Source organism: Gouania willdenowi, chromosome 10 (genome assembly GCF_900634775.1).
Source record: "Gouania willdenowi chromosome 10, fGouWil2.1, whole genome shotgun sequence".
NCBI lineage: Eukaryota > Metazoa > Chordata > Actinopteri > Blenniiformes > Gobiesocidae > Gouania > Gouania willdenowi.
The window spans coordinates 18098319-18217040 of NC_041053.1; the positions used below are offsets into that span (position 1 = coordinate 18098319).

The 118722-nt window shown below is 38.7% G+C and overlaps 5 protein-coding genes across 7 annotated transcripts; 2 read left to right on the top strand and 3 right to left on the bottom strand.

The window, feature by feature from the left end:
- Window positions 1-1638: 1638 nt before the first annotated feature.
- Window positions 1639-7524, bottom strand: LOC114471104 (H-2 class II histocompatibility antigen gamma chain-like). 2 transcript variants are annotated; one of them, XM_028459689.1, is made up of 7 exons: window positions 7347-7524; window positions 5798-5967; window positions 4714-4793; window positions 4576-4614; window positions 4414-4497; window positions 4272-4326; window positions 1639-2331 (listed from the first exon to the last, which is right to left on the bottom strand). In XM_028459689.1, the coding sequence occupies exons 1-7, from the start codon at window positions 7418-7420 to the stop codon at window positions 2072-2074; spliced, it is 762 nt and encodes a 253-aa protein (XP_028315490.1). In that variant the 5' UTR covers window positions 7421-7524; the 3' UTR covers window positions 1639-2071. The 2 variants fall into 2 exon arrangements, with proteins under 2 accessions (XP_028315490.1, XP_028315489.1); XM_028459688.1 differs by having other exon boundaries at window positions 4414-4500; window positions 7347-7523.
- Window positions 7525-8883: 1359 nt separating this feature from the next.
- Window positions 8884-72437, bottom strand: ndst1b (N-deacetylase/N-sulfotransferase (heparan glucosaminyl) 1b). The gene is made up of 15 exons (XM_028459367.1): window positions 72253-72437; window positions 27888-28900; window positions 25777-26259; window positions 24966-25053; window positions 22009-22163; window positions 20640-20825; window positions 17510-17638; window positions 16287-16469; window positions 15978-16074; window positions 14803-14926; window positions 13445-13619; window positions 13200-13370; window positions 11230-11339; window positions 10663-10765; window positions 8884-10565 (listed from the first exon to the last, which is right to left on the bottom strand). Exons 2-15 carry the CDS (start codon window positions 28431-28433, stop codon window positions 10446-10448), a joined length of 2670 nt encoding a protein of 889 aa, XP_028315168.1. The 5' UTR covers window positions 28434-28900; window positions 72253-72437; the 3' UTR covers window positions 8884-10445.
- A 5131-nt stretch (window positions 72438-77568) lies between these two features.
- On the top strand, window positions 77569-90592 carry rbm22 (RNA binding motif protein 22). The gene is made up of 11 exons (XM_028459406.1): window positions 77569-77709; window positions 80462-80515; window positions 80613-80642; window positions 80741-80873; window positions 82260-82360; window positions 82471-82643; window positions 83207-83407; window positions 84949-85113; window positions 89552-89640; window positions 89999-90127; window positions 90295-90592. Exons 1-11 carry the CDS (start codon window positions 77656-77658, stop codon window positions 90438-90440), a joined length of 1275 nt encoding a protein of 424 aa, XP_028315207.1. The 5' UTR covers window positions 77569-77655; the 3' UTR covers window positions 90441-90592.
- LOC114470959 (myozenin-2) lies at window positions 89833-96518 on the bottom strand. Of its 2 annotated transcripts, none has more exons than XM_028459407.1 (6): window positions 96391-96518; window positions 95715-95818; window positions 93953-94113; window positions 92679-92832; window positions 92021-92195; window positions 89833-90866 (listed from the first exon to the last, which is right to left on the bottom strand). In XM_028459407.1, the coding sequence occupies exons 2-6, from the start codon at window positions 95806-95808 to the stop codon at window positions 90683-90685; spliced, it is 768 nt and encodes a 255-aa protein (XP_028315208.1). In that variant the 5' UTR covers window positions 95809-95818; window positions 96391-96518; the 3' UTR covers window positions 89833-90682. The 2 variants fall into 2 exon arrangements, with proteins under 2 accessions (XP_028315208.1, XP_028315209.1); XM_028459408.1 differs by having other exon boundaries at window positions 90683-90866; window positions 92751-92832.
- Window positions 96519-99618: 3100 nt separating this feature from the next.
- On the top strand, window positions 99619-113983 carry LOC114471554 (soluble guanylate cyclase 88E-like). The gene is made up of 19 exons (XM_028460400.1): window positions 99619-99774; window positions 99882-100089; window positions 100227-100367; window positions 101573-101712; window positions 102765-102899; window positions 104252-104375; window positions 104467-104586; window positions 104691-104775; window positions 105741-105827; window positions 107994-108111; window positions 108619-108748; window positions 108933-109079; window positions 110725-110871; window positions 110962-111118; window positions 111198-111307; window positions 112171-112260; window positions 112885-113043; window positions 113127-113264; window positions 113335-113983. Exons 2-19 carry the CDS (start codon window positions 99970-99972, stop codon window positions 113485-113487), a joined length of 2301 nt encoding a protein of 766 aa, XP_028316201.1. The 5' UTR covers window positions 99619-99774; window positions 99882-99969; the 3' UTR covers window positions 113488-113983.
- The last annotated feature ends 4739 nt before the right edge of the window (window positions 113984-118722 follow it).

Genomic DNA, 118722 nt, shown 5'->3' on the forward strand with positions numbered 1-118722 from the left:
ACGTGACTAAACCTTACCCTAAACCTAACTCTAACCCTAAAAATTGTTGCGATATTGGGTTATAACCTAACCTTAACCCTAACCCTAATCCTAATCCTAATCCTATCCCTAATCCTAACCCTATAACGCTAAGCTACGTACTTGTACTCCGGTAACCATTCCAATAGCAACGGGGGTTGTCGGTACGCCAACCGTACAAATAGAGACTTTCAAAATAAATAAATACTCAATGTCTCTTATGTTGGACTTGTCTTTTATTTTGAAAGAAACTTTTCTTTTGACAGTCAGGCATGCTGTGCAATGCATGTTGCACAGGAAAATAAATACATTTATGTTTTAAAAAATATTATATATACTGTATGTGTGTTTTTAAAAGCTATTTTTGAAAATCTAAATTTGGTTGGTTGAATTCTACAGAAACAAGTGGGTCGCGATTTAATGACCGTGGCAAAATGTGGGTCCCAGGGTGAGACCAGTTGAGAACCCCTGGTCTGAAGCAGTGTTCATTCTGTTGACTAAAGAATTTCATCATAGTTTTTGTCGACTACATTTATTAAGTGACAATAACTAGACTATGACTTATTTGAAAATAAAAAAATACATGTTGACAAAAACTAGATCCAATACATTTATATTTTCGTCGACTAATAAAAACAAAACAATAATTTTGTCATGTGGGACGAAGCCCAATCAGATCATGTGGTCTTATGCATTGATCACATCAAATCTGTTTGTGTGTATTTACAAACATGAATACCGTTGAATATGCGGCTGATAAATGGTAATTGAATCTTTTAAAAAATGCATTAACTTTAATGCTTTAAATTTTAGTTGATTATATCTGATATATATTAAATTACAAAAAAGGGCAATAAGAGAAATTAATAAAGTGGGATACTGTGAGCATACTAATGAACTTTTTATAAAAAATCAAATATATTAAAATCTATGGATAAAGTTAGATTAAAAACACAAGAGATCTTCCTATAGGTATTCAAGCATTCTTCAAATTAAGAAACAGTCGTTATAATCTTAGAGGTTTTCATCAATTTGGAAAAAAAAAAGCAAGAACTAATATTAGACAACAAAGTGTATCTGTTATTGGAATAAACATCTGGAACAATCTTCATGATCAAGTTGGAAATTATGAATGTATCAAATTGAATTGAAAATTGTTGTGTTTAAATAGTTTAAATTGTTTTAATTTGGGCTCATATAAGCAAGTAGCTTCAGCCCAATCCCTTTTTGGTTGAGATGTATTAGGTGAATGTGGTATTTGTCAATGTACTGTGCAACCAAATAAAATGTATTCATTCATTCACATACAGTATACCTCTATATCATATTTTGTGGACTAAAATATTAATGTAATTTAACTGACTAAAACTGAAATAGTACTGATGGCTAAATTTTGAATAAAAATAAGTAGCATTTTAGTCAAAAAACTGACTAAATCAAAGTAATACTCAGTGCCTTTGAAGTAGCTTTTTGGTTTGTGGGAAAGCAAATAATTAAAATCCAACCAACCTTGTTTCCTTTCCGTTACCTCCGTCAGGATCATTCTTACAGCTGCTGATGAAAAGGGATTGAAACTCATGTCTGGCTGACAGGTGAGCATTAAAAAAGAGATTAAATCTATTATATTTCCACACAGGTTCACATTTATTGTTGCAATTTGGGAAACTTGATTTACAGTAAGACACAGGATGAAAATCATGCACGATTACATACAGATAAGTATTATCATTTGGTAGGAAAAAAGGACACCTGAGCGTTAGTTAAATAACACAAAGGTTTACTCTAAAATTTCAATGTAGTCAAAGGATGATTCTCATGTGCAGACAGAAAACTCGGTTATAAAAATGTACGTCAAGACAAAAATTAAAATAAGCTAAGTTTATTCTTCATACGTATTTTTTAATGTTGCTGCTATCATCACTACTCAACTTACAACATATTTGCACTCCTAAATTACAATGTATGGAAATTCTAACAGATTTGACTGTAATTTTATAGAATCAAACACTATTCTTTCAAATGTGAGATTAAAAACATGTAAACCCCCTACGATCTAGTTAATCATCAACTCGCCGTAATCTTCATCCATAACATGATTTTTATGTGTTGCCCTAGTTACACGCCAACATTCAGGATCCCCATGCTTCAGAGTGTCCTTGATTCTCTTGCCGGACACCACATCCACACACCAGCAGTATCCGGTGGAGCCGTAGCACTGCTTTTGCATGTACTCTCCCCAAGAACGACACTGTGGCTTGTATGGACCGACTGCAGTTTGGGCCTCAATCTGGCATTTGGTCTTTGTCACAGATACTAACCAATCACAAGAAAGAAGCAGAAGAAAAAAAGCACAGCCTGTAAATCCTATTACGACCAATTTACAAGAATGAATAAAAATGATAATGAAAGGCAAGGTTGGATTTTCACATTAGGAAAATACATGTTTTTGAGGTAATATTTCCTTGTTAGCAGGATTATGTCAAAAGAACTTTGACCAAAGATAGACCTCACGCCATGGAAGATTCCATTACATTTTGAAGGGGATTTGGATTAATATACTGATTCTGGATCAGTCTCACAAATGGAAAAATCTCTATCTCACATCATTCATATCTCGGTTCATAATTGACTGATCCTTATTAAATTTGACTCAGTTATGTCGTGTTGGTTCCTCAGTTACCCCAAAGAGTTTCATCCGCATCCAATTCAGATTGCGTATGTCTTTGTGATTTTTCAAAACCTAGATCTACTGTATGGCTATTGATAGGGTTGGGGTCAATTATCATTATAATTGTAATTGCGTAATTGATAATTAATTACAATTATGGCGTAATTATAATTTAAAAAAATATGTTGCTGCCGTAATCGTAAGTAAATTGTATTTGAGTTTAGATAATTGACTTTGTAATTGTAATTGCCATAAAAATGTCTATAAAGATTGTCAATTATAATTTAACGCAAAACAGTGGAACCATGTTACAGTTCTATGTACAGTTCTACACACTGTCTGTCGTTAACAATTATTAAATTATGTTTCATATCAAGCTTTCCCACATTTTACCATTTAAAACAAATTTAAATCAATGGGTATAGTGACACAAAGGCTCAGACGCCCACACCAAAAATAATAAAACCTATATTTTCATTGATTAGGAAGTCTAATAAGGAAACCAATAGATAGGAAAAAAATTAGATGATATGTATTTGTTTTCAGTGTATTTTACAGCTGATTTAGGACCAGTTATAATAAGGAATGCTAACAGAAAGCTAACACAAGAGGAAGGTTAACTTTTATTAGGTTATTTACTTCATGCTCAGTAATTGTGATTAATTATAATTGAACTTTAGTAATAGAGAACGTAATTAATTTGTAATCGACTTTCTGAGGATAAAAAATAATTGTAATTTAATTGTAATTGGAAAAATGCTGGTCACTGTAATCATAATTTAATCGTAATTGAACATGGGTAATTGAAGACATAATTGTAACTGAAAAATGTAATTGACCCCAACCCTGGTTATTAATGGGGATATACATTTCTTCCAAGCCTTTAAAGTGTAAATAATCATGGTAGAATGATCAGGATCACTGATCCACATAACCAATATCTGGCAAAGAGGATATTTGACGCTTGGTGGAAGTTTACGCTCTCTGAGTGGTCTTGTTAGGACTTAATTTGACGTTTGAAAGGTGTGACGCTAGCCTGGCGAAGCCACACCCACTTCCTTACTTTTTGTAGGAAAGTGGGTATGGTAATACTGCCGTTTCTGCTCACTTCCTCGATCCAGAGTAGATCGAGCCAATCAGAGCTGTATCAAAACAAACATGGCGGCCAACACGGAGAACACCTTCGCAGTTGCTCTCTGCTCTGTTTTAAAAGATTTAGATATATCGTTGAAACCGCAACAAGAAGAGGCTTTAAAACTGTAAGTCTGTACTGTACACGCCATTTTCCTCTGCCAGCTCCATTTAGGGAAAAAGATCTACGCTTGTTGTAATATAGTCGTCAGGTGCGCTCATCGTTTCATTGGTTACTCTGCTCGTGTTTGTCCCGCCCCCCAGAACTCAAAGGCCTTGTGTGCACTTCCAGACTATCGCCTGTGTTAAGCATTGCGTAATACAAGGAGATTAGGATGGATTCCAGGCTAGTGAGACGCACCCTGCAATGATTTATTATTTACTATTCAAGCATTAATCAGGGCCAACACTTTAGGTAAATATCAGAATGTGATGGACAAAAAGTCGAACTAACCCATTTGCTGGGCCTTCTGGAAGATCAGCCAGTTCTGCATCCATGTCTCAAAGCTCTGCAGAGTACGGTACGACAGAAATTATAATTTGGTTAACTTAATTTGGCTTCATTGTTCTACATGTTGGTGTGCAGCATGTGTCACCTTCCACATGCTCTCGTTCATCTGCTGATTCAGGCTCAGTAGGTTGCCGGAGAAGGTCTCATTGAACTGTGGCAACTCCAAGTCCTGCTAAAACCATGAGAAAGCTAATTGACAACATTATGTCATATCACAACATAAACACTGGAGGGGAAAGTGGCTTACCTGCAACAGCTCCATCAGCACTTTCTCAACATCTGTGTCCTACAGATTGCAATGGGAATGATCAAAGGTGTCAAACAACATGAACGTATTTAAAGGTTTCAGGTATATTTGAGTCTCTGCAATGGTGTGGAAGCTTACATTTAGCTGGGACTTGGATGTAGCATCTTCGTGTTGGTTCAAACTGTTTTCTACGATCCACAGGCTGAGCCGGGTGTCAGCTAAAATCATTATACAAAGCTGATTATCACTGAAATTAGTGATTATGAAATTACAAATCCCAAAAAGCTTTCAAAAGCTAAAAAAAGCACTGAAAAGGTTTTTCTTTCATATGTCTGAATCTAGAACTATCGCTAAATAAATAGGGATGGGAATTGGTAAGAATTTAGCAATTCCGATTCCATTATCGATACTGCTTATCGATTCGATTCCTTCCCGATTCTTTTATCGATTCTCATTGGGTGAGGGAATTAAATAATACAAATGGATTTGTTTGCTTTAATTCTTTATTACATTATCTTTATCTCTTTAATGTCCAGCAGGGAAATCAGCTCTCTTTTAATCCACCAGGTATAGATTGTTTTCACTAAATAATAATATATGCAATATATGACACTTTGGCTACAAGTATTTGAGAAAATATACAGTGTTCCATTTGAAGGTGAACAACTTGGTCCAAACGAATAATTCTTCTGTAAAAAAGAACATATTAACCAAAAGTAGGATACAAGATCATTCTGGACTTAGGGTGTCTCCAGCTGTGGAGAACACCCTTTCAGATGGTGTAGAATAGAATAGAATAAAATAGAATCAACTTTATTGGCCATGTAATGTATGTTATACACACGAGGAATTTGACTTGGTGAACTGTGCTCTCTCTAATAATGTAAACATTAAATAATAACAATTAACTAGAAAAAAAAAAATAAAGATTCTTGGACACAGAGATATTTCTCAGCTAAAGCTGACACCATTGGCAATGTGTCCCTCTTAGGTTTGGAAGGAAGTTTTATGTATAGTTGGACTTCTTGATCCACTCTTTGGACTATGTATTTAAAATTAAATAAACACAGAAACATGACAATGTTGACTATACACTCCATTTTTTCTCTGCTTAGCTTTTATTTGTGCTTTTTAAATTATTATTTTTCTCCTTTTTCTTCACTGGCCTTATTATTTACATTTTCATAGAGGACACAACACTGCTCTGTTTGTTTCTTTTTACCTTGGGATAACTGGTTGAGCCGTCCGTTTATTTCCTCCTTGCTCTCCTGAAGTCTCTCAATACGTTCCATCTGCTTAAATATCATGTAGATGGAGAAGATCTGACTGCACACCATCAGACACAACAAGGATGCCAGTCCTGCGATCATCAATGTACAGCCAGTGGAGCATCTATAACAAAGTGAATCACAACTGCAGAAGTGACTAATCCTTCACAATAAAGAACACTTTTGTTCGATTTAGCAGTATGCAACACTTTCAGCACGTTAGTGAAAAAAAATAGAAATATATATACAGTACATTTAAAAAATATATTTATTTAATAAATAAGATTAAGACTACCTTTGACCAACTTCCAATATCTAAATTAAGAGTAAAATTCTTTAATATACCCAGTTCCAGATTGGTTAAAAAACTCCTACTATAGACAACTACAATAGTACGGTATATACTTTGGTATCATATTAAAAGAAAAACATTTAGGCTTAATGGTAAATATCTTACTAATCTTAGGTAAATGCTTTATTCATAAAGCCAAATTTCTCAAGACACCACCCATCTTTATCTGCTTTCTTAAATGAATTTCAACTTTACATTAAATCCCTAAAATTGATGGAATCCAAACTTGCCAAAGACCCATATTCTTTATTCATAAAAGATGTAAATAATGAAACTAAACAGCTATTAAATTAATTGGGTTTTTTTTGTTTGTTTTTTACATGTATTTTTCTTAGCGTTATTGAGATGTGTTTAATTTTCATTTTACATGTCTGTATTTTTGAAGGAGTCTGTCTGTTCATGCTAAACATTACAATATGTAATATTTTCCAAACTGGTTTGTTTATTTGGTTTGCAATAAAGAAAAAGAAAAGAACTCATGTTTAGTGACATATTCGCACATTGCATTGTGGGGTATGGAGAAGTGTTACTTTTTACTTCATTTATTACCGTCATTTCTTTTCTTTTTTTTTTCGCCCGAAAATGAAGACAATGATTCACTTGACATCATCTTTGTTCCGGTTTTTCCCTGGATTCCCCGTAATATCGGAATTAATTCAAATCTATTTCATGTATCCGTCTCCGTGACTCCAAATACCAAAATGCAATGCGCGAAAATTTCAACAAATTTTACGGTGAAAATGAAAACAAACTTTCAAGCGGCAATTTCAACCATTTTCCCTTGTTTGTGTAGATGATGTTCGATTTGTTGATCTATGAGGCATACACTATGATTTTATCTACTAAAAAATATCGGGGACGAGTAGATTTATATTTAACACTTTTACCTGCCGTAAGAGCCAATAGAAAGCGAGTATTAGTTGCTAGGCAGATCTGCTGCTGGCGCTACAAGGAAGTATTGCTGAGTTGTGGCGTCGTTAATAAACGACAAAAGTCAAATCCAAAAAATATAACAAAAATAAAGCGTCGTATCGAAGCATATACGATTAAAAGGCCCATAATATTTTTACTAAGTCACGCCAAGATTGACAATAAAAAAGTTGAAGATTTCCGCAGCATTTAAATCAGCGGAGGAGGTAATCCATTCTCACCCTTTCTGAGCAGCAGAGATGTGTTGACTCTCTCTATCTTTGACCAGAGGATTCTTTTCTGAAGGGTCAGCCATTGTGTGTTTGTCCAAGTTACAATTCAGTACAACAAAGTAGCGACAATCCAACCCTAGAGGTGAATATTACGTAGTGACGTATGAGGAAGAAACCTCTTTTAATTTACTGTCTCCTCTGTCAAAACGTTGTGTGCTCTGATAGGTCAGATCTCACACAGCAGTAGCCAATAATAGTTCTCTCACCACAGATTCTTGTTCATTTATATTGGAGAGCATAATAACCATGATGTAATAACTCGGTCACATATAGCTCACTTTCCTCACATTTAGCTAATTTTTCTTTCATTTGAGAGAGAAATTTATGTAAAACAGCATGTTTTTTTTTATTTTTAAAATCTGTACAAAAAATAAATAAAATCTAAATCTAAATGTTGAATGTAAATCTAAATGATAAATCAGTCACCAAGTGTAAAGCTAAACCCTTAGAAATTATGCAAAATGGGCAGGTCAGCGCCCCACCATTTAGCTTTTAGCATATTTTATATCATTGTTAAAAATGTGTACATATGAACATTAAATCTAAATATTAAAGGCAGTGGCTATCTGTACGGTTGCCGTATCAATATACCAACATTCTATCCGTACGCAGCGCCCCTTTTTGGCCAGTTTAGGTGATGTGATACGTAGGTCAGTCATTGGCCAGTTTAGGTCCCGTGACTATGACTAAACTTAACCCTAAAAAATGTTGCAATATTGGGTTATAACCTAACCCTAAGACGCTACGTACGTGTACTTCGGTAACCGTACCAATAGCACCGGGGCTTGTCCTTACGGCAACCGTACAAATAGACACTTTCAATATTAAATGTAGCTAAGTGAGCAGGTCAGTGCCTATCAATTTGAAGGCCCCGCCCTTTAGCTTTACACTTGGGGATTGATATAACATTTAGATTTAGATTTATTTTTCATGTTTACACATCTTTAACAATGATATTATAGAACATGCTGTTTAACATGAATGTCTCAAATGAAAGAAAAATGAGCTAAATGTTCAAAATGTGTTAGCTATGAAACAGTGACCAAGTTTTAACATTCGGCACCTCCATATAAGCATACACATACATGGCAATGACATGACAAAAAACAACATTAGATGATTGTTAACAGCTTTTAAACATACTTTAAACCTTCGTTCATTTAGGTGTGACTGTAAAAGTTTAGGTATGTATAATTTTTTTTTTTTTTGTCATTCTATTTTTTTTAATGTAAAAATGTAGATGTTTCTAAAGCAATGTTGTATCCAGTTGCATTGTTTTGTACTTACAATTATCATAACTTTGTGATTTGGCACCAGCAAAGTTGTTTCTCATTTCCAACCTTATTTCTATATAAACAATAAAGGCCTTTTTTTGCTTATTCTAAAAGAAACTAGAAGAATCCTGCCTGATTTGTTTGCCTTGAGCAACACCTTAAATAAAATGTAATTCTGTGTAGGCGTAACAAACAAGAAAAACATATCAAACTACTGAAAAATACAGTGGTGTTTTATTTGCAAATTAAAAAGCACCGACAATATTAGTTACACTGTAAAAATTATCGACAACAATTACAAATCTTTATCATACAGTCCAGGAGATTAGTACCATCGCTTCTGTTATGTGTTATCACTTAATACTTTATATGGAGAGACTCAGTACAGCTGTACAATAGTTGGCAGTGAGAGGACATCAGCGACACCTCTGCATAATGACAGGACCAAACTCCCCTCAGCACAGCACTGACGTTTCACACCATGAGAATGGACTGATGGAGAGTGTAAACCCAAACACATTCAATAATTTAGGTGTACTGAGAGCTTTGCTTTATGTACATTAAAGTCAGAAAATAACAGACCGACATGTGCATCCTTATTACATCAGAACATTGTACAAAACTATTGCAGTAAGAGCAGCTTCTTGTTATCTAAGCTTGACATCTAGTTGCAGTGGTAACAGTGTGACCGACAACCAAACGTCTGTACGGTCTCACCATGCAGGCTTCCTGTGGGCCGACTGGTGAACACACACACACACACACACACACGCGCGCACACACGCGCGCACACACGCACGCAGACACACACACGTAGAGATTGCTTCCTCCTGCAAATGAAATGAAACAAAATATACAGCTTTTTAAAAACCCAATGTTAAAAAAAGACCCTTGAGTGCACAGTCTGATTCTGTACACCGTCTGAACCTATGGGAGCAGAGTCTTCATTAAAATACAGTAGCTAGCCAGAGATCTCCTCGTGTTGGTAGTGTGCTTTCCTGTTGAGCTGCAGGTTCACAAACAGAGTTCTCTTGAGTGCCTAAAACATTGTGCTTTCCTCGTGTTTTGAGCTCCGTCGACGCTGATGCTCGTCAAAGTGCAGGACAACTCATTAACAGTATGAACGACCTGCACTGGACTTCCAGCCGAAGATGTTTTTGGTACATTCTCTCATAATAATGCATCGCCATCTGCACGACAGAACGTTTAAAAAGATAAAACCTCAACAACACAAACAAACCCTTGAATGTCTGTGAGGTAAAAACTAAATGCAAATTCTGTTCTGGCACTTGTATAATGTGATTACTATTTTCTATCAAGGCCTATTAAGTAAGGCTACGACATGCAGCCTGAGTCAAGACTCCTGAAGTCCCAAAACTCTTTAAAAACACTTGGATCCAAGGCTTGGAGTCAACATCCTCCATCATTTAGTGTTTCCTGTTTGGAGAGTGCTGCAAACACCAAAATCCATTGAAGATGATAGTGTTTACTTCCCCATCACCTCAAGGATGTCCAACCTTCATCGTTTCTTTCATTCTACAGAAGATGATGATTTTTTTTTAAAAAAAGCTTGATTTAGAGGAACAGGCAGGATAGTCTGCTTAGTCCCACTGTTCCTGCTTTCTCCACTGCGGCTCCATTCAAGGTATTGGTGTCAGTTGAGTATACCAACCCCAAACATAATGCAGTCACAACTACTTGGATTTTCCCAACAGTTGAAGCTCAGAGCAGTGGTTCAGTGTGTGGAGCTGAGGGCTTCAACCTGGTGCTACTGCTACCTGGTGTGGACCAGCTCTTCTCGTAGCCAGCTGGGCAGCGGCTGACCCATCCTGTAGAGCAGCTTGGAGAGCTCGATGTTGTGATCCCTGTAGTATTCCCTGAGGAAGCCCTCCGACTATAAGGGGCACAGAACAAAAACAAAAGTACATGTGAAACTATTGTGTGGCTCAAAGAGGGAATTTATGGAATACGATTTGGAGAAATGAGCGTACCTCAGGGTCCATGTCCGGGTACCTCCGGCCTTTGCTCTTTCCCAAACACTTTGTCTTCCCTCCTTCCAGCAGCTGACACCAGAAACCTTTTTTTGGGTCAAACCTGCACATACAAAACACAAAACTATTAGCAAAAGTTCATTTGAAAAACTGTGACCATTTACTCCAAAAACCAGTCATTTTACTCATTGTAAGCCTGGGCAAGAAATGCTGCTTGGATGAAAACTTTATCCACGTAGGACACTGTTACACTGTTTAAAAACATGTTTCAGGCACTTAACGCGTTTCCATTATTTACCCATAAATAACAGCTACAGCAGGTAATAAAACTAGCTTTCAAAGAGTTATCAACATAAAAACAGAAGAAAAATGTCAGTTATGTGTAACAGCTAGTTTTAGGAAGTGTACATGGTGGAAAATTGTAAAGAAGCCGATGACTTATTGCCAAAATGGACAGAAATCTCCATAATAACTTATATTAAAACAGCAAATGATGAGTGATTTATAGAACATAACAAAACACAGAGCTGTTAATCAGAGCATAAACTGTAACGAGGGAATACTTACGCTAAAATCTTGTGGTAATTGATGATGTTGGTGAGACCAAGAAATTTCTGAATTTTATCCATGATCGCGGAAGGCTCGGTTTTTAACATCTGTCCATCCAGAACTAACAGCTGTGAGGACAGAAACAAATCAGAGCAGGAACAGTTGGTATGAGTTAAGTTATGATGCTTAATTATGTGGACGTGTTGGCTTTTTTAAAACATTTAAACATAACTTCATATTTGTGCCATGAAATGACACAAATATGAAGTTGAATTGATTTGAAAGAGTGAGAGAAAGGTAGAGAGAGAGAGAGAGATATGTAACATGAGCTGATGAAACACATTAATAATATTAATATATGTGTGTGTGTGTGTGTGTGTGTTAGGGTGGTTCACAATATAATGGTATAAAAACAAATGTTTTCCAAAGTTTACCAGATCGCATTTTGCTACGTTCCTATTGGTATTTTGAACATCTGTAACAAAAATGGGGCCAATATAACGTCCGAAAAGAGTGGCACACTTGTTCACACTTTTTTATTGCTCAACCAAAGAATGTGTAATTTTCACAGATATCAGAATCTTTAATGATATAAAGGTAAGTTGGTCATTAATAGTTTCTCCCTGTATTTATACTAAAGGAGCAAGAACATTAGAACAGTTCCAAGACTATTCAGGGTTCCAACAGCTTCAGTCAAATTAAATTCAAGACTTTTTATTGCCATTTAAAATGTTATTTTAGACCAACTTCACAGTAAACACAATTGTGGAAAAAAACGGCACATCAATTACATAGGGGTAGGGTAAAACATTTTCCAGTGACTACTGCAGATGTGTAACTGGCAGCCCCCAAAGTAAATACACAAAAATACACAAAATGACAGTAAAATACAAAAAAAAAACCCAGACTAAAATAATTAAAATTACTCCAAAAACATACAAGATGACTACACAAATAGCCAGAAATCTAAAAAAACAACAAAAAATAAAATGAATTGAGAAAAGTCCTCGTTGAACAGGCCATTTTTGTTAAATTTACATTTCCCCATGTTGTTGAAAGTTGCTTCTGCACTGAGTCACGCTGCAGCATGCTGTTTTTTCATTGCGTTTGATTTTACCTTTATATTTCATATAAGGAAATCCATAAACCTTGCAAGTTTGGTATGATTTTTTTCAGGAGAACCTCCCAAATATGACTGTGAAGTATTTTATTAGACACTACACTACACTCTAATCTCACTCACTACACACTAACTAAACAGTCAAATCACAGTAATAATCACTATTATCTCAAATCTCTCAACTCACCCTCTCTTTCTCCGTCTCTATTTACCTGTCGCTTGAAAACAAAATTCCCGCTATATGTGGACATTATGATTGGACAATGACCTTCTTCTTCTCAACCAATAGGAAACAGCTATAATGAGAGGTTTCAGTGTGGTTCTTTCTTGCTGCACAACACTTTCGCTTTTGTTTACGACTCGCTCTGCAGCGGTCTTCCTGCACGGACAGCTCAAGAAAATGTCAAAAAAAACACACGCACATATTCCCTCATAACTCCACTTCAATTTGGCCTATCAACATTATTTAAAAACTGGTTTGTAGTTTGACATCCGCACTTTCGACACCGGTTGAAAAGGAGATCCAAGGATGCTGCACTTTTCCGCTATTGGCTCTTTAATACGATCATGTGATCAGGATGTGCCGGGCGTCCGTCGGCCCCAGAGGGTTAAGGTCTTACTTATAGATTCATGAAGTTAAAGCTTTTCAAGACTTTTTAAGAATATGCGGAAACCCTGCTAGTCTTGGAAATACAAAAAACGTCAACATTGTGAAAAGAGTGAGCCACCCCTAATTGTGCAGAGATCGACTGTTTTTGGTACAGATGCCAACAATGTCAATGTGAACAAGGCAAAACATTTTGGTGAAAATGCATTTTGTGAACCACCCTAGTGTGTGTGTGCGCCTGCGTGTGTGTGTGTGTTATACCTGGCTGGAGTGGTAGAAATTGAGCCAGCGCTCCAGGTGAACAGCGTACCAGCCAGGCATCAGGCAGCGATTCTGCAGAACCCTCAGTCTGACTGGAGCATCGTGTCCTGCCGTGATGACGTTGTGAAACGAGTATTTCAATGCAACAGGGTCGTCGTGGGCTCTTTGGTGCTGTGGGCAGACAGAAGGGCTGAGACAGAGCGAGGCAGTCGTGACATGTGTGTTAAGAGTCCAGCAGAACAGACCTGGTACCAGGAGTAAGCTCTGTCGGCTGGGTTGATGAGGATAGTGATGATCTTGGCCTTAGGCAGCAGCGCTGCAGCCCTCTGAGCAGCCACCTCAGAGTCAAAGTAGTTGGCACTCTTCTCAAAGTAGTAATCTGAGCTGGTGTTGGAGGGCAGAGGGAAGTACTCCATGTACCTAACGCACAAAATCACAGTGTTACCACAAGCAGTCACAGCCGATCTGCTGCCATTTGGTGTGTGCTGATAAGAGTGGTTTGTCTGTTTAATGCGTGGGCGATCGGCCGTACACAACAGCCTGGCAGTGGCACCCCACATACTAAACACATCCAACTCAATATTTGTGCAGATCATGCAGATATTCTCCAGCTTTCCTGCTGGGTGGATGTTTTGTGGGTTGTGATTCGCTATGAGTTTACTTAAAACAAATCTTTAAGAAACTCTCCATGTTTTATTGTGACTCTGAAACAACACTAAAGAAGATGAATCAATCAATTTGAATGGTGTACATTTGTTTACTTGGAACCTATAAACACATAAGCAATGCACCCGCTTATAAGGGAGCATTTTGAGGTCAGTTTGCTCCACCACTGATCCAATGCTTGGTCTATGATATTCATATTTCTAATTTAAACCCCTTTAGACATGACATAAAAGTCGTGTTTAAATTAAGTTGTTTAAATTATTATTCTTAAAAAAATAAAGATAAAACACACAGTCCTAAACAACTGTATTTCTATATTTTCACTTTGTGAAATACAAATCTAGTTTAACTAAAATGCAGTAATATCTTGATATCAAAATTGGGTCACAATCCCAAAAAAGGTTGAGAACCACTGCACTAAACACTGTTTCTTTCCACTTATTTACAAAATGAGATTCTTTAAAATGTGTGTTATCACTCAATTATTGCATCATTATGTTCTATAGTTGTTTTTAAATCGTTTTTTAAGCAAAATGCTGTTGTCGGACATAAAGGGGGACTTAGCCAAAAGAGGTTTGAGAATCATTGCTGTAGAGGACAGTTCATCAGTGTAGTATTAACAGTCCTGCTGCGTTTGTCTGTTTCTGCTCAAACTCTGTTGTTCTCAACCATTGGGCTGCAGCCCAGAATAGGACCAATGAGCAGATGTTACATCGCATTCAGAGGTCTCTTTTCCTACAATGCAATAATGAACATTATTAGCGGTTTGTTTCGCTGTGTTCTTATTCATGCTCGATGCTCAGATGTGATATCCCGATAATTGTGGCCACTCCTCTTAATGAACTGACCTGTTACTATAAGCATTCTAATGTTGGAGGCTCTCCTAGACTCAACATAAACTGTACAGGGGACTTTGCAAAGTGTTATGTTTTCCTACCAGTCGATGCCTCTGTGATAATTGTGTCCATTGAAGAACTGGATCTCTTCAAAAGTCTCCTTGCTGGGGTAGTTACTGGTCAGGTCAGGGTGCATGCCCAGAAACAGGTAAAGAGCTGTTGTTCCTGAGACGGAAGGAAGGAAAGAGACACGAGTTGACTTTGGACACAGCCTGAAAGGATCAGGAAGAAGAGACGCCTGTAGCTTTAAGGAAAGTAGTGATGTGAAAAATTAAAGCAACATTTTCACAGTGTGACTAAACACGTGTGCCATATTACAAAGATAAGAGTTAACGGGTAGATTCCATATATTTAGGCTCAGAGGTGAAAGTAACTAATTTCAAGTACTCACTTTACTGTACTTGAGCTGCTTTTATGGGAACTTATACATTTTTTTAGTATATTCATGAATCAGTAATTGTACTTCAGTAAGTTTTAAAAGAAGTAAAGTAATTCTTTACGATTTCTACACCCAATCGTTGCCAAGTAAATGGTCACATTTTGTAAGTGTTTTTTTTTTTTTAGATTTCGGTTTTATTGTCTAGGTCAGCGGTTTATGGACGCACATTGAACATAATCCATATGTTCTTAGTCGCGCCATTTCTGATCAAAGCCCATTTCTACACATTTCTTTAATATGTTTTTACCCACATGGCACTGTTTTAGAGTTCATGAATTTAGCTATACTTACAGCCTGATCATTCTTTTATTTATTTTTTTTAAATTGAATTCATTGGTTTTATTTTATTAAAAAATAAAACAAAATAAGTATTGTACATTTTGATAAAACCTTTTATTTTACACAGATGCCTTTGTGGAAAATAAATTAAGTTCCAATTGTGCAAGATTTGGTCTCTTCCGTTTTAGGTTTATACATGAGATGTTTACTGTATGCAAGGGAACAGTGGCAAGATTTATTACCATAAATAAACGTGGAGGGTGTAAGAAAGTGTTGAGTACTGTTTAATTGTGCTACTGTTTACTTGTACTTGAGTATTTTAAGTATGACTTACTTGTACTTGAATAAAATTCCAATTAAGTAACAGTACTTCTACTTGAGTGAAATATATCAGTACTCGTTAAACCTCTGTTTAGGTTACATAATCAGTAAATCTCAAACGTCTTCACGGCATTCCCTTCCTCCTCCTGCAGAAGGCGCTAAAGCCCCATGTCTCACCTGTTTTCTGAGGCCCGATGACGAGCAGTTTAGGAAAACGGTCACATGTTTTCTCTTTGGACCAAATATCCTTGTGCCTTTTGTCCTCACATGGATCCTGTAGAAATGTATTAGTAGACGATAAAACGAGTTATTTAGATACTCAAACTAAGCAGGTTTACTCACAGGAATTGATAAAAGAATCATCACATCTTTTACCATCCATTAACAAATGATTTACAGTGTCTAGAGGGCACTAGTATACACACTGTGTGGTCTTTCATAGTTATACAATGATGTATTACTAATGTACAAATGTTGTCTCCTCACCTGCCAGAGTGGGTCCCTCTCAGAGGGGAACAGACTGAAGTACTTCTGTGCCAGTTGAATAGGAGGTAGGGTCTGCATCTTCAGGTTAGTCCACGTCTGGAGGAACGTCACCAGGCTTTTAAAGGTGTACAGGCCCAGGCGGTCGTTCCCGTAGTTTGACAGATGAGTCATAAAAATACTGATCTGCAAACGCCAAGAAAACAGAAAGCAGGGACACATTGAAAACATGATTCACACATTGAAAGGAGAAAATAACGTAAAAAATTAGAAAAATTCAACTCATTCATAAAAATAATATTACAAATGGCTACTGCATTGTTTATTGACGTAACTTTTTCTCAACTTAAATTTACTAATTGGTAACACAATTATAGAAAACTAAAAAATATATCAGTAATAAACACAAAGTACTGTGGAATTGTTATCTCACTAATCAACACATACACAAACAAAAATGGAAGAGGAGCAACATCAAATAATTTAAATAACAAACCAAAATGTATCTAAAATGCATTGGCAAATGTGAAGATTTAATCTGATTGGATGCTGTAAATGCACTCCCCTAAAGTCAGGTTTAAAAAACCCAACAACAAATAAAATAAATAAAAAAAATACCTGTCACCCACTTTTGTGTCCTGAACCAAAGGTTTAAAATCACAAACTTAAACAATTATCCAAACATAAACTGAGCTCAACAGTGTTTAAATGACCTTTTCATCTTAGACTAAAAAATGTATTCATCAACCACTAAAATATGATAATCCTGCACCTAAAGAGGAACATTTTGGGTTTTGCTGAACATCACAGCAAAAATAAAAAATAAACATAAATGCAGTTCTGAACTCTACATTTTTAATCAACATCACTATGCAACAACACGGACTTTAGTTCATGTGTATTTGAGCAGTGTTTCTTTTATTGATTCGGTAATGCAGAACAGTAAAATATTGTATTTTTTTTTTTTTACAAAAAGTGCAGTAGCTGAACTGGAAAATTAAGAGAAAATAACAGAGGTGACCACTCTTTCCATACAATTTTCTATTTGGGCTTTAATGAAAGGCTCTCACTGTTATGTAAAACAGGCTGAAAGCCTAATGCAGGTATCCCTGAATGACTCATTGTCCTGCCTCCTGTTTAAATTTCAATTTGCACCAGCAGATAAATGACTTTCCATGTATTGCACAACAACAAAGCTGCACTCCGTGGTTGTTTAATTGACTCACGGGGTTGAGCAGAACAGTGAGGAAAAGCTCTCCTCCATTGATGAGCTTGTCCAGTTCATTGGGGCTGCCTGGGTAGTCTTTATAGAAGATTGTGTGAGTGAACAGTCCGCACGTCTGCCTGGGTAACACCTGTGACACAAAGCAACAAAGATACACTGTTAACACACCCACACACATACACACCATCACAAGAAAAGCACAAACACTCAATCAACCATCCACTGAGAGCCACCAGGACTCCACGCAGTTACCCCACACATTGTTTGCTTTCAATAACCTCCATATTATGCAGCTCGTCTAGCCAAAGCAAACCTTCTATTCTCTCTGAGTTTATATGGAAATTCATGGAAATGCATCTACAGTTTGGAGTGTCTGGGGGACTGAATATCAATCATCAGTGAGCAGGGAGGCGACTGTCCATTCAGACGGTGCTATCTCAAGGACGAGAACAGAGCTGGCAGACCACACAGCACACTACAAAAGACGTGGACGGAGGCGGCACCGGCTCTTATCACAACTGAAGGTTAACCCGCGAGTGAACTGATAAGTTCTTTATTTCCCCTCCTTTCAGCCTCTTCAATCTATTCAACTTTAATTCGCCCCTCATTTGTATTATTTGGCACCAGCCGGGGAGGTGAGGCTGAAAATAAAAAGGTGCTGTTGACATTTCAGTGATCGGTCTGTGCAGGCGCTGCCAGAGATGTCGGTCTTCGTTATGGCGCAGAGGTGTACGAGGCAGCGCTACTCAGACAGGTGTCTCATGCAAGGCTGCCTCACTTGACTACATTATCATGTCCCACGCCACCGGAGCATGCAGCTAGCCAACAGGGCTAATGAGATGACTGTCTCATCCAGCATTTCTGCTGCTTCAATGATGTGTGACGAATGGAAATAAAGATCTTTAGTGAGACGAGTAAGAACAGAGTCAACCTTCTGCCCAGGAGACATGCACCAACGCAGGAAAGCCCAAAACAGGGAGACAGAGATAAGAAGTCGATGAAGGATGAAATAATTGAATGGTGGAGGGGGATTAAGGGCTAAAAAGACAGATGTTAAAATGCAGACAAAATACCCACAGACTAAAGCAGTGGTTTTCAAAGTTTTTTTGGCCCAAGTACCCCATTTCTCTTATTTCTGAATCCTAGTACCCCCTTTGTCTGACTACACCATTTTGCAGAGAAAACTACTATAGAGCATAACGATGGAATGAATGTGTGATAACACACATTTTAAATAATCTAATTTTGTAAACAAGTGGAATGAAACAGTATTTAGTGCAATGGTTTCCAACCTTTTTTGGATCGTGACCAGGGTTTTAAATTAACTTTTTAGATCATCAGCCAGCGTGACTAGTAGATTCTTGAAGTTACCAGCCAACCAGATTTTCCACCAGCCAAATTTTTTTCCAGCGAAAATAAACTACATTATGAGTGCCACAGAATAAATTTAAGCGTTTATGTTTCTTTGAATAGTTTTTATTTTAGCTGATTGCAGAAATACATTAAAATGGTAAAAATATAAAGATTTATTTAAAAAGCAATGTTCTAACAATGCTTAAAAAGTGCAATATGAAACTTTGGGTGTGTCGGAGAAGTGAACCTTTTATAAAGTATACTGTATATTCCCATAACTTCCGAGAACACTGAAGTTAGAAACAATAGAAGTAATCAGTACTAACTAAGAATTACATGTACTGCAGAGCAGGGGTTCTCAACTGGTCTCGCCTTGGGACCCACATTTTGCCATGGTCATTAAATCGCGCCCTACCTTTTTTTAGAATTCAGTCAACCAAACTAAGTTTTTCAAAAATAGCTGTTGAAAACACACATATGTAATCTTTTTTAAACATAAATCTATATTATTTCCTGTGCAACATGCATTTCACAGCATGCCTGTCAAAAGAAAAGTTTCTTTCAATATAAGACAAGTCCAACTTGAGAGACATGAAGTTTTTATTTATTTTTGACTAGCTGTCCGTGACCCATCCAGTACAGGTCCTCGACCCACTTTGGGTCCCGACCCACCAGTTGAGAATCGCTGCTGTAGAGAACAAATATTTTAGTAACATGCTTGCTCTATAAATATAGACAAATCCTACTCCCCACAAACTGTTTAGTGCAAATACCAGCCACTCGTGACCCGACATCCATTTAGTATTAAAACTCCTCAATTTCTTCTTCTTTTCAGATCCTCTTTCATCTTTGTTTTCCCCTGTGTCAGAAACAGCTTTCCTTTGTTGCAGTTCAGGTTTTTCAACACATGATAAATATCTCCACATGCTTGTTTGTTTGTTTTTTAACAACTAACAAATTAACAAAATTTCAGCTCCTATTGTTTATTTTGCACCGTTCCATTTGACGTCTCCGATACCAAATCATGCAAACGTAAGCACGTAGCCAATTGTTGTATGATGCGTCACAACAGTGTTCATAGGAAATGTAGGATTAATACAATTAGCAGTGTTGCCAGATATACATTACATTTTAAAATCTAAACAGACACAAAACCCTTCAAATTTCTTGGCGGAAAACAGTCCAATCTGACTTGTCGCATCGTTTCTGCAGCCTGCGGATTCAAACACACGCAGTGGTATTTGTGTCGTTCCTCACCAGCCAAAATGGCTAGTAACGCTGCAATGTTACCCACCAAAGTTAATTTAAAGCTCTAATTGTGACCCCATTTTGATATCAAGAATTTCTGGCGACCCCAAAAAAATTTCTTCCCATCCTATAATTAATTTTTGATCATGTTTGAGCCAAGATATATACAAATATATATTTTTTGTTTTTACTGCATTTCAGTTTAACTAGATTTATATTTCACATAGTGAAAGTATATCATTACAGTTGTTTAAGATTGTGTGTTGTTTTAATAATACTAAAAAAAAATTATATTAATTTAATCTAAATTAATCTAAAATCTAAAACTTTTCCGTATGGGGTCCCAACCCGAAGGTTGAAAACACTGAATTAGAGGCTACTGAGTAGATTTATTTCTACAGTTTTTATCATTTCCGACAATTTCACACCTGGGGTGAGACCAAGACTGACGATTGTGCCATTGCGTACCCACATTTGAGAACCACTGGACTAAAGGGAAGAAAAAGATAAATGTATAAGAAGAACCTTACACTAATGCCACTATGGATGAAACCTCGTCGGAAGCGTGCCGGCTTTAGGTGGGGGTATTCCTCCGTGCTGGTCACTTTGATGCCCCACACCTTTTTCCAGGCATCATACAACTGCAGGTGCACGGGGTAGACGCCCGAGTGGTGAGGAGCCACTGCATATCCCATGTTAGTGGGAATCCCATGTTCCTGCAGGAGGAAATACAAGAGTCAGCGTTCAGGGAAGAGAAAAAGCTATCCAATTAAATTCATTCCCACCCGCAAAGATGTTTTACATACTGGGAACTAAATGAAAATTAGTCTTGTCTCTTCAGACAGGGTGGTGTAAACAACATCAAATACAAAAGGCACCCACTGCTTCAAACCATGACATTAAATTGTATTAATGATGAGATTGGGGACTGCAGGGTGCTTTAAAGAATGAACCATTAGTAAGACTTTAATTAATTTATTATGGTACTTTATTCGTTGTTAAACATGTTCAAATGAATACAAGGCAAGGTTTGTGTCTGTGACGCATGTTTTGCTCTGAACCTAATATAGACACCGAAAAAGAAATATAGTCTCCATGTTAAAAGTCCACTTGCAAAAATCTCAAACCAATACCAAAAATAAACTTAAAGATAATTCAAAGTCCTAAAAGGACGACAGATTTACTCGACTAATTGGATAACCAAAGTCCCGGAAATCAATAATATCAACTGAGCATAGAGATGGATCAAAGAGTGTTTGTAATTTTTTGGCTACAGATCAGTGCGATAAGCTCTGATGCAGATTCTGAAGCTACAGACTTAAAACAACCTAATTTCGTTTGCCCTTTATACACTGTACCTCTTAATGGGTGTTAATGTAATATAAGTAAGATTAAATGTGAGCCTTTACAACATCTTTTTTTTGTTATTTTGTGGACTGGGCTACAATTCTTCTCATGCAAAGCTCCGAGTAAAGGGACTCAAGGTTTGTTTGTTACACCAGAGCTTTTGCAAACTCATGCAGGGTTGACTTCTTTAGAAGAAGCTTTTTACAAGCATCCCATACTGTGTTTGCTTCTGCACAGTTTCCACCTGTGTTTATGTGTTTGTGCTCCAAAAAAACACTGATGGAAGCCGCTAATAAAAAACAACGGTGTAAATAGCAAAGTATAAAGCTTTGTGCTTTTGTGTTCAAGCAGAAGACGGTGAAGAGCAACGACCTAACACACCTTCAGGTACCTGGCACGCAACTCATTTCTACTGTGCAAGAAGTGTTGTCGTTAGGTAAACCATGGTAAGTGCTAAATCAATCACTGCATATCTTTTTGTATCAAACATCCTGTAAAAAATAAACAACTTCTGAATGGCCTGAAATGACCTCCTCAGACCCTGTGACTCACCATTGCAAATTTCTTGTTGAGCAACATCTGCTCAGCCAGCACCGACTGGTTATGGAATAAATGGGGCTGCATGTGGCTCCACATGTGAGGGAACCACCAGAAATCCTTGACGAAGGAAAGCAGCAGGTCATCTCCAAGGTCCTCCTCATCAGAACCTGGACATCACAACAAGGATGATGGATCATCGGATGGGAAAGGAGATGAAGACGGAACGAGTGCGGGTGGAGGTCACAAAATTGTGAAGGGAAAGGAATGTGAGGAGATAAATAATGAAGACAGCAATAAAAAGAACAGGAAATGAAAGTCAGCCAGGCGAGAAGAGAAAATGTGCAAAAATACAACCAGGATGAAACTAAAAGAAACATTGAAGTTTAACATTTTTTTGAACATTTACTGTACATTTAGTTTGTTGTACTACTTAGGCTGATTGTGCACTAATGAAGTACACTATTCAGCCACAACATTAGCCCCCATTAAGTTAGATAAAAATAATTTAACTCCTTGGATAAACTTGGCAGTATTTAAATCCTTTGCCCTCTGAGTTCAAAAAGCAGTTTGACAGGGACTTCATTGTAAAGAGCATGTCAAATACTGCTGCTGTAAGTAATCATCATTGACAGTTTAAGGCTGGCAAACACTGTGCGATTTTTGGCCCATTTTGAGCCGACTTTTGACTCGTGCGACTATTTTGTGGGATTGTGCGAGTCTCTGCTAGATTGTGTGTTGTGCATAGTGTGCTATACATGGGGTCACGAGAAGCGATTAACACCTCACGACCAGCTCCCGATCAGCAACCGTAGGTCGTAAGGATTTCAAACATGTTTGAAATCCAGTCGCTCCTCGTTAGGGTATCGCACAGTTGAAGCAATGCCACGGACCGGCTTAACGTAAACGCTCACACTGCGTGTGCGTGAACACCGTAGGGCTGCTGTAAAATTGAGGGACTGTCATGCCCACGTCTGTCCAGCCAGCTCCTGGTCCATCACATCACTGTCTTTTCTTTTTTAGAGCTCTTTTTGCTGAGATTTGCGAGTGTCTCCCCACTTCCGGGTTTTTCTTCTTCGTCTGTTTCAATGGTTACGCTTCAGTGTTCTTCTTCTTCTTCTTCTAATTTGTACATTGCATTTCCAGAATCAAGACCCCGACGTGTCGTGTATGAACGTACAGTGTGAGCAGTCAGATCGTATCAGAGTGTCGGATTGTACAGTGTGAGAACATGCATCGTGAGCTGCGCACATTCGGGCTCTGCACATGAGTCGCACAGTTTGAGCTGGAGCTGAGTGCAACGATTGAAAAAAAGCGCACAGTGTATCCCAGCCTTTAGAGAACCCAAAAGTGCTGAGTCCTCAATCAAGTTTGGACAAGCAAGGGTTAAAGCTTCCAAATACTTCAACAACTTCATTCTGGTTTCCAAGGTGAAATTAACAAGAACATTAACCTTTTGACCCTACATCAAGCAAAAAGACATCATTCTAGCAGAGGAGAAACCTAAAGATGACAGTTGTAGTGGTAACATTCATTTTGAATCACATTTAAAATTAATATATCAAAATCATACAAATTGGTCACAATTACATGATCTCTTGTTGAACCAAAACTAAGGATGCTCGATTATAGAAAAAAATAATAATCACGGATTATTTTAGTCATAATTGAAATCATGATTATTCAAACTTTTGTTTGTCAACCAAAAAGTTATTTAGTTTTTGTACAAGACAATGTAAAATATATTATTTAAACATCAATAAAATCCTTTAAACACTAAAATCAAGTATGTTCACTTTTGCACAAAACAGAACACTTCTTGCATGTGATGTGTCTTTGGGTTTGATGATTAAGACCTAGAGACCAGTCTTACTGGTATACCAAGCGCTTCTTCTGGCATGTTTCAAGACCGCGAGCAACAACTTTCCTCTTGTTGGCCTGAAGGCTAGCTAGCGCTTTAACTTTGAGAGGGGCTAACTACAAAAGTTAGTATTAATAATCAGTGTGTGCTAAGCTTTATTCTTTGTAGATGTCCAAAATCAAGGAAGTTTGTTTTATTTAGCAAATAAAATGTATGGAAAAAAAAAAATAAATAAATAAATAAATAAATACATTAAATTAAAAAAAATAATAATAATCATTATTTTTGTAATCATTGGGTGCAATCAAATTTCGATTAATTGTACAGCACTAACCATAACGTGTTTTATAAACTTTGGTGGTCATTCAGCATACCTGCATGCAGTAGGAATGCAGATCGACCACTGAGCAACTTAATAACAATCCAAAACACACCAATAACAGATTGGTGACTAATTACAGACCATATTCACAGACTCCTGCTGCAGTCTCAATGGGGCTGGGCTGCTTAGGCAGCGAAAGAGCTGGTGGTTATAATGTTATGTAGGCCTGGGCAAAATATTGACGTTTAGTGATATATAGACATATCAGCAAACAATTGCCGATATAAAAAATTGAACTTTTGCCAAAAAATATAAATTTTATATCAAAGCCTCTTTTGCGTTTTGCTTCTTCCGCTATTGTGATTTTGACCCAGTAATGTTTTGTCTTATTGAAATTTATTTTTATTTATATCGTCTATTGGCATTTTTAGGAAAAAAATATTGAGATATGAATTTTGATCCATATCACCCAGCCCTATGTTATGCTTATCAGAATACAAAATTGCAGATAATTAAAGTTTTGTGCAGATTGTGCATTGGTGTATAGGTATGTTTTGGGTCAGGTCCCAATATATTTTGCACTTACAAATAAAGACAACTGAGTAAAGCTGTAATAATTATGTTGTATGGAGGACAAGTGATAACTAAGGGGATTTTACTAGACTGCAAACCGGACTTATTAGAGGCCATCGTGTAGGTGAGATAATCTGATAAGTAAGACAAACACTGTGTCTTTCCCAGTCTTTGATCAATGAGCCATGAGGCTCTAATGAGACTGCTTTTACTTACCAGCATGGAAGAATTTCCCTGAGAATCCCAGATTGAAGGTGAAGTTGGGCACATGGGTGCGCAGTTCCCTCTGCGTATCCAGCAGGGCCTGAGAGAGAGGGAGAAACGGAGAGAATGTCAAACCACTGCACACTCTAAATGTTGCAGCAGCTCATTAATGAGAGAGCGTCAGCATCCAGGCAGTCACGTGCCTACATGCATATTTCATCCTGCAAGTTTCTTTTAGTAAACATCCAACATCCACTCCCTGTCTGATCTCCTTCATTTTGATAGATTTTTTTTTTTGCTCTCCTCTGATTCGGGTGTTTGTTACATTTGATCTCCTCACTAGATGAGGCTGCCAGCACACACACCTCCTCGCTCGCTCAGAATTCTCCATCTTGTCAGGGTGTGATTTGTTCCTAAAAGCTCGCTGTAGCAAAGCCAGTGAGGATGCCTTGATGGCTGCGCCGAAACTTTTTCGTACTTTTCTTAGACCCTGTGCCTCCACATGTGAGCTGATCCTGTTCTGCTCTGAGGGGACGCATGCAAGGAGCTTTTCAACATTCTTTGTACGTCTCTGGGCCCTGAAATATTCATTGCTGTGGAGCTTCTGTGGCGGAGTGAGCAGTGGGGCCTGTCGGCTTTGAGCAGCCTACTGGGACGAATGCATTGAAAAAGAGAAGAGGAGCGAGGAGACTGGCAAGCAACGGCACTGTGCCATGTGTGAGGCGGCTTTTTAGTCAGGCAAAGGCAAACAGTGTGATGAAAAGACGAGGGACTTTAGTTTCTGTTGTGACAATACAATGTGTTTGTGTTGTGAAAGACTCACCTTTACATCAGGCACCTTCATGCGTGTGCCCTCCTTGCCTACAAAGATGTCATCTATATCCACTAGGATGTAGCGCTCCAGGGACAAAGAGAGCCTCTTCCCCGTTAGAAATGCCACAGCGTCCACAAACACCAACTTGTGCAGCCAGAAGACTAAATTATTTCCAAACAAGACCCTCTGGATCCCGTCGTGAAGCCCCAGATCCTGCACCACAGATGGGAGCAGGGCCACATTCTGCCCCATTGGTGCAACGCTATCAGCTGACTGGGTCTTGGCTAGTAGCACAGGTTCGTATGTAGAGTGATTAGATTGGAAAACTGTCCAGTCGTCCCCGGGGAGCGGACCTGGCAGCGGCTGCCCGGAACGAGTGATGAAGAGAAGTGGAGACTTGGGGTTTACTGTGCAGTCCTTCAGGCCCAAGTTAGAGTGAAGAAAGAGAGGGAAGCCTTTGAGCTGTGCACTGAGCAGACTGTTCTCATTCGCCTGAGCAACACAAAGAGAGACAGAGACATGAAAGGAATTACACAGATGCATCATACATCAGTGAGGGTGAGGAGAGAGATCTACTGAATAGAATTCTGCAATTTCTCCACTGACGGGTGAAATAGGGAATGTCAGGACTACTCAAACGTGAAGACATGAGGCAGCCACTACCTGCTATGCCCAATCTGTTATGCTCCAAAATGGCAGACTTCAGACATTATAGGACTAAGGCTTCACTGACAACACCCAAACCCCTCTACAGTCTTTTTTTTTTTTTTTTTTACCATTTTTTTAAATGATATATGTATTACTTTGAGTTTGAGCAGTGTGTGTGTGTCACCATTTGTTCACTAAATGCTGTAATTATGAAATTTTAAATGTTGTTAAATATCTTTGCATGATTTACAATAACTAGCTGTTAATTCAAACAGAGTGGAGTGTGTTAACATGTTACTGTATTTTAAATGTTGTTTTTACATTTATAGGTTTATTCTCTCTTTCATGTGTTGCATGCTGATTACCTAAATTACATCACCTGTTTTTCCCTTTCATTGTTCTGTCCGAGTCTGTGATTGGCTCCCCATCACAAGGTGTGGGAGTGGCCAATACATGCTCCCATTGAGTGAGACTGGTGGGAGGACTGACTCTCTTCTTGCTTGCTTCGTGTGACTACTTTTAATTGGCTGATGTCTATATTTAGGTGTGACAACAACCAGAAATGTTTGATGAGCTACCGTTGCTCTAGCTGCAGAAGAAAGTTCAGGGACATGTAAAAAATTATATATAAAACAAAGGGGTACTAATAGAGTGATGGGTTACTTGTTTGTATAAAATATACTGAAATAAATAGCTTTGCACGTTGAAAGAGTGTTTTTCGAGGGGAAAAAATGCCAACAAAACCAAGTTTAGGAGGCATTAACTGAGAAATTGAGAATATACGTTTTAATGAACTATGGTTAAGTTTGTGTTAAAATGTAAAATTAGTGTTTAATTACTGCATAAACTGAAGTGCAACATCATCTTTAAATTGTCAATTCATAAAACATGGAATATGATGTAGTTAATTATTGTCAATCACCAAACAAATCATCAATATCTAAATGTGGCTAAGCCTGATTTTACAGCAAAGCAGCACTACTGAGCGATGAATTCATTGGGTTGCACAGCGTTATTCTCCAGAATGCTGCCCTTCACCTACATTATCCAACATTCATTTTGTGACACCAACTTCTTTTCCATATTATCTGTATAGTTTAGGTATGGCGATTAAAACTATAAGACCTGAAAACTGGCCTTGAGCAAACTAAAACATCCAGAGATTACAGACATATTAAAAAATGTAAAAGGGTATAAAAGCAAAATGAAGGAAGAAACAAGAAAGGGAGCTGAAAAGCAATGAAAGCCAAAACTAAACAAAGAGCAAGATATCAGATGGAAATAAAGTTGGAAGAGACAGAGAAAATAGTCAAAAAGGGCAAAATATGAGATTGCAGTGGGACTGAGTGATAATAAATCCAGCAGGTTTTTCAAACTTTGTGAATCCCATCTCCTTAGAGACAGTTGAGCCAGATGGACAGGGCAGAAAGTGTGAGTGAGAGGAGGCAAAATAAGTGTGGTGTTGTCCTGACCTTGAAGAAGCCAATGATGCCCACTCCATACTCCACACAGTACTTGTCCAGCAGCTCTCGGTTCCAGGCGTCCAAGTTGACATACTTTAGAATGTTCTCATAAATCACAAGTGTGAAACGCCCTCTCTCTTTGTCCGTCAGTGTAGGCATGTCCCCTTTACCAGGGGAAATCTCAGTCCTGTATCTAAACCGGCCAGACTCCAGGATGGCCACAATCTCCTGCCCCAGTTGAGAATACTGGCTTTCCACAAAGACTAGAACCACAGGATCTGTCCTGGCCCCTCCAGGATCCACGCCAGGGCCCCCCGAGACGCTCCGCAGGGGCAGCAGCCGGGATGGTGTGACCCTTGGGTCATCGGAATCGGCGGATGCTCCCTCGGACCCGGACATGCCGCTTCCAGACGGCTCCAGCTCCCGCTTGACGCCATAGAGGAAGTAGGCCGAGATGAATACGCTGACCGTGCAAAAAAGGAAGAGCAGGAGCAGGGAGGTCTGGAGGGGGAGGAGACGGACCAGCCGACGGAGGCGAGTCACGCATCCCAGCATCGTCTCACGCCACACCTCTCCGCCCCAGCAACTCGCCTTGGGGACAGTCTTTCTCTTGGGCGGGGTTAAAAACTACAGGCAGGTTTTACTCTCAGTGAAGTCAGTCTTGTTTTGAGCGAAATATTGCCATTAAGGTAGCAGCTGCAGCAGCTACTGGAGAAAGAAACGAGACGGTCTCACGATGGCTTTCCCTCATGTTGTAGCACTGCTTATGTCACCATGGCAAAGAAATTAGGAGCTCTCCACCACTGGCACACACTGATGGCTCAGAGGAACAGCTAGCAGGCCGAGTCACTGGTGGAGAAAGATGATGGATAACTCCATCACCTGTCCATCATGTGAACCTGTCAACCATGTCCTGGGAAGACTTTGCTCCACTCTTTTGATTGGACGATAATCTCTTGAGGGAAGTAAGGTTGTACAGGTCATCTCAGCAGCCCCATTCGCTCAGGATCAAATCTTTTTTCCTGGAAAAACAGCAAGAAAGAATAAAAGCAAGTTAAAGTCTGACAGCGTAGCTTGAGCTTGTGCAGAACTGACTGCACATTGCATTCTTTTATACCAATACACGGAAGTATGTATTCATATAGTGGGAGCTTAAGTAGAGTTGTCAATTATGTCCAAATGAGTATGTGTTTGAAGGTTGGATGTACAAAGGGGTGTACATACTCTGTAGTGTTGTAAAGGAGTATATTTGCAGGGGCAAAGTATAATAGTGTGTGTGAATTACCTGGTTTAATTCTATGGGACATGAGTATGATAAATTGATGAATAAAGTTTGCACCAATGTTTGCTGGAATTAAGCAAATGGCTAATAAATGTCATCCTCTGTCCTTAGACCGTCATTTGGCAAGTAAAAACCCAGTGGGGAAACTAATTACACACAAACATGTCATGTACATCCAACATGTGCATTAGATCATAAATATGTGGTGAAAATATCAGAGTTTATAATGGCGTGTTCGCAGAGAAATGTGCATGTTTCGCTGTTGGCTTTGAGCACAGCCGCTGGCATTGCCCGGCAATAACTTCCAGGAACCACTCGTCTATTTCAAACTTTTGTTGTCGTAACTCCCTCTCTAATCCAAGGTGTGCATTAGGTTATAAACACATGATGAAAATATCATCATTTATAATGCTGTGTTCATGGAGAAATGTGCATGTTTACACAGACTTTGCGGGCATGTGTTCACAGAGAGAATATCCGGACCCCCTCCCCCCTCTCATGTCCGGTCTAACCCGCATTCAAAATGAAATTAAAATAAACGTTACGCAACACCAAATAAGTCCAAAATAATGGATGCACAGCACACACGCAGGCTATGTGCAAGCTGTTTAAAAAGTTTCAGCTGGATCGGACACCGCGTCAGGGAGATATGCACCACACACACACGCGCGCACGCGCACACACACTCCTTGTATTTATAGATAATAAGATGTGTGGGTTTGGCGTTGTGTGGGAGATGTCTGAATTTGCCAGAACAAACATTGCAAAAGTCCACTCTAAAGTTGTCTTTGCATTCACCTACACAAAATGAGAGCTGCCACGATCCCCCTACGTGGGCACACACACCCAACCCCTGAGCTTGCAAACTCAACACACGTGCAAAAGAATCACCTGCTCATATGGCCTGCAAACAGTCAATAGGCAAAATGTGAGACAACAAAGCTTCAGGGCAATTCAAATCACGATTCAGGCCAGACAGAGTGTGTGGCTGCATACTGGAGCAGCTATCACCCGCGGGGACACTCGCCTCCTATATCACTCAAATCCTCACAACACTAACACTGAAATTGCAGGCCGGAAAAAAAAAAAAAAACAGAAAAACAAGCTGACGGAGGAGAAACAATCCAAGAATGAAACCTTAGATGGCAGTGACAGACCTGGCAACAATAGGATTCTTTACTGTCAGAGATACTCTTCTCCCACACACTATATATATTCCAACCCTCTGCTATTCCAACATAACACCAGCCTTTTCCCTTCAGTCAATCGCCATCAAGCCATGTGTGAAAAGTACAGGATGCAGCATGAGAATGGTGTGAGCAAGTCACTTACAAAGACATCGTTTCTCCATTTAGTGTCCGGGTGGAAAAATGAAACGCAGCATCATTTTCTTTTCATGGAAACATTGGAAAAGCTCCTGCCGTGCACACACTTAAAACCATAGATACACCATTAGTATCTTATCTTTAAACCAGATACAAAAAAGAAAGACTTCAATGGGTATAAAAAGATGCAGTAAGAACAAAAGTTTCACTAAAAAAGAAAAACATTAAAATCTCTTGAAAGTAATTAAGTGCTAAGCACAATATAAACTGTGGCTAAAGGACAACTTGTGGTTTGAACTACTGAAGACTATAATTACTGAAGACCATAACAAGACAAAAAAAAATATACTTTGTGCAAAATTCTACAAAAGCAAAATTTTAGCTGACTTCAATGTAATCGAGGTCAATTTTGGCTTAACAGGATGCTTTCAATTGAACTGCAGCTGAAAATATTAACATCACTTATTTTCCTCTTAATCCGGTCCAGCTTCACAGAGGCTGGGGACCCTGATGTAAAGAGGGGCTGTGAAGAAACGGCAGAATATATGACAATGTGGCAGACAAAAATCACACACCTATGCTCACTGTTTCCTCCTTTCTTAGAGAGCCGGGTTTCGTGCCACAGCATAAAAAAATGTGATTAGCCACAGTAACCGTTGCCCGCTGGAGAGAGAAAGGCAAAAGGAATAAAAAACTAAGGGCGACACCTAACATGAGAGAGGCTGAGCAGTGATTTATAAAACTTTGATGTGCATGCAGCAAACTATTACACCTGCAATATAGAACTAATGCAAGATAATATATGACAAGTAAATGCCAGGAGGACAAAACAAAGCATATACACAATAGAAATCGGCTACAACAATCAGATGCAATATATGAAAGTGGACAATAAACCAATAATGTTTTTAGTTTAGCGTGAATGATTTTATTCTACAAATATTAAAGATTACCACGAGCACTAAGCAAAACAATAATCTGCATCATATTTGATAGTTTTTAGAGAAGTATTTAAAACGGACAGAAATCCTTGTTCAATACAACAACAAAAAAATCTAATACAAATTATATACATATATTTTAATTTAAATGTAGTTTATTATAGAATCATAAAGTGCTTTGAGTTCTTTGGTTTTCTCAAAATTGTAATCTTTAAAATGCTTTTAGGTGACTTTTCATGGAACAGGAAATTAACATTACTATATGGCCCCTGAACTAACATGAGTTTGACTGTGTGCTCAATTTAAACCGGTGGAACAATTTACCTGGCACTGAATTGTTTGTCCTTATTACAAATGAAGGCCCAAATAATAAACACACAAGATCTTACATTCATAATAGAGAGCAAGTCCCCACCCTCCACCCAGCAATGTGCAAAATACAAAATAAAATGGCAATAGTTTCCTAATCCCATGAAGTTTTATTTTATCCATATGTTAACGGAAACACTAAATAGTGAATGTTATTACATAAACACAATCCTCGATTTCAAGCTGTCAGTAGTGTTACGCAATAATACACAGTATAAAATGATCATCTTAATAATAAAGCCTTTAGGAAAAGATTAGAACGGTGTAATGGCTTTTTCTGTTAATAAGTAACCAGAATGAGGACTTGCTATCTCTGCTCAGTGTTTGCACGGACACAGTGATCTCTGCTGTGCCTCCAATGACACTGTTGACTCGACTGTGACGAAACACAAACAGAGCAGAGGCAAACATGGCCTCACTTCTTGCCCAGATCACAGCAGAGCTGACCGCCTCCCAATGTTGACCTTCAAGGGAGGGAGAACAAGTAGGATGCTGGCCAAAGAGGAGGAGGAGGAGGAGAGGCCTTTAGCAGAGACCCAGTGAGACCAGGTTGGCTAAACAAAGAACAATACTTTAAACTGTGAATAAGGCGGGCGTAAAGTACTGTCACTGAACAAAACAGTGGCTAATGCATCACATGTCGCATAACCATTAATGTATCCTTCCTTCTTGTGTTACCTAAAGAAATTCAAGACGTGGGCTGCAGACGAGTCTGTTCTTTACTGTCTCATATAATAAATGCAAAAATGCAGAGGTGGAAGAAAAGAAAAAAACATGAATTTTTCATGCTTTACAGAGGCTGATGCAAGGTATAGCTAGAAGACATATTGGTACATAAAGGTATAGCCAAAGAGTCTGTATACAGTGGAGATTATCTTTACTCACAGAATCTTATGTACAGAGATTTTTATGCAAAACCCAGGCTATTTAATTACAAACAGCAGGGTATATGCAAGAATCCTGAGGTTAATTCCAATACCATTTTAGATTTTTTAAAAAAGTGTTAAAAAAAACTATTTAAGACCTCGTCGCCAGTTTAAGTTGTTGTTCACAACACATCTTTAACAGTTGCTGTTTGCTATTGAACAGAAATGAGGTCAGCTGAGAAGGAATAAAACTCAAAAGAATAAATTCAACTAAAGGCAGGTTTATTGACATTCCCCTCAGGTCACGACAAGTAACAACAGTTATTCAAGGCCAACTGGTGGAAAACAAGAACTTATTACAACATGATCAAAATTTGGGACATGTGCCTGAGATTGTGTGATTTGCTTTCAATCAGCTTCTCTATGTCCATCAGCTCTTTGAGCTTTTCTTTGTGCCTTCGGCGCAAGGTGTTGGACTTGGTGATAAGTTGGGCCATTAATGACACAGATTTTCCTTCTGCCTGCTCAGCAAGATGGTCTGCATCAATGTGAAGTGTGTTGCACACTTCGAGCAGGATTTTGATCCTTTTCTTCAGCTCTTTAGCTGTAACTGCATTAATGCTATCGATACTATGCTAATCCTTTTCTTACAAAGTGTGCAATAGGATACCCGGTTGTTATTTTTAACTGCTTTATCCAATTTTTGAATTCGGGCATCTTGAGCCAGGAGTCACATAACTTGCATTTTCCCATTTTAGTTTTCTTCTAGCTTGTTTTCATGCCGGAACATTTGCTGACACGTGACCCGAGGCAATCTACTGTAGCTCCGAGTACGTAACCGAGTCAAAGCTTGAATACCAATAAAATGTAATACCTCAAAAAATCACGATAAAACGTTTCTAATACTTTTCAAGGGTCTTAATTTTTCCACATTTGTTTGATCAACTTTTAATACTTTGTATAACCCCACGGACACCCTGAACAGAGGCTCTTTCTAAACGAAACAAGAAAATAAACCAATTAATGATTTTTAAACAACAGTCGTTGGTACAAAACTACGGTAATACCGACCGACTAAAATTGCTCGAAAAAATCTTGAGAAAAATCCACATTTCACCCCAATGGTTGAGCATCAGCTGAAATCCCTGTACACTGAACAAGAGCTGAATGGAATGGTGGCGCAGGCAAAGGCAGGTGACGGCCAGGAGGACAGACTATAGCTCTTTTCCCTCTGAGTGGGTGGTCACTAAAGCTTGCATGGTTGACATCATGAAGAGCAGGCTAGAGCTATACTGTTAGATTAATGAGAGACCATGAGGTGCAGGGGCGTGAAGCCTGGTCCTCAGCTGTAACAACTCTCTGGATAAACAACGCTTGAGCGCACCATATGTATCCTCACGTTTAGTTCCTCCTCTCCTTCCTCTCCCTGCCTGCCACTGCTGTGGCACTTCTTCAAAGTGTGAATAAGACCGAGTGTCCAGAGTCAGTACATTAACACTGTGGACTGCCCGCAGGCAATCCCTTGGACAAATAAACTTTTAAAAAGAGAGCTGGACTCACACAGGCCCTCAGGACCAAGAGCTGCCCCCCTTGAATCCAATCTGTCCACCTTGATGGTGACCGACAGAAATAAACCAGGACCCTCTAAGGTCATTCGCCACAGGCCTTGGCAACCACAAGTTCTCCATGGAAACGCTGGAGATATGCTGTATTTCAGGACAAGAAGACTGTGTTGATGCAAAACAAGCGGGCAGTAATTTATAATACACCCATCACAGCACTACAGCTGGCACTCCTCTCTGTGGATGAGGATGTACTAAAGCCAGAGCCAGAATCCAGAGACCTCTTTGAAGCTTCTCTGCATTTGTGTTTCTTTTTAACCATTCTCCTGGAGCTTTTGCTCAAACATTTAAAACCCTTCCCAACACAAAAACAAGTTTGGTCTGACCACATGAACTGTTTCAGTAAACCAAGGATCAAGGTTAAATGCATTCAAATGATGCCAGTGTAATCCCTAATCTATAATCTCATCAATCACTGCAAAGCAAACAGTAGCAAATGTGCTTATGCCAGCTCTGTTACTGTGCAAGATGCCTTAAAAGGATTAGGGAATGAGACAATTGAGTTATTAAAAACTAACTTTATCGTGTGGGGTTTGGGTCATATTTATTTCAAAGCTGTTTCCTTACTTGAGAGGTTTAAAACTCTGCAAAAACCACAAGCACTTGGAAGTTAAACCAAATACATTTCATGCAATTCTATTCAGCAATCAGCGCTTTCTTACAAGACATTAAACTTCAAAATCACACTCCAAACACAATAATTCCTTATTGAGGAATGGTCAACAATCTAAAATCTGATTGAATGCATTGATTGTTGCTGCTGTGATTCAAGGGTTAGTCTGAGAAACGGTGCAGAATGAAGGCCTGTATTCTCACTCCAGCTTCTGCCTCCCACCCTTCAGACAATCTGAATGTGCAAGCAGGCGGCTTCATTTAGGCTGCACACATTACGCCGACACTTCCCTCTCCCTCCATTTCATCAATTCATTTCATGCCACAATGTGAAGGACGGTAGACTGGGAAGGAAAAATGTCGTTTTCCCTGCGAAGTCTTCAGAAAGTGACTTTCAGACAATTGCCCAAACAAAACCATGTATCTGAATTATCACATCATTTGTCAGCACCTCAATTTTCTGTCTGCAGGAGTGAAGCAATTTCGAACAAGAAAAATGTCTTCCCCTCAGCTTGCCCATACCCCTCCAATTACTAGTACTTCTCAAGGCCCTATTTGTAGACCTCGATCTTATTCGTAATTGAAATGATTGCAAGGTTATTCTTTGACACAGTAATGGGACAAAGAGGGAGAATCATCTTCAAATACCGACAAGGGAGTACAATCATTTCCGCTGGGTAATTATGAACAGTATAAGGAGACGGCAAAAATATATGCAGCAACTCAGGGATCTCTGTGTACCATCACTGTAGACTAAACAAATGCCAGCCTTTACTCTTGTTTGAGAGATCCTGTCAATGCTGATATTCCCCCTATAAAGACAACCTGTGCAGGCACTAGCATTATGCCATCATTCCATAACAATATTATTATGTGCAACAGAGGAATAGGACAAGATTAATAAAATAAGGATGGTAATATATGCATATATACTCGAATAATTTTCATCTTAGCCCGGCTCCATCAAAGATGTCGTCTTTTATAGTTTTTAAGCAGAAGTAAGGGACTGACGTAAGAGCATCAGGAAGTGCAGAATTGATTATTACACTCAAAGAAAAGTGGTGAGAATGCACAGCAGGGACCATGGGAAAACTGCATCTGGGTGGAAACTTAGTGAGGGAAAATCATTAAGGAACAGTCTAATGGGGGTTTGAAGAACCAACACAATAACCTAACCTAAAAACATAAAACAATTTACCATGTGCTACAAACTTGTGTTCAGAGTATTGTCTGTATATTCAAAACCATTTACGAAGGCGGTAAAACCAAATTGGTGCAATAACTTATTAACCTCCACTGACAAGGAAACAAATGCATATAGCTGAGGTAAGGAAATGAGCGAGTACACTTTGGAGACTGTATTTCATCTTGAAACGACACCGCTGACTATTTGCCAGCGCGCACAGGAGTAGTGACTTCACAGTGTGTGTGTGTGTGTGTGTGTGTGTGTGTGTGTGTGTGTGTGTGTGTGTGTGTGTGTGTGTGTCATTGAAATATTTTCCATGGTCTGACAGCATGCATATGGATATCCTGCCATGTTGAAATTACACTGGTGGCATGTTTATGTGTGGAGATTATGGGAAAGATTTGCTATGAATAACCCTTTCATCCCCATTGCAAATACTAAAATACAACACCTACTTTGATGAAGAGGAGAGCTCATTTCTATTGAATTTCTGAGGGAAGAAATAGGTTTGTAGTGCGTCAGACAGCCAACACGAGGCAAAGGGAGGTGGTAGCAGAAGGAGAAAGGCGCTGGTCATTTATCATTTTTGTCAGTTGTGGTAGAAAAAGGAGGTGGAGCAGAGCGGCTTTCATATAAATTGAGTGTAGGTGGAATCAATGTGGCGTTGTTGGTGAAAGCAGGGAGGGGCGAGGGAGCCAGATCAATGCTGGTGGGAGTGACTGTTTGTTCCCGTTGTTTATCTACCATCATCTCGGAGCACTAGTGAAGGACAAGGGAGCATGGCGGTCAGCACAATGTCTCCATTGGGACATGGGATTCATAATGGGTCCCTCCTCATACAGACAAAACACATCACTCAGGGGTGGAAGTCCCATACTCTTAATGGGTGAGACACGTCGGCCTCTGAATGGGGCTGAGAGTGTGGGAGCAGAGGGTTCTGGGTATTAGGTTTAGCACCAATAACAGTATTCATCAGTACGGTTTCCAGCGACACTGCTTGCGTAGCATATCCAAGCAAATTACATTCAATTAAATTATCATTTAATACAGCACATTGGTTCCCAATCTTTTTTTTGTCCTTTGCATTTTTGCCAAAACATGTGTACCCCCTCTTCATATAAGTACCCTCTCAATAATTTTATATGCTTTTTACCTTCATCTATGGAAAAGGCACCCCGAACACATCCTTTTTTCTCAAACATTGGTTCCCTCAGGCTTAATCTGCAAATTCAAAACAATGAGTGGAATTTAAAGTGGAATTTATTTATTTTTTAAATACCATGCAACTTTTATGTGATTACTTTAATAGTAAGTAAATATAGTTGGTTGTCTTTGTAAAATGTAGCTAATCATTTCTAATTTTTATACTTTATTGCATTAATTAACAAACAAAATGTCATTTTCACAGACAACTGTTTTCAAAAGTACACTGCGTGTTTTTTAATAACAACAGAACAAAGAAAACAATGAACAAAAAAGCCAAAAAAAAACATACATCAAAGGAAATTGGGGATAAATAAAAAGTCTAAGTACGTTTTTGTCGCACATCTTTTGATGAAATTATGTAATTGTGTAGTCTACTTAGTCAATTTTATTCATTTTTTGCAAGTTATCTCAAATTTCTAATGTTATTTTTTCATCATCTAAAGTTTGCTCGACCGTTCTCAACCAAAGATTTATTTTGGGTGAGATTTGTTATAGTAATAGATAAATACAGTATTTTGTTGAGCAATATTGTTAGTTTGTGGTGAACTTGTCCAGAAAAAGGCTAAAAAGGAAATCTCTCCGGGTACCTCCTGTACCCCTGTGTGGGAACCACTGATATAGCAGTACCGTACAGCTCCAGAGATCGTCAAAATAAAACAGTTATAATAAACGTAAAAATACCAAACATGTTTTAATACAGCCTGTGGCACACACAAACAATTTGACCCTGTAATCTACTCTCTCAGTGGTTGAGGGGAAACAATGGCCTCGAGGACGCACTCTGCCTGCTTAAAGTGTTCTATACTTGCCCGTGAAACCAGCACGAGCTCGTTTGCTGTGAATTTGAGTCATTGTGATACCCAGGAGAGCCTTAACTCTACTTCCTCCACTTTTACACACCCATCTCTTATCAGGACACGAAAAGAGGGAAGATAGAAAACAGCCCGCACTGATCTGTCTGTGATGCGCGCAGCAGAATTGCGTTCCCTTGGGAATACCACTGGGTAGAAGAAAAGCTGACACAAGTGATGAGATTCTGTTGTACTGCCTATATTTTTGCCTGCGAGATCAAAGAGATCAGATTTTTCCTTCCGCATTAATCCATCCATCTCGCCATCGGCTCTTTCTCCAAGTGCAATCGAGGACAACAGATAAATGGAAGGAGTGAAAATGAGTTTGCAGTGTTTGTTTCACATCAACAGTAGACACGCGCACCCTTCTGTGTTAACTACTGCAGTCACCAAATGCAAATTGCATATCAAAATAAGTGGAAGTGTAGAAAAATAGTCAGCTGAATGATTAGCTTATCGCAAGTATTATTTCCTTGTCCCTGTAACACTTTCATGAATTCTATTAAAAATCCTGTAAACCTCAGCACTATTTTTAACTTTTCTCAGTCACTGTTTTGCCAACGCTGCATCTTTCCCATATACGGAACACTGGTTTTACTTTATATAGCATTAGGATAATGATATCCCACAAGGGATATGACTGATGAAATAAAAACAAAGATAAAATAGCATGTTTGAATGCAAGTTTAAAATTTTATCAGTTGACGTTACCATTCCGTTGCTTCCCAGCAATCACTGCAGTCAGCCACTGCAACCTGCACAATAGACAATGCTAGGTAATTTTAGTTATATCATTAATATTTAAGCGATTTGACGTTTTAGCTAGAGCCTCCTGCAAATTTAATGACTGGGTGATCTACAACTGCAATGCTAACAAGTCCTTTCATGCTAGCATGACTCAAGCAACAATGACAAAAGACTTGTGACCTCTCAGATTAAGGTAGTGGTATGAGGGCAAAATAAACTGTAAGCAATGATGATTCAAAATAAATCTAAATTCTGCTTTTTGTATTTTTAAATACAGCCTTGTTGCATTTTTAATACAGCATCAAACAAATGGGTACCGTTGTGCTGTTTTCTGTTGTATTTTGATGTTCTTTAGCACAGAGAGAAGAAAATAAGAGCACAGTCAGCCGTATGCACTTAAACTTCAGAAAGGAGGAGGCATCAAAGCAATAGGTTAGAAATTATGCTGATCAGCATTTTATTTTGATCAAAATAACATTGCAGTATTAATTAAACTTAAACCCTTTACAGCAGTGGCTCTCAGACTATAGATAAGGTTTGAGCCCCCGGCTGCCCAGGAAGCATATGAATTAATAATACTGGAGTTAGATTTACATTTTCTCTTGATATCTTTTGCTGCATCAAGTACTGGCATTTATCAAAAATAATAACCTACATACATTTCTGTTATTTAGTTTTATAATGTATTGCACTCTTTTCATTATTCTGTTTGTATTGTAAAGTTTCCTTGGGTGGCCTGAAAGGTACCCTTAAATAAAATTAATGATTATTAGGGATGCACCGGCTCGGCCTTCGGTTTAGTGAGTTAAAAGCAAGGCCGAATAATAGCGTGACGCAATTACGCAATCAAACAACGTGCAGTGTTTTTGAATCGAAAGTGTGTGCGCGCGTTGCTGCAGAACCAGAGCAGCAGCAGCTCCTCCTTTCCACACACAAACACAGCCAGACTCTCTCCTTTCCGCTCTCGGTCACCGCGTAAAAGTTGGAAGCCGTCCAATTCCACAACAGAGTCCGTTGTTAGCGCTGTGAGCCACAAATCCGTAAACATCCCCATTGTTTCCTCCTCAGTTCACAAGCGATGTTGGGTTTCGTTGCATAGACTGGTGTAGAATTAGCACGGAGTGCTAACAGCTGATGTGTGTAAACAATGGGTCTGTGGCTCCAAGCAGTGACTCCCAACACTATTGCAGCAGAAAAAGTAGTGCAGTTTGGGCGTCCAGTAGTGAAGTTTGTATTTACATATATCGCAATAAAGTATAAAATATATTCTATATTAAACAGCAGTGTTGTTTTAGCTGTTAGATAGTTGGAGAGGGGAGGAGCTCTAGGAGGCGTGTTAGGTGACATCACCTGCCAATGTGGGCAAAATCCAACTCGCCTGTTTGGAGTTGACTTTTTACAAAATGTGGAATAACAAAGGAGGAACTTTTTTTTTTACTTTGTCCCTCTGAATGAGGCTAAAGGGATGTATATCACTGTATCAAAACCATTAGAAAGTGATTTTTTTTTCATCATATCTCCCCTTTAGTGCACTTTGTTTTTTTTTGTTTTTTTTTTTGGAATACATGTTTTGTTTTTTTGAAGGACTAAGATAAATTAAAAACTTTGTTGTGCTTTTTTTGAAAAGCAAAGGGTTAGGGTTAGGGTTAGGGTTAAAAATGTCAGAATATTCAATAAACATTTACTTTCTTTGAAAATGTGTCTAAAGATATATTCTAGGCTATTTATGCACTATTAAAAAAAAATAGTGGAAAACTTTACAACCGCATTCGATATTCTGTATTTGGCAAAGTGTTTATATTTCAGTCGGCTTTGGCCACAAATTTTTATTTCAGTGCATCCCTAATGATCATTATTATTATTATAAATGTAGTCTTATTGTTACCACTGGCTAAGTTTCTATTGCAGTCACGCTCTACCTGTGCCTTGCCAAACTACTGCTACTACTGCATCTTCTGCTGTCGCTGTGGACCAGAGGGTGAAGCATGTGGGGGGTGTCACACAGTTGACAGGTCTATCTGGGCTCTGTCTACTGTGCTGGCTATTCCCATTTCCCCTCCTCAATGCAGCCCCTACAGCTGCTGTGTATCCAACTGTGACACCATGTGCACATATATCAGTTTACAGAAGAGAGGGGTGGGGGTCTGTGGCTGGAGCCTGTGCATGGGGTCCGGCTTTCAGAGACCTACATGAATATTCTATCTCCTGAAACACAAATCTTTAAAATCAAAACAATATCTCAAGGTTTATTTCACTGTTTTTAGAGGTAAACGGGCCACAGGCGAAGCAAAGTGTGTGTGTGTGCGTGTTTGTCTGCAAATAAAGCGATGCTTTTTGCTGCCTGTGCTAGGAAAACCAATCAGGTTTATTGAAAATAAATGTGAAGTACACCACACAGTAACGCACACCTTATTGCTGTGTGTTTACGTGCCGTGCTTGTTTTGCTTATGTGTAGAGGAATGTGTGCTCCTGGGCGAGTTAATGGTGCTACCTTTATATCTGAAAAGCTGACAGTCACATACTGTTAGCCATGCAAAATCTGAAATGTGTCTCCTGCCACCCGTCCATAACGGACCAGCAGCTGCCAGAGTCAGTGCGGTTCAGGCACTCGGCGTCACCATAAACCCGATGTAACACATTTCTCATTGGATACGCTTCTCAGCCGTTACTTCTCCAGAGCACACAAACAGCCATTTCTACTCATTCACATACCCACAAAAACACATTTGCACAGACACATTGAAATAACATTTGCATGCACGTGCACAGGCACACACACCAGGCTTGGGGTCAATTACATGTTCAATTACGATTACAGTAACCAGCATTTTTCCCAATTACAGTTAAATTAATTAAGTAATTTTTATCCTCAGAAAGTCAATTATAATTACGTTCTAATTACTAAAGTTCAATTACAATTAATCACAATTACTGTGCCTGAAATAAATAAACTAATAAAAGTAAACCTTCCTTTTGTGTTAGCTTTCTGTTAGCATCTCTTATGATAACTGATCCTAAATCAGCTGTAAAATACTTGTAAAACAAATATCTATCATTTAATTTCTTTCCTATCTATTGGTTACAGTAACGCTTCCTAATCAATGAAATCATAGGCTTTAATATTTTTGGTGTGGGCGCCTGAGCCTTTTTTGTGTCAGTATACCTCTGAATTCATTTTATCATTAATTTTTAAATGGTAAAAAAGCTTGATATGAAATTAATAATTATTAACTAAATATGTGTAGAACTGTAAATAGAACTAAAATGGTTCCCCAGTTTTGTTTTAAAATATAATTAATTTTATATAATTTTCACGAGAATTACAATTACAGTCAATAATCTAAACTCAATTACAATTTATTTAACATAACAATAATAGATTTGTTAAATTACAATCATAATTACACCATAATTGTAATTAATTATTAATTACACCACTACAATTATAATTGACGCTAACCCTGGCACACACACGTTTTTTATTTGGGTTTAGCTGTAATCTGTGTTGCGGTAGAAGTGGGGGGTGATTGGTAAACTGATCCGGTCATAAGGACTTGGTCGTTCCTCACTCTGACCATAACAACCCAGGTCCCACAGCTATCCTTCACCTCCTGAAGGGAAGCGTCCAATCAGGCAGGCAGATCAATATGCCTTAGCCGCAGGATATAAGGCTCTAAAGCCAACTAGCACTTAAGGAGAGGGGAAGCTTTATCGATTACAAAAAGGGTTAATGAAACCATGCAGGTGGCTACACCCGACTCCATCAGGTTATTGATACTCACTGATTATCAAGCTCCTGGTGAGGATTTACGACAATTACTGTACTCTGGGATCCATTGTCATGCCTTTTGATGCATAATATATCATCATATCTCAATATTTTTTCCTCAAAGTGGCGATATACAATACTAATCTCAATTATTTAACTCAATAAAGTGACTCCTCAAAAGCAGTGACTCTTAAAACAAGTATTTTAATCCAAAATAAGATATAAAATATACACGACCAGTCAAAAGTTTTAGAATACCACACTTCTTCCAGTACTGAAAATGGTTCAGTTTATTGTGTCATTGCACTCTGAAATGAAAGCATAGAACAAATAAGCAATTTGAGCTGAAAAAATAAATCATGGAATCCATGAACAATACTGTTCACCTGATGCTCATGAGGGTCTGGTACCACAGTGTGTTCCAACACTGCTGTCAGAGGGGGTTGGAAGTAATCAAGAAACGTTGGAACACCTGTAGGAATTAGTAGCACCAGCTTTCAAGGCTGATTCAACCTTCATTGCTGTAGAACAGCTTTAAATTCAGTGATGTTGATAGGTTTTCAATGTAGTGAGTCCCGGGACCCACAGGTGGTGATTTGAGTGGGTCTCTGGGAAATTCAATGGGTCCCCAATAAAAAAAAAAATTTCTTTCTAATTCTTATATTCTTCTATTTCTCTTGTCACCAAAATCTTCTTGTCTGAACATCAACTAAATCACTATGAAACTTATAGCACAAAATTTAACTTAACTAACAGTGCAAAGTCTGTAGGGAAAAATAAAATGATCAGATATGTTTGTGGTGTATTGTCAGCAGCTAGTTAACTGGCTGATTGTTGTTGTAGCGGTTAAACTAGCATGTACTCAAGGCGATCATGTCTGCGCTGATTTAATGCATAAAAGGGTCCGCTGACAGCTAGGTTTCTTTTGCTAGTTACTGTGATTTTAAACATAAGTTGATGTTCACAATGTATCGTACCAAGTAACATCACTGCTTACTACTAAGAAGTTCGTATCTTTGACTTAGGGTAGTATAAAATCCGATTTATTTTTTTACAATTTCCGTTTTATTTTTTCCCAAATTCAATTTTATTAATCCCCAAATTTCGTGTTTTCCAATTTATTTTTTTAAATGACGTTTTTTTTTAAAGAAATATTTATCATTTTCTAAAGAAAACGTTCGTTTTTAACTCTTGTGAGGAAACAAAATAAAATACTAATACATAAAAAACAAAAATGTATGTCAAAAATAAAGTAAGATACAATTAAAAGGTAGATATAAATTGTAGTGACATAAATTATTAAGACTGCTCCTTTTCAATTATCTATATGTCATATAAAGATGTATGAGAACAGCATTAATGGTTTACTGAATCTGATCAGGTTTAATGATTAGATTTTGATCAACTTAGTTTAAATTAATCTCATTTAAATAATCCAATTTTCTGTAGCTCTGATGAGATGTTGTTCGAATGTAACATTCTAATAACGTTGCTCCAACGGACTTTTATTTTGTAAACCGGAAGTTCCCACTGAAACGTTTGTACTTGAGGTAGCTTGCCGACTGTGAAAGGTCTACCTATAGACACGGACAAAATGCTGGAATAAAAAGAACTAACCACACGGCTGAGTTATTCTTAGTTAACCAGACACAACAGTTCTAACACTCAGCAGGTGAAGATGATTAAAGCTGATCACGTTTTCATGGAGCACTGCTGCACTACACAAAGCACGGACGAAGCTTTCATTTTGAAATGAAATCCACGTTAACTGGCTAGTTGGCTAAACTAGCATGTACTCAATGGGATCATGTCTGCGCAAAGTTAATGCGTAAAAGGGTCCGCTGACGGCTAGGTTTCTTTTGCTAGTATGTGTCGTTTTTCATGGGCAAAATGAGATGAGTCCGGGGGGATGCACGGATAGTGGATTTACTGCGTCCTTTTAGATTTTTATGCGAGCAACATCACTGAAATTGTTAACCCACTTCATGTTCCCTGAAAAAGGCCTACTTGTATAATTCTGAAATGTACATTATTTTTCAGTTTTAGGTAACCAAACCTTTTTTTTAACCTCTGGCTGTTCAGTACTTACCTTTGTACCATTTCAAGCTATTCATTGGACTTGCACAACTTTAATTGCAATAAACCCCGGGAAAAATTAGAGTGTTCTAAAACTTTTGATCGGTAATGTATATCTCAGAAATATTAAAACATTGTGAAGGACACTGTTTGACTGTACTCTATGATTAATATTAAATACTTGTATGATGTGATTTGTACTGTGCGATTGTATAAATCAAAACAAGTAAAGAAAAAAAAAAAGATATATCTCGATATAGACGAAAAAAGAAAATTCGCTATATCTTGAATCCCAATGTATTGCCCAGCCCTAGCTGGAATGACAATGAAAGTTTGAGTATCGCACAGAGCGGAAGTGAATCAACAGACAGAACAAGAAGATAATGGGAAAGACAACAGATCAATCTTTTATCCATGCGGCAAATAAAAGTTTACAATAAGGTCATGGGATGCCATGACATCTTTGCTGCTCGATCAATTATTCAACATTGCCTTTTCTAACCCGTTAATAATATATCAATGTTTGAATAACAAAAGCAAAGCATGCTTGCGTTGTTCCTGCCTACAAAGGGCATGACAATGAAACCGGACGAATTTTCGCCTTTAGGTAAAGGCTGAGGAGAGAGGGAAGCATGAGAGCCTGCAGGCTGCTTTCCCCTGCTGTCAGCCTGTCATTTATGATGTGTCCGCCTCACACTCTGTGTGATCAGAGATCAAAGGGTTAACCGAATCTCTGGCCTATAGCCCTGTGCTTACATTATTCAGCAGCTTGTTACAACAGCCTGTTCCCTGATCTCACACGCAGGGAGATGGAGCTAGAAAGACTTGGAGAGGGGAAGACGGATTAAGAAGAAGGATGACAGCAGGACCAGGAGGCAGAAAAACATAGGATGGGATAAAGGCCCGGCCTGAGGGGGGGAAAAAGGTTAGATGGGCAAAAAAAGGGACTTAGTAGCATGAATAGAGGTATTGAGTATAGAAAATGGATGAGTAGGTGCTGAAGGATAATAAAAGAGCACAGGTGGATGAAATCATGGCTTGCCAGCAAAATCTGCCTGATGCCAGAAACCTCTCAATACAGATGAATGTTGAATCTATCTGCCAGAAACTCTTTGCTTCTTCAGCTTCGCATACTATCAGTTGTAACACAACTCACAATATGTGCCACAAAATTGCCACAGCCTCATTTTGTGCACAAATGGTAATCTAAGAATTCCAATATGTGGTACGTCCTCCAGAAGTATATGTTCACATTCAAGTCTCAATGTTGTTTTTTTTTAACTCCTAATTCCTTATGAAAGACTAGCTAAATATTTTCTGTCAGTGCATTGAGACAGATAACACTATCCATCGCCTTTAGACTCCACTGGGGCTCCCGGGCACACGCACACAGCAAAGCAAAACAACATCCATCACACGAGCATAGAACTGACAGGGACCATATTCAGGGAGCGTCCTGTTTATAGTCCCACACTTGTGCCGCAGCTCTGCGAGTGGGTTCCTTTGTTCATTAATTGATTGGCCTCCCCTGCTGAGCCTCAGTAACTAGGTTACACAGATCCATGACACGAGGAGGATAGGGCCCCCCGGTGAAAGGCACAGGATGGAAGGACCTGAGTGTTAATACAAGTAATGGAGTAGAAACAGCAGTATATTTATTAAAATTACCCTAATCTAATTAGAGCAAGCAGCTGATGAAAGCGTGGGATGATGTCACCGTCATATCCGTTGAAGGGTTGTGGAAAGGTAGAGTGATGATGGCAGACAGACACAGCCTCAAGTTCACTGGCAGCTCTTTCACTCACTGTCACACTGACAGGAACTTCCAACATCACTTGTCTCCACCCAGACTGACACACATATACCGGTATATACACGAGATAAACTCTCCTAAAACAGAGACAACCTTTTAAAAGGAACAATGGTGAGGTGGTGTAAAATTCACTCCCAGGATACTGACATTTGCTCAAGCTGTAGCTCTGGGCTTTAAAGAAGGAGTCATTCGAGGAAAACAGAAGCTTCAAACATTGTATTCATGATAAACCATATGTTTTATAACAAAAACAAAAAAGCGGTTGCTCATTCTCCAAATCGAAGGCTTTTATTTGTACATTTAGTCATCTTAAAGCTATTTACGGTCAGTCAATGTATGCTCTCTTATTGGCTTACAACATTTAAAGGTATTGTAGACGATGTTTAGCTTCCGGGTGGATCATCAAGACTATTGGTCCTCCTAATTGTCAATCATGTTTACGAAAGGCTGTCGTACGTGCTCGTGCGCGGTGCGCACCGGGTCCATTGAAAATGGATTTTCACTTACCGGTGGCGAGTCTGATCGTGGGAAAAGTGCGAATCTTCTTTTGTAAGATAAGCTTGTATGACCGATGTCCACACCAACTTGTAAACAGAGCTGTGCACAAGGAAAACGGGGCTCGTGCACGCTCTCCCGCACACGTAGGCGTGTTGTGCATGCACTTTTTTTTCAAAATGTGGAGAGGGCGTTTCTTTTTTAAACATCGTCCACAATACCTTTAATAGAATTTCAAGAATATAAAAAAAGAAAGAAATTTGAAAATATTTTTCATTAATTTTGTATTTATTTATTATTCTTTAGCACTGCTGAAGATTATGTAGAAAAAATATGATTATGAAAAAAAAAAAATGATTATGTAGAAAAAATATTAGCAGATATTGACAATGCAATTGAAATCTAGTTTTTAAGTATGTATGGTAGAGATGCAACAACGATTAAATATATCTTACTTAACATAAAATATCTTTAATTTGTCAAAATGTCTTGAATCCTTACTATTTATTTCAGAAAGTACTGAACTTATTGATTTACTGCATACTGTTTGAGTCATATGTTTATGAATTTTGATGAACAAAAAACATTTCACTAATGAAAAGCATTGAAGCCAAGTTACAGGTGATTAATTCATATTTAACTTCCAATTGGCAAATGTTTCATATTTTTTCTGCTAATTTTAAGAGAAAATATCTGAATTACAGCCATATGAAAATAATGTAGTTCACATAGGTACAACTCCACGGTTTACTTTCATGAAGTATTTATGATTATACGATAATAGTATATACTGCTTAGTCCTGTGTGTTTTCTCTAAGTTAGCACGCACACACACACACAAACACAATGATGTAAGGACATGGCACTTACTTTAGTAGTTATAAAATTTGTCAGTCAAGCAAGTCATCAATTATTTATTAGCAGTCTTTTTTATACATTAGTTATGTAATAATTTAACCCAGATTTAAGCTTAAATGCATCCAAGACTAGAGTTTGAGGGCGATAAATGGGACTCCTCCATCACCAGTGTAAGCAGAATGACCTCAGACAAACCACCACAGTCATCAAACCCACAACCACGAACCAGTGCCTCAAAAACACTTGCCAACAGCTGAGGATGATGCTGTTTTTAAGGAGTATTTGCTTTTCCTTGTGCTATGGAATAAAAGCTACAACAAGTCAAATGTGGATCTGGGGCACCTAATTATTTCAGGGCAATTTACATGAATCTCTATGCGCAGTAAAAAGAAAACCTGCCACAGCACAGAAACCACTGTGGTCCAAATTTAGATTCAAAGAGGCTCAAAACCTCCTTGCAAACAAACACTAAATGCCTCGCCCAGCCTCATAACTCCTCTGGTAACAAAGCAGGATACACACTGTGTCCTCCCTGTCTGCATCAACCACAACAGCTGAACCAGCAGAGTGTCAACATGTCCCCTTGGATACGTATAGGAAAACAAGATTCCACCATACTGTGTATCCCTCAGGTGACAGTGCAGAGCATTCCCCACTAAAGGAGATAAACTAAGGCTGATCAGATTACAGGGAATGGTTTCAAATGGTGTAGCTATTAGCCTGGTGTGTGCGTGCATGAGCGCGCGTAGAAAATGTTCGCTCGATACAAGGGATGAGTGTGTGTAATGTCGTTGCCAATGGCTCGTGTGTCCAAGATAAAATCAGATGAGGTCTAATGTAATTTCTATAGAAAAAAAGCTCCTAAAGAGTATGACCTCTGAAGATTTTGCAAGCTTAGTACTTCTCAAGTGAGTTGTGACACAAGAAAACAAAATAGTAGGGTGTTATTTGATCTCTGGGCCTCGAGTAATGCAGTAAAAATGCATTACCAACACCAGCGAGGACCAAGAAGCCTCTGAGCGTCACAAGAGTTGACCACTTTTCTCAAGAGATGAATTCTGGGTCACATGAGGACAGCGAGCAGAGAGGAGGTTAATGGTGCTGTTACTGGAAGCCTGAGGACAAAGAAACAAGCAGAGGAGAGACTAAAGCAAGTTCACAGAGAAGGAGGGAGAAATGCAAAGCATTTGACTTGTATTTCCCTCTCACATTACCCTCTCTGCCAAAATACCACCGAAGAACAATCCACTGCCTTTCAATTGTGTTATACACCTTTATCATTAATTTATTCATTCTGATTTCACAGCCAAAACTGCAGCCCATATGTATGCCAGTGGCTTCAGGCCCTATCATTTAAACGCACTACTAAGTTTCTCTTTGGTAAAAGATAAAGACAAAAACAATGCACTGGTTATAGTTTCTACCTATAGATAACTTTTAAGATCATAGGGGTCTATTCTCCCGTCTGGACATAAGCGTTTTTTTGCGCGCCTGCAGTTACGCGCTTCTCTCCTAAGCGTATTCTCTGGTCCAGCCAGCTGACACGCCCACCTAGTGTAAGGTTGACCAAAAGCGCATATGTGTGAATGAAGGCGGGTTGAAGGAAAGGAGGCGTTTTCCCAACACTTGTAAATGTCATTGAAATGCGTGAAAATGATAAAGTTCACTTTTAATTTGAAACACCTTCATTGATAAACAATGCAACTGGTTGATTTGATCAGATTATTGATCAGATTATTGCAGTGTGACTGAGTTACAGTTAAAATCTCTTTCCTTGATCATCATCACCTTCATCATCATCATCACTGTAAAGCCTGATTGAGTTAGATGCGCTGGAGAAATGAGGAAATAACCCGGCCGCAGAGCGTCCTGCTTTAATACAGAGGGATGTCTGCAGTGAAACAGAACTATTGGCTTCCATAATACACAATTTTAAAAGTTCATTGTTTAAAGCGACCTGAACTGAGCCTTATTAAAATATGCGTGGGAACAGTTTCTGGTCCATCCTCATCCGCAAATGACAGCTTGCTTCACTGTGTAGTGGATCAAACTGTGACTTTACGTTGGACATAGTATGAAAATAGCTGAATCACTGTGACCAACGTGAACAGAAGTCTGCGTCTGTCAGAGTTTGAATTAATTGCGCAGCAGCAGCTGAGTGATCACAGCTGTGCAATCCACAAGTCCGTGTGGCTTCAAATGTAACCAAGTCCATATTTCTAGTGCAATATATTGTTTCACCTTATCGGGGCGCTACACTTATTCCAGGGTTAGAAGCGCCTAAGAGGAAAAGGACTTACGCACAACAGAGAATGTGCGTAAAGTCAGATTATAACCCATAATTCAGGGCTGCTCCACCCACAGTGCGTAACTGGGGTGCAGAGACTGACTTAAGTACAGGGGGAGAATAGCACAAAGCCAAAAACAGCACCGCTGCGTGGCTTTTTGGACTTACGCACATGGGAGAATAGAGCCCATTGTAAATTATATTGTTTTATGGCAAACAGAACAGCAAATATAGCCCAAGAGATGAATCTATGTTTTACCAAAAGTAAAATTAGAAGTTAAACAAAGATGTCGGTCTGTTCTAAGGGTTAATTTTGGGAATAGTGTTGATAAAGAAATAAATCAAGGTAACTTGAATGTTGATTAATCGAGTTATGTTGGGCATATAAGCATTTTTGAATGAAACAAACAAATAAACTAAAACTGAAACTTTCAGGCCCCGCAGACATTGTTTGGTAGGTTTATGAAAACAAGATGTAAAGGAAAGGATAGCAATGTTGGTTCAATTCTAGCCTGAGTGTGGACTGGTTTTCTCCCACAGTCCACAAACATGCAGTCTGGAGGAATAATTGGCTATGTGATGTCACTTAGAGTGATGAGCTGTTCACTGTCGTGTGACATGAGTTAGCAACCCATACCAGTTCAGAATACATAACGTACTGTATAAATTATAAATCCATGTCGTAGTTACGAAAGTTCTTCCATTCTCATTTCAATCAACAAGGGAATAGGCCTTTCAGAGGAACCTAAATAACTAGTGGCCTTGTTAAATTAAATTGTTCAGAAACTTGTTCTTAATTGAAACATTGCGAACATTTTTAATCAAAATATCGGTTTGGGTAGAAACTAACAACTTCGCAAATGCTGACCTGGAACCTGTGGGTGCAGGAAGGTGCTTTATTTACAGAGCAACTACTGGTTAGCAGTAAAAATAGTAGAATTTAAAAAGAAAAAGAAAAGGTGAGAACTGTAACAAAGGACTGGAATAATTTCACTCTGTAAGGCTGCACAATTTTAGCCCAAAACAAAATCGTGATTTCTAGGCCGGGCTACCGGACTCAAAACACCACTCACTTTGTTGTTGTTCTTCTTCCTCTTGTTGTTGTGTACACTAGATAAAAATCGCGACTTCTCTGTTATTCATGAATGGATCGGGCTGAAATTTGGTAGGTACAATCTATGGATGTTCACGCATCGATGCTCAGAGCCCGATTTTCAATTTGGGGCCCAAAAGAACTAAAAACAAAAGTTGATTTGTCATTTATTTGCGAGTAAAATATTACAACGTTGGAGGTACTGAATCATTGGCATATACCAATATATAAATGGGTCCATTATCCCATACATGTCACAGGAGACCATTTTTCAAATGACTCCTCTGTTAATGCTCGTTTAATCAGGCTTTAATTTGACATGGATATTCTATGAGCAGATGTCAAGAGCCTCTCTGAGACCTTTTTCACTTGGTGGAACCGAGTTATTTGACTGAATTCTCGAGAACATGGTACGTGCTATTCGGCGCTGAGACGTTCCGCGGGCTCGGCCGTAGTTTATCCAAACTTGTTTACTTTGAAAACTTGATTATCAATTCAGATTTTGAAAAGACACTGTACTTAATTATTTCAATTACTTTCTTTTCATTGGAAAAGTGAAAACAAATTCCCGCCTTGGAAATAAAGTGCAACTGCAAAGCTTTAACAAAGAATGTTAAATCCCCTGTGTGATTGATAAAATAACAACCTGCCAAACCAAAAATGAATCCCTCAGCATTTTTAAAAAGAGAGCCTTGGATTAGAAATGAAAAAACCTCACAAAATTCACATTTTAAAAGAAGTTGTTGTAGCGGGGGTCTATCACGTTAAACATATGTTTGAAACTTGTTTTGCAACAGTTTGTAAAAGGACAGACACTCTAGCTGTGATTATGCATGATTAAATGGTAAAATCATTTTCTGATTTTGAGTTTTTAAAAATACCCTTCAATAAATAATCAACTTTTGACTTTATATTGATTCATTGAGCAGCCTTGTTACTCAGTATGAAAAAGATGTTAATGTTTCAAAAGTCTCGCAGAGATCCATTATCTGGTGTTATACAAAGTGGCTCCCCATCCAAACAACATCCATCCTTCTTCCTCTCTGTCTTTCATTTGAACGTTATGTTTATCCTGTGCGGTAACACAGTAATAAATAATAGATTTAATACAAAAGCTATATTCCACATGGCATCATGAAAAAAACCATTTCACAGTACAGAAAAATGATCTTGTGATGCAGCTTTCCACTACATCTCACTCTCTAACACCACCAACCTCTCAAGTTTGAGCTTGGCAGCTTACACACGTCCTAATTAGCAGTGTCGCATCCTTCGATGACTCCTCCATTTCCTCTCGCTATGAAGATAATCCACCGAAGCACCAATGGCAGCCTCTGCATCAACACAATTAGGTGAAGAGTGAAATGTGAGGCGTGTTGCTACATCTCCCCGGTTTCATTAGGGCGACTTGATGACAGACGGTCTGCTACGTCTGCAGGTATACTTAGCAACCCCATCTCCACGGGATGAGGGAGGTTCAAACTTGTTCCAGATTATACTCAATGTCCAGGTTTATTGTTGTAGGTAAGGGTTATAAAAGGAGCTCAAAGTCAATCTACTGAAGCCTGGTTCATTACTATAATTGTTGTTTTTTTGTACGGTTTTTAAATGTCTGTCTTGAAAAACAAATCCTCATGTTGCAAAGCCAGATTTATTATACTAGTAATAAATCGGTTGTATTATGTTATTAGAGCTTGATTGAGCACATCAAGGGTAAAGCTACAGATTGTATAATATTAATGGCAGAAGTAGCAGCTTTACAGTTAATAAAAAAACAGTGCCTCCACATTTTCTGTCAGTTTCTTTCAACATGATTGTGAATCTGAAGATCTCGAAGATGCACCAGAATCTAAAAGTTGCATGGTAAATGTTAGGAATTAGGAATCGCAGCATAATTTGAATGACAAGTATTCAGGCAGGCTTTGCATATGTTAACATGGCACCCATTAAGAAAATGTGTTGTTTTTTTGGTTGTTGTTTTATTTAGACAACAGTAAAACCTAGCAACCATGACTGGAAAGAATTAAGAAGATATGCAATAACTTGATTAAACATAAAGGTGAGTATATACTGTAATTTACTTCTACAGAAATATCTCTCTGATAATCCAAAGCCAAAGTACACTCAAAGTGAGGAGTTAATATCAAAGTAACAGTAAAGAATGCAAACGGTCATCCTTAGTCTGTCCAAGCTGCATATTGAGACCAGACGTCAAAATACAAGCTTCCGTAAATCCAGACATGAGGGCTGCTGAAGTTAATTTACTGCTTCAAATTACTTCCAGACGCTTTGTTGCATTTTCTTTGCCATAATGTGTCATTCTTCCAGTCAGTCGTGAGGTTTCTTATTAGTTCACGTCAGCCAAGAATTTTCTAGTCATCCAGTGAAATGCTGTGAAATTTCAGTGCATTTTTATTTCTGCTCCAAAAAGTGTATTTGAGACCTCTGGAAAAGACTTTAAGAGGAGCCACCCATGCGTTGGGAAATATTTTACATTTAGTAATCGGAAAGGACAATTTGTACCAACAAAAGTACTTTGAAAATACAGAATTGCTGCACCAGATTTAGCAACAGGCAAAGAAAAATAGGAGCAACTGCTGCTTTATAGCAAATTTGTATTGTACTAATTTACTGATTTTGTAATTAATGTCCTTAAACACCTCAATTGTTATTCAATGTTGGGGGGAAAAAAAAGCTTTTTACCTGAAATAGTTTACAGGAACATAATACAATCATGAAGTGACTAAAAACCGCATTGGATAAAAGTCCTGTCGAGTTAGATTAGCATGTGCTACACAGGTAATAGTTTTAGCTGTTTTAATGCACATTTCATCTTTTTACCATCTTGAACAGTAGCAGGTTTAATGAAGTAAATTCAAGATCTGACAGGTTAACTGCGTTGCTGTGTAGCTGAAAGGTTTAAACCTGTTGAATCTTTCTTTGTGGAGTTTGTATATTTTCTCCAGTATCCTCACAATCCAAAAGCATGCACATTAATTATTGTTTCTAAATGGCCTCTAGGCTGTAACAAGTAAGTGATAGTTATAGCCTCTCTCCCCCAATATTTTAGCCCGTCATTCAAGAGTGCGCTGCGCTGGGTTGTGGCTTTGCATTCTGAGTAGGCAGTGATAGGCTCCAGCACGTAATAAAGCAAGTATTAGACACTGATGAATGGATGGTTGGTGTTGCAGGTCAAAACTGAAGAGCTCTTTGTATGCATTTGCCTCATGTCTGCTGACCGACACATCGGAGCATTTCAAACATCTGCCACCTAGTGGGTTTGACACCATTTCCAACTACAAAGCTGGTATGGATGCACATTCCTCTGTAGACACGCTACGATGTACATGTGACACGAATCAAGGACAGACAAAAATGTACATTATTGCCGTCTCTCCTTAAATGGACATACTGGCCTAGAAGGGAAATGGTATTCAGTTGTAATAAGCTCAAAATTTCTTAAGACTCTCATGAACTTTTCAAATTGTTTTATCAGCTTATCCTTAATCTTAAAATGTGTTACATTTAGTAACATCATCTATCCGATTTTTATGTTTTTTAAAGACTGGTGGCGGTAGCTTTTTGTCAAACACACACTTTCCTGCATTAATAAATCCAAATTAAAAGGTAGTTTTTCCAAACTTGTTCTGTGTAATCTTCTGGGTATTCTGTGATTTACTGTTTAGTAAAGCAACAACAAATAGTCCTGCCATGTTTGGTTAAACACAAGTATCTAGATCAGCCTCCTGGAAAGCTGTGGCTGGATCTTTCAATGGTGCTACATAAAAAGCTACAGACCTGATAAAGGAGACCCAGATAACTCTTCCATGGCCCAACAAACAGCACAGCAAGAAAGAGATCCTTATGATCAGTTATGCTGTCAGCTGGCGGTAAGAGCACACTGAAGATATTTACAGCTTTTTGGAAACATCTGCAGGCTCACAGAGGACTGTCTGGCAGGCAGGGTAAACATGCTTACTAGCATCTCACACCCTCATGGTTTCCGGGTCTGCCAATCACATGAATCAAGCTGCCGGCTGTGAATCAAATTGACACGTGGAAAAAAAGATAGGCTAAAAAAGATATCAGTGCAGCAGCAAATGGCTACACTGTCTGAGCAAATAAATGTGTCAATTTCTCCAAAGAAAGAAAAAAAACGAGAGTTTAGTTTACATCTCAAGACAATAACAGACAAATGTGCAACTAATTGAGATGTTTTGCTCAAAGAAACCCTTTACTCATAACTTGAGTAGCGGCTTCAAAAAAATGAAAGAAGAGAAAGGAGATGAGAACAGGAAGCACATAGAGCGGAGAGGAAAACAATCAAAAGGGGGGAAACACGGGAGCTAGAACAGAGAAAAATTAACAAAAGACAACGGAACATCGTCAGAACAGAGCAGAGCTGAGCACAACACACCAGAACAGGCTGTAATTGTGTTATGCAGGACTGACCCCAGCGTATCCCAGCAGGCATTGCATGATGAATGGGGTTGGCGATGACTACCCGCCCCCCCCCACCACCAAACATCTCCTCACACGCTCTTTTCTTTCCCTCTCCTCTCCACTGCCACTATTAGCCCTCCTACTGTCCCTCCCTGCTCACCCCCTCCTCTTTCCCCCAAAACCACACTCTATTCAGCTGCTGCCATCCCACAAGATTAATTTGCATTCAGTGCACTTAGTCCTCGTATTGTGCTCTGACACAATGACATATTACAGTGCACAGCACACCTATTAAACATACAGTCTTGCTTCGGGGCAATGCTTTTTTAGCAAGATGGTTATGATAGGGAACAAATGTGCAGAGCACAAAGCGTGAGGGTATAGTTCGGCTTGCTACAAACACAGACATGCACTGACACACAAGTCACCACAGAATCATTAGAGTAACAGTTAGATAGCCTCAATTAATGATTCACTAGACCTAAACTAATAAACTGGGTCAGATTGTGTTAGCAATGGTAACAGGAGCGAGGACAGCTTCAGGTTAGGCTGTGGCGATGAGAGCGAGGTTGGAGAACGAGATGAGAGCGAGGTTGGGGAAAGAGAACGTAAAATTAAAGAGAGGAAAGTGGCAATAGAGGTGTAGCTGTTACTTAAATGTAAACCCTGAGGTAAGAGATGATGATGATGATGAAAAACAGCCTTTTCCTTTTAGCTTCTTTTGCACCTTATCTCCTCCTCTGCCGCATCCATGTCCACAGAGAGGGGAGAAAGAAAGCAAACGCAAATTTAATTTGCTACACTGTCTCTCGCCATCACCCATAGCGCCTGGGGTAAGGGGGAGAAGAAATGGATTTGAGAATTCGAAAAGATGAGTGAAATAAAGAAATGGAACAGGACACTCTGTGGAAGGTGTCAAACAAAAGCACAGAGGGTGGCTGGGAGAAATGAGAGTACAGTTTGAGGAGAGTGGGGGGGGCAGGCTAGACGCAGGGAGACTGTTATGTAGGACACATATTAACTGAATGGTTATCATAAAGCAGCACTGAGGCCCGACCATCTGTGGAGGCCACAGGGTTACTCAAACAATTCGATCACAGTGGCGATAGGAGCCACTGCTGACGAGACAATGTCCAAACATAGCGGCGGCTAAAGGATTAACGAACTATTACTTCAGCCTGTTGCACTACAACGTCAGCGGAAGTACGACATTGTAGCAGTAGTGGGTGCTTTTTCCTCAAAGCACCTTTAAGCTGTTATTCAGAGATGACTTCAGTGGAGTGACGCCAGCGTAGAGGTGAACCCTAGAGCAAGGAGCAAAGCGAGACCACAGTGTGGAAGATTAAGGCTGCCGAGGTGGTGGACTAATCAAGTCTCCTATTACTTCTCTCCAGCTCTTCTCTACCTGTCCAGTTAGCCCTTTGATAACTTAAGAGTAAAAGCCACTTTAACCACTTGCATTATGACAGTAGATGTTGGGCGTACAATTTTCCACAATCGCGGAAAGCCTCACCTGCATGTTTTGAGACAATATAACGCATTTAAAAGATTATATTTTTCACCGAAAAACAGGTAGCCTAATGTCTAGTAAGTGTAGCAAAAATAGACTGGCATGATTTTAGAGCTTTTGGTGAACTTCTATAACACAGAAATATAAAAAATAGTAGGGATGTCCCAATCTGATATTGATATATCAGCGATCGATCCGATATCAGCTAGAAAACAAATATCGGATTTTATCGGACTGCATCTAAAATCTCCAACATAAGCGCTCCGATAAGTTTGTTATTTTTGTACCCACCCTATACTGACAGTAAAAAATAACTGAAGTTAACTTGAATTGTTGACTATTGTTCTTTGTTTGAGTAACATTGCTTGATCAAGCCTTTTCTAACATTCCACACTACAAAATAAGTAATAAAAGTACGTATGATTCATGCGGATATTGTATACTCAAAGCTACAATACCGGTATCGTATCGGAAGTGAAAAAGTTGTATTGGGACGTCCCTAAAAAATAGTAACTCAGTTGACTGAGATGACCATGGTTGGCATGGCTTTGGGAAGTTTAAGAGCCAGTAATGATGTCAAATCAGGGAAAGTAGATGAAAACTGAAACAAAAAAAATGGGTATACTTGAAATGAACAATCAGAGTGACAGTTGGTGGTACCAAATCATTGACACATACCAATATATTCAGAGGCCGTATAGATGAAAAACAAAGGAGGGGTTAAAGAAGACAAAAGTAAAAAAGTAAACTGTACCGCACTTTCTGCACAGCCCAAACACTGAGTTGTGGTGGGATGTCATAAATTCCATTATCAGATTCTTGACTCAAGTTCATCCCTTGCTCAGTCCCACAGCTGAAGAGGAAAAGAGGGGGGGGGGCTCCACCACAGCCAATGAGCTTTGGAGAAGCTGAAGCAGAGAGTTGGGGGCCATACAAGAGAAAACACAGATCTCTGGCCAGGCAGGCACACACAACCCAGCCCTAACACCTGTGTCCCATTCACCAAACATATCCGGCCACTTAACACTTCACAGAGGGGTAGGGCGGTGTTTGTGTTTGCAGGGTCACGTGGCCCACTAAAGTTCTTTTAGGCTTTTGACCTTAACAGGCTCTCAGCCTCTCTGTGAGAACAAAATATCAATGCTGTAGCAGACTTAACTGAGAGCAGTTGAGCATTGCACCACCAGACAGGCACAATGGACTCGAGGAGGCTCTTTCTGAGTAAAACTGGTGAAAACCTGGCAAGACAAATGTCATTCATCCTGCTGTCATTTGCCATCTCCAGCTGTCCCACTGCCCCAGCAGTGTCTGGGCCGACTACCAGGTTTCAACACCTGTACTGAACAGACACAGACAGGTGGCACACACTAAGACCTCACCACCACCCACAATTGATGAGAGACAGCCGGCTGGGCAAGCACGCACCGCCTCGGATCAGTGGAGAGGCACCCCTTAAGCTGCCAGGAGTTAAACCTCAGGCCAGCACCTTACAATTCCTTCCATCTCACCAATTTCGGAAATAAAGACAAGCTGCAAACCATCAGCTATGTTCCCTTTGGGCGACCGTAGCTCAGGTGACAGAGGGGTCGTCTTCTGATCGAGAGGTTGCGGGTTCGATCACAGTGCTTTATCTGTCTATTTGACGAAGTGTCCTTGGGCAAGACACTGAACTCCAAGTTGCTCCCATTGGTTTGTGAATGGGTGAATGAGCTGATATTTTGAAGCTACTTTTGTTACAGTAGATTTTTAAATGGTTGGATATAGTTTACTACATTGAAATGGAAATGACCCATAATAACTCTTGCAATGATCTCGTAGTTGTAACTCAAAGATTAGTACAAATCTCATGCTGGGCACTTTAGATATTAATGGTATTTTGCTGCATGCCACTGTTCTTTGTTTACAGTGGAGTTAAACATGCTAACAGATGGAAAGTGACTGGACACCAGATGACTTGCTGTGTTGTGGTTACAAAGTCTGCTTTGGGGCTAAGAGACCAGGAAAAGAGTGTGAGGAACAGAACTCTCCGCAGCAGATGCACCACTTCAGTTTACTTCATTCCACAGTCCTGGTGGAACGTCACAATGATCAGGTCAGATCTGCTCTTCAGTCTGAGGACAGTGATGTGTGCCTGGTTTATGTTGTACTTTTATACTTGCCCTAGCGTTGTGCAGGTTTTTACCAACATAGGAAAACTGAAACTTTCTCTTTCACCTTGCGTGGGTGTTTGCATTACACTCTATACAATATTATCAACCTTCAGTTGGTACATACGGGATAAAGGCTGTTCGAGCTGTGATCTAGTTTACACTAGGGATGTAACGATTAATCGTAAGGCAGTTAAAAATCGATTCATAGATATCACGGTTGATATCGATGTTCTGAAAATTGAATCGCAGTACTTTTTTTAACTAGCAGAGGGCGCTATCCACAAGTGTAGGCGGCGGGCGGAGTCTGCTAATACTTTCTTTCTCGCCGCCATCTACTCTTAAATATGTTAATAAATGATTCATTACTCCTTTAGCACCGAAAGAATATTTGTAATATTACTTGAATATCTGTAAAAGTCACGTTTTTCTATTAGCTCTGTCTGCTAGCATAGCTTCTCTTCTTCACTGCAAGATATCTGCATGCCAACCGACCACTGGGTTACCAGCGCCCTCTGCTGGTCCAAACAAATATGACGTAAATCAGGGCAATCACGGTTTTTTTTTTTTTTTTTTTAAAGTCCAATTGTTAAGGCACAAAATACATTTTCAGCTGCACTTTTAAAAGAAAAAGAACTATTATGCAGTTTTGCATTGTTTATTATAGAACCAGAATTTAAATTAATAGGCTTCATTTTCATTTGTATTATTCCTTTATTTATTTCATTCAAGATTTATTTTTACTTAAATTGCATTGTTTTGAATAGTTTATCAAGGAATTCTTTTGACAATGAAAAATAAAAGGAAAATAGTATTGTATTTTCTAGTTTTTTTTCCCCAAAAAAAAATTTGTCTACAGTCCCATTTTGTAAAATAAATCGTGAGAGAATCGTATCGTGAACCCAGTATCGCGAATCGAATCGTATCGGGAGTTGAGTGAATCGTTACATCACTAGTTTACACTTTAGGAGGCACTTTTTTTTTTAAATCAATAGTTAAGATTATGAGATGTGATCCAGAATAGGGATGCACTGAAAAGAAAATGATTGGCCGAAACCGAAAAACTGAAAGAAATCAACACCTACCTGTACAATTGCATTTGTGTCTATGAACGTGTACTAAACTCACTAAAATCAAGGCACTGGAATTGTATAAGTTCGTATTAATGTTTCAAAGAATAAATCCATTTAAAAATCTAAAAATATTTATTTAGTAACAACATTCTAACAATGCACAATATATAAATTAAAAAAAAAAACTATAACAAAATAAAATGTTCCAACTTGAACATGTATACATTAAACAATAATGCACAGGCAAATAACTGACAGAGCTGCTGGAAAATAGTCAAATTAAATGTTTGTCTCTCTCACTGTCAGCTTCTCCTGCATGCTATTCCATCTCCAAACTGGTTCTCCACATCCAGTGCAGCTAGGGATGTTACTAACTTACCTTTTTCCTTGCCGACTACGCTGAAAAAATGTACAAGGTCAAAACATTTCTATAAAAAAAAAAAATCAGGGGCATTTAATATTCATTTGAAAACAGCATAACTAGTTATTCGTTTCAATGCTAGAGAGATGTGCACATTGTGAGAAACTGCTGAACATCAGGGTATCTCCTTAGTGAAAGCAAATCCCACTGAAAACAAACCAATGACCACTGAGATAAATTTGTGACATTCCAAGCAGTCCAAAGTTGGCACTTTAGTTTACAGCTTACAAATATTTTGACAATAAACAGTCCAGCAGGCAGAAGAAATATTACTGATCAATAACCAATGTGATCAACAATCACATTTAATGATGGCAACTATACAAGAAGCAACAAAATAAACAAATAATAAATCAGTTATTTTTTATTTATGTGAGAAACACAGAACTTTTCTAGTAGCACCTCTATCATTCCACTCGACAGCATGTCACTCTAACTGCACACTTTATCACTGATGAATGGAAGCTAGAGTCGCCAGTGCTTTAAACAAGAGCAATGAATGAAAGCCACACAGGTGCAAATGTCGCTAAACTGTTGTACATTGTGGCAAATAAGTAAGGATCTTTTTTAATGACAAATAATGCCTCCAACATGGGTTATTGCTGCTCAGCTTGGTCACTTTCTCCATAATGAATGCTATGTTCACACTTTAAACCTTGGATCCTAGCATGCCCTTAAGTTACCAGCTCTTGCAAGGCTACTAGGATAAGTGAGATGCAATACTGCATTTTTCCACCAATGTACAATTGCCAAGCACCAGCTTGAAGAGAACCAAAAGCTTTTTGGTCATCCGAGTCACAAACTGAAAACTGACTACAGCACCAGGTGGAATGATGCATATGAGATGGTTGGAAGGTAGGGCTGGGACGGTTCTCTTTTGTCCCGATTCGATTTTAATTGTTTTTTTTGCGATTCTACAGTGACGATTATCACAATTATTTTCCTTATTCAAACACATACAATAAGTTGAATCCTAAACTTCTAGAAATATGTCACAGTTCTAAAAAACAATGCACATCACATTCAGTCATTCACTGATTTATCATTATTTATTCAGTGATTAATTATGATTTATACTGAAATAAATAAAATAAAACCTCCATTAGAAAAGAGGTAAACAAAAAAACTAATTTGTAAATGTTCATCAAGTGCTTTGAAGTGCCAATTTTTTGTGTAAAAACAAGAGCTGGTCAACATGCTGGTAGTTAGGCTGCTCCAAAAGAGAAGTCAATGTATTGCAGTGTGAAGATCGGCATAATTTTTCTGTACGAGCCACAGTTAAAATATCTCTTTTTCCCCTCATACTAATGACAGAATAATGTTTGTTTGTTTGTGTTGCTGTAAAGTCTTAATTTGCCAATCTGATCAATGACATTATTGTTATGATGAAACTTTCTGTAGATGCTCCCATTGCATTGTTTTATCGTTTCATTTACAACGAAGAGTTGTTTGCTTTACGTGACATGGCTTTATTTCACTCACATTTGTGCACAAAGGTGAGAACCTGTGAGCGAACAGCAAACATCGTTTGGAGCGAAATGGCTGAGCACCAGACTTCTTCCCCAGTCTACTGGCTCTGAAAACAGGGACAGCACCTGCTGTTAGTGTCTGTGTTTGTATACGTGTACGTTTGTTTTGTTTATTCAGCCCGAGCATGTTAAAAGTGAGAGTCCTATAGCAGAGCGATGCCTCCCTTTTACTTTCGCTTTCATAGCGGACACTGCTGTCCATTTCAGGGCGGTGGTGGACGCAGAAGCGCCCCACCTCCGCCGTGCACCTATGAATATGGACTATAAGGAACAGGTTTTGCGATGCCACAGTCAAATATGTATTTGCTCCTAATGCTAACTGAAGCTTCACGTAGTTCCAGTGTGGTCTGCCTCCGAAGGTTCATCTCCAACTCTCTTGTCGTTGCTTCACAGCAGTCATTGAGTATGACATGGGACGCCGGTTTAATTCAACAGCTGCAACATTTACTTTGGCAATCACTAAAAACGGCAAACAGCTTATAATCGATCTGATTCGGTCTCACAGGCTCCCTCGCTCCGCACATGGTCAAGCGACTAGGGCATTCATTCAGAATCAGAAAGTATTTTATTCGTTAGCTACAGTTTAAAAAAAGTACAAGCAACTTAACATGGTAATTGGAGTGGAAAGAACACATCAACACACCGAGGCGGCCATTTGCGCAGTTAAAGGGCCATGCAGCCACACACACATACTCTGACAACAAACCTTATGTTCATGTCATGCATGGAATATTCTTCAACTCTTCTACTTCCTCACAGTCACAACGCTGCATTTAGGTCCCAAAAAATGGCACCATTTGATTTTCGTAAATATTTATCAGGTAGTACCGAATGAATTTGGTCGGTACCTGAAAAAAACAACCTGAATTTATATGATCAGATCGGTGATCGTTTTATTACACTCACTGATCGGTGATCGGCCAACAAATCTTGAGCGTGTAAAGCCTACCAGACAGATGCACTCTCAGTGAGGCAGACATCTCCAACACAGAATAGGTCATCACAGCACTCAGGCCCATGGAGGACGCCACCACTGCAATGTCAGAGGAGAGCCAACCCACGATCTCTTTGATTGCTCCTATACATGCCAAACTCCTTGATGTGACAAAGAGATGCATTACAGTGTCACTGTTTGTCAAAGAGATAAAGCAGGTCATCCATGGAGACCTCAGCAATAGATACACAGAGTGCTTCTCTAGACCAACGGATGCCTTGAAAGAGGAACTGCTGACGCTGCTTTACTATTACAGATTTCACAGAACGACTTTATGCCTCAAACATTCAGTTTATCTAGTTGTTGAAGATGCAATATTTTACATACTTTAAGACTTTCATGTTTATTTGATGAAAAGACTAACATAAATTAATCCCTAACATTTTGTTACAAATGTCATTTGGATTAAAGTAATGACATTGTGATATTTGATAAAGAGGGGTATAATTTCTTGTCAATTTGTTTACAGCAAATAGAGAGTGAAAAGGGAAGACAGCCCTGTGCATGCAGTGAGGAAAAAAACAGACCTAATCACCACTGAGAATGAGGAACACCAAAGTCTAACTCCCAAACGAATGGCCCCTGTCATAATACCTTCTGGAGAATCTGCTGGTGCAAAGCTCCGCTGTCTGTCTATGCCAGAGTACAAAAAGAAGTAAGTAAGGACTTTCTGAGGATCCTCTTAGCTGGTGGAGAAATAATGCTATTGAGTTTCCTCCTTTTTCCAAGCTGGCCAAGAAATATCTGTACATTCCAAGAACCAACATTACTGCAGAGCAAGTCTTTTGGAGATAATGTCACTTGTATCTGTGCGTGTAGATCTGGGCCAGGTGCGTCCAAATGTGACCCTGGAGGGGCAGTAATCCATCAGGTTTTCAATGTCTCTCTACCAACACTCGTAAATCCCTGAAGCATCTTTGCAGAAAGTCTGCCAACAAGCCTCTCAGCTGTGTTTGAGCAGAGACACATTAAAAAAAAAACTGGTGGACTAGCCCTCCAGGACTGGGTTTGGACACCCCTGATGTGGATCAACTCCTTTTCCTACAGAAGAACTGGAACATTTGTAGTGACTTGACTACACTTGCTTCCTCAGCAGCCTATTTGCTTTGCAGTTGCTTAAATTCAATTAGCAGTAGCCCACTCAAGGCTGTTATCAAAGGGGAATTATTTTTGACCAACTCATGTTCTACTCGGGAATTTATTTGGAGGCAGAACTCTAATTTGTGAGCAAGGACAATCTTTTGTTAAAGTAAATGTCAATTATTTTAAAAGCCCTATGGTATATTATATTTAATCATCCGTATATAATATATAATTTAGAACAGCTCATATTTTAGCGTTTGTTTATTGTATTGTGTATGTTACAAGAAAGGATACAGCTACTTTGGCACTTTACCATGCAGTTCTAATTTAACAGTTTACAGTTGGGCTGAGCAATATATCCAGATTTATTATATTATTTATTATTTAATTTTGGCGATATAGAAAATTACAATATTGGATATATATATATATATATATATATATATATATATTATAGCTTATTTAGTTTTAAAACACTTGTTTTAGGAGTCGCTGCATTTACTACTTCTCTGAACAGCATTAAAAGCACAGTTAGAAGATCACTGAGAGCATCCTAACCCAGACCTTCCCCTAAACAAGCCACACTACAGAACTTTCTCAGTGCTGTCCCATACAGCAGAAAAAAAACAAAAGTGGCTGAATTGTCTTTCTGGTCAGACTTCATTTGAATTAAAAACATTGAGATTTATATCATATATTGTGATTTTGAGAAAAAAACATTGAGATATGAGCTTTGGGTCATATCGCCCAACCCTAGATATCCTCTGCTAGTTTGATGATGAAACGGGAACAAATCAGAAATGTTTAAAGTGACGCGGATGTGATGTGAAATGGGAAATGGCTAATACAATGGAATTTGGGAAATTTTGAAACTGAAAATCAGAGGCCCTAGTTTTGTTAAAGAAACTTAATATTTTGTGATCATGCATTACTTTGCAGTTTTACAATCTTGAAAGTCCAAGTGGATGACACTCATGCAATGCGATGAGATCCAAAAATCAAAGCAAAAAATATCCATACTACAACAAAATAACAACCTGATGCCATTTACAACAGCTCTGTATACAGGAAAACACATGTATATGGAGGATATAAACACACACTTCCTTCAGAGGGGACTTCCTTCTGCATGTGTGAGGAATCCACAGTGAAGAAAAACAGTCGACACCAGCAGACAACTGAATAAACAGTCCCTTCCACCTGTTATCCCCCCGCACTGAGCTCAGCTGCAAACTCTTAAGTCCAAAGATATAAGTAAAACTCTGTATTGAGAATAAAGTAAGTATTGCGCTAAACACAATCCACACACATCAACCTCTTGAGAACTTGACATAAAGAACATGCTCAAAACTTTTGTTTTTCTATAAATCAATGTGGCAACACACTGACCCATCCCCTGCTTTTAGTTGGAAGAACTAAATGGACAAAGAGAGAAAAAAAATCCAATCATATCAGATGACTGATAGCACTTATGATGAGGACGAGGTTAGAATATCCTGCAGTGAAGTGATGCGATCACATTACCGCATCTCTCCATCTCAGAAAATGGCTTCATTAACAAGCCAGTGCCGAGGGCTGCCTTTGCTGAGTGTATAAGCGTGCAGTACCCAGAGGGTCCACTGAAATGGCTGAGGTGAAGTCCATTAACACCCGACAGCTTGTTTTCCTTTTTTTTTTTGACCACTAAATAAAACTGAGTACTTTCCGTGTCTCCAGTATGAATAGCCTTTAACTTGGTTGGAGGGGGGGGGGGGGGGGGGGGGGGGGGGGGGGCTGAGTGCTGTAAAACTAAGGTCAACAATTTCAGAGAAAAAGAGTAAATTCATAAAATGGCAGGTGTTGATCTTGAGCCAGGTGAAGTGGCAAAAAGCATGACCAAGCAGAAATACAACTTTAACAAAAAGCCTCATTCTTGTCTCAACTTGTCTAGAGGGCAGCCAAGCAGACTCTAATGATATTGTTATTCATCAACCGCTGTTGCACTGCCAATTTTAGTCGAGTAAATCTGCCACTGTGGGCCTATCACTGTGGAGTATAATGTGCAACAGAAGGTTTTCCACCACATCATTCATTTCATCTTGTTCTGGATCTATATGTCTCATGGAACGACTGAAATGATGTCAATGTATTTATCTCAACAGCAGCGGAGGGTGAGTGTGATAAGGAGAGCTATTAAAACCTGGCTGTCTTCAGCTTGGGTTAAATCCATATCTCACATAGCCTGTCCTGCTCCCTTTGCATACTTCCTGATCCCTCAGGCAACCAGAGCTGGCTACTTCTAAGCCTATGACATAGCTGCAACTTTCCCAGCATTTTACTTTCCAATCGTGTGTCATCTGATGAAACGCTACACCCAAGTCCCCATTATTTGTCTGGATACAGGAACCTCTGGAATGTATCGGATTCCTGCCTCAGGGGGTATGCACCTTGGAAACATGGGCCTACCTCCACCAGTGAGCCTCTCCCAATCTGTTCATCTCTTTCCATTCAGCAAAATTCCTACAGAGGTCTCCTAGATTTATGCAAGCTCTATGCATATCTCACATGTGTTCACTCAAATCTCTCACAGTTTAAGTGCAGCTTGAAATCCTTGGAACGTTTTTTTCTCTGCCACTGCACTTTGAAGGAACTTTACTACTTACTTAACCGCAGTTGATGCAGGGAACATTACCTTCTATTCTTGAGTGTGCGATCGACTGCATGACCAAATTTTCTAATTAGAAAGCAATTTTGTGTCCTAGTACAACAATAGGATAACATATCTCCTCTCTCCAGAGAGCAACAGTTGTACCAAGCATGTACTCAGGCCTGTAGTATTGAGTATCTCTGAGTCATTGGCTTGTGTAATTCAGTCTGGGGAATTATAACAGTGGAAAATCATTTCCCTGGGCCGGGGATAGGAGGCCATGGCTAATCGTTCAGTAATCTGATCTGCCTGCATGCTGTAGCATTCAGCCGTGCTGCTAGCCTAGCCAGCAGGTCACACATGCGGACACCCCAAGTGCCTGCCAACTGTCTGATGGGGGCTAGCACCGTTTTGAACAACTCTCCAGGTTTTCCCATGGATAACAGATGCTATCGGATCATTTGCTAATACCCGGATGTGCTGTGCTGTTAAAAATGTATTTACTCCTCCCTGCACTTTAATTCTTTACAATCCCTGACAAATAAATCTCTAGTTTAAACGTTACAATCAGCCTCTTCCATTCTGGAATATAATCTAAGGCTCTTGTTTTGATAGGGAATGCTCCCAACAGGAAGCTATTTTGAATATGTTTTCATCTATTAGGGATGTCCTGTTACAACCCTTTCACTTCCAATAAGATACCAATATTGCAGCCTTGCATATCGGCCGATACCGATATTGATCCGATACGATACAATATCAGCACGAATCATACATACTTTTAATACTCATTTTGTAGTGTGGAATGTTAGAAAAGGCTTGATCAAGTGATGTTACTCAAACAGAGAACAATAGTCAGCAACAGTAGGTTATTTTGTTGGAGTGTGAACCACAGTCACCTATGGATAGAAGTGCTGGAGCGGAACATTTTATCAGAGCGCTTATATAGGTGATTGTAGATGCAGTCCGATGAAATCTGATATTCGTTTTTTGGTTGATATCAGACCGATATCCGATATCAATATCGGATCGGGACACCTCTACCTTCTATAGAATAAAGCATTCAGTGAATCCTGTAATACTTCAGCGTGGTTGGAATAAAACCTACAGGGACCAACAATGTGGCTTCAACGGGTACTAACATGGAAATATACTATTGAAGTCACTGGATCTTCCCCACAATTACCACCATCATGTATACTGGTCTGTTTAGTGAATGCCATAATGTTTGTAACCTCTGTAATTACCATTAAACACCAAACAACATCTTTCCCTACACATACTATACATGTAGAATTTTTCAGAAACCACAATGACAAAACTGTTTAAGATCCCATCCAGCAGTTGGTTTTTTTTACATTCAAAAGCCACACAGTGACCCAATCTGTCAAAAACTATCGTGCATTTACAATCTTAGTGTGTGTGCATTATCACATCACAGAGTTGCACTGGTTTACAGCTAGATGGGAGTGAAAGATGCTAAAACAAGATCAAAAGGCTGCAGCATTCATCAACTCAACGTGCCAGATCACAGCACGTTTGGCAGTCAGTGAGAGCAGTCAGATGGAGGGTTGGTACACATTTGGCATCCATAGTGTAAAATTGAAGTTTCAGCGCTCCACAAAATTGACAAATAACAGCAATGGCCTCCCTTTTTTTATTTGATCTGCAAATACAATAAACTCTGGATTATCTTCTCTGCAGGGGTTGTTTAATACCATGTGGCTGAAGATAAGCAAAAATGTTAAGTATTGGTCGAACAAATCCCATGATACTAAAACCTGAGTTATCACCATGATAGGTTACTAGAACATCTTTTGCAGATGCAGCAAAATGCTGGGAAATGTCTTACAAGTGAGTGAGTCAGTCATCTTCAGTAAGTGTTTACTCACACACTGTAGGTAGGTGCATGCTTTCACAATTACACACCCCAAGGCAATAGATTTCAGGCAGGTCTGGACTGCCCTTCTTAAGTGTTAATAAGAAGCAGCTCTTGGTAGAGAGAGACATTTACTTTGCTTTTACAGCACATAAACTGACAGGGCTGCCATAGCAGATCTCTGTAGATGGTGCAACCAGGCTAGGCTACACATCCGCAACACGTAAAGAAGATGTAAATACATTTAAATAGTGAAGTTTAACATCCATAAATGTAAATTTTTAAGTTGTTGATAATTATTTTAAGTTAATTAGAAGTAAGAAATGTATCAAATTGATCAATACCGATGCAGAGGTATTCAACAAAGAAACTGTCACAAATATTAGTATGAATTCTCATTTTACATGTAATATGACTGTGAAATCTGCCACACAATGTTTTTACTTTATTTGTCACTGATCTTCATGTATTTGTAAACCTTGTTGCAGCCTGTCATTGCCCGATCTGGTTAGATCTCGGAAGCGAAACAGGTCTGGGCCTGGTTAGTAGTTGGATGGGAGACCACTGAGAATTCAAGGTGCCACAGTGGGGGGCCAGTTGCTCCTGTTGTGTCTGTCAATGTGTCCTTAGGCAAGACACTTTATTACCCACATTGCCTATGATGAATGTAGTGCATGTGGATTACTATTAGTGTTATTGTATGTAATTAATTTATTTCCTCACTTGAAATAAAATTATTTTCACAAAAAAAAAGCACATGAATCGCAAAAATAACTCCATTAGTGTTTTTACTGCTGACGAATCTTGTTTCATTTATCTGATAATGAGTTACATAAAGTCATGGTTAATAAATAACTCTCTGATTTCCTATAATTAAACCAGATCAAGCTGATGATTTAATCATTCAGTATATTTAGGTGTAATAATCTTAATAGTTACATTAGTCTAATGGGACCAGTTTTGTCTGGTGAACACGTGAAATATAATAAAAATGTTAATGAATAATGACATTAGTATATTATGCTAACATTTATTTCACACAACGTGTGACATGTTTAGTTTTTACTCCTTCCATAAAAGTAATAAATCTGACCATAAACAAATCAGTGGCTCTCTGTGGCTTTATGACAGTAAGACGTGTTCTTTTTACTTGGTCTATTATTCCTTATTTGGAGTGGTTAGCATTAGCTCTTAGCCCAGTCTGTGTGTCGGTGTGTTAGCGTAGCATAGTTAGCTTTAGTTGAGTTTCCAGTTCATATAGTTGCTGCGGGTTCATCTCTGTCCCCGTGTTTGTGGAACTTGGATTGGTTCCCTTTGTTGAATGGTTGTCTGGTTTTAACCAAGTAGCGGTCCATGATGTACGGCAGCTTCAGGTAGCTGAGACGAGCACCTCACACACACAGACGGCGGTGTGTGAGGGAAGCGGTGGCGGTGCACGGCAGAGCTTCCATAAACAGCGTTCCGCTCCAGAGAATAATAAGTTTTTGACAACAAACGGGCAGTTTTGGCCCGTGGAACATGGTTTTTTGGGCATTCTTGGCTAAATTGAGGGACAAATGGCCCATGGCCCTCACTAATTTCCGACATGGGAATTTATTGTTTATATCATGGGATGACATATTCTTACCGGTGAGAATGTTTTTGACGATAAATCATAAACGATAAAATATTGCACATTCGTAGTGTGTTTTGAGTGTTGGTGGATGGCGGAGGGGCCGATGGCGCACTACGGCAGCCTCGCTTCCATCAGTCTGCCCCAGGGCAGCTGTGGCTACAATAGTAGCTGACCAAGTGTGGAGTGAAAGAATAATCCCTTAATTCTGTAAAGCGACTTTGAGTGTCTATGTTAAAGCACTATGTAAAATACAATGCATTATTATTATTAGATTATGAACTGGAATGACTGATTTCTTTGTTTGTACATTGCCAACTTTAAATAAAATTGGGGGGACAAATGAATAAGATGTGGAGGCATCCCTCAGGTGATTCGTTTTATCCTCATAGGAAGAGTTGATCATTAGGATAAATTGATTAGGACAGAGAGGGTTGTGATACTTTACTTAATTTTGTTTATTTAGAGAGGACAGTGCACATTAATGAATGCCAGTACAATATTTTGCGTAAATGTGCCAGATTTAGTCATGAGCTACTTTCTATCCGTACTAGTCCTCATACATTTAAGAAACAGACAAAAAAAAGATACAGACATGGCCATAGTATACATACGTACATAATATATACATTACTTAAAACCAACCAAAGCAAAAAAACTACATTAGATAATTACATAACTGATTTGCTTTTAACCTTTTTTTTTTTTTTAGCTCTTTTTTCAAAGCTGGAAAGGTAGTCTCGAGCAGTAATTGGAAAATTATTCCAGCTAGTGCATCTGTTTACAGAAATATTGGTTATTTGTTGTTAAGCGTTAACAGTATCTATGACTTGCTTTGCTAAAGCGTAATGGAAGCGTTTAGATAAGATATTCAGGTAAATAACGTGTTTTCTGTACAGCTCTATGATGCAGGTCCAAAGAATTCTAGTATTTGTGCAATTTCATACAAAATGACATGCAGATTTCTTTATTGTTATATAAGATAAATAATTGGATTGTATTCAGTTTTTTGGGGGTGACTTGTGGCAGACCTTTGCTACCCATAGCAGCTGCTTTACAGTTAAGACAAAATAAAATTCAAAAAAAGTAGTTCTGTCGCTGGCACTGGTTTACAGCACACACATCTCCATTCACAACAACAAAAGTATTCCAGTATTTGTGCAATTTCACACGGAATTTCATGCAGATTTCACATTCTTATATAAGATCAATAATGATTGTATTCAGTGTGTTGGAGATGACCTGTGGAAGACCTTTACAAACCATAGCAGCTGCATTTAAGTTTAAAACTAAACCACATACCAAGTAGTTCTCCTATCGCTGGTACCGGGCTACAGCACACACACATCTCCATCCACAACAGCCGCACAAACTTCTGCTCCGACCACCGAGCCGCCTTAACAATAACAACCATTATTACCTCCTCCACCACTGGGGCAAGCCCTCCTTTTCTTTAACCCAGCCATGCGGGCGGGTACGGAGCCCCCGCAGCGCCTCGGCTTTAACCGCCCAGCTCGGACCGAACCAGGCCGGAAAAACTGGCCTCATCTCCGTGTGCAGACACGGAGCCCCGGCCTGGGAGGCTCGAGCAGTGGAGCTGGTCGGCCAAGAACCTACATGGGCGGTTATAAAGCACTTGTGTCGTGTCGGTGTTCTCACCTTGTTTGGGTGGGAGCAGGTTTTGGACGACGCGAAAGCCCAACAGGATGGCTGTGGGGGTCGAAGGACGTCGGTCGCTACCCGTGGTTGCGTTGTGGTTGCCGGCCGTGATATCGAGGAGCCACCGTGGACTCGTCCCGGAGAGAAATGTGAGAGTAGCTCTCTCTCTCTCTCTCTCTCTCTCTCTCTCTCTCTATCTCTCTCTCTCTCTCTCTCTCTCTCTCTCTCTCTCTCTCTCTCTCTCTCTCTCTCTCTCTCTCTCTCTCTCTCTCTCTCTCTCTCTCTCTCTCTCTCTCTCTCTCTCTCTCTCTCTCTGCAGCTTTACGAGCTAGTAGCTGCTCATAGCTGCCGTCAGGGGGCGACAGAGAGGCACATTTTTTTGTGTGATAATGCGCATGCTTTACACACGCACACACACACTCACACTACAGAAGAACTCAAAGAGATCAGTGTGTGATCATCGTATTCCTGCAGGCGCTTATCTGCCTCTGTGCACTTCACATCTGGGATTACAGTGGTCTTCATATGCTGTTTGCCACCACTAGTATGGCAATTTAGTTGTAGAGCGATAAAGAAGCTATCTTGAAAGTTTGAGTAATTCCCATTGCTCCGAATAGAAACCCTGGGGTTAGAAGTGATGAATTTGGTCAGTCACCACATCACGCAGATTACACAACGTGGGCATTGTTTGAAACACTTAGATGTTTTTAGCTGCTCTGTTTATATACTAACTTCTCATTTTCTATTGCTACAAATACTGTTGAAATCTATTAACCCACAAACATTTTAAACGTAGTCATATTTAAATGTTATGCTATTTAAGGGTCCACCAGCAGCCTAGTAAGTAAGTAAGTAAGTAAGTAGTTTATTTATAAAGCGCTTTTTGCAGATAAAATCACAAAGTGCTGTACAGGGTTGGGGTAAGAGTACAAGTGCAACACAATAGAATAATAAAACAAGAGTGCATAAATATCATAAGAACAGCAACATTAAAAGACGAATAAAAATTAAAATCCAGTTAACTAAAAGCTTTACTCTAAAGTGTAGTCTTCAGCAGTTTTTTAAAAGTATCCACACAGTTGTGCTCCCTGAGAGACTGGTGCAGGTTATTCCAGAGTCTGGGAGCTACAGCCTGGAACGCCAGGTCTCCTCTGGTCTTAAATTTAGTTTTTGGGGTCTTTAGGAGACCCTGACCTGAAGACCGAAGGCATCGCCCTGATGAGTAGGGCGTATGACCATGTAATGCTCGGAACGTGAGAACTAATATTTTATATTCTATGCGAAACTTAACTGGAAGCCAGTGCCTAGTGTAATTTCCTGTGGGCCAAGCATAAAGAAAACATAGGTATACCAATAACTAACAATATTTTAATGCCCCATACCCCTTTAGCTTTTGGCTTGAATATAACTAAATAAATAGTGAAGATGTTCTTTAAATAGTATATATTTTATTAACCATACAGATAAAGACTTAAAGTTTCAACACTTGAGCAGAACTCTATATGATACATGTGATTAATACCATGTACAATTTAACAAAAATAAAGTTATATAGAGTCATCTTTTGGACATTGGCTATGCAGGCCAATGTACTCTAAGTTTTCACTGTAAAAATCTCTATACTATTCCTAAAGCTTCAAAATGTTAAATCTTCGATTGAAAGAACTTTAACTAAGTATATTTGAGTCTGAATACTTGACAATCTTCACATCTTTAAAAGAAGAACACATGTGAAACTCTTAACCGAGGAGTATCTGGAATAATAGAAAGACATTAGCCCTGAATGGTGTAACTTGGATGCAGTAGGAGACCTATCCTCTGACCTTGGAACTCATGTCATGGTGTTGGTGATTGAAATTAGAAATCAGTTCAATCCAAGACAAAGCCATCCTTCAAAACCTGCCTGACCATCTCATCCACATCACATGACGGCCCAGACGAGTCATGCGACTCGTTTAGAGAAAAGATGACGGTAAGAAGTTTTACATTCGTGTCCCACAGAACACAGAGCAACAGAGGAACTGGACAACTAAATTGTAATTTAATGACAGTAGCCAATAATAGCAAAATCCAAGGATATATTTTAAAATCCTAAGAGTTGCCGTTAAAATCCAGCAGACTTTCCTCTCTGCCTTACTCAATGGCAGCTGCACAGATTCCAGGCCTGTGTCTAATCCGTGCCCTCTGACTCCTCAGCCTCACCCTGACCTTAACTAAACATGAGGGGCTTAATGCCCATCCGTAATCTTCAACATCCTTGGGCCAGTAATAGGAGTTTCACACAGCAAAGACACCCTGACCTGGATCTGAGCAGGTGGATTGATAAACTGTAAGCAGACCAGACAATTGGCTTAAACAAGCTCTCACACACCGCCCAATCAGTCTCTGTCTCTCACACGTAAACACACAAACACTCCTTTATGTGTGGAGTTTGCATGTTCTCCCTGTACTTTTTTGGGTTATCTCTCCATACTCAGCTCTCTACGTTCCCACCATCAAAAAACATGTCTGTTGGATTAATCGGAGTATCCAGATTGTCATTCTGTTCGTTTAGTCATCCTTGTGCCTAGAAAGGTACCAGCAGACTCCAGTAAACCCTGAACAGGAACAAGCAGATCAGATGATAAATGAATGTTTACTTATACCACATCAAAATAAACAGGGGTAAAGTCTCTCTACAATTATTCCTAAAAACTAAATGAAGCAATTTAAGGTTGATACTTTAAGGCATGTGTGTCAAACTCATGGCCCCGGGGGCCAAATCCGGCCCTTTGGAGCATCCAATTTGTTCCGCAGGAGAAATTAAAAATTACAGGGAAAACATGAATCATTGTGTAAATGAAACTCAACACTCGTGATGTCGGATGAATGCAGTCATTTTTAGTGTTAAACTGTTGAAAAACTCAAAATTCTTACAAAATCTTTCAATTTTATCCAACTATGACATCATATTTCTCTTAATTTAGTAGAAATTGGTCACAAAATCTAGGATATTTAAAGTGAAGACCCTGTTGGGACTCATATCTGGTTGGTTTCTTAAATATTTAGTATTTTAAGTAGACATAGAAGTGCAAGCTCGGGCACAATAATGTTGAAATTTCTTGTTTTCCTGCATAAAATGAGTCATTTTTATGTGGTTTGTTCACTTGAGATCAAACTGCTTCGTATTTCGCCCCCCTAAACTAAATGAGTTTGACACCCCTGCTTTAAAGCCCTCTTAGTTACATTGTTATAATATGGTTTGACCACTGTTTTTACAAAATGGGTTCATTTGATAACTGCTTTCTTCCATTACTCACCCCAAGAATCAATCATCCATCCATCTGTCTATCCAATAATTGTCTATCAATTTCTACTGGTAAGTGTTGCAGGATGCAAGAACATGTTTTATTTTCTTACAGTATATTAATAATTATATTCAAATAGGTATAAGCAGGCTTCACTGCTCTGCAATGCTGTGAAGAAGCATCAGGGTACATTCCTCCCTACATTTTGGATGGAAGTTTTCATGTTCCTTTAGTGTATATACATTTCTTTCTAATTACAGCAGACTCATATAGTTTGTTAGATAATACACTGACACTACTTTTATTGTTGTGTAACTACCAAATACAGGCATGAGTTATTCGAGAAATCTTGTGTTTTTTTTTGACAATACACAAAACTTTAACACTGATTAAAAACGTAAAACCCAATTACTTAACAATCCACTGTTGACTCATATATATGTTTTCCTGTATATTTTCTGAAATTGTGCGGTTTATGCTATATTTTATTTGTTGACAATGATATTGATATCAACCATATCATTAGCTGTAAAAGGAAAACAACAAGTGAAAAAAAAGTAGACTTCTGAATGATGTGCCTTTTTTGCTGGGAGGTTTATTAATGGACACAGTCATTTTAAAGCATAACCAGAGGTTGCATTTGAGCTTATTCCTTACTACCTAATCTATTGTCTCTATTTCTTCTTTCAGGAGCAAATGCACAGAAAATATTGTTGCTCCTTCTCTGGCATGGCTTCCAAAGTAAAGTGCAGTTAAAAAAAGAAGATTTCAGCAATGTGGATATTGTTTAGTTGTATTGTTAAATCCCATGTGATTTCTCATCTCCAGAAGACACTCATCACTGCACTGATTATATTGTGATACATTGCCAAATGCACCGTATATGCAAATCTACCTTTACACACATATGACTTAAGCTAACATATTAATTTCATTCAATAATGTAATGACAACACTGTCCTAATCCATGGGATTAAAATAAACCTTCTCTATACAGCTACATCAGCTTCAATCCTGGGAATGCTTAAGGGTGTATAAAATGTGTGAGTATTGATAGACATGCATGAAAGCTTTAATCACAGTCTAAACTTTCAGAAATCTGAGCCAGTGGATTTATGTTTGGCTGTGCAAAATTTGAAATTGCTCCATATTTCTTGGTATGCATAAATACGTAGTGTAACTTTCACTGGGAATAATCGTTCAAGTGACATCTAACACTGTAGCCATTTAAAGCGTTGTTATTTTCTGAGCACTTTATGACATCGCATAGTATTTAAATACTGAAATAAATGCTTGGAAAACAGGTTTTCAGCCAGAATAAATAAAAGATTCATAAGAAACATTTGATCTCTGTCATCTGGTTGTAATTTATAAAGACCAAATGACATGCTTGTCAAGATGGATTCGTCTGTGTACCAGCAGCAACGAAATAATACTTTAATTAAATACTAAAGTAATAATAATATACTGATAAAAATAATAAAGCATATGCATAATGTTAATACAATTATAATAAAAACCGATTCACTCGTTTATCCAACCAGACACTTAAATCCATATCTATAGGCTAACACAAAAGCTAGAGATTAAAATAGGCGGTGTTGTGAATTGATGTAAATATAGTTTTAAAAAGATAGATTACATTGTTTTTTAAAAAAAAAGGATTAATCGTATCACCAAAATATACACAAGCTGATCAAAACACAATACACAACGTTGACAATCAAAAAACAAACATAAAATAAAATAAAAACAAAATAAATTGGAATTCACTCAAAGCATAAATTTCCTATAATTTGGGAAATATTGGCAGCAGGTTTACAATGAACAAACAAGTTATTTTTTAAATATTATTTAAAGTCGTTCAAAAAAAAAAAAAAAAAAAAAAAAAAAAAAAAATATATATATATATATATATATATATATATATATATATATATATATATATATATATATATATATATATATATGCCATGTTGACAGTCAGCCCGATCCGTAAAATACACAAACTGCCGTAAAAAGAAGAAGAAGAAGAATAGAAGGCCGACCGGAAGTAGACGCTCGGGCACTTGAAATCATAGCTCGAAAGCATCGTTTGGCTCGTCTGCGCTGCAAAATGGCGACTTCCCTGGGATCCAACACTTACAACAGACAGAACTGGGAGGACGCGGTAAGTTCATTAACCTCTGTTACTAACCACAAAACGAGTATGAGTGTATTATAACACACCATAGACACTTTTCGTTGCGTAGCGTATATTATAATATATTATTTAGCCTGGAAAAGCTTTGTTAGCAGGTTAGCTTCCTTTTAGCCAGCAGTTAGCTGCATGGCTGCCGCACTTAGCATCATTTGTGAGCGCACACATCTTAAACGCTACTGTTGGACAACACGAATTATATTAAATAGTCAAGATACTTAAGAAAATATGATTGTATTAAAGAAAAGCATAGTATTCTTCACGAGAACCCACAATTGGTAACACGTAGAGCCAACAGGCTATTTTGTTCAGACTTTAACGTCCACTCGCGTCAAGTCTTAGGTTTAAAGCAAGTTGGCTTGTTCCTTTTGATGATGTCACTGCAATTTGTTGCTGTTAGGGCTGCGTGTCCTTAGTATTATCACCAATGCATTCTAATCGAGATTTTTGCCCCTGGTTTATTCAAAGCAATTCAGTATTCTCGTCCAAGGCATTCGTGTGAGAGTCATAAACTTGTTTGTTATTTGGCGTTTGTAGCTCTCTCTAAGATACATTAATATGTGGGTCTGGTTCGCAGCAAAATATGAGCCGAGATTGTGTATATAAGACCATAGAGCACATTTTGAGCTTTCTTTTGACAGTGTAGTGGCTATTCATACGGAAACGTATGAATACTAGATTTCCAGTCTATTCATACGGAGCGCCCCTCATTGGCCAATTTCGGTGCCGTGGTAGGTGCACCATGTGACTCACACACCGCCCAATCAGTCTCTCACTCTGTCTCTCACGTAAACACACAAATACTCCTTTATGTGTGGAGTTTGCATGTTCTCCCTGTACTTTTTTGGGTTATCTCTCCATACTCAGCTCTCTAAGTTCCCACCATCAAAAAACATGTCTGTTAGAAAAATCACAGCATCCAGATTGTCATTCTGTTCGTTTAGCCATCTTTGTGCCTAGAAAGGTACCAGCAGACTCCAGTAAACCCTGAACAGGAACAAGCAGATCAGATAATAAATTAATGTTTACATATACCACATCAACATAAACAGGGGTAAAGTCACACTACAATTATTCCTAAAAACTAAATTAAGTAATTTATGGTTGATACTTTAAGGCATGTGTGTCAGATGTCATGGCCCCGCGGGCCAAATCCGGCCCTTCGTAGCATCCAATTTGGCCCTCAGGAGAAATTAAAAATTACAGGGAATACATGAATCGTTGTGTAAATGAAACTCAACACTCCTGGTGTCTCATGAATGCAGTCATTTTTAGTGTTAAACTGTTGAAAAACTCAAAAGTCTTACAAAATCCTTTCAATTTTAATCAAACTATGACATCATATTTCCCTTAATTTAGTAGAAATTGGTCACAACATCTAGGATATTTAAAGTGAAGACCCTGTTGGGACTCATATCTGGTCGGTTTCTTTATTATGCGGTTTGAGCACTTGAGATCGCCCCCTGAACTACGGTAAATGAGTTTGACACCCCTACTTTAAAGCCCTCTTAGTTACATTGTTATAATATGGTTTGACCATTGTTTTTACAAAATGGGTTCATTTGATAACTGCTTTCTTCCTTTACTCACCCTAAGAATCAATCATCCATCCATCCATCCATCTATCCAATAATTCTCTTAATTTCTACTGGTAAGTGTTGCAGGATGCAAGGACATGATTTATTTTCTTACAGTATATTAATAATTATATTCAAATAGGTATAAGCAGGCTTCACTGCTCTATAATGCTGTGAAGAAGCATCAGGGTACATTCCTCCCTACATTTTGGATGGAAGTTTTCATGTTCCTTTAGTGTATACAAATTTCTTTCTAAATACAGTAGACTCATATAGTTTGTTAGATAATACACTGACACTACTTTTATTGTTGCATAGCTACCAAATACAGGGATGAGTTATTTGAGAAATCTTGTGTTTTGAACCCACTTTTGCGGAAGGAAGGGTTCTTGAGTCTGGTGCCTTAGACTTATAGACACTTCAAAATTTATATGTAAATAGAGTCAAAGCAGAAGGTTTATGGATGTATTGAAGGATGAAAAAAAAAGATTAGTATCGATACATTTGCAATGTTCTCATATGTTTCATTATCAATACTTTTTTTTTTGAATATCAGTATTTTTGACAACCTTAGCATGAGTACCAACAAGCATTGTCGTGACTGGTTGGTTGACTTCAAATCTCTACCATTAGCTACGTTCATATAATTTATAAGGTCTACTCCATGTATTGTGTACCGTTGTTATTTTGCCTAATAAAAATTTACTGTGTTTAGAAATTTCATGATATGCAACCAAAATGCAGACTATTTTTGCTTTGTTGCTTTCTATTACATAATTCTAAAGATTTCCACTATAGGAATTCTACCTCTCTGTTGGATCCTAGTCATTAGACCCAAGCCTTATTTGCCCAGAATATATTGCTGGCATTGAAACCACAAGTTTTTTTTGGATTTAGGTGGTTGGTCAGTGGAACAGATTTAAACAAGGTCATTTTCAGCAATGAGCATTTGGTCTGATGCAGTAACCTTGAACAGATGGGAAAGTATGAGTGAACATGTCCCACAACTCTCTCAGTATCTGGCAAGATGCCCCCAGCAGAAGGTGAAAAGGGAATCACAGGCTAAGTGACTGTATTAGATAGTTTTAGCTTCAGGGCAGGGTGCTCTGTGTTTAGTAAATTAACACACTTTTCTCTTTTTACAGGATTTTCCAATTTTGTGTCAAACATGTTTAGGAGAAAATCCCTACATTCGTATGGTGAGCAAACATTCCTTTGTCATGAAATCTAAAACATTGTTAGGTTTAGGTGTCTGTATCAGCATTGGAAATCTGTTGCGTATGCTTTGTTTTTCAGACCAAGGAGAAGTATGGGAAGGAGTGCAAGGTGTGTAGTTAAAAATAACTCAAAACACCGTTCAGTAGCAGGAAAAAATAGTTTTTGTTGTTGCACTATTTTGCTAATAATTTATTTTTCACTTTTAGATTTGTGCTCGACCCTTCACGGTGTTCCGATGGTGTCCAGGGACACGGATGCGTTTTAAGAAGACGGAAGTCTGTCAGACCTGCAGTAAAATGAAAAATGTTTGTCAGACATGTCTGCTGGACTTGGAGTATGGTGAGTCACCATCTGTTTTTTTGTTGTTAGAATTATATTTCTATTTATGCCAGAGATGTCCAGAAAAAAAGTAGCAGGCTAAAACTCGTGGTGAGTTGCCGCTGCTGTGCGCTGATGTGCAACTCCTAATAAAATTTTGCAAAAATGATGGTGTTTGGTGCATTATATTGGTGTAATTGTGGCTTTTCTTCTATTTTGTTGTGCTTTTCTTAGTATGATGTATTTTCTCACCTAGTTTTTGTTTGCATGATGTATTTACAAGTTGAAATGTGGTATCCATAATGACGACAAAAAATTGAGCTAATAGATAAACCTGACTTTTACAGATCTTCACGTATTATTACAGATATTCTTTCGGTGCTAAAGAGTAAGGAATCATTTATGAGCATATTTAAAGCTTTAGATCTTTGAGCATATTGTAATCAAAGTGTTCTGCGTGGACAGTGAAGCTAGTCTCCTTCTCCTGGCTCTGTAAACTGACATTTATAATCCAGGAGTGTGGCGCTGGTCTTCAGCCAATCAGAGATCTTTCTACAAACACGTGTGCTCCATGAGCTCTTTTTGGCGTTACTATTGGCTGCTCGACTGAAGTCGAACGGCGTTCAGGTATCCTCGGAAGTAAAAGTGTAATGACGGACGTCCCAGCGAAAGTCTTCATAACCTCGTTAGACACAACAGTTACACAGCAAATCAAGAGGAAAAAGGCAGACCGAGGTAGAGAAGCAACAGTTTAAAGCCACAAACACTGAGGAGGAACAGATCGCTTTGTGTCCTCATGGATCCCCCTTACTGTGCATGGTCCGACACACACACACACACACACACACACACACACACACACACACACACACACACACACACACACACACAGAGGTGTCAGAGAGAGAGTGATAACAGACGCGTGTAAACCAAGGTAGGCTTATTCAAGGTGAATTCATTCGATAGTCAGGAAGCAGAGTGTTGTCAGTCCACTCAGAGCGGCAGTCAGCTGGGTTTACACCTCTGTGAGCTCTCTGGCGGGGACGAGCTGATGACAGCAGGCACGTTGGTTCGGACAGTAACTAGAGTGATACATGCCTTCATGTTTGAGTCTCTAAAACACCAGAATAATCTCCAATAACACAATATGAAGTCCATACATTTGTCATTAGTCTATATTGAGAAAAAAGTTGCTAAGAAGATTCAGAAAATACACTCATAAGGGAGGTTCAGTTTTGGTTTCAAAATGGAGCAGAGAAGAAAGACGATTCTACAAACTGCAGCTTTAAGAGTAGAAGGCAGTCAGAAAGAGAGTAGTAGGTGATTCTGCCCGCTGCCTACGCTTCTGGACATCTTTGATTTATACTTCTATTTATATTTTTTGCTGTTCCATATTGTGTTTGGCAGGTTTGCCTATCCAGGTCCGAGACACTGGACTTAACATTAAAGATGACATTCCCAGATCAGATGTGAATAAGGAATTTTACACACAGAACATGGAAAGAGAGGTAAGACCCTAAGTACTTTACTACAGTGATTCTATTATTGTGGGCCCTTTTCTTAAATAAAATTAAACATATTTAGTTTTTTATGTCTAACGTAACCTGCTTATTTACAGCTAGCAAACTCTGATGGGACACGTCCGGTGGGCCAGGTGGGTAAGGCCCCTAGCTCCAGTGATATGCTGCTCAAGCTAGCCCGGACCACCCCTTATTACAAAAGGAATCGGCCACACATCTGCTCCTTCTGGGTCAAGGGAGAGTGTAGAAGAGGAGAGGAGTGTCCATACAGGTGAGTGCTTCACTCACATGTGTGAATAATTTTTACCTATTATTTACCTAATATTTACATATTTTTCCACTTAAAGAGTAACTAAATCTTCCAACCACTTTTTTCTGTTGATTTGGGTATTAAGCAATGTTTTTCATTGATACTGGTCCAACTCTCAATATTTTAGTCAAAGTATTTTAATTTGGCATATTTAGTTGTAAAATGTCAGAGTGACTGCCCTCTATGGGTTGAAACCCGGCTATTACAATTGATTTTTGCTATTGGCTGAGATCAAGGTTGTGATGTTTTGGGATCATCTTGCGTCACAAACTAGCACCGTTAGCCCCACCCCTTTTTACTAATACTATTGCTTGTGGGCTCTACAATCTGTGGAGAGTAGCTAGATAACATAGATTGGGTGTGTTTTAACTGCTCCAGGAGCCACGCCCATAATCAAGGCCTTTTTTGAATTACTTTCCCAGTGGCAGGACTAGAGAAAGATACTCTTTAAAATAAAGATCCACTTGATATATGCATTAGACCTAAACTGTACTAGAAAATCATTGCTTATCCTCTCCACGCAGACACGAAAAGCCCACAGATCCCGATGATCCTCTGGCTGATCAGAACATTAAGGATCGTTACTATGGTATTAATGACCCAGTCGCTGACAAGCTCTTGAAAAGAGCTTCAACTATGCCTCGACTGGACCCCCCAGAGGACAAGACCATCACCACTCTCTACATAGGGGGGTTAGGAGATACCGTGACCGATGGAGATCTCAAGTAAGGATGTTTTATAACTTTTTTTGTTGGATAACTGCACATTGCTCAAAGATACTCTACACCATTAACTGAGTAATGAAGAGTATCACTACACCAGCGCAGCATGAATGTTGTTTATGTGGTTTTTCATTCTATGCTGATGGAGCCTATACCACAAAACTAGATTTCCTTTCGGGATTTAATCAGTGTGTGCTGTCCTACGAAGCTGGCTCACGTCTTATGGAGCTAAATCACCATGGTAACTTAGGCTGAACGACTAACCTGGTCGGATCTGAGCGAGTACTTAAATCCCACCTCCTGACCAATCAGTTCTCTTAGAAAACGACTTGTCCAATAAAAGGAGGATCATTCTGTGAACACGTCTCTCTGTGGATCTGATGTGACACTAACAGAAGAGAGAATGTGGGGGCATCAATTTCATTTACCGATGACATTCGATAGGAAACCTAGAGTTTGATCTGATAGACTGTTAAAGTCAAATAAGCCAGCTGGTAAAGCCTGCGTGCATTGGGCGCTTTCAGACCTATACATTAATTAATGTAATCTGGGGTAATGCAAAGAGCTTCAGGACTGTAAGATAATATAAAATACAAATATACTCCACCTTATCATTTTGGCTGATCTGCATGAACTTAGCATCAGAGCCTCAGACAAGGTAAAAAAGAAAGTGAAACTGATCAGAGTGTTTGTTTATTCTCCGTTTATAATCTCACTAATTTTGATTGTACTGCAGGGACAGTGCTGTTTTTGGTCTGAATTATGGATTTTAATTTTTCATATTTGTAAATATTACTTCTCAATTGTGACATAAATTGCTCTCCACAGTTTCTCTGTGATTGATCTGACGCTGTAATTTCCTCCTCTGACACAAGGGCGTGCACGTAACCAGGCTGGAATCAACACGCTTAACCTAGCGGGTTGTAATCTAGATTCGTAGGACAGCTTCTATAGTAGGGGTGGGAACCTTTGGGTACCATACGATACAAAGCTCACTATAACTACTATCTCACGATATGATGATACTGTGATTATCGTAGATTAATTTCTGACCAATATATTGATAATCTATGACATAACAAGAAAAAAAAGATTTAATCTCTGAAAGACAATAAATTGAAAAAGTGTACTATGAACAGTGACACTATTTTAGTGCAACATTTTTGTAAATAAGTGTCAACATACCAATGTAAACGAATAAGTATCTCCAATAGTGCTTTCTGTAAACAAAAAATAAGGTTTTTCTTACCAGTGACATCATTATAGTGCAATATTTCAGTAAACAATATAATGGTTCCTTCAACAAACAGAGACAAAATTTATGTGAAGACCTACCTGCACATTTTAGTGAAAAAGTTTTGGGGGGGAAAAAAAAACGTTACTTAGCGATCGTATCGCGATATCGTCACACTCCTATTCTATGAGAGATAATGTTTGGTTAGGTGAAGCCCGCTAACGGCGATAACCCCAGGATATAATCATCTATCTTTGCAGTATAGGCCCCAGATGTAATGCTTTTGTTTTTGTTTGGGCTTTGATTTCAGAAACTTCTTCTACCAGTTTGGAGAAATTCGAACCATTACGGTCGTCCAAAGGCAGCAGTGTGCATTCATCCAGTTTGCTACTCGGCCTGCAGCGGAAATGGCTGCTGAGAAGTCCTTCAACAAACTCATCATTAATGGACGACGGCTCACTGTTAAGTGGGGAAGGTAAGGGGCCGTTGAACGTGGTAATAGATTATACAGCCTGTGCCAGCACTCTACATGAAGGCTATTCTTAAGGCAGGACAGAGCATGCCACTAACTAGTAGAGCTAGTCCCCTTTCACTCACAGAACAGATCCTCAAAAATGTCTGTCTTGTGTGCATAGATTTTTACACGTGTTAACTAACACAGATTGAGATGTGTATAAGCTGGTGTGCAGTAAATTCAATGTATGCATGTGTCGACCAGCCCAGAGAAGTAGTGAGAGCCTCTGCTCTACCGCAGAAGAATGATAATAAAAGATCATATTGCAAAGTGATAAACAAATAGTCCTGTGTCCAATAGTGTCCCACTTTACTAAGACACATTAAAACTGGGTCTGTGATTACGTTGATATTGGAGGCCAGCAGATTAATTGGATCGATTATAGTATATCATAGATTAAATGATTCATTTTTTTTTTTTTTTTGTGCAAAAGTTCGCCTTTTCTTACAGTTCTTATGTTTACATTGTTGCTAATTAAATATCCTTATTTAAATTTAATATTGTTTTGCTTCTTTGTCTTGAATCATGTTCTGGGTATTATAAGAATTTGTCTTTGTATACAGTATATTGCTGTGTATCAATGTTTTCATTGCATTTATCAGCCAATATACAGTGGTGTGAGAACGTGCTTGCCCCCTTCCTGATTTCTGTTTTGCATGTTTTCCACACTTCAAATCCAAAGCTACATGGCCCTATGTGAAAAAGTGTTTGCCCCCTAAACCTAATAATTGGTTGGGCCACCCTTAGCAGCAACTACTGTAATCAAGTGTTTGCGATAACTTGTAATGAGTCTTTTGCAACGCTGTGGAGGAATTTTGGCCCACTCATCTTTGCTGAATTGTTGTAGGTTCAGCCACATTGGAGGGTTTTTTGAGCATGAACTGCCTTTTTAAGGTCATGCCACAGCATCTCAATAGGATTGAGGTCAGGACTTTGACTAGGCCACTCCGGTCTTCATTTTGGTTTTTTTTTTCAGCCATTCAGGTGGTTCCCAACCAGGGGTACTTAAACACATTGCAAGGGGTACTTGGAAACTTTAAATCTATTTCCAACATGCTGAGCCATTAAGCCTATTTCAGACACTGTACATGCTCATCCAACATCTTTTCCACCAGTTGACAATAAACGGCATTAATAGAGAAAACCAGGGGTTCTCAACTGGTCTCACCCTGGGACCTAAGTTTTGCCACAGTCATTAAATCACAACCATTTTTTAGGCTTCAACTAACCAAATTCAGGTTTTCAAAAATAGCTGTTGAAGACACACACATATATACTAAATCTATATATTTTCTTGTGCAACATGCATTTCACAACATGCCTATCAAAAGAAAAGTTTCTTTCAAAATAAAAGACAAGTCCAACATGAGAGACATTGTGTATTTATATATTTATTTTTGACCAGCTGTCCGCAACCCACCCAGTACAGGCCTGTGACCGACTTTTGGGTCGCGTCCCACCAGTTAAGAATCACTGGAATAAACAATATTGTGGCCTTAATATACAGTGCATACAGAAAGTATTCACAGCGCTTCGCTTTTCCCACATTTCATCATGTTACAGCCTTATTCCAAAAGGGATTAAATTAACTTTTTTCCTCAAAATTCTACACATAATACCCCATAATGACAACTTAAAAACGTTTTTGAGATTTTTGGCAAACTTATTAAAAATAAAAAATGAAGAAATCACATGTACATAGGGCTGGGCGATATGGCCTTTTATAAATACCGCGATATTTTTAGGCCATGTCATGATACACGATATATATCTCGATATTTTGCATTACCCTTGAATTAACACTTTGATGCACAAAATCACACCAGTATGATGATTCTATGTCTACATTAAAACATTCTTGATCATACTGCATTAATATATGCCAATTTTAAACTTTCATGCAAAAAAGGGGATATCACAACTAAGTCAAAGTTGACATAACTGTATTTATTAAACAGTGAGTGGCTCAAACATAAAATTGTCAACAGAAAGTGCACGTTCTGTGCAAAATTGTCACAGAGACATTTCAAAACAAGACATTAGTGCAGGATGCAACTCACATGGCATTTCAAAACACAAAATTAAAGTGCACTTTTTGTACATAATGCCACTACAATATTTTAAAACAAATAGTGCCCTTTTGTGCATGTTGTCATTAAGATGACATTTCAAAACAACACTAAATTTAAGTGCACCTTTTGTGCATAATGCCACTAAGATATTTAAAAAAAAAAAAAAAAAAAAGTCAGAGTTTAACGGTATGGTCATTTTCAACACCGCACAGACTACAAGCTGCGATATATCGAGTATATTCGATATATCGCCCAGACCTACATGTACATAAATATTCACAGCCTTTGAGATCAAGCTCAAAATTGAGCTGAGGTGCATTCTGTTTCCACTGATCGTCCTTGAGATGTTTCTACAACCTAATTGGAGTCCACCTGTGGTAAATTCAGTTGATTGGACATTAATTGGAAAGGCACACACCTGTCTATATAAGGTCCCACAGTTAACAGTGTATGTCAGACCACAAAACAAGCATGAAGTTGAAGGAATTGTCTGTAGACCTCAGAGACAGGATTGTCTCAAGGCACAGGTCTGGGGTGCAGAAAAATGTCTGCTGCTTTAAAGGTCCTAATGAGCACAGTGGCCTCCATCATCTGTAAATGGAAGACGTTTGGAACCACCAGGACTCTTCCTAGAGCTGGCCGTCCCTCTAAACTGAGTGAATGAGGTGACTAACACCCCAATGGTCATTCTGACTGAGCTCCAGGGTTCCTCTGTGGAGAGAAGAGAACCTTCCAGCAGGACGACCATCGCTGCAGCACTCCACCAATCAAGCCTGTATGGTAGAGTGGCCAGATGGAAGCCACTCCTTAGTAAAGGGCACATAGCAGCCCGCCCGGAGTTTGCCAAATGGCACCTGAAAGACTCTCAGACCATGAGAAACAAAATTCTCTGGTCTGATGAAACAAAGATTGAACTCTTTGGCATGAATGCCAATCGTTATGTTTGGAGGACACCAGGCACTGCTCATCACCTGGCCAATACATCCCTACAGTGAAGCATGGTGGTGGCAACATCATGCTGTGGAGATGTTTTTCAGCAGCAGGAACCAGTACACTAGTCAAGATTGAGGGAAAAACGAATGCAGTAATGTATAGAAACGTCCTGGAAGAAAACCTGGTCCAGAGCGCTCTTGACCTCAGAATGGGGCGACGGTTTATCTTTCAACAGGACAACGACCCTAAGCACACAGCCAAGATATCGAAGGAGTGACTTCAGAACAACTCTGTGAATGTCCTAGAGTGGCCCAGTCAGAGCCCAGACTTGAATCCCATTGAACATCTCTGGAGTGATCTGAAAATGGCTGTGCACCGACGCTCCCCATCCAACCTGATGGAGCTCGAGAGGTTCTGTAAAGAGGAATCGGCCAAAGTGGCCTCAGATAGATGTGCCAAGCTTGTGGCTTCATATTCCAAAAGACTTGAGGTCGTAATTGCTGCCAAAGGTGCCACAACAAAGTACTGAGCAAAGGCTGTGAATACTTAGGTGCATGTTATATTTTCATTCTTTATTTCAAATAAATTTGCAAACATTTAAAAAAAAATTTTTTTTTTCATGTTGTCATTATAGGGTATTGTGTGTAGAATTTTGAGGAAAAAATTTAATTGAATCCCTTTTGGAATAAGGCTGTAATATGAAATGTGGGAAAAGCGAAGCGCTGTGAATACTTTAATGCACTGTACTACTAAATTGTTACTAACATGTTATGCACATTACAAATTGAGGTAAGCATTCTTTATACAATTGTATATTGTATAATTGTAATGCACAAAATTGATATTTAGTGTGTGGTAAACGTACAGGTTGAGATTGTCAAGCTGTAGGAGATTTCAGAGGCCAGCATGTTAACAACATGTAAATAAAACAAAGGTTACTAAATTGGAGTAACAAAGGGGTTCTCCTAATCTGAAGAGAGGCCTCGGGGGGTACATGAGACAGAAAAGGTTGGGAAACACTGCTCTAAGGGACAGCACATGTGAGTGAGTTCTGTAGTGTGGCTTGTTTAGGGGAAGGTCTGGGTTAGGATTGACTTTTAAATCCTTTATTGTATTATACTGACGCTGCAGCATCTGTAACAGGAAGTGAAGCGAGAGTTTTCCCCCTTCAGTTCAAAGTTTCATTTTTGGCTCCCTCCATCATACTGTGCAGGACTAATTTTGCCACAATTCCATTGAACGTTTTTTTAAACCCACAACTTTATTCTCCTGCCGCGAACACAAAATAAGGATCCAACCTTATATCTCTACAATTGATTGTTACATCCATGCTACGATTCAGTCGTTCACATTCTGCATCGTAAAAACAATTAATTTTGACATTGGCTTTTTAGGTCCCAGGCAGCAAGAGGGAAGGATGGTATCAAAGAAGGAGTCTGTGAGATGGGTGCTAGCCTTGATCCAGTGCCTGGTTTACCTGGAAGTAAGTAAAAGATAAACATTTTTTTAAAAAAATGTGTTTATAAGTGTCTTGTAGGTTTTAGGGACAAAAAGAATTGAGCTTAATGTTTAATATCAACTTATTTTCAAAAAATCAGCTAACAGTTTGAAGAAGAGACATGTTTCATTGTTATTGTAGTTGCACAGAACCACAGATGATGTCCTACCAAACATGGATGGTTGATGCATTTATTAGTGTCACAAAAACAAAACATCTCTCCCAGTCAAGAAGGAAATCAGTGGATTTCTCCATGTTTTTTAGTCTTGCTTCAGTACTGTTACAGGAAATGTTATTAGCTGCTGTCCTTGTATAGTGATAAGCCTCTCCCTCTTTGCTCTAGCTCTACCTCCACCACCAGCACTTGATGAAGAAGCTCCAGCTAACTACTTCAACCTGGACCCCGGCTCCTCTCCTGCTGTTATGAACATTACTTTGCCACCACCCCCGGGCATTAATCCTCCTCCTCCCGGTGAGAATATAACTTCTCATTTCATCTCATAAAGCTGTTCCAAAAACAAATAACAGTAAATTATAATTCCAACAAGTATTTGTTATAGTGATGAATTTGTACCAGGTTTATTTGACCCAGACTGACAAACAATCTCAGTAACTGGCTGATTTGTTTCTCCCGGTCAGGTTTTGGACCTCCAATGTTTCACAACATGGGTCCCATGGTCCCCCCGATGCCCCCTCCAATGGGCATGAGTCAAATCCACTACCCCTCCCAGGATCCTCAGCGAATGGGTGCCCACGCCGCACATGGTGCACGTCAAGGAGATTAGATGGCTTTGAGGTCATAACCATCATCCTGCTTAGCTTTGTTATGCCATTTTCTTTCTTTTCTTATTTCTCCTCAGCATAAGGACTTCGTTTTAGGACTTTTTCAATTTTGAATAAAATGACATGATTTTGTCATGATCGGAGTATAAATTCATTGCTGTACTGAGAATTCTAACAAGAACGGTAGAGCAAGCTGATCAGCCTGTTGCAGTGCTGGCTATAAGTCATTATCCTCTCCATGTTTTCATAGTTCATTAGACTCAGGGTTGTAATCCATCCCCCATCCTTTGGGGGCTCTGTTGAAGTTGGGCCGTCGACACATACGCTCCAAAACAAAACCAGGGAGGTTCTGGGATTCTACGGCTTCAAAATTGATCACAGGGATCACCCTCCTGCTCGCCATGGCTCCTCCAAATGGAGCTGCAGATCTGAGAAGTATATGGATCACAGGTGTTACAAACATGAAGCAAGCAACATTTTAACATGTGAACGTTCTTGTTTAAATACAAAAGCTTCAAAGCCTCGCTGGGCAGGTGAACTGCCTTTCTGTTGCAACGTAAGGCTACTTCTTATCTTTGAACACGTATCTCAGAGCTGATGGTTGACCTTACTGTTGTGCGGCTCTTGACAAAATATTTTTCTCATAAAATTTGTAGAATTTCATTGTTTGACATCAGCATTGGTTATAGAACGATGTTCAAAAACCCAATAAAGATATTAAACTTTGTTGAAAGCCTTCCCACGTATTTTGAAGTATTATTAAATCTTAAGAGCATTCAGTTTATATGCATGGAAAGACATCTGAACTGGACATCAACCATCCCATCCTCAGCTCATGTACGACTTGTTTCAGCACTCAGGAAGCCTTTTAAATGAGAGCTACTGTCTCCAAGCAAGTCTGCTAGCCATTACTATTTCTACCTGATACACTCATGGCAGGACTATTATATCCTATCAGATGTTCCTGGCAGAAACATATCTTAAGTAAGAGCGTGTGGACCATTCAATGAAATCTAATGCGGTAACTGATAGGTGATGCATAATCAGTCACAGTTGCTTTTAACTGCATGTCCAGATAATGGTATCAAACCACCTGGGGATTTTAACCTCTTTACTTGCATAGCTGCTTTGGCCATTAGCTGAGCTCTGATTTGATTAAGGCTTTATGATTCTATAGAAATGTTTAGGGTGAAAATGGATTCATCCTCTGACAGGCAGAGGATGATCAAATTTTTATTTTCTAACCTGTGTTCTCCTTTAGCCATGTGATGTAATCTCGTGCCATGAGGAATGGAATTCTTTATCTCAGACTCAGTCTAGTGAAACCATTCATAGCTCACAGTCTGGATCATCTTTCAAGCACTGGCATTCAAAAAAGCTGTCAAAACTTTACCACTCCAAGGAGGTGTAATCCACACACCGGGTTTATTTTCAATCTGGAAACATTGAGCAGAGCTCAGTGATGGATCGGGTGGTGAGGTCATCTGCAGGGCTATTTGGAAGATTTGTGGACCTTAACGCTAGGGCTTCCACCGCCAAAAGCCTTTAGGCTGTTTATGGAGGAGGCTGGTAATGGAGGTACCTGTTAAAGCAGCGGTAGTCAGTTGGCTGCAGCCTCTGTGGGAGCTGAGGAAGATGGCTCCTCAGGAGCTCTTCATTGTTTCCCAAAGCTTCCATCCATGGAGAAGAGTAGGATTTAGGGATTACTGTTGTGTTAAACTTCTCATGAGGAACATCCTTCAACGGGCCTGAATATCCTGATGAACACAAACGCATGACACTTGAGCATTAAGTAGCACAGCACCTGCGGGGAAAATAAATAGTATTTTCCTAATTTCAAATGCGTTATTGTAAATAATTGCTGTTTATAAATTATAAACAGCCATGCAGTGAATTAGGATGTATGTTGGCTGTTTAATTAAATTCAAAGCACCCTAGATATCCTCACGTACGCATAGACATGACTGTCTTTGATGTCACTCCTGTCACCAATAGGACATATGGTAATTAGATCTCAGTGTGAAATCCTCATAATAAATAGAGCTGAGCTCTCTGTCAGTCACAGTGTAAGCACTGCATTCTGTCAGGACAAACACACACCCGCCCTGCTCAAAGATGCTCACAGATAATTGCTTTTTTTACAAGCTGCCAGATCTCCTGGTGGTGGTGACGACATAAGAAAAACAGGTGTTCAGTAGATTTATGAGGACACTGAAGCACAAATAGCTGGGCTGAAGTACCTGGAGCCAGGACATCTGGACTGCCCATCTTTGCTATAGTCTTCTGAAGGTTCATGACCAGGCTATGCTTACCAGGGACTGGACAAGCCTGGTTCTCCTTTCCTTCCTGCGACTCCAGGGTGATCTGAGAGGGAGGAAAAGCCTCCACTTGAACCTAGAAAAGATACAGACATAGATAGACATTATTTATCAGTGTTGCTAGGAAGTAAACATCAGAGGTGAAAGTAATCGACTACAAGTACTCACGTTACTGTAATTGAGTTGCTTTTTGGTACTTGTACGTTTTGAGTATATTTTATTTGAGTATATTTTACATGTATTTCAATATGTTTTAAAAGGAGTAAATTTCTACACCAAACCGTTACTCAGTAAATTGTTATTTTTTCTTTTAAAATGATTAATGGACATGTGAACCTACAAAAAATGATCTTTCCAGACAACAGTCAGCTGCATCACATCATAGCCGACCAGTAAGATTAAAACTGAGAAAAAAAACCTCCATTCAGTGCTGTTTTGACATGGTGCATTACGTTTAGAGTTCATAAATGTAGCTATAATTAGAGCCTGAGAATTTATTTATTTTGAATTGAATTCATTGCTGTTATTTTATTTAAAAATAATTGTACATATTGACAAACCTTTTATTTTATACAGATGCCTTTTGTGGAAAATAAATTAAGTTTCAATTATGCAAGATTTCATCTCTTCCCTTTTAAGTTTATACATGAGATGTTTACTGTATGCAAGGTAGCTGTGGCAAGATTTATTGCCAAGAATAAATCTGGGGGGTGAAAGTAGCTAGTAACTTTTACTTTGAGTACTATTTAATTGAGATACTTTTTACTTGTACTTGAATACTTAAGTAACAGTACTTCTACTTGAGTAGAATAATTCAGTATTCTACAGCTCTGGTAAACACCACTGCAAAGATTGTTGGTTTAAGTTCCACTGATGCCACCAACTCTATGATTAATCATTGTCCTGCACAAGGTCAACCATATCTTGGACCCACTAGGCCTAAAACCACAACTTTATAACTGGGGATGCTTTTGCAAATAGAAATAGTGATAATGTAAAGCCGACCTCTACAGTGATGACGTTCCACCTTCAAACACAACCTCATTTGGCCATCCATGAAAAAGCTACTTACCCTCCCACTTTTCTATAGCAATACGTACTTCCTACGGGCACTGCACTAGTCCACATAACACATCATTTCCAGGTTGAATTAGGATGGATGGGTTTAAATCCTGCATCATATCTGAGCTTCTTACATTGTTACTGTTGTAAACACCGTTGGTGACGTTCTCCACCGTGAACTTCTCGGCTCTCTTCTGCCTCTCCTGAAACATCCGAGAGCCCCGATTGGAGGGCAGGTTGAGCTCCTCCATCATCACGTCTCTGGGGACGCTCATCTTCTTTCCCAGGTTCAGACCTTGTGCACAGCATGACAAACAGTTGACAGCAAGGCTTTAATGAGTGAATAATTAGGGGGAAAAAACTTCAAAGCATAAGAGAAAAGGATTGGCCTCAGGTTTCTGTGCCGTATGTCTGAGAAGCTAACCCAGGATAAATATGTGATGACATTTAGCTGTCGGTGCAAAAGGAGATGATAGGGACAACTTGCAGACATTTGGAAGGAGAAAAAAGGAAACCCACTAATAAGGACTGTTGGCAAACTTTAACATCGCTACTTGTTTCTGTCAACATGAAGCAGCTGAGGGACACAGATAGGGAAGAGAAGTCGTGAGTGCAGCATCACTAAGTTGGTATCCTCTCAGCTTTAGCTCAAGGTCTTTTCTCATATTCTAACATGGCAGCACGCAGTGTCTGAAATAGCCTGGAGATGATGCCCAGTGTTGTTGTGTCATGTTTGTTGTGGTTCTGAGTTGCATGGGTAACTAGGCATATAAATAGTATCTTTGGATGAAATGCTGCAGCAGAAGCGGGTGGTCCACATGCTCTCACATGATAAGCATTTGGAAAGGTCTGTGGCAGATGTCATCCTCAGCGACTCGCCTTTGATCAGCTTGTGTAAAAAAAAAATTATACTGGTGGGAGTCATATTTTGTTCCGTTTACAGGAGGCGGTTTTAAAGAATAGCAGTAGAAGACAAACAGCATGTGTGGCGGGAAAGGTCTCAGGTGGAATGTTTGGAGAATTGGACACTTGGTGGTGAGGTCGTCTCCTGGAAGTGGGTGACCACACTGTGATGTTTGGATCAGTTACATGCAGGGTTGGGGTCAATTATAATTGTGATTGTGTAATTGATAATTACTTACAATTATGCCGTATTTATAATTGTAATTGTAATTTAAAAAATATGTTGCGGTCGTAATCGTAAGTAAATTGTAATTGAGTTTTGATAATTGACTTTGTAAGTGTAATTCTCATGAAAATTCTATAAAAAACTGGGGAACCATGTTACAGTTCTATGTGCAGTTCTACACAAGTGTAGTTAACAATTATTAAAATATGTTTCATATCAAGCTTTCCCACATTTTACCATTTAAAAAGATAAATAGAGGAGTATACTGACAAAAAAAGCTCAGACGCCCATATAAAAAAATATTAAAACTTATATTTTTATTGATTAAAAAGCCTAACAAGGTGACTAATAGATAGGAAAAAAATAGATGATAGATATTTGTTTTTAATTTATTTTATAACTGATTTAAGACCCGTTATCATAAGAGATGCTAACAGACAGCTCTCATAAGAGGAAGGTTAACTTTTATTAGGTTAATTATTTCAGACTCAATAATTGGGATTAATTGTAGTAGCAGTATTTTAGTAATTGGAATTGACTTTCTGAGAAAAAATAATAATTGTAATTGGAAAAAATGCTGGTCACTGTAATCTTAATTAAATTGTAACTGAAGTTGGGTAATTGAAAACATAATTCAAATTGTAACTGAAAAATGTAATTGACCCCAACCCTGGTTACATATGACAGTCCTGGCTGTGTTCTCCCACACATTATGTGAACTATTGTGTAATAAAACATCTGCAAAGGGCCACGTTATGCAGACTTACCTCCTTTGGCTTCATTAGAGAGAGCCTTAGCTTGCATCATCCTCTGCTTGGTCAAATCATTTAGACCGCTGTGCATCATCATCATTGTCATCATCACCTTTTACCTGTAATTCAAACAAAATCTTAATGTGGGATTGGTTAATTTTTATGTTTTCCAAGCCTCAAACCCTTTTCAATTTGTTTCTCTTTATTGAAACATAAAACATAAAAGCACTGCATGGCTTCTTACTCTTGTTCGTGGTATACTTAACTTTCCCACTAAACCTGACTTAGGAGTCACTGCCAATGGTTATTTTAGGGCAAGTGACTGTACAACAATGTTTATTTTATACTTGCAAGTTTAGGAATTGTCTACAAAAACATCTACAGCACAGAAAAGTAGATTTCTGTTGCCTCTTTGGTCATTTATATTGTAAGTAAAGTGACAAAAAACAGTATAGGTGTTAGATATTTATAGAATAACATTTACAGCATAACACATCTTGCTCTTCAACATTTCAATTTCTATCACTTCCTTTCGATGTGAGTCTAGTTTTATAGCATCTTCAGATGAAACAAGCCCATTTTCACAGTATTGCTTCCTGTGCATTGACAGTTAAAGGTTATTCTTTCAAATCTCACCCATTTCTTTTCTTTATTTATGCTTAATTCACGAACAATCTGTCTTTTTCCTTACCTTGCCGTTCAGTCCTGCTGCCTGCGTTGTTTTGTGCAGTGGCTGGTGCTGAACTATTGCTGGGATAGCATGCTCTCTCCTCAGTCGAGCAGGAACTGGGTATAAAACCCATGGCGGGATGCCTCCAGTGCTTACCTCACTGAGTTTATTTTAGCAGACAGGGTTAGAGAGTGAGAATGGATGGAGGGAGAGCCCGGTGGTGTCGATTAAAGGTCTAGTATTATGCTATTTTTCACCCATCTCCAATTGTTCTAAGAACCCAACAAAAATAGTATTTGAGGTTTATTTTCCCAAACTCGCTTGTTTTCTGGAGTTTTAGCCCATCTGAAAAGTCACTTTCAGACCGCTCCTAAAAACAGGCCGTGTTTTGGGCCTTCATGCATATGCATCAGTCTGCTTAAACACACACGCTGCTTCAGCGTCTGATCATCCATAAAAACGATACTAGGCAGTATAACGGCTGCTAAAAATGAAACTGATCACTCACATGAGCTGCTACGTTGCTTTCTTGTCCCCCTCACCTCTTCTGACCACAATAATAGTCCATTTAAGACGACTACTACTGCTTTGCATTGGGTCACAAACACATTTGATCATCCATAACAGTGATTCAAGGCAGTAAAACGGCTACTAAAAATGAAACTGATTGTGAGCGCTCACGCTGCGCTTCGGATTATCTTTAAAATGAACGTAAAATATATCAACCTTCCTTTGCTATGCTTGTTTTAGCTGTGAGGTAGTTTGAGAGGGAGGAGCTCATATTCCTATGTAGGGTAGGAGGAGCCAGGATTGTCAGGAGGAGGAGTTTCCGCCTTATGAGTCATAAGGTGAGAACAATCCAACTCGCCCGTTTGGAGCTGACATTTTACAAAATGTGGAATAGCAAGGGAGGGAAGAAACTTTTTCAACTTTAGCCCTCTGAATGAGGCTAAAAAGTGGTGTATCACTGTAGCAAAAATCATTATAAAGTCATCTTTTCATAATACTGCCCCTTTAAAGCAAAAGAGGGCAAAGATTTACATCTGAACTCAAGTTTGTTTGAGAATAGGATTTAGAAATGCTCTGTATATATGGATGTGATAACAGCAGCTATAGCTGACACTGACACACAGAGACTCAGTGTCCAACCTCTACACAGCAAACATAGACACCAGCTCACACACTGAGGCACTTTTATGAGTGCAGCTTTAAAATGGATGAGGCTGCTGTGATCATTGGTTGTAAGAAGCAGTTTTGTGGTTGAGGGCTGAAGGTTAAACTCTGCAGCAAGTTGCTCTTTAAATTTCTGCTGGTGGGAGACCTTTGACTTCTTAAAGCTCTAAACCTCTCTAAGTTATGAGCATTACACATCTCCAAGCTATTTATCTGTGTAGTTCACTGTAATAAATCAACTGCTGGCAATGTTCTACACTTTAGTGTTTGATTTAATTTTCTCCATTTTGGCAATCGGACGTAAACTGCGGGTTTCTGTACAATTCCTCTCCTGTGTTTCACTTTAAGCTATGACCTTTAACTTTATATAAGCTTGGTCCTTTTGAACTCTAGTGAGTTTTTTTTCATGCTGTTTTTTTTGTCTTCACCCAAATTGATTCACTGAGCTCAGCAGGAGCCTGGAGGGAAAAACATTTTCTTTATCCCTGCTGAGATTGGATATCGATTTTGTACCTGGCCTGCTCCACAACACTATCTCCCTGTGGGAAGCCTCCCAGCCTCTGAAAAAAAAAAAGTAAAGTCATCATGAGTCCCAGAAAATCGTCTCAGGACTGACAACAGGAGTTGAAGAGTTGTTGCACACTCAGTGTTTTTAAGAGGTTTTGTTTTGTGTTGGGGGAAAAAAGCAATTTGCCGTTAAAAAAACAAAACAAACCTGTGTTATCTGTAACTTCTGTCAGGAGGATAAAAACTTGGACTGGTTGTGGCGATATTACTCTTTAACAACCCATCACAAACCATTAGTGCTGGGTCGATCGACACATTACTGACTTAATAACTCATCTTTCCTTTAGGATAGATCATTATTTTATCGCTGTTGACACTGAACAAATTATGGGATTGGATCAAGAAATTAAAAAAAACAACTGCAGTAAGGAATCTTTGGTGCAACTAGCGGTAATTAATAATAACCCAATCAGCACAAAGAACACTCGTTTGCAACAAAAAAACTATGACACAATAGTGTTGGAAAACACAAAACTATAGATACAATTTTGTGACAATGTCATGAAATCTAGTAAGATACGGTTGTAATTAATCGCTAAAAGTGGAAAAATATCTCACGCGACAAGATATTGCAATATTAAAATGTCACAAGATGTATCGTCGTGAGTATGAATCGTATTGCAAGAGATTGTTTAAAAAATCCTCAACACACCAGATTGTTCCAGATTCCTATTAAGTTGAAAAGCTCATGCTCAGAGTAAGTATGTAATGTTATATTTCTTTGTTTTCATCACTGTAATTGCTGTTGTTGTTTCTTGTTGGGTTCTTTCTTTCTTACCATGAACTTTATATTTTGTTAAGCACTTTGAGATGACTTTGTTGTAATTTGCTCTATTTGCAAATTGTATTGTTATTTTAACCTAACTGTAAAATGTCTTCGAGTTTCTAATGCTTTTAAAATAAATGTATTATTATTATTATTATTATTATTATTATTATTATTATTATTATTATTACTGTAAGTATGTCCATAGTGAAAGTCAAATAGAAGCATGGCCATTTTTACAATTGTATTTTTTTCACCCCAAAAACATTGCATTGTGTCGTTAGCGCCAGTCTATTACCAGTATTATATGCCATATTGTGTATCTTTGTTCGTCTATTAATTGCAATTAATTCCATTTGATTGCTATCAATTGTGATTAATCCTTGTATCTCCAAAAGTCAATAAAGTACCGTATTGATGCCATATGAACAATAATAAAATCCCTTACAAAACCTGATTAATCATGAGTATTTCTGATTATTCTGAAATAACTGTGTTTTGCTATAATTCAATATTACAGAAAATATATTAATAAAGTTAGTTGTAAGTGAATTACTGAAAACAATGTGATGAAATAATTTAATTATGAGCCATGGCACTATAATGACATTTGTGTATTGATGTTGGATTATAATTTCCCTTTTAAGGATGAAAGCAGAAGAGTTTGTGGTGATCGGTGTCATCTGTGTTGAAGAGCTGCTTTCCACAGTATGTTCATGTCATATAGAGAGGTGGCCGGCCACCAGGCACTGACAGCTGACACGAGAACAAAGGATAGCCATTCCCACTGGAGGGCTTGAATAATTAGAACATCTTTAAAACCATTTGCCCCACTGGCCTTGAAGAGAAAGCCATTTCTGCAGTGCTCAGAGCAGCAGAAACAAGCTAAGCACGATCAGGTTTGTTTCTTTTTATAGCTTTACGCTGAGAGCTGAATACATTAGAATTCATCTGGCAGAAGAGCAAGAAAAAAGTAATCACACTGAACTTTTCTTATTGCTGGCAGGTGCCCTTGGGAGGCCTGTTGGAAGTCAATCAGCTGGGAAGGCCTTCTTTACAGAGCTCAGTGTGAGGGTTCACCCCACTGTGAAGTCATGTACGGGCTGCTGTGTGAGAGTCTGCACGACTTCATCAAGGAGTCGTATGGAGACGATGTGTGGAAGCTGGTCAGAGAGAGAGCAGATGTCAGGCTGCACTCCTTCGTCACCCACCAGGTAAGAGTGATGTGTGTGTGTGTGTGTGTGCATCACAATCATCCTTTAATCTGCCACTCGCAGGGTTTGCTCTGACTTTTTGGCTGCTGTGGTGTTTAGAATCCTATTTGTTTGAGTGACGGTGTGTGAATCTGCAGGTGTATAGTGAGAGTGTGATTCCCCGCATTGCAAAGGCAGCCAGCGGAGTGACAGGCACGCCTTACAATGACCTGATGAACTCCTGGGGTGTCTACTTCCTCGGCTTTGTTGGAAAGTACGGCTATGACAGGATCCTCAAGGTGGGAGAGACTCAAACCTGTCAAAAACCAAGCACTTTCATTATAAAGGATTCATGGAACTGTTGAGTCTACCATAAACTATGCATGGAAGTGTTTGTGAAACAGACTGTTTTAAACTGTAGATTTTCAGAGCTTGCAAAAGTACTTTTTTGAAAAATTTTTCCAAGGACGTGTGCATGGTGTAATGTAGGTTTCATTAAAACATCAGTAAATGCACCTTAGGCCATTTTAGCAGAGCTGTAAAGAGTACTGATATATTCTACTCAAGTAGAAGTACTGTTAGTTGATTGAAATTGTACTCAAGTGCAAGTAAGTCATACATAAAATACTCAAATACAAGTAAAAAGTTGCTCAATTAAAGAGTACTCAGAGTAAAAGTTACTAGTTACTTTTTCGCCCCACTTTTATTTTTGAACATAAATCTTGCCACGGTTCACTTGCATACAGTAAACATCTCATGTAGAAACTTAAAAAGGAAGAAATCAAATCTTGCACATTTGGAACCTAATTCATTTTCCACAAAGGCATCTGTATAAAATACATTTTGTAAAAATGTACTATTATTTTCAAAATAAAATCACACCAATTAATTCAACTCAAATTAATAAAATGATCAGGCTCCAAGTATAGCTACATTTATGAACTCTAAAACTGAGAAAATAACTGGCATTCAATGCTGTTTTGGCACCGTGCATTACGTTTTATCTGATTGGTCGGCCATGATGAGATGCATTTGATTGTTTCATTATTTGTAGTTTCACAATGTCCGTTGATCATTTTCAAACAAAAAATAATAATTTACTCAGTAACGGTTGGGTGTATAATTGTAACAAATTAATTTATTTCTTTTAAAACATACTTAAGTGCAAGTAAAATTACTTTTATGTGCCCATAAAAACAACTCAATTACAGTAACTTGAGTACTTCCGTTACTTTCATCTCTGCATTTTAGTGACACATTACCAACAATATGCAACTAAGTCAGCTTTCAAAATAAGTTTATAAAGGCATTAAAATGTAGAATTGATGATACATATTTGTCACCTAATTCAGATAGAGTTTAACTGCACACAGGAGTTTTGCATTACAAATAAGGTTTTTGCCTCCAGGAATGAAAAATGATTTGATGTATTATGAGAAATAAACTTCAAGCATGTGAAATAGAGACAACACACAATTTTTTTCTTTGTGTCCCTTTCATTCAGGTGCTGGGCAGACATGTGCGTGACTTTGTCAATGGCCTTGACAACCTGCATGAATACCTGCGCTTCAGCTACCCCAAGGTGCAGCCCCCGACCTTCTTCTGCCAGGAGGAGTCTGCCACTGGCGTCACCCTCCACTACAGGTCAGAAGCAGCAGGAATCAGCAGCATAAACCAGGGGTTCTCAACCTTGGGCTCAGGAACCCATTTGGGGTTGTGAGACACTGGGAGGGAGGGGGTCACCACATGCCATCAAGAAACTAAAAATTTATTTTTTTAACAATTTGAGCCCATTTTTGCTCATTTTTATCCTTTTTTCTGCAACTACACCAAACTTTCCATGTTTTAACCTAATCACTTTTTTTGGCATATTTTTGCACCTTTTTATGCATTTTTGCTACATTACTCCCATTTCTGCCACTTCTCCATCAAATTTCAATGCCTTTTCTGCACATTGTTTTGCACTTTAAGACATTTTTGGCCCATAAATACCCTTTCCACCACTTTTCCCACCTAATGTCACATATGTTGACCCATTATTGGGAGTTTGAACCTCTTTTCATCGTATCTCATGTTTGTTTTTTTGCCAAATTAACCACATTCACGATTTTTCATGCCCATTATTTTCTTTTTTAAACTAATTGTTCCAATATTGACACTTTGAACCCCCTTTTTTTTTTTAAACAACGTTCTTGTCCATTTTTGGCCACTCTAATTTGCAACTCTTAACCAATTTCTGGGTTTTTAAAATCCCATTATACCACCTTTCCCACCATTTTTTTTTGTCAGTTTTAAACCATTTTATTTATGATTAAAACAAGGATTTTCATGTCTAAGATGATGGCACAAATAATAATTAACTTCTTGGATAACAGTGGACGTAAATAAATTAATGTTGTTATCACCGATTCACAGAACAATGGACCATCCTTTTGCTGACTTTATCGATGGACCCCAAAAAAGCGCTCTCTTTTATTTTCACTTATAGATGGCCCTGTTTCCACATGACTCTTCTTCAATGTTAATGTCTGTGTTCAACCACCTTCAGGTACAGTAGGGGTCCTTGGTCTCTGGAACCTTTATTTTGGGGTCGTGGGCTGAAAAGGTTGAGAACCACTGGCCTAAACTGATAGCTGATTGAGGGAACTTTATGAACCTGTGAGAGGAAATGAGATGTTATCCTGTGTGACCTGCAGGAGCAAGCGTAAGGGTTACCTGCACTACGCCATGGGTCAGCTGAGGCAAATGGGCAAACAGTTCTACGACACCGACATCCATGTGGAGGTGCTGTCAGAGCAGATGGTTGGAGACTACTCCCACGTCACCATGAGGTAACACACATACACACAGATGTTTGATACAAGCTTTTGCAGCTATCTGATATTATCTAACACTTCATTTTTGATTTCCAATATTAAAAGGCACCTGTAGGGAATTTTAATTGTATGCGCAACAAGAGCTCACAATGACAGCTTCATGTACGCCTAATGTAGTTAAAAACACACATCCTTGTGTTGTTTGCTGTAATAAATAAAACAATATTAAAGAAAATGTAGGGTAACACTTTACTTGAAGTTTTATGAATAATGCTGACGTTACACTGTCATTATTAGAGGCTGTCATTAAGTGTCATTTGTTACCCTAACCCTCTAATCCTTCGTTACCCTAACCCCTTACCCTATTTAACCCTACCCCTACTTAACCCTACTTAACCCTACCTAACCCTAACCCTAACCCGACCCCTACTGAATCTTACCTAACCCTAACCTTACCTAACCCAACCCCTACCTAACCCTAACCATTCTTCACTCTAACCCTACCCCTACACCTAACCCTAACCTCTAACCACTAACCCTACCTAACTCCACCAAATCCCCCCACCTAACCCAAAAATGCCAACATAGCTCCAAAAGTGTCATAATTTAGTGAACGACACTTAATGACAGCCTTCATGACACCTTTTTCATACTGATGACATATAATGACAGCGTAATGTCAGCCTTATAAAAGTTCCAGCAAAGTGTTACCAAAGGTGGACAAAAGCACTACAAGAAAGTCAACAAAAATAAAATCAGAGAAATCAGATATAAGCCCATGGACCAGAATCAATGACTTCACATCACATCCAGCTTAACATGGTTGCTCCCCATGGATTGTATTTGAAGGCTAATGTGTTAAAAAAAAAGAAAAAACATAAACTTATACATTTATTTTTTTAATGTATTAATCTTTTCTTGGTTGGGAATCTAAGAAATTATTTTTAATTGAATAATCTAATGAATTAATTTACATTAAAAACAATAGTTGAAAAAAACATCAGTTGAAAGTCTGACAATCAAGAAGACATAAAAGGAAGCAAGTGCACAACCAAATGTCAAACAAGGATCAAGATTCAAAATGATAGTTGATAATTAGATACACACATGTTCTCTATAACATAGAGAAAGACAAGATATAAAGTATATAGTATACATTTTGTGTAGACTTACACTCATTCTTACCAAATCACATCAAATTGAAATTCCTACTTAAAATCTAAAGAGTTGGACTCGGATCAATCAACAACAATACTTCATATACATTTGTTTTCAGAAGAAAAAGATGGTTTGGATACACTTAAATACTTCTATAGTTTTACTTGTGTCGGTTTGTACTAACAACCCAATCTTGTGTGTGACTACAGACTTAACTTTGACAACTCAGCCTATCGCTACATCATGAAGGAGGATGAGGAGGAGCAGGAGATTCTGCCCATCACCTCTGACTTCTTCTTTGAAGTTTTCCCCTTTAATGTTGTCTTCAGACAAGTACGTGTTGTCCTTTCTTCACTCAATGATCAAAAGTTAGCTTCAAATTGTGACATAAAGTCCTACCTTCTCCCTATTTGCCTATAATCAGGACATGGTGGTGCACAACGTGGGCTCGGGCCTGTCCACTGTGTTCCCTGACTTGGATGGTAAAAAGATCAACGATGCCTTCCTGCTTGCTCGTCCCCTGGTGGAGTTCACCTGGAACATGGTGAGATATGAAGCTCATCTGTCTACATGGAAAAATAATGTTTCCTGAGCATGTGATCTTTAAATATGAAGCTGATCCAGATGCTTTTGGTGGTCTGTGCCCAGATCATCTCCCACCCAAATAACCTGTTTGAGATCATGTCCAAGGAGCCCGTGAAGAGAGAGAGGAACCTCCACAACCGCGTCCAGAGTAAGGGTGGAAGCCATGTAAACCCTCGCAGGGTTGTGTGTCTGTCATGGTAGACGACTTTCTGTGGTCTGATCAATAGTAATCAGAAGATAATTGTTAATACATGTTTTATAGAGTAAAGAAAAGGAACGAAGAGATGAGTTTTTGTCAAGAGATTCAACACTTTGTCACTGTACTAGTAACCAGGGTTGGGGTCATTTATAATTGTAATCGCGTACCTGAGAATTAATTACAATATAGCATAATTATAATTGTAATTTTGAAAATATGTTGCGGTTGTAATCGTTATTAAAATGTAATTTAGCTTAGATAATTGACTTTGTAATTGTAATTGCCATGAAAATTCTATAAAAATAGTCAATTATAATTTAACGCAAAACTGGGGAACCATGTTACAGTTTTATGTACAGTTCTACACATACTGTTAACAATTTTTAAATGATGTTTCATATCAATCTTTCCCATATTTTACCATTTCAAAGAAAATTGATATTGTACGCTGACACAAAGAATGGCTCAGACGCCCACACCATAATTATTAAGACTTATTATTCCATTGATTAGGAAGCCTAACAAGGTAAACAAGGTTAAATTAGATGATAGATATTTGTTTTTAGTGGTTTTTACAGTGGATTTAGTTTTCATTAGGTTATTTATTTCAAGCTCCGTAATTGTGATTAATTGTAATTGAACTTTAGTAATTGAGAGTAATTGTAGTTGACTTTCTGAGGATAAAAAAAAAAAATATTGTAATTTAACTGCAATTGGCAAAATACTGGCCCCTGTAATCGTAAATGAGTTGTAATTGAACATGGAGAATTGTAACTGAAAAATGTAATTGACCCCCAACCCTGCTCGTAAGTCCTACGTTTACATAAATCCATTTGATTGATACTTTGATGAACCTAAACTGCTCATATGTTATGGATGTGAGTGTAATGGTTTCTGTGCCTGTTTGTACACAGATTCTGACTATGAGAATGCCAACCGTTCTGCTGATGTAGATGTGGAGCTCATGGCTTTTCAGTCCATCATTGGAGATGACTACAAAGGTCGTGACTTCTCCTTTGTCCAAATGGACACACAACAGTAATTGCAATTATATGTCTGTTAGTGTTAGGGCAGCATGTGTAGTGATTAGCTTTTCATCCTGGGTTTGTTTCCCTTGCATTCCACAGCTTGCATGCTCTCCTTTAACGACAGCATTGCAATCAAAATACACTTGAGGTGAAAAGTCATTGAGATCAAAATTCAAAACCTCTTTTTAGGAGCAACCTCAGACACATCATGTGTATCATCAGCACAATCACAAGAATTTATGGGAATGAGTTTAAAATATACAGTAGAAGATCTAAATACTTTCAAGAGCTCCTGGGCTTGTTTTTAGTGGGAGTCCTTTTAAGTTTCTATTCTATTCCGTTAGAACTGCATTTGTACAAATATGGTAAAAGTACAGTCCATACAGCTGGCAGGTACCTTACATGTGCAAACACATACTGAATAGCAGAAAGACTAGGACTGATAAAGATGGGCACATTAGAAAACACATTGGTGGTGTATAGTCAGTATATACAGCGTTCAATATTTATGTACGATAAAGATAGATAATGCATTTATAAACTAAGTTTTTAAAAAAATGCAAACATTAAATACCAACAGTACTGTATATGTTTACTATTCATCAACATATAAAATTATGCACCTAAATTACTGTCTTGATTCTACGGAAGAGGATTAGTGCCAAAAAAAACAAAACAGAGCCAGTAGTGGAAGTAATCTTTTTTTGTCTCAGTTATTTTTTTGTCTTAATTTTTTTAAATTATTATTATTATTTAAAAAAAAAAAAAAAAAAAAAAAAAAACTGAGCGAGTAGTGGAAGTAATCTTTTATCTTTTTAATTATTATTATTTTTTTTGTCTTAATTTTTTTTATTCCTACTCGCTCTGTTTTATTTTTATTTTTTTTATTTTTTTTTAAATAATAAATAAATAAGATTAGATTAAGATTACTTCCACTACTCGCTGTTTTTTTTTTTTTTTTCTTCCACTACTGGCTCTGTTTAGTTTTTTGTCTTTTAATGGCCCTAATCCTCTTCCATATGAGACCAAGTAGTTTAATTTGAATTGCATTCTACAATCCACACCGGTGTTAATTTTGTTGACTAAATATTTTTGTCAACTGTATTGTTTTAGGTGACAATAACTACTCTATGGACTGATTTAAAAAATATGTGTGAATGAAAACTAAATCAAAATCCAATGATATTTGATTTGACTAATAAATAAACTATAATGAACTACAATTCTTACATTGAAGGAAATCCAATCACAACTAAGTAATGATAATTGAATATGGGGTAGGCACCTATGAGCTTTCCTTACAGTGTAATGATGTCTCTTGTGTTACGTAAAAAATATGAATGTAAATTGCTCAAATAAACTAAATTAAACAACAAAAAAAAAACAAAAATGAAAGTATATTTTTTGGAAGGTATTGAATCAAAACTACTTTTGTTATGTGGAAGGCGGAATAAGCCTTAACTTTTTTTTTTTTTTTTCTCTTGTCTGCACATGCTGTCAAAGGTCAACACCACAGGAAGTGCAATCATTATGAGACAGCAATGCATATTTTGTCATTGCAATAAAATACATTGATTTATTTTATTGCTTAATTGTGACCATCACCAGCCCTCCCTAAGGAAGGGTAAGAAATCTTTTATTATAGGGAGGATATAAAAAGGGAGAGCAGTGTTACACCTAAGTGGAGGGGGAGGGGGAAGGGGAGGGGAAAGGGAGCAGGGAGGAGAGACTCAAGACAGGAAATAGAAAAGGTGGGGAAGAATAGAAAAATAGCATATGTGCAAAAAAAAAAAAAAGCCTTAACACCATTCCATATCAGGTTGATAAATGATAATTTAAGCTTGAGAAATGAATAAACTCTTACGCTTCATAGTTTAGTTAACTTTATCTGTAATAAATCTTATTCTCATTTAGTTGACTAAAAGTATATTATAACTGAGATAGTCCTGATGACTACATTTTCAGTAAAACTAAGTTGTGTTTTAGTCAAAAGACTACGATTAAAACATTATCAAAATGAACATTAATCAACTCCTACCGATTTTGCCTTGTTCAATTTATTCATCGTTAATTGATGATACTTTAAGCATTTTTATTGATGACTGTTTCTTTTTTAAAGCATATAAATACTGTTCTCAGATGGGAACAGTGCAAACGCAATGGAGAGTTGGGGCGATGGGAGCCGCTGCCTTAAACTGAAAGGACAAATGAGATACATGCCCGAGTGGGAGTCCATCATCTTCCTGGGAACCCCAGTGTAAGGACCACACACACACACACGCACACAAATGCTTGCTCGCACACACACGCACACAAGCACTAATAAAGAAAAGAACAGCATTTAGAAAAACAGCAAGAGGCCAAACTGAATTACGGCTGTGGAAATAAAAGCCGGGCTAGTGAATGAAATCAGCCATTGGAGCAGCACTTGCCTTGCATGAAATGAGCTCCTAATGAGCTTGTAATCAGACAGTGCGATCCTTGTGAGCCCAAAGGGAACCCATTTGCAACGAAGAGAGTTTTCCTGTGAGAATGTTACCAAAACATTTCCCTCTTCTGCTGAAACATTTTGTTTTGCAAGCAAAAACACCCACAAGCACTTTGTGAGCACCAAATGTCACATCATGCAACAACTGTCATTATCGATGCAGCGGGAAGCATACAATCTTCCTTTTGATTACTGATCTTTGATATTGCAATTGATGAGTAAAATGTTGCACCATTTCTGAGCATTTCTATCTGATGCTTTTGGGATTTTTTGCAGTATGGAGAGTCTGAGTGCCATGTTTAAGACTGGCCTCTACATCAATGACCTGAGCATGCACGACTCCAGCAGAGACCTGGTGCTGGCAGGCACTCAGCAGTCAGAGGAGCTGAAGAGAGCCCTCATACAGGTTCTTTATGCCAAAGTGCAGCTGCATTTTTTTCTCTGATGGACTCACTTGCCACTCTATATTATGCAAAGTGTCTCTGAAGCCTCTCTCTTTTAGTTTAACAGCCTCAGATCACACAGCGCATGCAGAGGCCAGACTCTAACCAAACACGTTTTTCTGTCTCCCTCGCCCTGTGGGAGAGCAGGAGCAGAAGAAGTCCAGTAAGCTGGAAGAGAGCATGAAGATGTTGGACTATGAGATGAAGAAGACTGATGACCTGCTGTACAGAATGATTCCCAAGCCAGTGGCTAAAAGGCTGCGTAAAGGAGAGCCGGCTGTAAACACGTGTGAGGTCAGAACAAACTCACACTCACAATGTTGAAGACGTGGATGAAGCCATCAGACTTAGGCAGCAGGTGTGAGGAGAGAATAGCAACTCTGATACATTATTCTAATAACACAGAAAACATAGTCATTAAATACCATCTGTAACTTTTTCTATTACTTTTCACGCCTCCATTAGTGAACTGGTGTTGAAAATCCCGCGTCTCCTCATTACCTTGGAGCTAAATTTTTCACCAGTGTTTGTCTGTTTGCAGGATTAGTTCAAAAGTACCTAAAAAGTAAATAAATCCCAAAAACAATTTTTTGAATGAAGTAGTGCTGTTAATTGATCCTGGTCCATCTCTCAACATTTTAGTCAAAGTATTTCAATTTGGCATATTTAATTGTAAAATATCAGAGTGACTGCCCTCTATGGGTTAAAACCTGGCTATTACAATTGATTTTAACTATTGGCTGAGAACAAGATGATGTGACATTTTGGGACCATCTTGCTCACAGAGAAGCCCCTGACTGCAGCTTGCAGTTCGGGGCGGCGCTCAATGTTCAATAAACCAATCGCGTTCAGACTTACCCTAACCCTAACCCATGTCTATTTTGTATGCCTATAGAATTATGTAACATATAATATGATTTATATGGCACAATTTATTTATTTTGAGGTTGATTATTTTCATCTGTATAAGAATCACAGCACAGTAGCATGCCGCATTGAGCTCCGCCCCAAACTGCGGACTGCAGTCAGTGATGCTTCCACAACCAAGCACTGTTAGCCCCGCCCCTTTTGTAAAAACTAGCATGGCTCTTCAATCTGTGGTGAGTAGGTTGGTTTGAGAGAAAAGTGAATAGAGAGGTGTATTGAGTAAAGAGTAGCTAGCTAGTTAACTTAGCATAGATTGTGTTTTATAGTATAGACTGGGCGTGTCTTAACTGTTCCAGGAGCCCCACCCATAATCAAGGCATTTTTTTGAAGTACCCCTGAATGCAGTCCGCAGTTCGGGGCGGACCTCAATGCGGCTTGCTATTGTGCTGTGTGATTCTTATACAGTTAAAAATAATCAACCTAAAAATAAATAAATCGTTCTATATTAATAATGTTATATATTACATAATTCTATAGGCATACAAAAAAGATATGGGTTAGGGTTAGAGTTAGGGTAAGTTTGAACGCGATTGGTTAATTGAACGTTGAGCGCCAGATTGATAGAAATGTCTTACAAGCCTTTAACGTGTGAATGATCATAGTAACATGATATCTGGCCTATCACGGCAGACATCATATCTGATGAACTGGATATTTGATGCTCAGCGAAGGTTTGTTTTTAATGCAACTAGCCTTCATTAACTGAAGCAGAAACACAGATCAAAGATTGTTTGTAGTAAAGAAAGAGGGCACATGCCATAAAAACACCAGATAGCTGCACTGGGAATTAAAAGGCATATAATGAGACCTTCAGGTGCTCATTGTTTCTTACAGCTTTCATCCAGTGTTACAAAGAGTTCATCCTGCATCTGTTTGAGTATTTATGTTTTTTACTTGACCTTCACTGTGATGACTGATTGTGCTTCATCATCATTAACACTTATCATTATGGACCCCCTCCACCCCTTCATCCACGCGTCTGCTCATTAGCACTCTTATCATCAAATCCCAGGTGTTTCCAGATGTGACCATTCTCTTCAGTGATGTCGTGGGTTTCACACGCATTTGCAGCCACATCACTCCGATGCAGGTGGTGTCCATGCTCAACACCATGTACACACTGTTTGACACGCTCAGTGAGAAGCACCGCGTCTTCAAGGTTTGTTCTGCTCATTAGGTTTGTAAAGGTATAGCCTCTCATCACTGGGGTGCTGGAGGATAAGAGCCGTCTGTCCGTGGTTTGTTTCAGGTTGAAACCATTGGCGACGCGTACATGGTGGTCGCTGGTGCACCAGAGAAGACCAAGTTTCATGCTCACAACATCTGTGACATGGCTTTAGACATGGTGCGCTCCATAGACCACCTGAAGGATCCTTCTAATGGCAACAACATACAGATCCGTGTTGGTGGGTGAAAAGTGCCAAAATGTGTCATCGTGTGTGCTTCAGTGTGTGGGTGTGTGACCTCACCACTGTCTGTTTGTAGGGATACACTCTGGAATGGTTGTGGCAGGCGTGGTGGGACATAAGATGCCACGGTATGGTCTGCATGGTGACACTGTGCACACTGCATCAGCCATGGAGAGCAATGGGAAGGTGGGTAGTTAAAAAAACAAAAGGAAAAAACAAAAGATTTAGAGAAAAACTGATCTTTGAATAAATGAACAAAGTATAAAAAATATCATCATCATCATCATCATCAAACCCCAATATGCAAATCAATAAGCAATATAACTAAGCTACCCTAGGCTAAGCTAAAATAAACTATATAGGATAAGATAAGGTAAGACAAAGATAAGATAAGATAAAGTAAACAAAACTGAGCTAAGTTAAGTTAAACTAAGCTAACCAAAGATAAGCTATAAGATAAGCTGAGCTAAAAACAAAAGGTATTTCTTAAGGCTAAGCTAAGGTTAGCTAAGATAAGGTAAACTAAGGTGAGACTAGCTGAGATAAACTAAGATAACCAAAGATAAGCTGAGCAAAAATAAAATAAAATAATCTCAGCTAGAGCTAAGGTAAACTAAACTAAACTAAACCAAGCTAAGCTAAACCAAGATAATATAAACTAAAATATCTAAACCAAACTTATGACTTGAAATGATAAAAAAAAAAAAAAAATGAAACTAAAAAAAACTAATAATAATGAAATACAAAGAAAATGGATAACTTTTTTTCTCTGCACAGTTTGCATGTTCTCCCAGAAAAGACATGATTCACATGTCCAATTCCCTCAAAATTAAATTTTTTTTGCCAGTCCTAATATGTGTTCAAATTTTCATACATTTTTGAACGTATTTAGGCCCTCAAAAATGCAATCACTTTTTTGTAATGATAACGATAATGAAAATGAGGTGCATTACAATATGGTCCTATGCACCATTCTGCTCGGGCCCTAATAAAAAGCTTTGTGAGGTTCATATATTATGTGTCTCTCATCACTTCTCTGTCTCATTCAGGAGATGCACATCCAGCTCAGCAGCGCCACCTACGAACATCTGAAAGGAAGTCACTTCATCTTTGAAAGAAGGGGCATCATAACCATCAAGGTCAAGGGTCACCTCTGTCACAATGGCATCCGTTTCATACGTGCTGATCACACTTCATTTGCATTTACTTTGAATGATATAAATTTAGATTAGGAGCTGCAGAGCTAAACGACAAATTTTCTCATGAAAAAAAATAAATATATATTTACTCAAAATGATACTTATTTCTTCATGTTGCACAACATCTATGAGACAGAAGAATTAAGCTTGAAAAAACCAAACCGCTAATGAAAGATTTTGATCTGTTCCACAGGATGAACAGTTCTGAGGGAGTTAATAACATCTGACAGTGTTTTGGCTCTGGGGAGTCTGCACGCTTAGTATTCATAGCTGTTAATTGCAGCTTGCTTGTTGATTTCCTGTTTTATCAGCGAGCTTGACTTTGCGGCTGTGCTATCAGTGATAAAATCCCCCCCCCTTTTCTTTTTTTTTCTTTTGGATCGCCGATTACAGGAAGCATGAGGTATTCGTTTTGCATGAGGGGAAACAAAAACCTGGCTTAGACCTTTGGATTTCATAAGCAGAGGTTTTGCCTCCGGCCTGGGTCTGTAATTGCTTATGTGTGGATAAGGCAATTTAAAAGCTAAAACCCTCTGCTGTATGTTTTTTTTTTTTTTTTTTTAGGGGAATGTGGAAATTGAGACCTATTGGCTGAAAGGAAAGCGGGACAAAGATGGGAATGCTCAGGCAGCGTGTCCCCAGTTTGAGACCCAGACTATCAGTAAAGCCATCAGCAAGGCCAACATTTCAGGCCCTGAGGCCACAGGGGAGGACGAGGGACTGGTAAAGATTCAGCAGAGATTCTCATTTGCTTTATTGTCCACATCATCATCACCATCACAGACTCCAATCCCGTTTGTCTTAAGGTTTTCCCATTGGTTGCTGGGGAGGATGAGGATGACGTGAAGTCTATTCCCTCACATCGTATTAAGATGGAGATCTCAGGACATTATTTGGAGGAGTCCATTGAAGAGTGCGTGGTGGAGGAGATGTCCGTTCATAAGGTGAGTGATGCTACAACCTCCTTTTTGTCTGTTGTTTCATCTCTGCTCTGATAGTGATGTTTTCTTCCAGTCACACTTCAAAGATGCTTTACCTGATGATCTCCAGGACGATGACCTTGAACTGGACTCACCTGAGTCTGACGGCAGAGACTCCCTGCTGGAATCACGGGAAAGCTCCTGTGACTCCCCCAGCTCTAAAAGTGCCATGTGCACGGTGGCATGAACAGTGTGAAAAGTAATTCCCACTGATGCTTTAGTCAGTAATCTGCATCTGATGCTGTTTCCAAAGCACTTTTACTTCCAGCACTGAATGTTAGGCCAGAGGGCAGATAGCAATGCAGCTGTGGCTATTATATTTTTGGCTTCATAAATGAACTGATTGTTCATTTTGTAAATGAAGTATAGACCAACGGTTCTCAAACTGATTTGGCTTTAGGACTCATTTGTATTTGGGAATACATTCATTATAAGGTCACAGTTATGTAAATTCTGATTTTGCTCAGAAAACTCAAACAGTTTTGATTGTATGGCAACTAACACTATGGAAATAAGTCAGTTTTTACTTGTTTTCAAATGAAAGAAAATAATAAACAAATAAACACCAAAGAGAATTAGTATGTCTTAAAAGTAGGTAAATGGTGATAAACATTGTGATATGAAAAAAAAAACCCAAAACAAAACTAAGGACTAATTTCCTACCTCCTACTGTCTGAACAAAAGAAGATGCTCTGCTGCAAAAATTAATCCCTTTCAAAATTAAAGTACATGATCTAAAGATAAAAGCTCATTTTTGCCCATGCAAATACCCTTGGCCCAATGATAACATGGCAACCCACTTTTTTGGTTCACGACCCATCAGTTAAGAACCTCTGAAATAGATGATTGAAACCTGTTGAGAAATTGTGTAGTGTTTATTCATTTTTGCTTAGTTCAGCTCTTTCAGCTTTAGCTAACACAAAATACAGTGGAGCAAAAAAGTATTTAGTCAGCCACCAATTGTGCAAGTTCCTCACTTAAAAAGATGAGAGGCCTATAATTTTCATCATAGGTATACCTCAACTATGAGAGACAAAATGAGAAAAAAAAAAATCTAGAAAATCACGTTGTAAGATTTTTAATGACTTTATTTGCAAATTATGGTGGAAAATATGTATTTGGTCAATAACAAAAGTTCATCTCAATACTTTTTAATGTACCCTTTGTTGGCAATGACAGAGGTCAAATGTTTTCTGTAAGTCTTCACAAAGTTTTCACACACTTTTGCTGGTATTTTGGCCCATTCCTCCATGCAGATCTCCTCTAGAGCAGTGATGTTTTGGGGCTGTCGCTGAGCAACAGGAACTTTCAACTCCCTCCAAAGATTTTCTAAGGGGTTGAGATCTGGAGACTGTTAGGCCACTCCAGGACCTTGAAATGCTTCTTATGAAGCCACTCCGTTGTTGCCCGTGCGGTGTGTTTTGGATCATTGTCGTGCTGAAAGACCCAGCCAAGGTTCATGTTCAATGCCCATGCTGATGGAAGGAGGTTTTCACTCAAAATCTCACGATACATGGCCCCATTCATTCTTTCCTTTACACGGATCAGTCGCCCCGGTTCCTTTGCACAGAAACAGCCCCAAGGCATGATGTTACCACCTCCATGCCTTACAGTAGGTATGGTGTTCTTCCTCCTCCAAACACAACAAATTGAGTTTTTACCAAAAAGTTCTATTTTGGTTTCATCTGACCGTATGACTTTCGCCCAATCCTCTTCTGGATCATCCAAATGCTCTCTAGCAAACTTCAGATGGGCCAGGACATGTACTGGCTTAAGCAGGGGGACACGTCTGGCACTGCAGGATATGAGTCCCTGGCGGCGTAGTGTGTTACTGATGGTAGCCTTTGATACTTTGGTACCAGCTCTCTGCAGGTCATTCACTAGGTCCCCCTGTGTAGTTCTGGGATTTTTGCTCACAGTTCTTGTGATCATTTTGACCCCACGGGGGTGAGATTTTGCGTGGAGCCCCAGATCAAGGGAGATTATCAGTGGTCTTGTATGTCTTCCATTTTCTAATAATTGCTCCCACATTTGATTTCTTCACACCAAGCTGCTTACCTATTGTAGATTCACTCTTCCCAGTCTGGTGCAGGTCTACAATTTTGTTTCTGGTGTCCTTTGACAGCTCTTTGGTCTTGGCCATAGTGGAGTTTGGGGTGTGACTGTTTGAGGTTGTGGACAAATGTCTTTTATACTGATAACGAGTTCAAACAGGTTCCATTAATACAGGTAATGAGTGAAGGACAGAGGAGCCTCTTAAAGAAGAAGTTACAGGTCTGTGAGAGACAGAAATCTTGATTCTTTGTACCAAATACTTGTTTTATCAAGGGATTTACCAATTAATTCATTAAAAATCCTGGATTTTTTTTTTCTCATTTTGTCTCTCATAGTTGAGGTATACCTATGATGAAAATTACAGGCCTCTCTCTTCTTTTTAAGTGGTAGTACTTGAACAATTGGTGTCTGACTAAATACTTTTTTGCCCCACTGTATATTTAAAATGAGCACATGTACATTTTCTCCTTCTCTGATTAGTATCAGTAGTAAACTATTAGCAGCATCCCTTTGTGTAGATCCTAGTGTTGAAGGTGTTAACTGCCGCAAACTTCAGCCGGACACAAGCTCAGTGATTTCCTGCCCCGTTCTTTCCTGCTGCACTTTGGAAGTTTGACATTTTGCTTCATTTCAACATCATTTCTCCATCAGTTGTTAGCGCATAGACTCATTGTTTTGCATCGGTGTCAGACGGACCCAGGGCTCTGTGGTGGTGCTTGTTAGCATGGTAGAAATAAAGCAGCTGAGCAATGTGTGACTTCATGTGTTTGTCTTGTCAAAGTTACTGACTATAAGATCTTTTTACAATTTTATTGCACATTTATTCAAACACAGTCCTTTAATAATAGAAACATAGGATATGTCTTTACAAGTATATGAAGCACACAATGTGCATATTAACTTGAATTCAGACTTAAAATAGTACTGACTTTATCTCTGGTGGTGGTACTTCCTGATTATGGGTGCAACTTCCTGTATGTTTAATTGATTTTTCCTAAATAAATAAATAGGCTTTGTTGTGGCAAGCATATGCTTAACTCAACAGTCTTTGATGTCACACAGTGTTAGTCATAACAAGTTTGTCACACACTGAACACCAACTTGTACTTATGCCCTTTCAAAACAAGAGCCCTCCCATCAAACACCTGAAGTCATTTTAACGTTCTTTTTAGGAGGCTAAGGCGGACCGACCAGATTTAGCCCGAAAATAGTCGTCGAAATTGGAGGGGTTTTTTTGGACTGTCAAAATGTAGTTCCAATATAGTCTTTGAAATTAGGTTATTATTGGACGGTCCAACTTTGTCCAATTTTAGCCCTTATTTAGTCGTTGAAATAGTTTTTTTTTTTTTTTTCTCCATCAAAATTGGTCCAAATTTAGCCCCAATATAGTCGCTGAAGATTAGTTGTCATTGGATCGTCCAATTTGGTCCAGATTTAGCACATTTGGTCTAAGTGTGGCCCAAAAATAGTCACTAGAAATAGAACTGGAAGAAAAGGTATTGTAAGAACATCAAACAACAGCCCACAAACACAAGCCAACAATACAAATCTGATCCTGGTACAAGTTGACTACAAAGGTTCCCATAGGTATTACATTTTGAGAAGGTAAGATGTAACACTTGTAACACAAAATTTGAACAAAATTCATCTTGAGTGCATAGTACTACGACCAGGAAAAGACTGTTTTTCGCCTTTCACCTTTTATTTAGAATATAATGAGACGTCTTAATAACGACCAGAAAAACTGCGGCTTTTCACCTTTCACTTTTCTACCAAATTTTGTTGTTGTTTAGACGTGTGGCAAAGACATATTTTCGATGGCTGTTCAACCATATTTTGGTGGGTGGGCTGCATCTATAGGATATAATTTCAACCACAGTTTACTTATATGATATAATAGAATGGTTTGCATGTGTTTAAAGAATCAAGCACTAATAAAGTAATGATTTTTAAGGAATGGCATGGTTTGCTCACTACTAGCTTTTCTACCACACAGGAAGTTGTGCCCATCACAGAATCTTTAATAGTGCAATTAGGTTACATATAGATATTACAGTAGACTTTAAAACAAGCAAAATACTAATACTGTCCCAGTGTCAGTCACACAACGTTCGGTGTCAGTCACACAATGTTCGCCACAGACAGATTTTCAGATGAAGTGCACTTATAGGTGGCATCCTCTCGATCAGCGCTGCATCTTTTGACTGCGCGCGAGTCTTTGAGCGATGAACCAATGGAGCAGTGGAAGCAGAAGGTGTAGAAAAAGGCCAACAGGAGCAAGAAGCAGACCACGCAAAAAATGGCCACAATCACCATGGTGTGTACCTCCATGTGCAGGTTGTCCTGTGGGAGGATTGTGGTGGAGTTCCCCTGTCTCACAGCTGTTGAAGAGGCACCGACTGTGGGCTGAGGAGACACTGGGTGCAGATGTGGCCACATGGTGGAGACCTCAGGCATGATGGGAGCTTTTCTCTGTTGGTTGAGAATATTGGTAACCCTTTACTTGAAGTTTTATACATAAGGTCGCATTAATGAGGTCACACAAAGCTGTCATTAAGTGTCATTTGCTAAATTATGACACATTTCACTAAATTATGACACCTTTGGAGCTATGATGGCAATTTTTCTTGGCTTAGACTGAGTGATCTAATAGAGTTAGTTAGGTTAATTAGGTTAGGGTAACAAAGGTTTAGGGTTATTGTAACGAATGACTCTTAATGACAGCATTTGTGTATAAAATTTCAAGTAAAGTGTTACCAGAATATTTGCTTTAGCTTTAGGAAGAAGAAGAAAAAAAAAACACAATCTAGCAGTCACGATAATCAAAATAGCAGATGTGTATGTAACACTTAAAGGTTAATGATAAGTCAAAGAACCAAGACATTTAACATTAAGTAGTTGCATCATCCATGGTACAGTGTTAAAACATGACAATCTTCAAATGTTGCCATGTGTATATTCAAGTCTATTAGATAAAGTTCAACAGCATTAGTAAAAAAACAGCTTTATCATTGATCCTCAGCTGTTTCCTACCTGCAGATGAGCTGTGGTCCTTTTTCTATGGAGTTGACTTTTGCCTGCAGTGCTCGGTTTAAATGGAACAACAAGTGAAGACGGGGAGAGAAAGACAGTGACGATGGCTGAGGCTGGACTGAGGACGGGAGGTGGTGGATGACATGGAAGGTTGCCATAGCAACATTTGCTTAGGAGGCTACTTAGATAAGAGTGAAATCATATCAGTGTAAGCTTAAGATGAGTTTAATGGCCTATGAATGGGGATAGATGAGATGAGAAGGAGGCAACAAGTGCAGAAAACATGTAAACAAAGATGCAAAATGAAATCAAATCCATTCATATAAATCATTGA

What these genes read in the sequence shown, in the direction of transcription:
- LOC114471104 (XM_028459688.1), bottom strand. Translation starts at nt 7,420, where the DNA reads ATGGCTGACCCTTCAGAAAAGAATCCTCTGGTCAAAGATAGAGAGAGT. An exon ending in CATCCAAGTCCCAGCTAAAT is followed by an intron (nt 4,615 to 4,713) that starts GTAAGCTTCCAC and finishes TGCAATCTGTAG; the next exon opens with GACACAGATGTTGAGAAAGT. An exon ending in TGCTGATGGAGCTGTTGCAG is followed by an intron (nt 4,501 to 4,575) that starts GTAAGCCACTTT and finishes TCATGGTTTTAG; the next exon opens with CAGGACTTGGAGTTGCCACA.
- ndst1b (XM_028459367.1), bottom strand. Translation starts at nt 28,433, where the DNA reads ATGCTGGGATGCGTGACTCGCCTCCGTCGGCTGGTCCGTCTCCTCCCC. An exon ending in TCATCCATAGTGGCATTAGT is followed by an intron (nt 17,639 to 20,639) that starts GTAAGGTTCTTC and finishes TTTGTGTCACAG; the next exon opens with GTGTTACCCAGGCAGACGTG. An exon ending in ATTTCTACCACTCCAGCCAG is followed by an intron (nt 11,340 to 13,199) that starts GTATAACACACA and finishes CTGTCCTCACAG; the next exon opens with CTGTTAGTTCTGGATGGACA.
- rbm22 (XM_028459406.1), top strand. Translation starts at nt 77,656, where the DNA reads ATGGCGACTTCCCTGGGATCCAACACTTACAACAGACAGAACTGGGAG. An exon ending in GTGACCGATGGAGATCTCAA is followed by an intron (nt 83,408 to 84,948) that starts GTAAGGATGTTT and finishes CTTTGATTTCAG; the next exon opens with AAACTTCTTCTACCAGTTTG. An exon ending in AGTGCCTGGTTTACCTGGAA is followed by an intron (nt 89,641 to 89,998) that starts GTAAGTAAAAGA and finishes TCTTTGCTCTAG; the next exon opens with CTCTACCTCCACCACCAGCA.
- LOC114470959 (XM_028459407.1), bottom strand. Translation starts at nt 95,808, where the DNA reads ATGATGACAATGATGATGATGCACAGCGGTCTAAATGATTTGACCAAG. An exon ending in GTGTTTACAACAGTAACAAT is followed by an intron (nt 92,833 to 93,952) that starts GTAAGAAGCTCA and finishes TATCTTTTCTAG; the next exon opens with GTTCAAGTGGAGGCTTTTCC. An exon ending in TCCAGATGTCCTGGCTCCAG is followed by an intron (nt 92,196 to 92,678) that starts GTACTTCAGCCC and finishes TGTGTTCATCAG; the next exon opens with GATATTCAGGCCCGTTGAAG.
- LOC114471554 (XM_028460400.1), top strand. Translation starts at nt 99,970, where the DNA reads ATGTACGGGCTGCTGTGTGAGAGTCTGCACGACTTCATCAAGGAGTCG. An exon ending in CCTCCACAACCGCGTCCAGA is followed by an intron (nt 104,776 to 105,740) that starts GTAAGGGTGGAA and finishes GTTTGTACACAG; the next exon opens with ATTCTGACTATGAGAATGCC. An exon ending in CCATGGAGAGCAATGGGAAG is followed by an intron (nt 111,308 to 112,170) that starts GTGGGTAGTTAA and finishes TGTCTCATTCAG; the next exon opens with GAGATGCACATCCAGCTCAG.